This window comes from Bombina bombina, chromosome 7 (genome assembly GCF_027579735.1).
Source record: "Bombina bombina isolate aBomBom1 chromosome 7, aBomBom1.pri, whole genome shotgun sequence".
Classification (NCBI taxonomy): Eukaryota; Metazoa; Chordata; class Amphibia; order Anura; family Bombinatoridae; genus Bombina; species Bombina bombina.
The window spans coordinates 618,389,266-618,506,765 of NC_069505.1; the positions used below are offsets into that span (position 1 = coordinate 618,389,266).

Here is a 117,500-nt window from a genome sequence, read left to right on the forward strand (position 1 = left end):
CAAAGTATCAATGACCAAATCAGAGAACCCCCGCTTAGATAAAATCAAGCGTTCAATCTCCAAGCAGTCAGTTGCAGAGAAACTAGATTTGGGTGTTTGAAGGGTCCCTGAATGAGAAGGTCCTGCCTCAATGGAAACTTCACTGGCGGCAGACAGAACTAGATCGGCATATCAAGTCCTGCGAGGCCACGCAGGTGCGACTAGAATTACTGAAGCCCTCTCCTGTTTGATCCAAGCAATCACCCAGGGAAGGAGAGCAAACTGTGGAAACACATAAGCTAGGTTGAACGACTAAGGCATCTATCAGTTCGGCCTGAGGATCCCTTTACCTGGATCCGTATCTTGGGAGCTTGGCATTCTGACGAGACGCCATCAGATCCAATTCCGGTCTGCCCCATCTGAGGATCAGAGTGGCAAAGACCTCCGGATGAAGTTCCCACTCCCCCGGATGAAACGTCTGTCTGCTTAAAAAGTCCGCTTCCCAGTTGTCCACTCCTGGGATGTAGATTGCTGACAGATAACAAGATTGAGTTTCCGCCCACCGAATTATCTTGGATACTTCTGTCATCGCTAAGGAACTCCTTGTTCCTCCCTGATGATTGATGTAAGCCACAGTCGTGATGTTGTCCGACTGGAAACGGATTAATTTGGCCGAAGCCAACTGAGGCCACGCCTGAAGCGCATTGAATATTGCTCTTAATTCCAGAATATTCATTGGAAGGAGAGACTCCGGCTGATTCCACACACCCTGAGCCTTCAAGGAATTCCAGACTGCACCCCAGCCTAGAAGACTAGCGTCCGTTGTCACTGTCACCCATGAGGGTCTGCGGAAGCACATCCCTTGGGACAGATGATCCTGCGACAACCACCAAAGAAGAGAGTCTCTTGTCTCCTGATCCAGATCTATCTGAGGAGACAAATTTGCATAATCTCCATTCCACTGCCTGAGCATGCTCAGTTGTAGTGGTCTTAGATGAATACGAGCAAACGGAATGATGTCCATTGCCGCCACCATCAATTCAATTACCTCCATGCACTGAGCCACTGATGGCCGAGGATTGGACTGAAGAGCTCGGCATGTATTCAGAATCTTTAACTTTCTGACCTCCGTCAAGAAAATCTTCATAGATATTGAATCTATTAGAGTTCCCAAGAAGGGAACCCTTGTCTGTGGAATTAATGAACTATTTTCTAGATTCACTTTCCACCTGTGAGTCCTCAGAAAGGACAGAACCATGTCTGTATAAGACTTTGTCAGATGGTAAGAAGACGACGCCTAGATCAGAATATTGTCCAGATAAGGCGCCGCTGCAATGCCCCGCGGCCTGAGAACCACTAGAAGTGACCCTAGAACCTTTGTGAAGATCCTGGGTGCCGTGGCCAACCCGAAGGGAAGGGCCACAAACTGAAAATGTTTGTCCAGAAAGGCAAACCTTAGGAACTGGTGATGATCCTTGTGGATAGGAATATGAAGATATGCATCCTTTAAGTCCACGGTAGTCATATATTGACCCTCCTGGATCAATGGCAGAATTTTTCGAATGGTCTCCATCTTGAAGGTTGGGACTCTGAGAAACTTGTTTAGACTCTTTAAATCTAAAATAGGACGAAAACGTGCCCTCTTTTTTTGGGAACCACGAAGAGATTTGAGTAAAACCCCTGCCCCTGTTCCAGTATGGGAACAGGACAAATTACTCCCATAGTAGAGAGGTCTTTTACACAACGTAAGAACGCCTCTCTTTTTATCTGGTCTACAGACAATCTTGAAAGAAGAAATCTCCCCCTTGGGGGAGAACTTTTGAATTCCAGTTGATACCCTTGGGACACGATTTCCAGTGTCCAAGGATCCTGAACATCTTTTACCCAAGCCTGGGTAAAGGGAGAAAGTCTGCCCCCTACTAGATCCGGTCCCGAATCGGGGGCCGCCCCTTCATGCTGTCTTGGTAGCAGCAGCAGGCTTTTTGGGTTGCTTACCCTTGTTCCAAGCCTGGTTGGGTCTCCAGACGGACTTGGCCTGAGTAAAATTCCCTTCCTGCTTGGTGGAAGAAGAGGAAGAAGAAGAGGGGACTCCTTTAAAGTTCCGAAAGGAATGAAAATTATTTTGTTTCCCCCTCAGTTTAGCAGTTCTATCTTGAGGAAGGAGATGACCCTTACCTCCCGTAATGTCAGAAATGATTTCTTTCAAGTCAGGCCCAAAAAGGGTTTTTCCTTTGAAAGGAATAGCCAAAAGCTTTGACTTAGACGACACATCAGCAGACCAAGATTTTAACCATAACGCTCTACGCGCTAAAATGGCAAATCCGCCATTCTTAGCCGCCAATTTAGCAATCTGAAAGGCGGCATCTGTAATAAAAGAATGAGCCAGCTTAAGAGCCTTAATTATATCTAAAATATCCTCTAAAGGAGTCTCAGTCTTAAGAGACTCTTCTAATGCATCAAACCAGAAGGCCGCCGCAGTGGTAACTGGTACAATGCAGGCCGTCGGTTGTAAAAGGAAACCCTGATGAATAAAAAGTTTCTTTAGCAGACCCTCCAATTTCTTATCCAAAGGGTCTTTGAAAGCACAACTGTCCTCAATAGGAATAGTTGTACGCTTAGCTAGGGTAGATATAGCTCCCTCCTTAGGGACTGTCTGCCAAGAGTCCCGAACAGTGTCAGCTAAGGGATACATCTTTTTAAAATTAGGAGACGGTGAGAACGGGATACCCGGTCTGTCCCATTCCCTCTTAATACTCTCCGAAATTCTCTTAGGAACTGGGAAAACATCAGTGTAAGCAGGTACTTCTAAGTATGTGTCCATCTTACACAATTTCTCTGGTGGAACCACAATAGAGTCACAATCATCCAGTCGCTAAAACCTCCCAAAGTAACAGGCTGTTATGAATCTCAAATGAACTGGATCTGCGGAACTGATGTTGTGTCTCACTGAGCCCAGAATTATCTTATATGGAAGATAATCAATTAAGCTTCCAGTGAATTAATGGCCTTGTAATATAGTTAGATATGTGCAGGTAGATATCAATATATCAATAATTTCCTGCACCTTTCTAATAGCTTACTCAGGAGAATACTCAGGAGAATACTGAATCCTGAAAGTATTGAGTGAACTGGAAGCCTTATTTCTGACTTGCTGAGGTGAGGATCTGACCCTGAACCAGAGTTTCAAATAAGCTGAGTACAAAGATTAAGTGGAGAGTATTAGAATGTTCACAACATACAATATGCACTAGAGCTCTTACCACCTCAAAGATAATCTGACACCTGTGCTTTGTACACAGCGTATGGAATAGATGAGCAGCTTGCGGTCAGAGGCGGTGTCAAAAGAACAGGCAGCGTGTGAGGCAAACATTGGTCTGACAGTCAGACTGAGTGAGCAACGCCTTGTATGGCTGGAATGAATTGCGGTCGGTAACAGTCCTTAGTGAGCAGGCAGCGTGAGCGGTAAGAGATCAGCTGAGCCGCAAGATTTAAGCTGTTTGCAATGTTCCGATCTCCTGTGTGTGACGTCACTCAGCTTCAGTGGGAGAGTGAGAGAGCCGTAGCTGGCGGCTTTACACAGCAGAGCAGCAAGTGATTAGAATGTTTGGTAGTCCGTTAGGAAGGTAGAGGTACTCAGGTAACAATTATTAGGTTTGAAGAATATCCCAATTTGGAACAGCAACGAGTAGTAGAACTGAAGGTAATGCACAGAAGTACACACTTGTAAATCCAAATATAATAGGGAGCTTCAGGAAGCAACCATATAGCTCAAATAATACAAAATAACTAAGCACCTGTCTGATGTTACAGCACAGGTGATATAGAGGAAGTAGGTTGGGCATCAGTAGTAAAGGTGGTATTGAGGAGTTAGAGGAGCATTTCTCAGTTAAGGTGGAAATCTCCTGACACAGGCGGAGGTGTTCAAGCTTAAATCTAAAGGACATGACGTCCGAGTCCGTCTGAGGTAACACACTTCCCGAATCAGAAAGTTCTCCCTCAGACAGAAATTCCCTGACCCCCAAATCAGATCCCTGTGAGGGTACATCGGAAATAGCTAGCAAAGCATTGGAGGTCTCAGCATTCATATTGACTTCTGTCCTGTTGCGTTTGCCATGTAACACTGGCAACTTAGATAATACCTCTGTAAGGGTAGTTGACATAACTGCAGCCATATCCTGCAGAGTAAATGAATTAGACGCGGTTGAAGAACCGGCGTCGCTTGGGTGGGCGTTAAAGGTTGTGACGCTTGGGGAGAGTTTGGCGGCATATCCCGATTCTCCTCAGACTGAGAATCATCCTTAGGCACACTTTCTTTACATAAAATATGCTTTTTACATTGTAAGGCCCTTTCAGTACACGAAGGGACACAAAGTAAGAGGGGGTTCCACAATGGCATCTAAACACATAGAACAAGTAGTTTCCTCAAGTTCAGACATGTTAAACAGACTAGCAATAGCAATAATAGTCGTTCTTTACTTAAAATATTGAGCTCTGAGTTCAATTATAAAAACAAAAGTAATAAGACAAAAAATGTGTACTGCGCCTTTAAATAATAAAAGCACAACAATTTTTCTGTTAACTGCAATTATGGCAAAATAGAGTTTGCGGTAATAAAAAATGCCCTTATGTGTTCCAATAAACCTTACAATCTTGCACCGCTTGTTTAGCAAGCTACTTATCAATTAATATCAACTTTTATGAAGTTTATGAATTTTGCCAACACTGAAGGCCTCTGCACCTCGCCACAGCTCTGCTGTGGCGCCTACCTGCCCCCAAATACGCTGCTTCGGCTTAGATAGCGATCCTAAGTCCCTCTGTACCACTGGAGTACAAACTTAGGCCCCACCGGAGCTCAGGACCGTGCTGCTTGTTCCGGCTGAAGACTGCGCGACTGAGCGCGCGAAAATAGGCCCTGCCCACCGTGGGCGTACTCGAGCCACATTTAAGCCCGCATGGGGCGAAAACCAAACATGTCAATGTTATTAACCTGAATGTTAGAAAAAACGCCATGTGCCCCTCATCATACGCACTTTCACAATAAAAATGCCAAAACAAACAAAATAAAGCTCTCTCTCAGGCCTGTTATTTTGTATGACCCAAAAAAACACCAGCCCATAGATAGCAAAACCGCATCTCCCAGCGTCAGCCCACATATGAATAAGTGAAAATCAAACACACTGATAATATCATAACAAAAGGGGATCCAGGAACACCATTCTTATATCTATAGTGCTTACCGAGTATCCCTCCCCAGTTAGGGAAAAATGTCAGCCTGTTCTGATGTAACCAGTCTCCCCAGAAACAAATGACTGAACATACCTCAATGCTGCTTGTAGCATGACACGGTTCTCCACACTGAAGATATTTCTTTACACTACCTTCAACTGCTCAGTGGAAAACCAACCGGATCTTAGATAATTTTTGCTAAGATCATTAGCATCAGGGCAGAAAAATAAGATGTCTCCACTCCTCCTAGGGATTAAGTGACTGATGATTTCTCCCTGAGAAAAATAGTACTCACTTGCACCATTTTAAAATAAAAAAAACTTCTTGATTGAAGAAAACTAAACTACCACCTCACTTTACCTCTTCCTATCACTAACACAGGCAAAGAGAATGACTGGGGGTGGAGGGAAGGGAGGAGCTATATATACAGCTCTGCTGTGGTGCTCTTTGCCACTTCCTGCTAGCAGGAGGATAAATCCCACAAGTAAGGATGAAATCCATGGACTCGTCATATCTTGTAAAAGAAAAAAAGATTTTAGTTTTAAAATTTATTATAAAAAGATAAACAAATTTATTTTCAACAGCTTGAAACAAATAAAACTTAACAGGTCATGTCATAGGAAAAATGCATCCGAGCAACTGCAATATTAAATGTTCTGAGTAATAGCCCCATAAACACTTATTAATAAGTTTGAAACACCAAATGCATCTCATACTGCATCTGTTCCTTGTGTAAGCGAGCAACACTAGTTCAGACTTTCTTGTTCTTCAAAAGTTTACATAACCAGCTCTTCCTGCATCATAATCTTGATGATATTCATCTCTGACCTGACCACCCGATTTCCAGCTTCCATATTGCCTGCCCTCCTTAAAGCTGGGATCCCAGTCGGTCCTGATGATTTCGATCATCTAGCCGTGTTTATCAAGCTACATTACGATTTTCTTCACATCTCCACTTTTGCGGTGCTGAGTCTTCACCTCTTCAATGCCGTTATTTCTACAGGCTGCCAGACTTGATACTAGTGAGTAAATGTAGATTCAACATTCACTCACTATCTTTCACTCGCCCCACTTTAAATGTTACTCGCCAATGGCGAGCAGGAGAGTGAAAGTTTTGAGTGTACACACAGAGTATGGCACTCACGAATCTTTGACCGGGGTGCTGCAACACCGGTATTTAAATAAAGGATATCTTTGTGACGTTTTGGAGTATTACCTCTTTCCTCAGACATAACATGTCTGAGGAAGGAGGTAATACTCCGAAACGTCACACCTTGTAGGATTAAAAGATATCCTTTATTTAAATACTGGTGAGTGCCTGCTTCTTTTTGTTGTGTGTGTATATATATATATATATATATATATATATATATATATATATAAATAAAAGACTCCCTCAGTTGTATTTAGAAAAAATAAAAATCTAAAAGACATTCTAGCTCCCAGTTGTTTGAAACAAGATTCCAAAATAAATTGGCTAAAAAGACCAACTTTGGAATCTTCAAATGCAATCGTAAGAATTGTAATACGTGCCCAATTATAGACAAGGATAATAATCAAATAGTATCTAAAGTCAATGGCTACAGAAAACAAATTAAAACATTTATGAACTGCCATTCTAAATATGTAGTGTATGTTTTGTTCTTGCCATTGTCAATGTCGGGAGGACAAAAAGAACTGTTGAGAGGAGGGTTCTAGAACATATTGCTAATATTGAAAAGGGAGACATATCTCATGGGGTCACGGATCATTATAGGAAATTTCATAAAAATGACCCTTCATGTCTACGCTTTAAATCAATCGAACAAGTGACATTAGATGAGAAAAGGGGAGACAGAATGCTTCGCCTCAGGCAAAGGGAAACGTTTTGGATACACTCCCTTCACACTTTGGAACCCTTTGGAATGAATAGGGAGGTAGACATTCAGGCTTTTTTGATCTAAAAGAAAAAGTCAACTTAAATTCTAAATTTAAGATAAAAATTTGGTCTAATTTATTCTTAAATTAATTTAATTAAATGGAGTTTATGTTAAAATATTTAAAATATTTCGAAATAGTTTAAAAGAATATAATAAGATTTTACTCATATAGTATACATCACCTATATTTCATAAACATTTACATTCCCCTACATATTTATATATTTAGTAGTTTATAATAATTTTTAGTAATATAGAATCAGTTACACATGGAATCAGCAATAGTGGGCAGAGGAATCTAGTTAAGTGCCCCCTTCCTGTAGGACTATTGTTGGTGCGTCTGTTTTTCCCATATCTGAGTGCATGGGTGTTTGAATACATGTGGATATTAGTAATATTACTAATATGAAATTGCTGGTATAGATGAATTGGTACCAACTAATATATTAATTTATTTATATAAAAAATTAGTTTTTAAAAATGTATTTTTAGTGATATTTTGCATATTATGTTATTGTTTTAATATACGACATTCATTGATAGTTTAGTAATATGCATTTTAAGTGATATTTGCACATTATGTCATTGTTACACTCCACGATATTATTAATTTTCATATAGTATTTATCATATAGTATCATCGAATTTATAAAATGGTTAGAACCACTATAGGAATGAAATAATCTCCGGGAATAAGCGTTCACATATATGTTGTTTGGCAATTTTTAGATATAGGAAATAACAATATATGAGAATACTAATCAAAATCAAACGCTAGTTGATCCCAAAAAATATATGCAATTTTTGATCGCAAAATAGTTCACAGTTGTAAATCAAGATCAATGGTGAACTCTGATAACAGATGGTTAACAAAGCTAAGCATGACGTAAGGTGGGTGTGTTCTAATTACGCTGTCTTAAAATAAGCAGCTTGTAAGGTGGGCGTCCATCAAGCCTCTGACAAAGCGGACGAGATCCGTGAAACGCGTAAGGCCACGCCCACCTTACGTCATTTGCCACCTACACGCTGAGTTTGTGTACCCTGGAACTACGGACCCTCTTAGCGTTGCTATAGTACTGTATCAGTGTTAGATCTGCAAACACCATCCAAGAACTAAGGATTTGAAGGATTGGCTAACAGATTTTTTCAAGTAAACCGGAGCAGCATCGTACACAGGAACTTTTGGTGCTATGATGGAACAAGTGGGGACACTTTTATATCCATCTGCCCTTCCTTACCTCATAAGACTGAGGTCTCGTTTTGTAAGTAGGGAATACCCTAGGGGAAGGTTATTTTATATGGATTTGTTTTGTTTTAATTAAACTGATTTGCACTATGAGAGGTGTTTTTGTGCGCTTGTCTTTTTAGATACCTGCAGCTGTACCTCATCACTCAACCTGAACCTTGAGTTAATTTTGACGAGCAGCACTCAGCACCTCTTCCTGATACTACTATATCTTACCAGCAGAAGGATAAGAATTTATTTATATATATATTGTCATCAGGAAAATTATTTTATTGCAATATATTGTATTTACACTTTTTCAGGTTTAAATTGATTTAATTGATTTTTATCAACTTGAGCATTTTTGAATTTGATTGCGAGTGTGCGCACTCTTTCTGTATTAGTGGAAACATTTAGGTGTACCCACTTTTATAGTTCTGTTTAACACATACATATATATATATATATTTTTCTCTTACTTGAGGAGCAATGAAAGTAAATTATATCTTGTTTCAGCTAATAAGAAGTGCTAATGCCTAGCATATTCCTTGCAATGGCACACTAGATGCATTTGTTAAACTATGTACCATATCCTATCCTATTGCAATACATTTTTTTGTAGCCTATGAACAACCATCACTTGTTTTGCTGTCTCATATTATTGTTTTAATTTTTTTTTTTTTTTTTTTTTTTGAAGATTTTATTCATGTTAAGGAACAATTGACAAACAATCAGTAATTAACACTATTATTAACACTATTAACGATAAACAGTTACAGGCACCAGTAAATCAATGTAAGGTAGTAAACCGTCCCCCGCGGGGGAGGTAAGAAACTGGATCTGGTTCCTGTATATGCACAAAATAACAACCCGAGAGACGGGCGAATAAAGTGGAGAAAGGGAAGAAAAAGAGAAAGGGATGGGGGAGGGGGATAAGGGTCAGCTCTGCAGGAGACCGCTCCACCGTGACAAATTGAATTTTGGGCGGGAGAGATCCTTAATTATGGAGTGTAGGGGGTCTACTCGTAAATAGATTAGTTATATGTGGGGTCTTAGATCTATCAGAATCTGGGCCATAGTGTGAGAGGCAATAGGTTACTGTCGTGTTGTGATCGAGTCACCTGGTGTGGCGTTATGTAAGTTAAGTCGCTTTAAGCGGGCGAGAGGGCTTAGGAAGTCAGGATGTAGCTGTCATGTCTGTCTTGGCTTCCCTAACATTGCAGAGGGTAGGTTTCCCAAAGGAAGCGTACTTCTGCTAGGAAGTTCGATTTATTTAGTTTAGCGTAGCCGTATTCCTCTAAAATCAGTAGGTCAGCTATTTTATCTGACCAGTCTGCAATGCTTGGGGTATACAAGGATTTCCAATGAAGGGCTATCAAGGCCTTAGCTCCCATTAGACCTATCTGGAGAAGGGTCTGTCTAAGTTTGCAGGATAGGTTCGGGATATCGTTGAGTAAGGCTATGCGAGGCGATAGGGTGAAGTCCTGTGTCAGTAGAGTTTGAAAGTGTCTCTCTATCCCACGCCATAAAGGGAGTAGCTTACTGCAGGCCCACCACATGTGTAGGTAACTGCCCCTATCTGTACAGCCTCTCCAACATCTATCTGATGCGTTGGGGTAAATAGAGTGGAGCCTAGAGGGGATGAGGTACCACCTCATCAATACTTTAAAATTTAGCTCTAATGATTGAGGGGAGGTTGAAGCCCAGCACAGCCCATTTTAAAGGGTTGTGGTTTCAAAGAGCAAAACCCAACAAGTTCATATACAAAAATAAACCAAAAGGAACAATTTATCATACATTTTACACTCTTCAGCTGATGGAACAAGTCGTTAGAAATCATTAAGCGGAATCCAGTTTTATAGTACACTGTCCATTTAAACTTATAATTAGGGTAGAGTAGATAATTTAAAGGAAAAAATAAAAAAGTTCCAATTTACATTCTTTATCAAAATGTGTACAGACATATTATATACACACCTTCTGAGGCACCCGCTCCTACTGAGCATGTGCAAGAGTGCAGTGTATACATATATACATTTGTCATTGGCTAATAGCAGTCACGTGATACAGGGAAGAGGAAAAATAAGGATTAGCTTTTAATTATGTAGCATGAGGCTGTATATTCATGGCTGCAATGTTTAAAGGGACGGTCGAGTCAAAATTAAACTTATGATTCCGATAGGGCATGTAATATTAGACAACTTAACAATTTACTTTTATTATTATATGTGTTTTGTTCTCTTGGTACTCTTTGTTGAAAGCTAAAAACTAGGTAGGCTTATATATGTTAATTTATAAGCCCTTGAAGGCCGCCTCTTAACTTAGGGCATTTTGACAGTTTTTCACAGCTAGAGTGCGTTAGTTCATGTGTGCCATATAGATAACACTGTGCACACTCCCGTGGAGTTACCTAGGAGTCAGAACTGATTGGCTAAAATGCTAGTCTGTCAAAAGAACTGAACTAAGGGAGCAGTCTGCAGAGGCTTAGATACAAGGTAATCACAGAGGTAAAAAGTGTATTAATATAACTGGGATAAGGGGCAGTCTGCAGAGGCTTAGATACAGGGTAATCACAGAGGTAAAAAGTATATAAATATAACTGAGATAAGGAGCAGTCTACAGAGGGTTAGATACAGGGTAATCACAGAGGTAAAAAGTAAATTTATATAACTGAGATAAGGATGCAGTCTGCAGAGGGTTAGATACAAGGTAATCACAGAGGTAAAAAGTATATTAATATAACTGAGATAAGGAGCAGTCTGCAGAGGTTTAGATACAGGGTAATCACAGAGGTAAAAAGTATATTAATATAACTGAAATAAGGAGCAGTCTGCAGAGGCTTAGATACAGGGTAATTACAGAGGTAAAAAGTATATTAATATAAAAGATAAGGGGCAGTCAGCAGTAGTTTAGATACAAGGTAATTACAGAGGTAAAAAATATATTAATATAACTGAGATAAGGGGCAGTCTGCAGTAGTTTAGATACAAGGTAATCACAGAAGTAAAACGTATATTAATATAACTGTGTTTGTTATGCAAAACTGGGGAATGGGTAATAAAGGGATTATCTAGCTTTTTAACCCCTTAAGGACCAGACCATTTTTCAATTTCTTACCCTTAAAAGGGACACTGAACCCAATTTTTTTCTTTTGTGATTCAGATAGAGCATGCTATTTTAAGCAACTTTCTAATTTACTATCAATTTTTCTTCATTTCTTGCTATCTTTATTTGAAAAAGAAGGCATCTAAGCTTTTTTTGGTTCAGTACTCTGGACAGCACTTTTTTATTGGTGGATGAATTTATCCACCAATCAGCAAGGACAACCCAGGTTGCTCACCAAAAATGGGCCGGCATCTAAACTTACATTCTTGCTTTTCAAATAAAGATACCAAGAGAATAAAGAAAATTTGATAATATGAGTAAATTAGAAAGTTGCTTAAAATGTTATGCTCTATCTGAATCATGAAAGAAAAAAAAAATTTGGGTTCAGCGTTCCTTTAAGGACCAGGGCTATTTCTTTCATGTAATTAGCAAGAGTCCATGAGCTAGTGACGTATGGGATATACATTCCTACCAGGAGGGGCAAAGTTTCCCAGACCTCAAAATGCCTACAAATACACCCCTCACCACACCCACAAGTCAGTTTTACAAACTTTGCCTCCCATGGAGGTGGTGAAGTAAGTTTGTGCTAGATTCTACATTGATATGCGCTTCGCAGCAGGCTGGAGCCCGGTTTTCCTCTCAGAGTGCAGTGAATGTCAGAGGGATGTGAAGAGAGTATTGCCTATTTGAATTCAATGGTCTCCTTCTACGGGATCTATTTCATAGGTTCTCTGTTATCGGTCGTAGAGATTCATCTCTTACCTCCCTTTTCAGATCGACGATATACTCTTATATATACCATGGCCTCTACTGATTCTCGTTTCAGTACTGGTTTGGCTATCTACTATATGTAGATGAGTGTCCTGGGGTAAGTAAGTCTTATTTTTTGTGACACTCTAAGCTATGGTTGGGCACTTTATTTATAAAGTTCTAAATATATGTATTCAAACATTTATTTGCCTTGACTCAGGATGTTCAACGTTCCTTATTTCAGACAGTCAGTTTCATTATTTGGGATAATGCATATGAATAATCATTTTTTTCTTACCTTAAAAATTGTTTCAATTGACTTTTTTCCCTGTGGGCTGTTAGGCTCGCGGGGGCTGAAAATGCTTCAATTTATTGCGTCATTCTTGGCGCAGAGAATTTTTTGGCGCAAAAAATTCTGTTTGTCATTTCCGACGTCAAACTTGACGCCGGAAGTTGTTCGTGTTTGTGTCATTTTTTTTGACGTTTTGCGCCAAAAATGTCGGCGTCACCGGATGTGGCGTCATTCTTGGCGCCAGAAATTTTAAGGCGCCAATAATGTGGGCGTCTTTTTTGGCACTAAAAAATGTGGGCGTCATTCTTGTCTCCACCTTTTTTTCACATTATTTCAGTCTCATTTTTCATTGCTTCTGGTTGCTAGAGGCTTGTTCATTGGCATTTTTTTCCCATTCCTGAAACTGTCATTTAAGGAATTTGATAAATTTTGCTTTATATGTTGTTTTTTCTTTTACATATTGCAAGATGTCTCACATTGACCCTGGATCAGAATCTACTTCTGGAAAGACGCTGCCTGATGCTGGTTCTACCAAAGTTAAGTGCATTTGCTGTAAACTTGTGGTAACTGTTCCTCCGGCTGTAGTTTGTGATGAATGTCATGTTAAGCTTGCTAATGCAGATAGTATTTCCATTAGTAATATACCATTACCTGTTGCTGTTCCTTCAACATCTAATACTCAGGATGTTCCTGTTAATATAAAAGAATTTGTTTCTAAATCTATTAGGAAGGCTATGTCTGTTATTCCTCCTTCCAGTAAACGTAAAAGGTCTTTTAAAACTTCTCATTTTTCAGATGAATTTTTAAATGACCGTCATCATTCTGATTTGTCTGTTTCTGATGAGGATATTTCTGGTTCAGAGGATTCTGTCTCAGATATTGACACTGATAAATCTTCATATTTATTTAAAATGGAATTTATTCGCTCTTTACTTAAAGAAGTTTTAATCGCATTAGAGATGGAGGATTCTAGTCCTCTTGATACTAAATCTACTAAGCGTTTAAATTCGGTTTTTAAACCTCCTATAGTTATTCCAGACGTTTTTTCTGTCCCTGATGCTATTTCTGAAGTAATTTCTAGGGAATGGAATAATCTGGGTACTTCATTTACTCCTTCTCAAAGGTTTAAGAAATTGTATCCTGTGCCATCTGACAGATTAGAGTTTTGGGACAAAATCCCTAAAGTTGATGGAGCTATCTCTACTCTTGCTAAACGTACTACCATTCCTACAGCAGATAGTACTTCCTTTAAGGATCCTTTAGATAGGAAGATTGAATCCTTTCTAAGGAAAGCTTATTTATGTTCAGGTAATCTTCTTAGGCCTGCTATTTCTTTGGCTGATGTTGCTGCCGCTTCCACTTTTTGGTTGGAGGCTTTAGCACAACAAGTATCAGACCATAATGCTCATAGCATTGTTAAACTTCTTCAACATGCTAATAACTTTATTTGTGATGCCATCTTTGATATCATTAGAGTTGATGTCAGGTATATGTCTTTAGCTATTTTAGCTAGAAGAGCTTTATGGCTTAAAACTTGGAATGCAGATATGTCTTCTAAGTCAACTTTGCTTTCTATTTCTTTCCAAGGTAATACATTATTTGGTTCCCAGTTGGATTCTATTATTTCAACTGTTACCGGGGGGAAAGGAACTTTTTTGCCTCAGGACAAAAAATCTAAAAGGTAAATATAGGGCTGCTAATCGTTTTCGTTCCTTTCGTCAGAATAAGGAACAGAAGCCTGACCCTTCCCCTAAAGGAACGGTTTCTGTTTGGAAACCTTCTCCAATCTGGAATAAATCCAAGCCTTTTAGAAAGTCAAAACCAGCTCCCAAGTCCACATGAAGGTGCGGCCCTCATTCCAGCACAGCTGGTAGGGGGCAGGTTACGATTTTTCAAAGACATATGGATCAATTTGATTCACAGTCTTTGGATTCAGAGCATTGTTTCACAAGGGTACAGAATAGGTTTCAAGGTAAGGCCGCCTGCGAAGAGATTTTTTCTCTCTCGCATTCCAATAAATCCAGTGAAGGCTCAGGCATTTCTGAAATGTGTTTCAGATCTCGAGTTGGCTGGAGTAATTGTGCCAGTTCCAGTTCTGGAACGGGGTCTGGGGTTTTACTCAAATCTTTTTATTGTACCAAAGAAGGAGAATTCCTTCAGACCAGTTCTGGATTTAAAGATATTGAATTGTTATGTAAGGATACCAACATTCAAAATAGAAACATAGAAACATAGAAACATAGATATTGACGGCAGATAAGAGCCATAGGCCCAGCAAGTCTGCCCGACCTTACCTAACAGTATAAACTTATCTAGTTCGTAGGATAGCCTTATGCTTGTCCCATGCATTTTTAAAGTCCCCCACAGTGTTTGTTGCTACTACCTCTTGAGGAAGTTTATTCCATAAATCAATCACTCTTTCTGTAAAGAAGTGCTTCCTCAAATTACTCCTGAATCTACTACCCTTTAGCTTGAGCTCATGACCCCTTGTTCTTGAATTTTCCATTTTATGTAAAATACCCACAGCCTCAGTTTTACTAAACCCTTTAATGTACTTGAAAGTTGCTATCATATCACCTCTTTCCATTCTCTCCTCTAAGCTATACATATTTAGGTCATTGAGCCTATCCTGGTAAGTTTTATTTTTTAGACCATGTACCATTTTGGTAGCCCTCCTTTGCACAGATTCAAGTTTGTTAATATCCTTCTGAAGATATGGCCTCCAGAACTGCACACAATACTCAAGATGAGGCCTAATTAATGATCTATAAAGTGGCATAAGAACCTTACTATTTCTGCTGCAAATACCTCTACCAATACATCCAAGCATTCTGCTAGCCTTGCTCGCTGCATTACTACATTGTTTACTAAGTTTTAAATCATCTGAAATAATAATTCCCAAGTCCTGTTCCTCATCTGTAACAGTCAGTAAAGTGTCATTGAGTCTGTAATTAACATTTGGATTTTTCTTCCCTAAATGCATTATTTTAAACTTTGCTGTGTTAAACTTTAGATCCCAGTCATTTGTCCAATCCTCCAATTGTTGTATATCACTTCTCATTTTGTCTACCCCCCCTGGAACATCCACTCTGTTGCAAATTTTTGTATCATCTGCAAAGAGACATACTTTCCCCTGTAGCCCTTTGCTGATATCGCAGATAAATATGTTAAACAAAACAGGCCCCAGAACTGACCCCTGAGGAACACCACTAGTAACAGCCCCCTCTGCTGAATGAACTCCATTTACTAAGACACTTTGTTTTCTGTCCTTAAGCCAGCATTCCACACAGTTCACAATTTTTGAATCTAGACCAAGGAGATATAGTTTGTGAATTAGTTTATTGTGTGGGACGGTGTCAAATGCTTTGCTGAAATCTAGATATGCTACATCAACTGCTCCACCCTTGTCTAATACTTTTGTTACATAATCAAAGAAGTCAATTAGATTAGTCTGACATGATCTCCCTGAAGTAAAACCATGCTGATTTTGGTCCTCTAAATTGTTTGTCTTTATGTAAGTCATAATTCTTTCTTTTAAGAGGCTTTCCATTAATTTCCCTACTACTGAAGTTAATCTAACTGGCCTGTAGTTGCCAGCTTCTTCTCTACTGCCCTTTTTATGAAGAGGTATTACATTTGCTATTCTCCAATCATCTGGACTGATTAAACAGACAGTTAGCACTGATCGAAGTTCTTTTAAAACCCTTGGATGAATATTATCAGGACCCACTGCCTTTTTAACATTTATTTTTGATAATGCTAACAAAACCTCATCCTCTGTAAAAAGATTACTGTTAAGCTTGTTTCTATTTTTCGTAGCATCCCTTAATGTAGACATTGTATCTTCACAATCTTTTGTGAAAACAGAATAGAAGTAATCATTGAGACAGTCTGCAATCTGCTTATCTCCTTCTATTATTCTACCATCAACTGATTTCAATTTTACTATTCCTACCTTATTTTTTCTTCTTTCACTGATATATCTAAAGAATGTTTTGTCCCCATGTTTTACTGACTGTGCTATCTTCTCTTCTGCATGAGTTTTAACCTTCCTAATTAACTGCTTAGTCTTTTTTTGTTGGAGTCTCCATATTTTCATATCATCATCTGCTTGTGTGTGTTAATAATTTTTATAAGCTATCTTTTTTGTCTTTACAGCATGTGCTACTTCTTTGGAAAACCAAATTGGTTTCCGCTTTCTTTTACTTTTACAGACATGTCTAATACAGTGTGCGGTTGCATCTAAAATGGCACCTTTCACAAATTCCCACTGTTCTTGAACCCCTGTAATAAGAGTTTTCCCCTTTAAAAATAGTTTTTTAGGTATTCTCCCATTAATGAAAAATCTGCCGTCCTAAAGTCTAAAACTTTTGTTTTAGTCTGGGTGGACAGTTCCTGCACATGAATACTAAACCAAACAGATTGATGATCACTGGATCCTAAGTTCTTACCTACAGACACATCTGAAACTGTATCACTGTTTGTAAGTATTAGATCTAATATAGCTTCCTTACGAGTTGGTTCCTTGACTAATTGCTCAAGTGATTCCCCTAGCAGAGATTCAAGAATATACCTGCTTCTAGCCGATCTAGCAGAAGGAATCTTCCAGTCTATATCTGGCAAATTAAAGTCCCCCAGTACTATAACCTTACCCTTCATGGTCATTTTGGTTATTTCTTCTAATAACAGATTGTCCAGTTTTTCATCCTGCAATGGAGGCCTATATACAACCCCTATTCTAAAAACATTTTTATCTCCAATTTCCAAAGTCACCCAAATACTTTCCACCTCATCCTACAATTTCAGTAACCTTTATATTTTCATTTACATACAAAGCAACTCCTCCACCTTTCTTTCCTACTCTGTTCTTTTTAAATAACCTGTATCCAGGTATGACTATGTCCCAGTCATGCAAATCATTGTACCATGTTTCTGTTATAGCTACTAAATCCAAGTTGTCCCTAGTCATTATTGAAATGAGTTCAGGTAATTTATTTCCTAAGCTGCGAGCATTTGTGCTCATGGCACGAAGAATTTTTCTACTAGAATTTCTAGAATTGTTACTTGGACTAACAGTTTTGGAATGCTGTGGGGGGCAGGTGGATATATTAATGCTACCCCCCTTTATTAGTTTAAATGATTTCTAATAAAGTATTTGAACTCCTCTCCCAGATACTCTGTTCCTTTAGCATCCAAATGCAAGCCATCTCTCCTAAATAACCTAGTATCTTTCCAAACAGAGCTATAATGGCCAATAAAACCAAATCCTCGTTCCCTGCACCACTTATCTAACCAAGAATTAAATGTTGTTATCCGCTTCATCTTTCCTGCTTCCTGGCCATACACAGGTAAAATAGCAGAAAATGATAGAGTTGATGCCACAGTCTCTAAATGATTACCTAGGTCACAAAACTCTTTCTGAAAAGCAGCAACATGATTACTAGCCAGATCATTTGTTCCTAAATGAACAATCACATCTAACTCACTTCCCTTTCCTGCTGCCTTAACAATTCTCAAAATACGATTCTTATCCCTGTGAGCAGTAGCTCCTGGAAGACATCTAACCTCCCTTGCTTCTCCTTTACTTTCACCTAAATACACATTGCTCAAAATAGAGTCACCCACTAACAGTCTTTTTCTCAAAAACACATCTGCAGTTCTTTCCTGTGTTATGTTACCTGGAGAATCAGGTACCAATAGATTTAAATTACCCGTTACAGCTTCAGAAGGCTCAGAAACAGCAATCTCCTCATCACAAGTGTATTCGGCAAGAGCAGTATAGGAGTTTTGCAATGGCAGAGGTTGTGGGCAATGCTTCTGGTCTACTGTTCTAATTCTTCCAGAGCCTACAGTGATCCATCTGTCTCTCCTTGCTGATCTCTGGGGTAGAGGGGCTTCTTTCTGAGGCAGCTTTGTAGAGGTAACAGGTATGTTTCTTACCTTAGCTTGAAGTTTAGCTATTTCCTCCCTTAAGAGGGAAAACTGCTTACAAACAGGACAGCCCCTAAATCTCCAAAAAGTAGCACGATTAAAAAATGCAAAACACCCATTGCACTGTATCTGAGACATTTTAAACTATGCAACACTTTAACAATAAGAAAAATATAAGTATTATTTACTACTGAATAACTCCTGAAATAACTCAAATATCCTTATTTATTTGATCCTTTTTTAGCTTGGGCCCTTTGCTAAGAAGCAGAGCTAAATGGTAACTATAAAGACTATTCTGCCTTTTGTTAAGCAAGGGCATTATATGTCCACAATAGATTTAAAGGATGAATATCTTCATATTCCGATTCATCCAGATCACTTTCAGTTTCTGAGATTCTCTTTTCTAGACAAGCATTACCAGTTTGTGGCCCTTCCGTTTGGCTTAGCAACAGCTCCAAGGATCTTTTCAAAGGTTCTCGGTGCCCTTCTCTCTGTAATCAGAGAACAGGGTATTGCGGTATTTCCTTATTTGGACGATATCTTGGTACTTGCTCAGTCTTCACATTCTGCAGAATCTCATACGAATCAACTTGTGTCGTTTCTTCAAAGACATGGTTGGAGGATCAATTTACCAAAGAGTTTGTTGATTCCTCAGACAAAGGTAACCTTTTTGGGTTTTCAAATAGATTCAGTGTCCATGACCTTGTCTCTCACAGAAAAGAGACGTCTAAAATTGGTTTCAGCCTGTCGAAACCTTCAGTCTCAATCATTCCCTTCGGTAGCTTTATGCATGGAAATTCTAGGTCTCATGACTGCTGCATCGGACGCGATCCCCTTTGCTCGTTTTCACATGCGACCTCTTCAGCTTTGTATGCTGAACCAATGGTGCAGGGATTATACAAAGATATCACAATTAATATCCTTAAATCCCAATGTACGACACTCTCTGACGTGGTGGATAGATCACCATCGTTTAGTCCAAGGGGCTTCTTTTGTTCGTCCAACCTGGACTGTGATCTCAACAGATGCGAGTCTGTCAGGTTGGGGAGCTGTATGGGGATCTCTGACAGCGCAGGGGGTTTGGGAATCTCAGGAGGCGAGATTACCAATCAACATTTTGGAATTCCGTGCGATTTTCAGAGCTCTTCAGTTCTGGCCTCTTCTGAAGAGAGAATCGTTTATTTGTTTTCAGACAGACAATGTCACAACCGTGGCATATGTCAATCATCAGGGTGGGACTCACAGTCCTCAGGCTATGAAAGAAGTATCTCGGATACTTGTATGGGCGGATTCCAGCTCCTGTCTAATCTCTGCGGTTCACATCCCAGGTGTAGACAATTGGGAAGCGGATTATCTCAGTCGCCAGACGTTACATCCGGGCGAATGGTCCCTTCACCCAGAGGTATTTCTTCAGATTGTTCAAATCTGGGGACTTCCAGAAATAGATCTGATGGCCTCTCATCTAAACAAGAAACTTCCCAGGTATCTGTCCAGATCCAGGGATCCTCAGGCGGAGGCAGTGGACGCGTTGTCGCTTCCTTGCAATTATCATCCTGCCTATATCTTTCCGCCTCTAGTTCTTCTTCCAAAAGTGATTTCCAAAATTCTAATGGAACGTTCGTTTGTACTGCTGGTGGCTCCAGCATGGCCTCACAGGTTTTGGTATGCGGATCTCATTCGGATGGCCAGTTGCCAACCTTGGACTCTTCCGTTAAGACCAGACCTTCTATCTCAAGGCCCTTTTTTCCATCAGGATCTCAAATCATTAAATTTGAAGGTATGGAAATTGAACGCTTGATTCTTAGTCATAGAGGTTTCTCTGACTCAGTAATTAATACTATGTTACAGGCTCGTAAATCTGTGTCTAGGAGGATTTATTATCGAGTCTGGAAGACTTACATTTCTTGGTGTTCTTCTCATAAATTCTCTTGGCATTCTTTTAGAATTCCTAGAATTTTACAGTTTCTTCAGGATGGTTTGGATAAAGGTTTGTCTGCAAGTTCCTTGAAAGGACAAATCTCCGCTCTTTCTGTTCTTTTTCACAGAAAGATTGCTAATCTTCCTGATATTCATTGTTTTGTACAGGCTTTGGTTCGTATCAAACCTGTCATTAAATCAATCTCTCCTCCTTGGAGTCTTAATTTGGTTCTGAGGGCTTTACAAGCCCCTCCGTTTGAACCTATGCATTCTCTGGACATTAAATTACTTTCTTGGAAAGTTCTGTTCCTTTTGGCCATCTCTTCTGCTAGAAGAGTTTCTGAGTTATCTGCTCTTTCTTGTGAATCTCCTTTTCTGATTTTTCATCAGGATAAGGCAGTGTTGCGGACTTCATTTAAATTTTTACCTAAGGTTGTGAATTCTAACAACATTAGTAGAGAAATTGTTGTTCCTTCATTGTGTCCTAATCCTACGAATTCAAAGGAGAGATCTTTACATTCTTTGGATGTAGTAAGAGCTTTGAAATATTATGTTGAAGCTACTAAAGATTTTAGAAAGACTTCTAGTCTATTTGTTATCTTTTCTGGGTCCAGAAAAGGTCAGAAGGCCTCCGCCATTTCTTTGGCGTCGTGGTTAAAGTCTTTAATTCATCATGCTTATGTGGAGTCGGGTAAACCCCCGCCTCAAAGAATTACGGCTCATTCTACTAGGTCAGTTTCTACTTCCTGGGCGTTTAGGAATGAAGCTTCTGTTGATCAGATTTGCAAAGCAGCAACTTGGTCTTCTTTGCATACTTTTACTAAATTCTACCATTTTGATGTGTTTTCTTCTTCTGAAGCAGTTTTTGGTAGAAAAGTACTTCAGGCAGCTGTTTCAGTTTGATTCTTCTGCTTAGAATTTCAGTTTTTTTCATTATTAAGATTAAAACTTTTGTTTTGGGTTGTGGATTATTATTTTTCAGCGGAATTGGCTCTTTATTTTATCCCTCCCTCTCTAGTGACTCTTGCGTGGAAGTTCCACATCTTGGGTATTTATTATCCCATACGTCACTAGCTCATGGACTCTTGCTAATTACATGAAAGAAAACATAATTTATGTAAGAACTTACCTGATAAATTCATTTCTTTCATATTAGCAAGAGTCCATGAGACCCACCCTTTTTTGTGGTGGTTATGATTTTTGTATAAAGCACAATTATTCCAATTCCTTATTTTGATGCTTTCGCTCCTTTCTTATTACCCCACTTCTTGGCTATTCGTTAAACTGACTTGTGGGTTTGGTGAGGGGTGTATTTGTAGGCATTTTGAGGTTTGGGAAACTTTGCCCCTCCTGGTAGGAATGTATATCCCATACGTCACTAGCTCATGGACTCTTGCTAATATGAAAGAAATGAATTTATCAGGTAAGTTCTTACATAAATTATGTTTTTTACATTTCTGCTGTGTTTGTGTTTAGCTGTAATTTTCCTCTTACTAATTTACTGTACCCACACATATTATATACCGTTTTTCTCACCATTAAATGGACTTTCTAAACATATCATTATTTTCATCATATCTTATAATTTACTATAAAAAAATATATAAAATATAATGGAAAAAAAATGAAACAAAACACTTTTTCTAACTTTGACCCCCAAAATCCGATACACATCTACAACCACCAATAAACACCCATGCTAAATAGTTTCTAAATTTTGTCCTGAGTTTAGAAATACCAAATGTTTACATGTTCTTTGTTTTTTTGCAAGTTATAGGGCCATAAATACAAGTAGCACTTTGATATTTCTAAACCATTTTTTTTCCAAAATTAGCGCTAGTTACATTAGAACACTAATATCTGTCAGGAATCCCTGAATATCCCTTGACATGTACATACATTTTTTTTAGTAGACAACCCAAAGTATTGATCTAGGCCCATTTTGGTATATTTCATGCCACCATTTCACCACCAAATGCGATCAAATAAAAAAAAATCGTTCACTTTTTCACAAACTTTAGGTTTCTCACTGAAATTATTTACAAATAGCTTGTGCAATTATAGCATAAATGGTTGTAAATGCTTCTCTGTGATCCCCTTTGTTCATAAATAGCAGATATATGGCTTTGGCATTGCTTTTTGATAATTAGAAGGCCGCTAAATGCCACTGCGCACCACACGTGTATTATGCCCAGCAGTGAAGGGGTTAATTAGAGAGATTGTAGGGTTAATTTTAGCTTTGGTGTAGAGATCAGCCTCCCACCTGACACATCCCACCCCCTGATCCCTCGCTGACCCCTCTCAAACAGCTCTCTTCCCTCCCCCACCTCACAATTGTCACCACCATTTTAAGTACTGGCAGAAAGTCTGCCAGTACTAAAATAAAAGGCTTTTTTTTTTTTATTCTGCAGTGTTGGATCCCCCCCCCCCTTAGCCCCTAACTTCTCTGATCCCGCCCCCCCAACAGCTCTCTAACCCTCTACCTATATGCCGCCATCTTGGGTACCCAGTTTGCTCAAAATTTTGGCTTTTTTTATCATAAATACCCCATTTTTCTATAGTGTAGCTGCCCACCCTCAATACCCCACCCCCTCCCTCTCCCAGATCTCTTTGCAAACATAAAATTACCCATTCCCCCCTCTTCCTCCTTCCCAGAGACTGTCATTTTTTATGTGAGCCCGTGCGCCCCCTCGCACACTCCCGCACAGGATCCGGAAGTCCCCCCAGCGATGGGCTGCCCACCGCCTCCATGCTATGGCTCCCACCCAACGATCGGCACCACCGCTGTCCGATGCAGAGAGGGCCAAAGAGAGAAGCCCGGTCGTTAAGGGGTTAAACAATACGAATTCTATTGTAGACTGTCCTTTTAATTATTTTGGTAAATTAATTCCAATATTCCATTCACAATATCATGCACTCTCAGAGATTGGACATTTTATCTGCCTAGAAGATATTACCATATATTCTTGGTTTTGTAGTTCTCAAAACTGTAAATTTGTGTCTGTAGAAATAACCAGCAAAAAATTTATAAAATAAAAATACAGAGTTGAGAAATAGACCTTTAATGGACAAATACCCACATTTTCTTTCCTTTCATAATTCATATAGAACATACAATTTTAAACAACTTTTCAACAAAGGATATCAAGAGAATGAAGCAAGTTATATACATATAGGTGCTGATTGGTGGCTGCACATATATGCCTCTTGTCATTCGCTCACCCGGTGTTTTCGGCTAGTAAGCAGTAGTGCGTTGTCTGGAAAGTGATTTGTGTTTTGGTGAAAGAATAATCGTCAGTGAAGAGGGGAAGCCTCAAGAGGGCAAACAAGATGTTCCTGTGTGAGCTATAGAAACACAGAGGGTGAGAAGTGATTTAAGGGAGAGGGTCTGAGAGGATGAAGCAGAGGCTGTGCGAGGTACAGCAGGGGATGAGGAGACAGAGCGTGAGTAGCAATGGATTGTGGGAGAAAGAAGAGGACGTTTGGGTGATAGAGAGGACCTAGTCTGCTCGGGAGATGGGGGGTCCGAGAGCGTAAGGAGGCGTTGGTGTGAAAGAGAAGCAAAAATTAAATAGATTTATTTTTCTGTACAATAATATCATGGGTAATGTCACTAGTAAAGACACCAGTGATGTCATTGATGATATCACTGTCATGTCATATAAAGTTTTCGTGTGGGGGGGTTATAGGGAAACTATTCTACAAAATGTTCTCCCTTTAACATGTTCCCAATTAACCATGTTAATGATTTACCTTTATTTTGTCATTTGAAATAGCTGCTATTGCCAGCTGAAACCAGCATATTTACTGAGAATATGAATACTGCTTTTTCTCTATAGAAAAACTATGTAAAAAACTAGAGACATCAGCAAAAATCACCCCAGGTCAATTCAGCAATGTACTAAAATGATGTAGGTAGTCAGCTACCTCGGTGCAGCATATTACCTTTCGAATAATAGTATTTTCCAGATAGCAAAGTTACAGAAATTTTTATTCCCCCAAAAACATAACAAAAAAACATAATTTATGTAAGAACTTACCTGATAAATTCATTTCTTTCATATTAGCAAGAGTCCATGAGCTAGTGACGTATGGGATATACATTCCTACCAGGAGGGGCAAAGTTTCCCAAACCTCAAAATGCCTATAAATACACCCCTCACCACACCCACAATTCAGTTTAACGAATAGCCAAGAAGTGGGGTGATAAGAAAAAAGTGCGAAAGCATATAAAAATAAGGAATTGGAATAATTGTGCTTTATACAAAATCAAAACCACCACAAAAAAAGGGCGGGCCTCATGGACTCTTGCTAATATGAAAGAAATGAATTTATCAGGTAAGTTCTTACATAAATTATGTTTTCTTTCATGTAATTAGCAAGAGTCCATGAGCTAGTGACGTATGGGATAATGATTACCCAAGATGTGGATCTTTCCACACAAGAGTCACTAGAGAGGGAGGGATAAAATAAAGACAGCCAATTCCTGCTGAAAAAAATCCACACCCAAAATAAAGTTTAATGAAAAACATAAGCAGAAGATTCAAACTGAAACCGCTGCCTGAAGTACTTTTCTACCAAAAACTGCTTCAGAAGAAGAAAATACATCAAAATGGTAGAATTTAGTAAAAGTATGCAAAGAGGACCAAGTTGCTGCTTTGCAAATCTGATCAACCGAAGCTTCATTCCTAAATGCCCAGGAAGTAGAAACTGACCTAGTAGAATGAGCTGTAATCCTCTGAGGCGGAGTTTTACCCGACTCAACATAGGCAAGATGAATTAACGATTTCAACCAAGATGCCAAAGAAATGGCAGAAGCTTTCTGGCCTTTTCTAGAACTGGAAAAGATAACAAATAGACTAGAAGTCTTTCGGAAAGACTTAGTAGCTTCAAGATAATATTTCAAAGCTCTAACAACATCCAAAGAATGCAACGATTTCTCCTTAGAATTCTTAGGATTAGGACATAATGAAGGAACCACAATTTCTCTACTAATGTTGTTGGAATTCACAAGAAGTTCGCAACACCGCCTTATCCTGATGAAAAATCAGAAAAGGAGACTCACAAGAAAGAGCAGATAATTCAGAAACTCTTCTGGCAGAAGAGATTGCCAAAAGGAACAAAACTTTCCAAGAAAGTAATTTAATGTCAAATGAATGCATAGGTTCAAACGGAGGAGCTTGAAGAGCTCCCAGAACCAAATTCAAACTCCAAGGAGGAGAAATTGACTTAATGACAGGTTTTATACGAACCAAAGCTTGTACAAAACAATGAATATCAGGAAGAACAGCAATCTTTCTGTGAAAAAGAACAGAAAGAGCAGAGATTTGTCCTTTCAAGGAACTTGCGGACAAACCCTTATCTAAACCATCCTGAAGAAACTGTAAAATTCTCGGTATTCTAAAAGAATGCCAAGAAAAATGATGAGAAAGACACCAAGAAATATAAGTCTTCCAGACTCTATAATATATCTCTCTAGATACAGATTTACGAGCCTGTAACATAGTATTAATCACAGAGTCAGAGAAACCTCTTTGACCAAGAATCAAGCGTTCAATCTCCATACCTTTAAATTTAAGGATTTGAGATCCTGATGGAAAAAAGGACCTTGCGACAGAAGGTCTGGTCTTAACGGAAGAGTCCACGGTTGGCAAGAGGCCATCCGGACAAGATCCGCATACCAAAACCTGTGAGGCCATGCCGGAGCTACCAGCAGAACAAACGAGCATTCCTTCAGAATCTTGGAGATTACCCTTGGAAGAAGAACTAGAGGTGGAAAGATATAGGCAGGATGATACTTCCAAGGAAGTGATAATGCATCCACTGCCTCCGCCTGAGGATCCCGGGATCTGGACAGATACCTGGGAAGTTTCTTGTTTAGATGAGACGCCATCAGATCTATTTCTGGAAGTTCCCACATTTGAACAATCTGAAGAAATACCTCTGGGTGAAGAGACCATTCGCCCGGATGCAACGTTTGGCGACTGAGATAATCCGCTTCCCAATTGTCTATACCTGGGATATGAACCGCAGAGATTAGACAGGAGCTGGATTCCGCCCAAACCAAAATTCGAGATACTTCTTTCATAGCCAGAGGACTGTGAGTCCCTCCTTGATGATTGATGTATGCCACAGTTGTGACATTGTCTGTCTGAAAGCAAATGAACGATTCTCTCTTCAGAAGAGGCAAAAACTGAAGAGCTCTGAAAATTGCACGGAGTTCCAAAATATTGATCGGCAATCTCACCTCCTGAGATTCCCAAACTCCTTGTGCCGTCAGAGATCCCCACACAGCTCCCCAACCTGTGAGACTTGCATCTGTTGAAATTACAGTCCAGGTCGGAAGCACAAAAGAAGCCCCCTGAATTAAACGATGGTGATCTGTCCACCATGTTAGAGAGTGTTGAACAATCGGTTTTAAAGATATTAATTGAGATATCTTTGTGTAATCCTTGCACCATTGATTCAGCATACAAAGCTGAAGAGGTCGCATGTGAAAACGAGCAAAGGGGATTGCGTCCGATGCAGCAGTCATAAGACCTAGAATTTCCATGCATAAGACTACCAAAGGGAATGATTGTGACTGAAGGTTTCGACAAGCTGAAATCAGTTTTAGACGTCTCTTGTCTGTTAAAGACAGAGTCATGGACACTGAATCTATCTGGAAACCCAGAAAGGTTACCCTTGTCTGAGGAATCAATGAACTTTTTGGTAAATTGATCCTCCAACCATGATCTTGAAGAAACAACACAAGTCGATTCGTATGAGATTCTGCTAAATGTAAAGATTGAGCAAGTACCAAGATATCGTCCAAATAAGGAAATACCACAATACCCTGTTCTCTGATTACAGACAGAAGGGCACCGAGAACCTTTGTAAAAATTCTTGGAGCTGTAGCTAGGCCAAACGGCAGAGCCACAAACTGGTAATGCTTGTCCAGAAAAGAGAATCTCAGGAACTGATAATGATCTGGATGAATCGGAATATGCAGATATGCATCCTGTAAATCTATTGTGGACATATAATTCCCTTGCTGAACAAAAGGCAAGATAGTCCTTACAGTTACCATCTTGAATGTTGGTATCCTTACATAACGATTCAATATTTTTAGATCCAGAACTGGTCTGAAGGAATTCTCCTTCTTTGGTACAATGAAGAGATTTGAATAAAACCCCATCCCCTGTTCCGGAACTGGAACTGGCATAATTACTCCAGCCAACTCTAGATCTGAAACACAATTCAGAAATGCTTGAGCTTTCACTGGATTTACTGGGACACGGGAAAGAAAAAATCTCTTTGCAAGAGGTCTCAACTTGAAACCAATTCTGTACCCTTCTGAAACAATATTCTGAATCCAAAGATTGTGAACAGAATTGATCCAAATTTCTTTGAAAAAACGTAACCTGCCCCCTACCAGCTGAGCTGGAATGAGGGCCACACCTTCATGTGGACTTAGAAGCAGGCTTTGGCTTTCTAGCAGGCTTGGATTTATTCCAGACTGGAGATGGTTTCCAAACTGAAACTGCTCCTGAGGATGAAGGATTAGGCTTTTGTTCTTTGTTGAAACGAAAGGAACGAAAACGATTATTAGCCCTGTTTTTACCCTTAGATTTTTTATCCTGTGGTAAAAAAGTTCCTTTCCCACCAGTAACAGTTGAGATAATAGAATCCAACTGAGAACCAAATAATTTGTTACCCTGGAAAGAAATGGAAAGTAGAGTTGATTTAGAAGCCATATCAGCATTCCAAGTTTTAAGCCATAAAGCCCTTCTAGCTAAAATAGCTAGAGACATAAACCTGACATCAATCCTGATAATATCAAAAATGGCATCACAGATAAAATTATTAGCATGCTGAAGAAGAATAATAATATCATGAGAATCATGATCTGTTACTTGTTGCGCTAAAGTTTCCAACCAAAAAGTTGAAGCTGCAGCAACATCAGCCAATGATATAGCAGGTCTAAGAAGATTACCTGAACACAGATAAGCTTTTCTTAGAAAGGATTCAATTTTCCTATCTAAAGGATCCTTAAACGAAGTACCATCTGACGTAGGAATAGTAGTACGTTTAGCAAGGGTAGCAATAGCCCCATCAACTTTAGGGATCTTGTCCCAAAATTCTAATCGGTCAGACGGCACAGGATATAATTGCTTAAAACGTTTAGAAGGAGTAAAAGAATTACCCAATTTATCCCATTCTTTGGAAATTACTTCAGAAATAGCATTAGGAACAGGAAAAACTTCTGGAATAACCACAGGAGATTTAAATACTTTATCTAAACGTTTAGAATTAGTATCAAGAGGACCAGAATCCTCTATTTCTAAAGCAACTAGTACTTCTTTAAGTAAAGAACGAATAAATTCCATTTTAAATAAATATGAAGATTTATCAGCATCAATCTCTGAGACAGAATCCTCTGAACCAGAAGAGTCATCAGAATCAGAATGATGATGTACATTTAAAAATTCATCTGTAGGGAGAGAAGTTTTAAAAGATTTTTTACGTTTACTAGAAGGAGAAATAACAGACATAGCCTTCTTGATGGATTCAGAAACAAAATCTCTTATGTTATCAGGAACATTCTGCACCTTAGATGTTGAGGGAACTGCAACAGACAATGGTACTTTACTAAAGGAAATATTATCTGCATTAACAAGTTTGTCATGACAATTAATACAAACAACAGCCGGAGAAATAGCTACCAAAAGTTTACAGCAGATACACTTAGCTTTGGTAGATCCAGCACTAGACAGCGATTTTCCTGTAGTATCTTCTGACTCAGATGCAACGTGAGACATCTTGCAATATGTAAGAGAAAAAACAACATATAAAGCAAAATTGATCAAATTCCTTAAATGACAGTTTCAGGAATGGGAAAAAATGCCAAAGAACAAGCTTCTAGCAACCAGAAGCAATGAAAAATGAGACTTAAATAATGTGGAGACAAAAGTGACGCCCATATTTTTTGGCGTCAAATAAGACGCCCACATTATTTGGCGCCTAAATGCTTTTGGCGCCAAAAATGACGCCACATCCGGAACGCCGACATCTTTGGCGCAAAATAACGTCAAAAAAATGACGCAACTTCCGGCGACACGCATGACGCCGGAAACGGAAAAGATTTTTTTGCGCCAAAAAAGTCTGCGCCAAGAATGACGCAATAAAATGAAGCATTTTCAGCCCCCGCGAGCCTAACAGCCCACAGGGAAAAAGAGTCAAATTTTTGAAGGTAAGAAAAAATTATTAATTCAAATGCATTATCCCAAATATGAAACTGACTGTCTGAAAAATAAGGAATGTTGAACATTCTGAGTCAAGGCAAATAAATGTTTAAATACATATATTTAGAACTTTATAAACAAAGTGCCCAACCATAGCTTAGAGTGTCACAGAAAATAAGATTTACTTACCCCAGGACACTCATCTACATGTTTGTAGAAAGCCAAACCAGTACTGAAACGAGAATCAGTAGAGGTAATGGTATATATAAGAGTATATCGTCGATCTGAAAAGGGAGGTAAGAGATGAATCTCTACGACCGATAACAGAGAACCTATGAAATAGACCCCGTAGAAGGAGATCACTGCATTCAAATAGGCAATACTCTCCTCACATCCCTCTGACATTCACTGCACGCTGAGTGGAAAACCGGGCTCCAACTTGCTGCGGAGCGCATATCAACGTAGAATCTAGCACAAACTTACTTCACCACCTCCATAGGAGGCAAAGCTTGTAAAACTGAATTGTGGGTGTGGTGAGGGGTGTATTTATAGGCATTTTGAGGTTTGGGAAACTTTGCCCCTCCTGGTAGGAATGTATATCCCATACGTCACTAGCTCATGGACTCTTGCTAATTACATGAAAGAAAATGAATACACGTAACACTTCCCTAAACCAAACACTCTGGATTCAGCAGTTTATTTTCTGTCTAATCAGCAGGATTGACTATAAAAAAGAAGCGTTTACTCATCTCTTGCCTTGTGCACTGCGGTCTGTGAAACAGGAGTCGTAAGGCCTCGACCTCAGCCCATACGCTGGCGATAGGGTTCTAGAGCCTTATTAGTTAGTGGGCAAAAGGTAAGGTCATTTACAGTTACAGAAGTTTTATAAATATGTAAATATGCCTTACTCACCATTGCTGGTATTCATAAGCGCTTCCTCCGTACGTCTTTGGCGCCCTTGTACACACGGCTCCTCCCCTTGCTCAATCTTGGCGACAACTGACGGCTTCTCACCGACACAACCTAGAAGGATGGATCATAGGTGCCAACAATGAGATATTGTTCTCACATAAGGTTAAATCACAGTCTTGTTGTAGACATCTGATAGCAACTACCAAAATAACAGCAGACTTTAAAGGGACATGGAACCCAAAATGTTTCTTTCGAGATTCAGGAAGAGCAGCAATTTAACACAACGTTCCAATTTACTTCTATTATTTAATTAGCTTTGTTCTCTTTGTATCTTTTGTTGAAAAGCATACCTAGGTTGTTTAAAATGTTATGTTCTATCTGAATCATGAAACCTTAATTTTGACTAGACTGCCCCTTTAATGGAAATAGTTTAGCTACAGACGATAATCTGTTTAAGGCAACTGATTACCTGTAACTCAGATTTAAAGGGGCACTGAACACAAATTTTACACTACATGAGTATAAACCTTCATATCTGCAAATAATTTTACAATGAAAACTGCAGCTTTGTTTTGCCAAATGAGTATAGTGTTTTTTGTTCATTCATTTCACCGATTTCCCTGTCCCCCAGAACAAAAGAACCCTCACTAACCAATCACAATCGCTGTTTGCACCTGAGCAGACTGGGGTAGTCTGCCCTCTTGTATTTATTCTTAAATTCAAATATCTTGTATTTGGTTTAGCACTGATTCAACTTAGTTACTATTACAAAGAATTATTTGCCTATCATGATTGTTGGTTCAAAACCGACAATCCATCCTGTGACACCACAGAACCCAAAATGTTTTTCATGATTCAGGTAGAGAATACAATTTTAAACAACAATTTACTTTTTATCTAATTTGCTTCATTCATTAGGTATCCTTTGTTGAATAAAAATCAATGTACAAGGCATCTACGTGCAGCTGTCAATCAGCAGCTACTGCGCCTATCTAGATATGCTTTTCAGCAAAGGATATCAAGAGAATGAAGCAAATTAGATAATAGAAGTAAATTAGAAAGTTATCTAAAATTGCATGTTCTTTCTAAAACATGAAAGTAAAAATTTGGGTTCCATGTCCCTTTAAGGAGGGACGGAGAAGTAAACAAAATTTCACATAAATGGCTTTAAGTATTAACCCAAGCTTCCCTGGGAGAAAGTGAAACACACACTATTTTTAGATGTATTATACAGCAAAAGGCTGCAAAATAAATAGATGTATCTTGTAATAATGAAACCTTTTATGCGTTGTTGAAATGTCACGCTTAATGGTCTGTTCATTTGATGACAGACAAGCTCAGTTTCCCTATATATGATTCCCTTTCAGTACTACGCTACTTATGGAAGTACACACTAAATTAAAGCAACATTTTTATGCAGAAATGACACTGTAATAGTTGTGTTACTGATCCTAACCTCTGCAAAGGGTAAAACATCAGCTAAAGTCTGGTTTGGGAGCAGGAAGCATTGCAGATCCTAAGAGGAACACAGCCAGTGATTGGTGGGTTGTCCGATTGCCGTTCGTGATTGGCTGACTGGCTGTGTCTTTCTCAGGATCTGCAAGGATGCGTTGCTATCAAGTGGGACTTTTTCTGTGTGTTTAATCCATTTGCAGGAATATAATATAGTTTCATAGGCTCCGTAATACAACATTTTGTTTAAGATGAGGAATTAGCAACAAGAGAAGGGCGTCACACTACACTTTTGTGGGATTGTCAACCTGAAAGCCTTAGTTTCAGGAGTGGAGTGGATATTGTGGTATAAAATTGTGTTTCCAATGACTTGTTATACCAGCTGCAGAGTATAAAATTATGAGAAATAGTTTATTTGGCTTTATTTTGTATATTAAATAGCTGTGGTGTTTTTTTTGAAGCCACAAACCATCAAAATTGGCTGAGCTTGCAGTGAAATCAGATTTCCTTGTTTTATCACTTTCTTTACACACACATGCTTCTTTATAATATCTCTGTCTGTATACCGAAGCCCAATATCCAGAGAGAACAATTGACACTTTACAAAATTATAATTAAATGTTACATTATAAAATGAATTTGTACTTTTGATAGTGTAATTTATATTGATAAATAACAGAAAATGTTATAACAATGCAGTGTATTACACTGGCCCCACCTGGCTACTTCATAATGCCTCCCGGGTGGCAAACGTTCTCTAACCTTAGATGCGGTCTTATTGACCATATACCCAAAACTAAAAGAAAACATTATTGCAGAGTGTGGAACAGCGAATGTTAAAATTAGATTTTCTAAAGCACTGGCTTTCATGTCCTTAAACCCCCTAACAGGCTAGATTTTGAGGATATCTGAAATGGTGAAATAATCAGCTAATTAGTAAACATGGTTATTCTCTCATCCAAGGTAATCCTGAAAATCTGGCCTGTGAGGGGAAGTCTGAGGACAGGTTAGAAAACCAGTGCTCTAAAGGTTTATATCCAACACTATCTATCTGAATACCCCAAAAAGCGGATCAACACCTGCGAAAGTGGGAGTTAGGGCAAGTTACAAGCACAGCCTCACGGCACTGCATAGACATCAAAAACGAGCAGGAGTTTTTAAGTCATGATTTTTTTTAAATCTATTTATTTTCTTATATTTTTACCTTTAAACTGCTCCGCCGATAAGCGCAGCACTCCCGCCCGCCATCTTGTCTAATTGATTGACAGATGACGTATCCTAAACCAACTAATCCTTGTTTCCCCCCCGGGGCGTTCAGCCCCTTTGTGTAAACGTCACGGAAACAAGGATTAGTTGGTTTAGGATACGTCATCTGTCAATCAATTAGACAAGATCGCAGGCGGGAGTGCTGCGCTTATCGGCGGAGCAGTTTAAAAGGTAAAAATAAAAGAAAATAAATAGATTTAAAAAAATCTGCTCGTTTTGATGTCTATGCAATGCCGTGAGGCTGTGCTTGTAACTTGCCCTTCACTTTAAGTACAGACTAAGTGCTATTGCATTGTCTTTTTATCATGCAAATCTACTGTATTTACTAGACCATTAAAGTGAAGGTAAAGTTACCTTCATCTCTATCTAGAATATCATTCAATGTTTAAAAATAATATGACTTTCATTTATCATATTTTATATAAATCATTATAAATAAATATATTACCTTTATAATATGATTTATATCCATCCCCAAATTCAACCCGTAAAAAAAAAAAAAAAAATTCCCTTTACATCAACTGATTTTTAGGCTGTTAGGCGGCCGTCAACCGACGTCATCCGCCCCTTTACTCGGGTGCATGAGCCCTTTAAGTTTTCTTAAGATTCTCAACGAAGCACGCTCCAGTTTCACACATGCGTCCTACCACCAGGTAGGAATCCCCACAGACTACATCATCGTCTTGTTACCTGTCTGTATGATCAGAGAGAGGAGCTGCATTTATTGATATCGTTGAAACGTTTCTTAAAAACATTGATCTATTAACTCGGTTTGCCCAATTGTACTATAGATTCTATAGTACAATTGGGCAAACCGAGTTAATAGATCAATGTTTTTAAGAAACGTTTCAATGATAGCCATAAATGCAGCTCCTGCCTCTGATCGTATAGTACTGAATGAATATACCTATTTATTCAATACTATGCTACAAGGCAAATTAGCACATGCGCATTGTAATATAAATCAGAGTAACGCATGCGCAATTGAATCCAGGGTCATGCACGCGCATGAGGCGTAGAGAGCGGGTGGGACCGCTGAAGACGTCACAAAATGCCGAAGAAGGAAGTAGGGCTTGGGAGGAGTCGGGAGACAAATGGTAGGGATTTCAAAATTAATTTTTAAGAAAAATATTTGAATAATCAATAAAAAAAAACAACAACAAAAAAAAACGACTATTATAAGGTGATAGTGAGAAATGGTTAAATTGATTAAATAAAGGATACCTTTACCTTCACTTTAATTAAAAACTAACGCGTTTATGTTTATTTATACATTCAGTTGGGGTCCGATACACATTTTTTTCTAGCATATCATTAGTAAAAAATGATGGAAAGAATGCAGTTTGGAAAACGTCCACAAGATGGCGTGACTGACTTGCAACTGAGAAACAATGTATAGGAGAAAACAGCATGAAATGTGATAGAAAAAGGGAGTCTACTAGATTTATTTTTATTGTTAAAGCCGGATATGAAACAATCTTTTTCTCTTTCATGATTCAGAGCATACAATTGTAAGCAACTTTCTAATTTACTCCTATTATCAATTTCTCTTCGTTTTCTTGCTATCTTTATTTGAAAAAGAAGGCATCTAAGCTAAGGAGCCAGACAATTTTTGGTTCAGACCCTGGACAGCACTTGTTTATTGGTGCTGTCCAATCAGCAAGGACAACCCAGGTTGTGAACCAAAAACAGGCCGGCATCTAAACTTACATTCTTGCTTTTCTAATAAAGATAGCAAGAGAATGAAGAAAAATTGATAATGGGAGTAAATTAGAAAGTTGCTTAAAATTGCTGCTCTATTTGAATCATGAAAGAAAACATTTGGGTTCAGTGTCCCTTTAACCCCTTAGTGACCAGAGCACTTTTCAATTTTCTTACCCTTAAGGACCAGGGCTATTTTTACATTTCTGCTGTGTTTGTGTTTAGCTGTAATTTTCCTCTTACTCATTTACTGTACCCACACATATTATATACTCATTTACTGTACCCACACATATTATATACCGTTTATATACTCATTACTGTACACACACATATTATATACCGTTTATATACTCATTTACTGTACCCACACATATTATATACCGTTTATATACTCATTTACTGTACTCACACATATTATATACCGTTTATATACTCATTTACTGTACCCACACATATTATATACGTTTATATACTCATTTACTGTACCCACACATATTATATACTGTTAATATACTCATTTACTGTACTCACACATATTATATACCGTTTATATACTCATTTACTGTACCCACACATATTATATACCGTTTATATACTCATTTACTGTACCCACAATATTATATACCGTTTATATACTCAGTTACTCTACTTACACATATTATATACCGTTTATATACTCATTTACTGTACTTACACATATTATATACCGTTTATATACTCATTACTGTACACACACATATTATATACCGTTTATATACTCATTTACTGTACCCACACATATTATATACCGTTTATATACTCATTTACTGTACCCACACATATTATATACCGTTTATATACTCATTTACTGTACCCACACATATTATATACTGTTTATATACTCATTTACTGTACCCACACATATTATATACCGTTTATATACTCATTTACTGTACCCACACATATTATATACCGTTTATATACTCATTTACTGTACCCACACATATTATATACCGTTTATATACTCATTACTGTACTCACACATATTATATACCGTTTATATACTCATTTACTGTACTCACACATATTATATACCGTTTATATACTCATTTACTGTACCCACACATATTATATACCGTTTATATACTCATTTACTGTACTTACACATATTATATACCGTTTATATACTCATTTACTGTACTTACACATATTATATACCGTTTATATACTCATTTACTGTACTCACACATATTATATACTGTTTATATACTCATTTACTGTACCCACACATATTATATACCGTTTATATACTCATTTACTGTACCCACACATATTATATACCGTTTATATACTCATTTACTGTACCCGCACATATTATATACCGTTTATATACTCATTTACTGTACCCACACATATTATATACCGTTTATATACTCATTTACTGTACTTACACATATTATATACCGTTTATATACTCATATACTGTACACACACATATTATATACCGTTTATATACTCATTTACTGTACCCACACATATTATATACCGTTTATATACTCATTTACTGTACCCACACATATTATATACCGTTTATATACTCATTCACTGTACCCACACATATTATATACCGTTTATATACTAATTTACTGTACACACACATATTATATACCGTTTATATACTCATTTACTGTACTTACACATATTATATACCGTTTATATACTAATTTACTGTACACACACATATTATATACCGTTTATATACTAATTTACTGTACACACACATATTATATACCGTTTATATACTCATTTACTGTACTTACACATATTATATACCGTTTATATACTCATTTACTGTACCCACACATATTATATACCGTTTATATACTCATTTACTGTACCCACACATATTATATACCGTTTATATACTCATTTACTGTACCCACACATATTATATACCGTTTATATACTCATTTACTGTACTCACACATATTATATACCGTTTATATACTCATTTACTGTACCCACACATATTATATACCGTTTATATACTCATTTACTGTACTCACACATATTATATACCGTTTATATACTCATTTACTGTACCCACACATATTATATACCGTTTATATACTCATTTACTGTACCCACACATATTATATACCGTTTATATACTCATTTACTGTACCCACACATATTATATACCGTTTATATACTCATTTACTGTACCCACACATATTATATACCGTTTATATACTCATTTACTGTACCCACACATATTATATACCGTTTATATACTCATTTACTGTACCCACACATATTATATACCATTTATATACTCATTTACTGTACCCACACATATTATATACCGTTTATATACTCATTTACTGTACTTACACATATTATATACCGTTTATATACTCATTTACTGTACCCACACATATTATATACCGTTTATATACTCATTTACTGTACCCACACATATTATATACCGTTTATATACTCATTTACTGTACCCACACATATTATATACCGTTTATATACTCATTTACTGTACCCACACATATTATATACCGTTTATATACTCATTTACTGTACCCACACATATTATATACCGTTTATATACTCATTTACTGTACCCACACATATTATATACCGTTTATATACTCATTTACTGTACCCACACATATTATATACTCATTTACTGTACCCACACATATTATATACCGTTTATATACTCATTACTGTACTCACACATATTATATACCGTTTATATACTCATTTACTGTACACACACATATTATATACTGTTTATATACTCATTTACTGTACCCACACATATTATATACCGTTTATATACTCATTTACTGTACCCACACATATTATATACCGTTTATATACTCATTTACTGTACTTACACATATTATATACCGTTTATATACTCATTTACTGTACCCACACATATTATATACCGTTTATATACTCATTTACTGTACCCACACATATTATATACCGTTTATATACTCATTTACTGTACTCACACATATTATATACCGTTTATATACTCATTTACTGTAGTCACACATATTATATACCGTTTATATACTCATTTACTGTACCCACACATATTATATACCATTTATATACTCATTTACTGTACCCACACATATTATATACCGTTTATATACTCATTTACTGTACACACACATATTATATACCGTTTATATACTCATTTACTGTACACACACATATTATATACCGTTTATATACTCATTTACTGTACCCACACATATTATATACTGTTTATATACTCATTTACTGTACTCACACATATTATATACCGTTTATATACTCATTTACTGTACCCACACATATTATATACCGTTTATATACTCATTTACTGTACCCACACATATTATATACCGTTTATATACTCATTTACTGTACTTACACATATTATATACCGTTTATATACTCATTTACTGTACCCACACATATTATATACTGTTTATATACTCATTTACTGTACTCACACATATTATATACCGTTTATATACTCATTTACTGTACCCACACATATTATATACTGTTTATATACTCATTTACTGTACTCACACATATTATATACCGTTTATATACTCATTTACTGTACCCACACATATTATATACCGTTTATATACTCATTTACTGTACCCACACATATTATATACCGTTTATATACTCATTTACTGTACTTACACATATTATATACCGTTTATATACTCATTTACTGTACCCACACATATTATATACTGTTTATATACTCATTTACTGTACTCACACATATTATATACCGTTTATATACTCATTTACTGTACCCACACATATTATATACTGTTTATATACTCATTTACTGTACCCACACATATTATATACCATTTTTCTCACCATTAAATGGACTTTCTAAAGATACCATTATTTTCATCATATCTATTATTATAAAAAAAATGACCCCCAAAATCTGTTACACATCTACAACCACCAAAAACCACCCATGCTAAATAGTTTAAGTTTTGTCCTGAGTTTAGAAATACCCAATATTAACATGTTCTTTGCAAGTTATAGGGCAATAAATACAAGTAGAACTTTGCTATTTCCAAACCATTTTTTTTTTCCAAAATTAGCGCTAGTTACATTGGAACCCTGATATCTGTCAGGAATACCTGAATATGATATCTGTCAGGAATCCCTGAATATCCCTTGACATGTATATATATTTTTTTAGAAGACAACCCAAAGTATTGATCTAGGCCCATTTTTGGTATATTTCATGACACCATTTCACCGCCAAATGCGATCAAATAAAAAAAATTGTTCACTTTTTCACAAACTTTAGGTTTCTCACTGAAATTATTTACAAACATCTTGTGCAATTATGGCATAAATGGTTGTAAATGATTCTCTGGGATCCCCTTTGTTCAGAAATAGCAGACATATATGGCTTTGGCGTTGCTTTTTGGTAATTAGCAGGCCGCCAAATGCCGCTGCACACAACACTTGTATTATGCCCAGCAGCGAAGGGGTTAAGTAGGAAGCTTGTAGGGTTAATTTTAGCTTTAGTGTAGAGATCAGCCTCCCACCCCCTGATCCCTCCCAAACAGCTCTCTTCCCTCCCCCACAATTGTTCCCACCATCTTAAAGGGACAGTATACACTCATTTACATATAACTGCATGTAATAGACACTACTATAAAGAATAAGATGCACAGATACTGATATAAAAATCCAGTATAAAACTGTTTAAAAACTTACTTAGAAGCTGTCAGTTTGGCTCTGTTGAAAAGGTAGCTGGAAAGCCCACTGCAAGTGGCAAATAAGACACTCCCCCCCTCCCCCTTCTTTTGCATATGAAAAGACCCTTTACACAAACAGCAGCAAACTGGAGAAGGTAGCTGACAGTATTCACATAAAACTTTGGGGCTTGGTTAGGAGACTGAAAATCAGAGCAATGTTATTTAAAAATAAGCAAAACTATACATTTATTTTTTTTAAAAAAACTTTATGGGCTATATAAATAGATCATCTACAAAACATTTATGCAAAGAAAAAATGAGTGTATAATGTCCCTTTAAGTTAATGTTACACTTTAGACTTTTTTTTTTTTATTTATTTATTTTAAAAATTTAAATTCTTCCTTGAAAGATCCCCCAACAGCTCTCTAATTCTCCCCCTCTACCTACAGGGAGTGCAGAATTATTAGGCAAGTTGTATTTTTGAGGATTAATTTTATTATTGAACAACAACCATGTTCTCAATGAACCCAAAAAACTCATTAATATCAAAGCTGAATATTTTTGGAAGTAGTTTTTAGTTTTAGCTATTTTAGGGGGATATCTGTGTGTGCAGGTGACTATTACTGTGCATAATTATTAGGCAACTTAACAAAAAACAAATATATACCCATTTTAATTATTTATTTTTACCAGTGAAACCAATATAACATCTCAACATTCACAAATATACATTTCTGACATTCAAAAACAAAACAAAAACAAATCAGTGACCAATATAGCCACCTTTCTTTGCAAGGACACTCAAAAGCCTGCCATCCATGGATTCTGTCAGTGTTTTGATCTGTTCACCATCAACATTGCGTGCAGCAGCAACCACAGCCTCCCAGACACTGTTCAGAGAGGTGTACTGTTTTCCCTCCTTGTAAATCTCACATTTGATGATGGACCACAGGTTCTCAATGGGGTTCAGATCAGGTGAACAAGGAGGCCATGTCATTAGATTTTCTTCTTTTATACCCTTTCTTGCCAGCCACGCTGTGGAGTACTTGGACGCGTGTGATGGAGCATTGTCCTGCATGAAAATCATGTTTTTCTTGAAGGATGCAGACTTCTTCCTGTACCACTGCTTGAAGAAGGTGTCTTCCAGAAACTGGCAGTAGGACTGGGAGTTGAGCTTGACTCCATCCTCAACCCGAAAAGGCCCCACAAGCTCATCTTTGATGATACCAGCCCAAACCAGTACTCCACCTCCACCTTGCTGGCGTCTGAGTCGGACTGGAGCTCTCTGCCCTTTACCAATCCAGCCACGGGCCCATCCATCTGGCCCATCAAGACTCACTCTCATTTCATCAGTCCATAAAACCTTAGAAAAATCAGTCTTGAGATATTTCTTGGCCCAGTCTTGACGTTTCAGCTTGTGTGTCTTGTTCAGTGGTGGTTTGTCTTTCAGACTTTCTTACCTCGGCCATGTCTCTGAGTATTGCACACCTTGTGCTTTTGGGCACTCCAGTGATGTTGCAGCTCTGAAATATGGCCAAACTGGTGGCAAGTGGCATCTTGGCAGCTGCACGCTTGACTTTTCTCAGTTCATGGGCAGTTATTTTGCGCCTTGGTTTTTCCACACGCTTCTTGTGACCCTGTTGACTATTTTGAATGAAACGCTTGATTGTTCGATGATCACGCTTCAGAAGCTTTGCAATTTAAAGAGTGCTGCATCCCTCTGCAAGATATCTCACTATTTTTTACTTTTCTGAGCCTGTCAAGTCCTTCTTTTGACCCATTTTGCCAAAGGAAAGGAAGTTGCCTAATAATTATGCACACCTGATATAGGGTGTTGATGTCATTAGACCACACCCCTTCTCATTACAGAGATGCACATCACCTAATATGCTTAATTGGTAGTAGGCTTTCGAGCCTATACAGCTTGGAGTAAGACAACATGCATAAAGAGGATGATGTGGTCAAAATACTCATTTGTCTAATAATTCTGCACTCCCTGTATTTGCCGCCATATTTGGTACTGGCAGCTGTCTGCCATTACCCAGTTTGCCATATAATTAGTTTTTTTTTTTTTTTTCTTTTAATAAAAAAAACCCCACAAATTTTTCTGTAGGGTTGCTGCCCCACCTCAATAACCTACCCCCCACCCCCTCCCAGATCCCTTAGATAAGATTTTCTCTCTCCCTCCCTTTACACTTTGTTCCATAGTGTAGCGCACTCACCCCCGTGCACCTCCGCTCCCGTGTGCGACCCTGCACACTCCCGGCGATCCCGCCCCCCTCTGCCGGATATCCTCCAGCGATGGCCGCACCACCCGCCTCCCTGCAATGGCTTCCACCCAGCAACGATCGCACCTTCGCTGGCCGATGCAAAGAGGGCCACAGAGTGGCCCTCTCTGCATCGGTGTGTGAAAAAAAAGGTATTGCAGTGATGCGTCAATATCAAGGCGTCACGGCAACACCTTGAAAGCGGATGGAAGCGATCAGGATCTCTTCCACCACTTGAAACCCCTGACGACGTACAGGGTACGTCGTTGGTCGTTAACAACCGTTTTTTGTAGGACGTACCCTGTACGTCGTCGGTAGTTAAGGGGTTAAGCAACTTTTTAATTTACTCCTATTAAAAGGGGGGGCTCCTAAGCTTACATTCCTGCTTTTTCAAATAAAGATACCAAGAGAACAAAAAAGAAAAATTGATAATAGGAGTAAATTAGAAAGTTGCTTAAAATAGCTGCTCTGACTCATGAAAGAAAAAAATTGGGTTTTATATCCCTTTAAAAAAAAAAAAAAAAAAAAAAAAGATAATCCCTTTACTACCAATCCCACAGCTTTGCATAAGCAAATAATATAATCTTGCACAACAGCCAGACACTGCTAATTCATGTGTGCCATATAGATAATATTGTGCTCACTCCCCTACACTACAACCACACTGCTAATTCAAGTATGCCATAAAGATAACATTGTGCTCTCGCCCGTGCACTAGTTAGACACTGCTTATTCATGTGTGTCATATAGATAACATTGTGCTCTCGCCCGTGCACTACAGTTAGACACTGCTTATTCATGTGTGTCATATAGATAATATTGTGCTCACTCCTGTGCACTACAGTTAGACACTGCTAATTCAGGTGTGCCATATAGATAACATTGTGCTCACTCCCATGCACTACAGTTAGACACTGCTTATTCATGTGTGTCATATAGATAACATTGTGCTCTCTCCCGTGCACTACAGTTAGACACTGCTAATTCATGTGTGTCATATAGATAACATTGTGCTCACTCCCGTGCACTACAGTTAGACACTGCTTATTCATGTGTGTCATATAGATAATATTGTGCTCACTCCTGTGCACTACAGCCACACTGCTAATTCATGTGTGTCATATAGATAATATTGTACTCACTCCCGTGCACTACAGTTAGACACTGCTAATTCATGTGTGTCATATAGATAATATTGTGCTCTCTCCCGTGCACTACAGTTAGACACTGCTAATTCATGTGTGCCATAAAGATAACATTGTGCTCACTCCTGTGCACTACAGTTAGACACTGCTAATTCATGTGTGTCATATAGATAACATTGTGCTCACTCCTGTGCACTACAGTTGGACACTGCTAATTCATGTGTGTCATATAGATAATATTGTGCTCACTCCTGTGCACTACAGCCAGACACTGCTAATTCAGGTGTGCCATAAAGATAACATTGTGCTCTCTCCTGTGCACTACAGTTAGACACTGCTAATTCATGTGTGTCATATAGATAACATTGTGCTCTCTCCTGTGCACTACAGTTAGACACTGCTAATTCATGTGTGTCATATAGATAATATTGTGCTCTCGCCCGTGCACTACAGTTAGACACTGCTTATTCATGTGTGCCATATAGATAATATTGTGCTCTCTCCCGTGCACTACAGTTAGACACTGCTAATTCATGTGTGTCATATAGATAATATTGTGCTCTCTCCCGTGCACTACAGTTAGACACTGCTTATTCATGTGTGCCATATAGATAATATTGTGCTCACTCCTATGCACTACAGTTAGACACTGCTAATTCATGTGTGCCATAAAGATAATATTGTACTCACTCCTATGCACTACAGTTAGACACTGCTTATTCATGTGTGCCATATAGATAATATTGTGCTCACTCCTATGCACTACAGTTAGACACTGCTAATTCATGTGTGCCATATAGATAATATTGTGCTCTCTCCCGTGCACTACAGTTAGACACTGCTTATTCATGTGTGTCATATAGATATTGTACTCACTCCTATGCACTACAGTTAGACAATGCTAATTCATGTGTGCCATATAGATAATATTGTACTCACTCCTATACACTAGTTAGACACTGCTAATTCATGTGTGTCATATAGATAACATTGTGCTCACTCCTGTGCACTACAGTTAGACACTGCTAATTCATGTGTGTCATATAGATAATATTGTGCTCTCTCCCGTGCACTACAGTTAGACACTGCTAATTCAGGTGTGCCATATAGATAATATTGTGCTCTCTCCCGTGCACTACAGTTAGACACTGCTAATTCATGTGTGCCATATAGATAATATTGTGCTCACTCCTGTGCACTACAGTTAGACACTGCTAATTCATGTGTGTCATATAGATAATATTGTGCTCTCTCCCGTGCACTACAGTTAGACACTGCTTATTCATGTGTGTCATATAGATAATATTGTGCTCTCTCCCGTGCACTACAGTTAGACACTGCTTATTCATGTGTGCCATATAGATAACATTGTACTCACTCCTGTGCACTACAGTTAGACACTGCTAATTCATGTGTGTCATATAGATAATATTGTGCTCTCTCCCGTGCACTACAGTTAGACACTGCTTATTCATGTGTGCCATATAGATAACATTGTACTCACTCCTGTGCACTACAGTTAGACACTGCTAATTCATGTGTGTCATATAGATAATATTGTGCTCTCTCCCGTGCACTACAGTTAGACACTGCTTATTCATGTGTGCCATATAGATAACATTGTACTCACTCCTGTGCACTACAGTTAGACACTGCTAATTCATGTGTGTCATATAGATAACATTGTACTCACTCCTGTGCACTACAGTTAGACACTGCTAATTCATGTGTGCCATATAGATAACATTGTGCTCTCTCCCGTGCACTACAGTTAGACACTGCTAATTCATGTGTGTCATATAGATAACATTGTGCTCTCTCCCGTGCACTACAGTTAGACACTGCTAATTCAGGTGTGTCATATAGATAACATTGTGCTCTCTCCCGTGCACTACAGTTAGACACTGCTAATTCATGTGTGCCATATAGATAATATTGTGCTCACTCCCGTGCACTACAGTTAGACACTGCTTATTCATGTGTGTCATATAGATAACATTGTGCTCTGTCCCGTGCACTACAGTTAGACACTGCTAATTCAGGTGTGCCATATAGATAATATTGTGCTCACTCCCGTGCACTACAGTTAGACACTGCTAATTCATGTGTGTCATATACATAACATTGTGCTCTCTCCCGTGCACTACAGTTAGACACTGCTAATTCAGGTGTGTCATATAGATAACATTGTGCTCTCTCCCGTGCACTACAGTTAGACACTGCTAATTCATGTGTGCCATATAGATAACATTGTGCTCTGTCCCGTGCACTACAGTTAGACACTGCTAATTCAGGTGTGCCATATAGATAATATTGTGCTCACTCCCGTGCACTACAGTTAGACACTGCTTATTCATGTGTGTCATATAGATAACATTGTGCTCTGTCCCGTGCACTACAGTTAGACACTGCTAATTCAGGTGTGCCATATAGATAATATTGTGCTCACTCCCGTGCACTACAGTTAGACACTGCTAATTCATGTGTGTCATATACATAACATTGTGCTCTCTCCCGTGCACTACAGTTAGACACTGCTAATTCATGTGTGCCATATAGATAATATTGTGCTCACTCCCGTGCACTACAGTTAGACACTGCTTATTCATGTGTGTCATATAGATAACATTGTGCTCTGTCCCGTGCACTACAGTTAGACACTGCTAATTCAGGTGTGCCATATAGATAATATTGTGCTCACTCCTGTGACACTGCTAATTCAGGTGTGCCATAAAGATAACATTGTGCTCTCTCCCGTGCACTACAGTTAGACACCGCTAATTCATGTGTGTCATATAGATAATATTGTGCTCACTCCTGTGTACTACAGTTAGACATTGCTTATTCATGTGTGTCATATAGATAATATTGTGCTCTCTCCCGTGCACTACAGTTAGACAATGCTAATTCATGTGTGTCATATAGATAACATTGTGCTCACTCCTGTGCACTAGTTAGACACTGCTTATTCATGTGTGTCATATAGATAACATTGTGCTCACTCCTATGCACTACAGTTAGACATTGCTTATTCATGTGTGTCATATAGATAATATTGTGCTCTCTCCCGTGCACTACAGTTAGACACTGCTAATTCATGTGTGTCATATAGATAACATTGTGCTCACTCCTGTGCACTAGTTAGACACTGCTTATTCATGTGTGTCATATAGATAACATTGTGCTCACTCCTATGCACTACAGTTAGACACTGCTAATTCATGTGTGTCATATAGATAATATTGTGCTCTCTCCCGTGTACTACAGTTACACACTGCTTATTCATGTGTATCATATAGATAATATTGTGCTCTCTCCCGTGCACTACAGTTAGACACTGCTTATTCATGTGTGTCATATAGATAATATTGTGCTCTCTCCCGTGCACTACAGTTAGACACTGCTAATTCATGTGTGTCATATAGATAACATTGTACTCACTCCTGTGCACTACAGTTAGACACTGCTAATTCATGTGTGTCATATAGATAACATTGTACTCACTCCTGTGCACTACAGTTAGACACTGCTTATTCAGGTGTGCCATATAGATAATATTGTGCTCTCTCCTATGCACTACAGTTAGACACTGCTAATTCATGTGTGTCATATAGATAACATTGTGCTCTCTCCTGTGCACTACAGTTAGACACTGCTTATTCATGTGAGCCATATAGATAATATTGTGCTCTCTCCCGTGCACTACAGTTAGACACTGCTAATTCAGGTGTGCCATATAGATAATATTGTGCTCACTCCTATGCACTACAGTTAGACACTGCTTATTCATGTGTGCCATATAGATAATATTGTGCTCACTCCCGTGCACTACAGTTAGACACTGCTTATTCATGTGTGCCATATAGATAACATTGTGCTCACTCCTGTGCACTACAGTTAGACACTGCTTATTCACGTGTGTCATATAGATAACATTGTGCTCACTCCTGTGCACTACAGTTAGACACTACTTATTCATGTGTGTCATATAGATAATATTGTGCTCTCTCCCGTGCACTACAGTTAGACCCTGCTTATTCATGTGTGTCATATAGATAATATTGTGCTCTCTCCTGTGCACTACAGTTAGACACTGCTTATTCATGTGTGCCATAAAGATAATATTGTACTCACTCCTATGCACTACAGTTAGACACTGCTTATTCATGTGTGCCATATAGATAATATTGTGCTCTCTCCTGTGCACTACAGTTAGACACTGCTTATTCATGTGTGCCATAAAGATAATATTGGACTCACTCCTATGCACTACAGTTAGACACTGCTTATTCATGTGTGCCATATAGATAACATTGTGCTCTCTCCTGTGCACTACAGTTAGACACTGCTTATTCATGTGTGCCATAAAGATAATATTGTACTCACTCCTATGCACTACAGTTAGACACTGCTTATTCATGTGTGCCATAAAGATAATATTGTACTCACTCCTATGCACTACAGTTAGACACTGCTTATTCATGTGTGCCATATAGATAGCATTGTGCTCACTCCTGTGCACTACAGTTAGACACTACTTATTCATGTGTGTCATATAGATAATATTGTGCTCTCTCCCGTGCACTACAGTTAGACACTGCTTATTCATGTGTGTCATATAGATAATATTGTGCTCTCTCCCGTGCACTACAGTTAGACACTGCTAATTCAGGTGTGTCATATAGATAATATTGTGCTCTCTCCTATGCACTACAGTTAGACACTGCTAATTCATGTGTGCCATAAAGATAATATTGTACTCACTCCTATGCACTACAGTTAGACACTGCTTATTCATGTGTGCCATATAGATAATATTGTGCTCACTCTTATGCACTACAGTTAGACACTGCTAATTCATGTGTGCCATATAGATAATATTGTGCTCACTCCTATGCACTACAGTTAGACACTGCTAATTCATGTGTGCCATATAGATAATATTGTACTCACTCCTATGCACTACAGTTAGACAATGCTAATTCATGTGTGTCATATAGATAACATTGTGCTCTCTCCCGTGCACTACAGTTAGACACTGCTAATTCATGTGTGTCATATAGATAACATTGTGCTCACTCCTGTGCACTACAGTTAGACACTGCTAATTCATGTGTGTCATATAGATAATATTGTGCTCTCTCCCGTGCACTACAGTTAGACATTGCTAATTCAGGTGTGCCATATAGATAATATTGTGCTCTCTCCCGTGCACTACAGTTAGACACTGCTTATTCATGTGTGCCATATAGATAATATTGTGCTCACTCCTGTGCACTACAGTTAGACACTGCTAATTCATGTGTGTCATATAGATAATATTGTGCTCTCTCCCGTGCACTGCAGTTAGACACTGCTTATTCATGTGTGCCATATAGATAACATTGTACTCACTCCTGTGCACTACAGTTAGACACTGCTAATTCATGTGTGTCATATAGATAATATTGTACTCACTCCTATACACTACAGCCAGACACTGCTAATTCATGTGTGCCATATAGATAATATTGTGCTCTCTCCTGTGCACTAGTTAGACACTGCTAATTCATGTGTGCCATATAGATAATATTGTGCTCACTCCTGTGCACTAGTTAGACACTGCTAATTCATGTGTGCCATATAGATAACATTGTGCTCTCTCCCGTGCACTACAGTTAGACACTGCTAATTCAGGTGTGTCATATAGATAACATTGTGCTCTCTCCCGTGCACTACAGTTAGACACTGCTAATTCATGTGTGCCATATAGATAATATTGTGCTCACTCCCGTGCACTACAGTTAGACACTGCTTATTCATGTGTGCCATATAGATAATATTGTGCTCTCTCCCGTGCACTACAGTTAGACACTGCTTATTCATGTGTGTCATATAGATAACATTGTGCTCTGTCCCGTGCACTACAGTTAGACACTGCTAATTCAGGTGTGCCATATAGATAATATTGTGCTCACTCCTGTGACACTGCTAATTCAGGTGTGCCATAAAGATAACATTGTGCTCTCTCCCGTGCACTACAACCACACTGCTAATTCATGTGTGCCATATAGATAATATTGTACTCACTCCCGTGCACTACAGTTAGACACCGCTAATTCATGTGTGTCATATAGATAATATTGTGCTCTCTCCCGTGCACTACAGTTAGACCCTGCTAATTCATGTGTGTCATATAGATAACATTGTGCTCTCTCCCGTGCACTACAGTTAGACACTGCTTATTCATGTGTGTCATATAGATAATATTGTGCTCTCTCCTGTGCACTACAACCACACTGCTAATTCATGTGTGCCATATAGATAATATTGTACTCACTCCCGTGCACTACAGTTAGACACTGCTTATTCATGTGTGTCATATAGATAATATTGTGCTCTCTCCCGTGCACTACAGTTAGACATTGCTTATTCATGTGTGTCATATAGATAATATTGTGCTCTCTCCCGTGCACTACAGTTAGACACTGCTAATTCATGTGTGTCATATAGATAACATTGTGCTCACTCCTATGCACTACAGTTAGACACTGCTAATTCATGTGTGTCATATAGATAACATTGTGCTCTCTCCCGTGCACTACAGTTAGACACTGCTTATTCATGTGTGTCATATAGATAATATTGTGCTCACTCCTGTGCACTACAGTTAGACACTGCTAATTCATGTGTGTCATATAGATAACATTGTACTCACTCCTGTGCACTACAGTTAGACACTGCTAATTCATGTGTGTCATATAGATAACATTGTACTCACTCCTGTGCACTACAGTTAGACACTGCTAATTCATGTGTGTCATATAGATAACATTGTGCTCTCTCCTGTGCACTACAGTTAGACACTGCTTATTCATGTGTGCCATATAGATAATATTGTGCTCTCTCCCGTGCACTACAGTTAGACACTGCTAATTCAGGTGTGCCATATAGATAATATTGTGCTCACTCCTATGCACTACAGTTAGACACTGCTTATTCATGTGTGCCATATAGATAATATTGTGCTCACTCCCGTGCACTACAGTTAGACACTGCTTATTCATGTGTGCCATATAGATAACATTGTGCTCACTCCTGTGCACTACAGTTAGACACTGCTTATTCACGTGTGTCATATAGATAACATTGTGCTCACTCCTGTGCACTACAGTTAGACACTACTTATTCATGTGTGTCATATAGATAATATTGTGCTCTCTCCCGTGCACTACAGTTAGACCCTGCTTATTCATGTGTGTCATATAGATAATATTGTGCTCTCTCCTGTGCACTACAGTTAGACACTGCTTATTCATGTGTGTCATATAGATAACATTGTGCTCACTCCTGTGCACTACAGTTAGACACTGCTTATTCATGTGTGTCATATAGATAATATTGTGCTCTCTCCCGTGCACTACAGTTAGACCCTGCTTATTCATGTGTGTCATATAGATAATATTGTGCTCTCTCCCGTGCACTACAGTTAGACACTGCTTATTCATGTGTGTCATATAGATAACATTGTGCTCTCTCCCGTGCACTACAGTTAGACACTGCTAATTCATGTGTGTCATATAGATAATATTGTGCTCACTCCTGTGCACTACAGTTAGACACTGCTAATTCAGGTGTGTCATATAGATAATATTGTGCTCACTCCTGTGCACTACAGTTAGACACTGCTAATTCATGTGTGTCATATAGATAATATTGTGCTCACTCCTGTGCACTAGTTAGACACTGCTAATTCAGGTGTGTCATATAGATAATATTGTGCTCTCTCCCGTGTACTACAGTTACACACTGCTTATTCATGTGTATCATATAGATAATATTGTGCTCTCTCCCGTGCACTACAGTTAGACACTGCTTATTCATGTGTGTCATATAGATAACATTGTGCTCTCTCCCGTGCACTACAGTTAGACACTGCTAATTCATGTGTGTCATATAGATAACATTGTGCTCTCTCCTGTGGAGAATTATAATGGTTATAAAAGAACCAGCACTGATTGGCTAAAATGCAAGTTTGTAGAATAGAACTGAGATAAGGCGTAATCTGCAGGAGCTAAGAAACCATTTTCAAGTAGACTGTCCCTTTAACCAATGAGTCAAATCCCTATTGTGCACCACAACGCAATTTAAACCCTTGGTTCTCCAAAAGACACAGAGAAATCATTTGACTCTCACCTCCAAGAGTCCGGTCCGCGGCCCACAATACGCTGCTTCCAACAGCATCGCGTGCGGGCAGTAAAAGGAGAGAGAAGAGAAAGACCGCTCTGAACGTGACTACACCAGGAGACAGGTGAGACTGCTGTACCGGTGCACACCACAAAAGGGGATCTCTTGACCAATGAGGAGTCAGGGCCTATTCCTGGTATTGACTCGCTATTTGATGAGCTCTGGGTTATGGCTAATCCCTTTGATATCAGCGACTGCTGCGGTATACTGAGAAGCAATCTGCTTAAGTCTTTCAGGCATAAAAGGGGTTAATGGAATTTGTATACCGGACACAATATTACCTGTAACGGTGCTGTTACTATGAAGGTAACACAACATTATAGGCTGGGCCTAGGGCAGCACAGAACCTAAACAAGCCGCACTTACCTAGCGAGTGGAGCGTCTGGTAATTCTCCATCATCACATCCTTATAAAGTTCCTTCTGACCCTCCTGTAAATATTCCCACTCCTCCTCCGAAAAGTAAACAGCCACATCCTCAAACTCAACTTGTTCCTTAAAGTGAACGTACAACCAATCAGTGAAACACAAAACATGAAATGTAGGATTTGGTAAATAAACTTGTATATAACCAACAATAAGCTATAAAATAAATAACTTTACAAGTGATGCACTGATGGTCAACAGTTAGAAATGGGAAATGCAGGTTTCAATTCCAGATCATCTATTTATAGTTTTTGCATTTGTTTTATATTCCAGATCCTCTATTGGTATTTTTTGTACATATTCCTGACCCTCGGTTTGTATTTGTAATTACATATTCCTGACCCTCGGTTTGTATTTGTAATTACATATTCCTGACCCTCGGTTTGCATTTGTAATTACATATTCCTGACCCTCGGTTTGCATTTGTAATTACATATTCCTGACCCTCGGTTTGTATTTGTAATTACATATTCCGGACCCTCGGTTTGTATTTGTAATTACATATTCCGGACCCTCGGTTTGTATTTGTAATTACATATTCCGGACCCTCGGTTTGCATTTGTAATTACATATTCCGGACCCTCGGTTTGCATTTGTAATTACATATTCCGGACCCTCGGTTTGTATTTGTAATTACATATTCCTGACCCTCGGTTTGTATTTGTAATTACATTTTCTGGACCCTCGGTTTGTATTTGTAATTACATTTTCCGGACCCTCGGTTTGTATTTGTAATTACATATTCCGGACCCTCGGTTTGTATTTGTAATTACATTTTCCGGACCCTCGGTTTGTATTTGTAATTACATATTCTGGACCCTCGGTTTGTATTTGTAATTACATATTCCAGATCCTCTATTGGTATTTTTTGTACTTATTCTGGACCCTCGGTTTGTATTTGTAATTACATATTCCAGTTCCTCTAAGCCAGCAACTTCATTGATTCTTTTTTTTTCAGTTATTCAGACCCAGTCAATGCAGCCAGAGGCCGTTTCTCCCTCATCATTATATTAAACAGGAGCACACTCCAGCCCCAGCAAACTTGCCCGTTGTCAACAAGATGTTTGGGAAGCAGATGAGAGCTAATGGGCACAAACTGCATCACAGGTGACAACCCCCCCCCCCCCCCCCCGAAACTTAGCAAAATGACATAAATGAGAGACCAAGAAAAGAGCTTGAGTGATAAATCAGCTTATTGGCGGCTGCCTAAAAACAAGCAAGCAATCAGTAAAAGGGCTGGAATATGTCATTTAAAAATAAATAAATTAAAAACTATAAATTACCATTTAATATGTATAGTCTTTATTACATGACATGTATTGCGGATTATTTAGTGGTTTAATATCCCTTTAAGAAACGTCTTCTAATATTTCATCTGTGGTTCTAATTTAATAAAACAATATTCTAATTTGTTATTCATTAGAAACTGTGTGTTTAAAGGAACGAGATATTTCTCAAGTCTTGCAATAAAGGGACACTGTAGCACAAAATTAAAGGGAAAGTGTGTTAGGAATATCCCGGGGCAATATTTGGATGATGAGTCTTGGAGAAAAACAGTGACCTTCTCAGACGTCTGGGGAACAATTACCAAAATAACACACACAGGCAGGTTATCATTAGCAAGTGTTCATTTATTCTGGGGGGCAACAGCACATTATATAGACATGGATGCACGTAGGCACCTGATACGTGACAGCATTTTATTGGATAAGCAAAATACAGTAATATCCTTCCTGATGGCCTTATTTGGCGTATAGTATAAAATATCATAATACAAGATAATATTTGTAGCAAGAAAAAAGGAAAAAAGTACATTTGCCGTTACAGGAAATAAATGTAGGTGGGTAATGGCCCGTGACGTTTGTTTCTGAGCGTCGCGGTTTTGGCTTACAAAAAACACCTGGGTTTGTTAGGCTGTGGAAATTACCTGAATTTCCTGTTGAGAGACGCAGACAGCTCAGTAACTGATATTTGTAAATGTTGGTAGTATTACAAGTGTTTTAGAAGAAATAATATTACGAGTGGAGCGCAATGAAAACACATTAGTACATAACATTATAGGTAATGTAAAATAAGTACATAGGTAAAGTGTGCAAGACAAATAAGTAATATTCCCTGACAATTCCCCTCTTTAGTCATGACAATGACTACCACGGGACTAGCGTCTGGAGTGGAATGGGACATTAATGTATGTGGTATTAGCAGGATGGTATCGCCTATGTTGTCGATTTCTATTAGGTTGGTGTGGTAGAACCTGCAGGTATTCTGCACACTGGGAGATAGGAGTTGGGGGTGGCAGGCGTGTATGTTTAGCAATGCAGAAAACAATTATCTTAAAACAACAATAACAGAACAGTATAAACAGAGCAATGAAAACAATAAAGGTACCAATATTTTTTAGCCACTCTAGGAAGCCTAAACCAGTGAAGAATTTATTCCAGGGGTTATCAATGCCTGAGTTTTTCTTTAATTCAATGGATAATTCTTCCAATTTCTTAATAGCAAGCGTTACTTTCCCAGTGGGCCCTGTGTTATCGGGTATAAATGTACAGCAAGACCCACCAGTTTGATCATCAATGACCTTACACACCCCTCCTTTCTCTGCTAAGAGCATGTCTAAGGCCATGCGGTTTTGGAATGTCATGTAAGAGGTTGGGCCGAGTTGTTCAGCAATGCCTTTAAGGGCATCTCTGGTATAATTAACAAAACGTTGTTGATTATAAAATATATAGTTTATCCAGTCTACATTTTTATTGGCAGTTATGATGGGGAAGATGGATTCAAATCCAGCTTTGACCTGGTCACGGGCCTTAAATTCATCGGGGACCCCCCTTGGGACCCCTAAAGCGTCTATGTATACATGGGGGTCAAAACTACCTGGGATAGCCTTAGCCTGTCGCCGTGTACGATGAGAGGAGGTGCGGTGAGTGTGTATGTCATCTACACCTAAAATGTGGAGAGGCATGATAACTTTTGCTAGAGCACATTCCCCAGACCACTGTCCCTCTAGCCTAATGCGGATTTTCATATCCCCGCAAATCCAATATATGTCACCTAACGACTGAGTGTGGTTATGGGTGTTGAGGTTACTATACTTATAACAGTAACCAGATGTAAAGTTACCTAGGAATCTACCTTTACCTCTGCCCCTATAGCAAGTGCAGTTACCAGGATATATAGTAATTCCCTCACTGAGGTGTGGGGTTTTAGTAATAATGGGGTATTTTTCCTTCCAGGCAATACAGGTTGACTGATCGACAATGGTATTAGTATACAGACTGAGGAAGCAGGACTCAGCGTTACTAGGGATGTTAAGGGGGACAGTACCTAAATGGGGGCGGGCATTACCACAAACATAACAATTTGATCTATTATATTGCTTGGCCGAAAAGACCATCCATTCTAACCAAAGGTTTTTGTCTGAATAACCTGTTTCTAAGGCCATAGTATAGTATAAAATATAATACAAGATAATATTTGTAGCAAGAAAAAAGGAAAAAAAGTACATTTGACGTTACAGGAAATAAATGTAGGTGGGTAATGGCCCGTGACGTTTGTTTCTGAGCGTCGCGGTTTTGGCTTACAAAAAACACCTGGGTTTGTTAGGCTGTGGAAATTACCTGAATTTCCTGTTGAGAGACGCAGACAGCTCAGTAACTGATATTTGTAAATGTTGGTAGTATTACAAGTGTTTTAGAAGAAATAATATTACGAGTGGAGCGCAATGAAAACACATTAGTACATAACATTATAGGTAATGTAAAATAAGTACATAGGTAAAGTGTGCAAGACAAATAAGTAATATTCCCTGACAAAGTGTACTTTAAAATTTTCTTCCCATTAAGTTTTTCCCCAATTAATCATTTTATCTGCTGGAGTGTATTAAACTGTATACAAAACGCTCCTTTACCTTTAATTTGACATATGAAATTGCTGCTTTTGCCCGTGTTATCGCATTTTAATACTTAAAGTGATGGTAAACTTTACACGTTTTAAAATCAGGTCCGGAATCTAAAGTGATATTTTACAGGGAATTGATCACTTCTAATGAAGTTGGGCTGTAACTTACTTTATTTTATCTAGCTGTGCCATTCGAATACCCCGCCCTATGGCCGCTCACTTTAATACTCATATTTTCTGTGAGCTAATGGTTTGAACCGTTCTCCAATCTGCACTCTAGCTAAAAAAGTGCCGTACGGGTAGAGCCCTGATTGGAGAACAGTGCCAGAAGGACAAGAGAGCTTAAGGGAGATGGATGGAGGGGTTGGTGTTCAAACCCTCTCCCTTAAAAGGGACATTAAACACATTTTTTTTCCTTTCATGATTCAGATAGAGTACCATTTTAAACAACTTTCTATTTTACTTCTATTATTTAATTTGCTTCAATCTCTTGATATTCTTTCCTTAAAAGCATATCTAGATAGGTTCAGTAGCTGCTGATTGGTGGCTGCACATATAAGCCTCTTGTGATTGGCTGACCTATGTGCATTGCTATTTCTTCAACAAAGGATATCTAAAGAATGAAGCAAATTGGAATGATGTTTAAAATTGTTTTCTCTATCTGAATCATGAAAGATTTTTGGTGGATTTAATGACTCTTTAAGCCAAGACCAACTGTTTGAACGGTAATTTCATGCTCTTTCAAACAGTATGTTTAAGTTTAAAGGGACTGGACAGTCAAAATTATACTGTCATGATTCAGATAGGGCACGCAATTTTAAACAACTGTCCAATTTACTTTTAGCATCAATTTGCTTTGTTCTCTTGGTATTCTTTGTTAAAATCTAAACCTAGGTAGGCTCATATGCAAATGTCTTAGACCCTGAAGGCCGCCTCTTATCTCACTGCATTTTGGCAGTTTTTCACAGCTAGAGGGTATTAGTGCATGTGTGCCATATAGATAACATTGTGCTCACTCCTGTGGAGTTACCACTGGTTGGCTAAAATGCAAGTCTGTAGAAATAATAAGAAAATGCAAGTCTGTCAAAAGAACTGAGATAAGGCGGCAGTCTGCAGAAGTTTAGATAAAAGGTAATCACAGAGGTAAAAAGTGTATTATTATAACTGTTGGTTATGCAAATCTGGAGAATGAGTAATAAAGGGATTATCTATCTTTTTATACAATACAAATTCTGGAGTAGACTGTCCCTTTAAAGGAACATGAAACCCCAAAACATAAATTATGCTTACCTGATAATTCCCTTTTCTTCTGATGGAAAGAGTCCACAGCTGCATTCAATACTTTTGGGAAATAAGAACCTGGCCACTAGGAGGAGGCAAAGACAACCCAACCAAAAGGCTTAAATACTCCTCCCACTCCCCTCATCCCCCAGTCATTCTGCCGAGGAACAAGGAACAGTAGAAGAAATATCAGGGTGAAAGGTGCCATAAGAATATCAGGACGCACCACATAAAATACGGGTGGGGAGCTGTGGACTCTTTCCATCAGAAGAAAAGGAAATTATCAGGTAAGCATAATTTATGTTTTTCTTCTTAAATGGAAAGAGTCAATACCCAAGCTATAGAGGACACTGAATGCCAAGACGGGAGGGCACAATAGGGGGCCCATACTGAGGGCACCAGGCCTGCTTCGTCCGAAGCCGAGAACATTTTAAGAGGAAAAGCCCCAATGACACTGACTCGCAGTTAGTCCAGAAGCCAAACCAGAGACCACAAACGGACTTGGCTGAGCCAACAGTCCTCCAGGAGACACGGTCGCCCAACAAACAGTCCCCCACTGCTCATTGCCTCAAATGAAGGAGACGCCAGCCGAAACCCCCAAGGGAACAAGGCAAAGGAGAACCAAGGAAACCGAAGGTTCCCTTATACAAAAAGAACACCCCCACGAGTAAGCCCAACTCACAGAGACCCAAAGGGGACCAAACAGGGAAAGGAGGCCACGCCAATTTACCAAGCGAAACCCGGGATAAGACCAGGCACAGAGACAAAACAGACGTCTCTCCAACATCCTGCATGCACGGAATGCAACTGAAGAGGCAAAGTCCTCCCAGTGTCTGACCATAGAATACCAAGGCATTTGACCATAAAAAAAAGTGTGTAATACACCCAGGTGAAAAACCCCAAGTTTGAGAACACAGAGTCCATAACAGGACGACACAGAGGGGTACTTGCGAGGCAGAAGAAGCAGTCAAGCAAGAAACAGAGCGCAAAAGCAACCCCCAAACAGAGTGCATTTTCCAGGCAACCTACGTCGCCGGACCTACACACAGGTCCCTAAAAAAGGGGAACACAAAACCTCAATCGAGGCCCCCCGAGAAGAAGAGATATACCCTCAGAACCCGAAGGAAGAGTAAACCCTCTTGTAATCAATGGAGCAAGTTGAAAGGAAAATCTATACCCTAGCAGATTTTCCTAACAGGAAAACTAACAGGATAGACTCAACAAAGCTCACACATCCAGAGAAGACTGACTCGAACGCAGTTCCTTAGACCGCTCGGCCATCCTGACCTGCAGACCCACACCCAGCTGGATCAACCCAGCCTCAGGGATCCAAGACAGGGGAACAAAAGTATCCCGAAACAGGTACAGAAACGAGTGGAAGGATAGCACAGACATCCCCACAGAGTACAAGTACAACCCGACTCTGAAAACAGACAACAAGGCCATAGACCTAAGGATCTATCACATAAAGGCCCAACAAGTCTGCTTGGAGCAAGCAAGATCCCAGGGGGAACCAATCCCCCTTTCCGCCTCCCATCCAGGAGAAGCCCCAAGCAAGGACTTTATTTCAATAGGGAGGAGAATATCCCCTAAAGAAAAAGGGATGATGCCGGAAGGACAACAACTGTCCTCAAGGACCGAAGTCACCGTCTAATGGGAAGAGAAATTCCCAAAACAGATGTCCTAGAAAGGACCCCCCTACAAGTAGCTTGCCAAGCAGAGGCACAACCAACCCATTCGCCTGCAGAGCAGGGAATCCACGGGAACACAAGGTAGATGGAGCAAGGACATAGCCCAAGTTCCCTCTACCGTGGAACACCCCGACCAGCCCTGAGATCCAAGATTCCAAAACCACCCAAGACTGAGTCAGGAAAAAGGCCAAGCGAAGCTTCAGCAACTGGAAGTCTCAGGGAGAAAAACAGGTCCAGACACCTAATAGTTCAGGCAAACCTTACCCTAGAACTACCCCAATTGGCCAAAAAGCCAGACAAGGGTATGGATGCATATCCAGAGAATCCGGATAGCGATAAGAACTCGAAAGCCCCGACCAAAGGAAGGAACCACCCCTAGCTAAAGTCCAACGCTCCAAGGAGCAAGGTTAGAAGTCGTATGAAGATACTTTTAGAGCCTCAGGACAACCAAGGGATACCTCGAGGTCAAAAAACAATCCTACTAGCAGGACGAGTCTCCCTATCACCACCAGACAAGCAGAAGACACAAGGAAGAGAAAGGCAGTAAGGCACTAAAACCACCCAGCTCCGGAAAGCACCGAGCTAAACAAAGTCCCGGCAGGGAACAACCATCACCCGGAAACACAGATCCCTAAAAGGAGATCCACTCACCCGGAGACAATGGAAGAAGACCCAACGGTCTCTTATAACTCAGACAGACAGTACACGTCAAAGAGTAGGAGCTGCATCTAGATACAATGTAAACAGCTTACGCGTACACCTGCAAGGTGTCAAGAGCTGCAACTGGTTTCAAACTGTAAACCTTCCGCATGCTAGAAAGCTATCCTGTACAAGCTGTTGGATCAAGCCCAAAAAAACAAATCGAGGCGCCTAAAAATTAATGCCAAACCGCTCAATTGCGGTAAGGGGCATTAAGCCCTCCAACCCTCTATCACATGGGGGAGGAAAACTCTAAGTTCTGATGAAATCAGATAGAGTGACGTAGCGGGAAACTCCCCTGCCCGGTCATCTAGAACTGAAGGCTATAAGGACTGAAACAATCCTTCCCACCTCACTGACCCACAGGTCCTCTTGAATGCTTAGTTGAAGATGAAAAACAATGATCACCTGAGCACTCAGCGCTTCTACCGAACCAGCTAAGCAAAACAGCGCCACGTGTCTGAACAGCTGCAAGACCGAACAAACCCGACAGGACCAGCCTGCACCTAGGGTCCCAACCGGCAAGCTGCATAATTTCTCCCTCATAAGGGAAAAAACAGAAAACAAACATTGGTATCATAGAACTAACATGTCCAAAACAACTTCCGAAGAAGTAATAGAGTATCAATCCCAGAAGGTTCCAGAAGGAAACAAAAAAAAAATAAGACATCCCATCAGATATAAATAAAATATAAGGCAACCCGGAGGTTAACGCCCAAAAAGACACAGGCCTACCCGCAGGACCAGCCAAACGGAGCCCTATCTCACAAAACTGGGAAAGATCTCAACAAATGACAATCAGGAGATTACTTCATCCCCACATGTCTAATGAGGTGCACCATTCGAATTAGCAGACTAAAAATCCCTGTATCTGGTAACGATAGGGTCAATCAATACCTGAAAAACATGTCTGAGCAACACTCAAAAGGCGCGCAATCCTGTAACAAAAGGCACAACACTCAGGGACAGTTACACCCGCGGGGAACTGTAGAGGCCCTCCCCGAGACGGAAGGCCCGGGACAATAGGGCACGAGCACATTCTTAAAGAAACGTCTGGACTCTTCAGACGAACAATCGCCAACATTATGTGGAAGCAAAAATGTACTGCAACCTCCAGGGGAACACGCCACCCCACATGGAGGAACCATAAACTGGGTTACCCACATGTGTAGAAGTACGATTTGGTAGAGAACTCACCTCTCGGAGGACAGGGCCCCCAGAGGCGGATGGCTTAGCAGTCCCTTGATTCCCGAGCCCGAGGAACCAGGCGCTCTGAAATGGCATACGGAACAAAATTGGTTGACAGGTGTCAACTAGGCCAATTCGGATTCGTCACCGGACACAGAATCTGAAATCAAAATAGTCTCAGTATCAGAATCCTCCGTAACTGAATCTGAAATTAGCACAGTCTCAGCATCAGAATTCTCCATAACTGGATAGAGGATATTTAAATATGGACCAAAGTAGTAAAAACAAAAAACCGCACCTGACATCCCCAATGGCTGGGGCACTCACCACCTCCTAAGACCAGACCCCTGCGGACTAGAAAATTTCCTTTGCCACGCGGTCGGGAATGCGGAAATGGAAAACGAAAGTAACCACGCCCAAACACAAGGTGAACTGTACAGTCCAAAAAAGCGCACCCAACCAAAAGGCCGCGTCACTTCCAAAGGCTTCAATGTTCCAAACCACGAGCCCATAAACATCACACATAAGCAGGTTGAATCACATAACAAACATGATTATAAACCCCCCCTGTTCAATAACCTCCCTCAGGACATATTAACCCTTGATTCCAAGATACTACAAGAGACTCACTGAGACCCTTATGATAAGTTAGACCCGTTAGTGTCAGGTAATATTACTCACTTGTTCAGTACACATTACCTATGTACTTATTTCACACCACTTGTAATTTTGCTAACATAAGTTTCTGTCTGTTCTGCCTGTGTGTCACACCTGCTTCCTGTATCCTAACCACAACACTCAGAGCTAAGTTCCATGACCTATATGCTGCCCACATTATTTCCTGTAACGGCAAACGTTCATTTTTCTTTCTTTTTCTTACAACAAATATTAGCTTATATTATGTTATGATTATGCTATGAGGAAATAAGGATATTTGCTTAGCCAATAGTATTCTGCCTGGTGTGTTATTTTGGCAACTGTTCCCGGGATCCCAAAGAGCACTGTTTTCTCCAAGACTCAGCATCCAAGAATTGTCCCGTGTTATTCCCTATTCCCAACAGCTAGGTGTTGTGGCCTCTCGGGAAAACATTCACATTATAGTACATTGATGAATAAAGTAAAATGAAATGATCCTACCGGGAATCTACGCAGTGGAACAAGAACACAGCCTTTCAAGTGTGACGGATATTAGCATTGCCTCCGCCATGGACTTGAGAGAAGAAAGCAGGCAGCGAAGTGAAGTTAGACAACGCCGATTGCTTGAGGAGCTGTTAATATGAGTCGGGATGGTTTCACAGAAAGACTCTCCCTGCATCTTCAGACTCTAACTTTCATCCGAGCCCCCACTGAGAGACTAACAGGACTACTTAAAACTCCTGTCCCATGCCGAAGAGTACTACCCTCCATAAGAGACAAAATAAATTCTAGCACTTCTGCCAACCTCCTGGGACGAAAGGCAAAGAATGACTGGGGAATGAGGGGAGTGGGAGGAGTATTTAAGTCTTTGGCTGGGGTGTCTTTGCCTCCTCCTGGTGGCCAGGTTCTTATTTCCCAAAAGTAATAAATGCAGCTGTGGACTCTTTCCATTTAGGAAGAAAAGTTTTTTTTCCATGATTCAGACAGAGCAGGCGATTTTAAACTTAGTTTTCTTCTATTATCAAACGTGCTTTGTTCTCTTGGTATCCTTAGATGAAAAGCATATCTGGGAAGGCTCAGGAGCAGCAAAGCATTACTAGGAGCTAGTTGCTGATTGGTGGCTGTATATATAGTCCTCTTGTCATTGGCTTACCCAATGTGTTCAGCTAGCTCCCAGTAGTACATTGCTGCTCCTTCAACAAGGGACACCAAGAGAATGAAGCACATTTGATAATAGAAGTAAAATAAAAAAGTTGTTACATGTTCTATCTGAATCATGAAAGAAAATATATTGGTTATAATGTCCCTTTAAGCACTTAAAGGGATAGTTTAGTCAAAATTAAGCTTTCATGATTCAGATAGAGCAGCAATTTTAAATAACTTTCTAATTTACTCCTATTATAAATTTTTCTTCGTTCTCTTGCTATCTTTATTTTAAGAGCTAGAATGTAAAGCTTAGAAGTCGGCCTATTTTTGGTTCAGCGCCTGGGTAGCGCTTGCGGATTTGTGTCTAAATGTAGCCATCCAATCAGCAAGCGCTACCCAGGTGCTGAACCAAAAACGGGCCAGCGTGTAAGCTTATTTTCCAGCTTTTTAAAATAAAGACACCAAGAGAACGAAGAAAAATTAATAGGAGCAAATTAGAAAGTTGCTTAAAATTGCAGTCTCTATCTGTATCATGAAAGTTTATTTTTTGACTAAACTATCCCTTAAAAAACCCCACTTGTTTTAATGAACAAACATCTAAATGGCCTAGAGACCCGCGTATAAAAGCCCGTGAGCTATTCATATATAGCCCCTACACGTGTAATAGCCAGGTGATCACTGCTATCATTTTATTTCAATTATAAAATGCATTTTTTACACTTTATGTTGTAGGTTTTGTTGCAGGTTTCTTAGACAACATGATATATACACAACATGATACATACATAAAATAATGGTATAGTCTGATTCTGCCATGGGTTTCTCACTGAATATCTACAGTGGGGGTTAAATAGAAACAGCATCTAAAAACTGAAAAACAGCTCAGCACGGGGGGGGGGGGGGGGGGCAGTTAAGAAGATCTGAGGCCATTCCTGCTTATGTAAGATTGGAGGCAGGTGACTGAAATTTAGATTTTGTTATAACCTCTAAGACCCTGTAAGAGGGAAGGTAATCTCACTTACTGCGCCACTCATCACCTCCGCCCCTGAGGAGCGATCAGCCATCTCCTTTATCACAAGATAATGTATTCACATACAGTGCAAACCTAAAGAGAGACGAGAAGTCAAACGTATCAGATTATTTATTAATCAGGAAACTCAAAAATGATTACACAGAAAAGTTTACATGGAGATATGGGATCGGAAATAGAGGGGTAAGTCAGAAAGAGAGAAGACAGAATACAAGTGAGAGAAAGGGGGAGAGCGAAAAAGAGAGCGAAAAAGAGAGAGCGAAAAAGAGAGAGCGAAAAAGAGAGAGCGAAAAAGAGAGAGCGAAAAAGAGAGAGCGAAAAAGAGAGAGCGAAAAAGAGAGAGCGAAAAAGAGAGAGCGAAAAAGAGAGAGCGAAAAAGAGAGAGCGAAAACATACAGAGAGGAAGGGGGGGGATGTGACACAGAGGAAGGGGGGGGATGTGATACACAGAGAGGAAGGTGGGGGGGGGGGATGTGATACACAGAGAGGAAGGTGGGGGGGGGGGATGTGACACACAGAGAGGAAGGGGGGGGGGATGTGACACACAGAGAGGAAGGGGGGGGGGGGATGTGACACACAGAGAGGAAGGGGGGGGGGGATGTGACACACAGAGAGGAAGGGGGGGGGGGGATGTGATACACAGAGAGGAAGGGGGGGGGATGTGACACACAGAGAGGAAGGGGGGGGGATGTGACACACAGAGAGGAGGGGGGGGGGATGTGACACACAGAGAGGAGGGGGGGGGGGATGTGATACACAGAGAGGAGGGGGGGGATATGACACACAGAGAGGAGGAGGTCTGACAAGTTACTGTCACACTGATAAACAGATGACTCTAGCTGACAGGTAACAACCTACAGACTAAATATAAACTTACTGATGATGCTGAAGTCTCACAGGTTACTGTCACATGACTCTAGCTGACAGGTAACAACCTATAGACTAAATATAAACTTACTGGAGATGCTGCTGAAGTCTCACAGGTTACTGTCACATGACTCTAGCTGACAGGTAACAGCCTACAGACTAAATATAAACTTACTGGAGATGCTGCTGAAGTCTCACAGGTTACTGTCACATGACTCTAGCTGACAGGTAACAACCTATAGACTAAATATAAACTTACTGGAGATGCTGCTGAAGTCTCACAGGTTACTGTCACATGACTCTAGCTGACAGGTAACAACCTACAGACTAAATATAAACTTACTGGTGATGCTGCTGAAGTCTCACAGGTTACTGTCACATGACTCTAGCTGACAGGTAACAACCTACAGACTAAATATAAACTTACTGGTGATGCTGCTGAAGTCTCACAGGTTACTGTCACATGACTCTAGCTGACAGGTAACAACCTACAGACTAAATATAAACTTACTGGTGATGCTGCTGAAGTCTCACAGGTTACTGTCACATGACTCTAGCTGACAGGTAACAACCTACAGACTAAATATAAACTTACTGGTGATGCTGCTGAAGTCTCACAGGTTACTGTCACATGACTCTTGCTGACAGGTAACAACCTACAGACTAAATATAAACTTACTGGTGATGCTGCTGAAGTCTCACAGGTTACTGTCACATGACTCTAGCTGACAGGTAACAACCTACAGACTAAATATAAACTTACTGGTGATGCTGAAGTCTCACAGGTTACTGTCACATGACTCTAGCTGACAGGTAACAACCTACAGACTAAATATAAACTTACTGGTGATGCTGAAGTCTCACAGGTTACTGTCACATGACTCTAGCTGACAGGTAACAACCTACAGACTAAATATAAACTTACTGGTGATGCAGTTGAAGTCTCACAGGTTACTGTCACATGACTCTAGCTGACAGGTAACAACCTACAGACTAAATATAAACTTACTGGTGATGCTGCTGAAGTGTCACAAGTTACTGTCACATGACTCTAGCTGACAGGTAACAACCTACTGACTAAATATAAAAACTTACTGGTGAAATGTCAAATTCCTCACTGCCCACCTACAAGAACACAACATTCCCTACCGTTGGGGATTCCCTTTTGCAATTAGAGTGACCAAAGATAATAAAGAATTCGTCTATAAAGATATAGAAGACTTACATCCCTTCTGTTCGCAGCTTCACATCCCACTACCGAGAATAATACCACAACCAGATGAACTGGAAGACAACGATCTAACTACAAATCCTCCACCCGCAAAACTGCAGAGACAAAAATGGACTACAGTGATAAGAAAACGTAAAATGATTAACACATCTCCCCACAAATCACTGACCCCTACTACAGACCCACCTTGATGGTTTACCTCCATGGGCCTCGACAAGACCCTATTACTCTGAGACGGACTATCAGAGTTTCCCACTAAAACATCCGGAACTCCCTTTATACAAGAACTCTACTCTAGCCCTGAGAGGGGACATGAGAATAACGGTGTAACTGCTTCCCCTCGATTGTTTATTATCAGGACTAAAGGATCGAAGTCCTGATCTTGTGTATAGCCTAAGTTATTGTTACTTGATTGTACCTGTTTTTCCCTCTCTTTTTTCTTTCTCCTCCTCTTGTTTTGTCTCTATTCTTTTCCTCGCTCCCTTCTCTGCTATTATTGAAATGTTTTATCATGTATTTCAATGTTCTCTCTTATGTTATTATAGCATCTCTGCAAGGCATCATATAACCCACTGGTGTGCATCTCCTATAGGCGACAACGTTACTCTACCTAGGTGGCTCTCGCAGCCCCCCACAAAACAATGCATCATTCCACTACGCTTCCAGCATAGACTAACAGCCATGGGTAAGACCTTTCCATTTAACATCTTAGCTACATCCACCACATGACACAAACATGACCTCTAGACAAATAAAAGTAATTACACAAAACACCAAGGGCCTGAACTCGCCCACTAAAAGATCAGTTGCTTTGAACTGGTTCACCAAACAAAAGTGCTCCATAGTATTTGTCCAAGAAACACACTTCCCCCAAGCAGAAGAACCTAGGTTCTCTAATAGACACTTCCCCCTGGGTTTTTTTAACTCCCACGAAAAAAAGAAAAATGGAGTGGGGATCCTCCTACACAACTCCCTACCCTTTCAACTGATCCGTACTATAACTGATAAAGAAGGCCGAATACTTATTTTAATAGGACTTATATACAATAGACCAATCACCCTGATCAATGTTTACGCTCCTAACACGAATAAAAGTAGATTTTACAAAAAACTCACCTCAATGTTAGGGGATTCTAGAAAAGGTATAGTAATAATGGGAGGGGATATGAATATAGCCATTGACCCCGCACTAGATACCACATCATCCAACCCAAATAAATCTCCACGCCCTCCCAATTCGACGTATAACTGCATTAAACATCTAAGACTGGTTGATACATGGAGAATACAACACCCGACACAAAGAAGTTACTCCTTCTACTCACACCCCTGGTCCATGTATTCCAGGATTGATTACTTATACCTTGATCAATCCAGCCTCTCCTTACTAGCAGACACTGATATTACACCAACACCATGGTCAGATCACTCGATGATATCCATGATAATGCAATGGCCTGACTCCCCAATACACCCTTTCATGTGGAGGTTAGACACCTACCTGCTACACCACCCTCCCACAACTCAAAAACTCACAGCTACCTTAACCGAATACTTTAGTCACAATGCTATTCCAGAGACACAACCACGCAGTGTATGGGAAGCTCACAAAGCGGTATTTCGTGGGGAGTGTATCAAACAAAAAGCATATATCAAAAAACAATACGATACACTCCTTAACACACTGACCAGTAAACTACATACATTGGAGAGTCAGCATAAACACTCCCCTTCGGACCGACCTACGCTACTAGCACTGACCTTAATCAGAAAAGAACTAAACACCTTACTATACTCGGAGGCCCAGAGAAAAGCATTATCGCTTAAAAAAAAGTATTTCTATGAAGGACACAGACCAGGCAAACTTCTTGCTAACACTTTAAAAGACCAGCAAGCCCTCACATACATCCACAAACTCATAACCAAACAAGGGAATCCAATCCTAGATAGTAAAGACATAGCCGCCCACTTCCAAGACTTCTACCAGCAATTGTATAACTTACCCACAGACGTTTCCCCAGCTCATACACAAGACATGATAGCATACATAGACTCGGCAGCTCTAAATAAACTTACTCTGACACAAACGACAAGCTTAGAAGAACCTATCACTTTAACAGAGATCCTGAGAGCCGTTAAGGAACTCCCTACAGGCAAAAGCCCAGGACCTGACGGACTCCCCAACCAATATTATAAAACCTATTGCTCAATCTTGGCTCCACACCTTCTTAAACTTTTTAACTCAATAGATGAAGGCACACAACTTTCTGTTGACTCTCTAGCGGCCTACATTTCAGTAATCTTGAAACCAGACAAGCCACAGGACGACCCAAGTAGCTACCGACCCATATCCTTACTCAACACAGACATCAAGATCTTAGGAAAAATAATAGCTAACCGACTGAACCTGGTACTCCAAGACATCATACATACAGACCAGGTAGGCTTTATCCCCGGACGAGAAGCTAGAGATAACACCCTCAGAGCCCTGACCCTCATAGAGCATGCTAAACACAGTAACATTGATTCGGTGCTGATGGCTATAGATGCAGAAAAAGCATTTGACCGAACGAATTGGCAATTTTTATTAGAAACTCTAAAAAATATAGGATTCGGCCCAAAAATTATCAATAGAATTTTTAGCTTATATTCTCACCCAAATGCAAAAGTCAAAGTAAATGGCACCCTTTCAGACACACTCCCCATCCGTAACGGCACACGACAAGGATGCCCTCTGTCCCCAATCCTATTCATCTTAATGATAGAGGTACTAGCCTCACATGTTCGCAGGAACCTAAACATCAAGGGTATAACATTTGGACAGCAAGACTACAAAATAGCAGCCTATGCAGACGACCTCCTATTCTCAGTTTCCTACCCCAACACGACTATACCAGAAATACTAGCTGAGCTTGACAGATTCGGACACTACTCTAATTTTCTTGTAAATAAACAAAAATCAGAAATTCTGAACATCACGCTTACAGATGCTCAATTCCAGTCCCTATCTACATTATGCCCACTAAAGTTGAAAACCGACACAATCAAGTACCTAGGAATCCACCTCTCCCCTAACCAAGCGACACTATTCGACAGAAACTATATCACACTGCTCACCAGCACACAAAGATCTTAAGACATGGACCAACAAGCCGTTATCATGGTGGGGACGCATACAAGCCGTGAAAATGACCACTCTCCCTAGAATCACTTACATCTTACAGACACTACCGATACATCTCCCCCGGTGGTACATGACTCGACTGCAAAATAGCATCAATTCGTTTGTCTGGGGGAAATGTAAGCCGAGAATTAATAGAGACACAATGTACAGACCAACCACAGAGGGCGGATTAGGCCTTCCCAAAATTGAAGAATATTATCAGGCAGTGACACTCCAAAGGATCATGGACTGGCACAAAAAACAAGAAAGTAAGGCTTGGGTCACATTAGACTCACACATACTCAAAACACCACTGGTACATGCCCTATGCTGGGTACCTAACGAACTCAGACCACCACAATGTCGACAGCTAAATATACATAGACACCTGTTTAAGACTTGGGACCACATAGTTGCCACTAAACCACACATCTCCACCAGCAGATCCCCCCTATTCCCCATTGTGCTAAATGTAGAGATGGTAGGCGGGTTAGATAAAGGTTACCAAAGACTAACTGAATGGGACTACACTATCCCACTATTCAATTTCATTGAAGCAGGCAAACTCTTGGAAAGGGATAAACTAATTGACTTAGCAGATGGTAGATTTACACATTGGCTAAAATACGCACAACTACATCACTTCATACATACCTCTCCATTCAAAACCGACCTCCTAAGAAAGCTCACAACATTTGAACAATTATGTCATAGGGGCCTTATACCGAGAGGTACACTCTCTCTATCCCGTAAGCTTCTTCTCAAAAACAATACTGACACACTGCCTCCCTTCACCACCAAATGGAACTCGGATTTGACAACCCACATAGACCATGATAGGTGGGTCAATATCTTTAGATCAGTTAAGAAATCCTCGACATCAGCAGTAATATTAGAACTCAATTTTAAAATCCTTCTCCGCTGGTACCTAACCCCATCACGGCTAAATAGTATATACCCAAATACACCAGACACATGCTGGAGGGGCTGTGGTAGACGCGGCAGTCTATTACATATGTGGTGGCAATGCCCTAGAATTTGTCCACTTTGGAACTCAGTGGAATCACATTTTAGACAGAGTATCTCCCCAGATCTCACACTAAGTCCAGACATAGCCCTGTTGAACGACCTACCTAAATTAACTTGCCGTCTTAGACTCCTAATACTACAGATAGGCCTCAATAGTGCTAGGAAATTAATAGCTCGCCACTGGAAAAAACCTATGTATATTTCTAAACAGATGTGGCTAGAGGAAGTGGAAGAGCAGTTTTCGCTAGAGCAATATGACTATCTCTGCCGCAATAAGATGGACACTTTTCTAAACGCTAAGTTCATTTGGCAAGACTCCTTACACAACATTACCAACACATAAACAGTAAGATCAATCCCACACTCTCCCCGTACTAGAGACAATAAGCTATAAACCCCTAGATACCACCGGATGCGACTAATTAGACCAAAGACTTGACACCACATTTACATACCTTACGTAGACTAGGAGATGCTCCAGGCTTTAACTTCCCTTGCAGAGACAAACAATGTTTAAAATAATTTAGTGAATTCAAATGTTTGCAGAACCAACAGTTGAACTTTCACCCCCTGGTTTATTAGTTAAAATGCTACCCCCCCCTCCTGGTCTCACAATTTTCGACTGAGTGAAACAGAAGATTACCCAATCTACCCAGCTCCCAAGAAAGGCCCATGACAAGGACCTAGACATGGGTATCAGACTCAAGTTTGCCCAGGATGGGAGGGGGTAAGTGAGGAAAGCTGATACAAAAGACATTACCTACAAAATATTGTTGAATTGCATGTGACAGCTTTGTAATATTGATGACCAGTGAAAATTGTTATTGTTAAAATCTTTAATAAAAATAACAAATATAAAAAAAAAAAAAAAAAAAAAAAAAAAAAAAAAAAAAAAACTTACTGGTGATGCTGCTGAAGTCTCACAGGTTACTGTCACATGACTCTAGCTGACAGGTAACAACCTACAGACTAAATATAAACTTACTGGTGATGTCACTGAAAGAAATTAATACTTTACCCAGAGGTTTACAAGCATTGCATGCCAAAATAAGGCGTTATTTATATTTTGTTTGCAAACTAGAAGTAATGGCAATATTTACGTAAAAAAGCCCTGCTACTAAACGTACAGTCGCAAACTGAGACACACAAATTGATTAGATAGGTGACTGATACTATATACCTATCTGTAATCTCAAATACTGCAAAACATAATGTAACTGTAGTTAGATTTCTTTTATGATAATTATCTCAAATCTAGCGGCTACGGGTATAACTTTAAGTATTATATATTAAACAAAGCGTTATCCAGACTCGCTTTGCCAACCAGTGTGTAATGTAAAGATTTATTTGCAACAGGTTTACAACCATATGTTTCAATATACTAACAAATCGCAAAACACAAGGCAATAAAGACTATGCATTAGCCCTATTTCCTTTTATTAAAAGTGAATTTGCCGTGCAATTTAGGTCACTGCCAGCACTATATGCCTAAATAAGGCGTTATACAGCCGTACGTTGTAAGCTAGTGGTAATGATAATATTTTTATATATTTATTTTTCTGTTATAAAGCGCAGTTATAAACTGTGATACAACAAGTGTGCAGATAGATGACAGATACTTTATATTTTCCTACAATCTCAAGCACCCTAAATTCTAATATATAAAGCCAAAACCAGGCCTGATTCAAGTGTCTTGAACGAGTTAATTTGTAAACAATCACTTGAGCTTTTGTTTGTCTGTACATACAGAATTATTAATCAGATATTGGATTATTCTATCTAACTATGTTTTTTATATATTGTTTAACACACAACTAGTATATGAACTAATTTGACCAATTTCAATCTACCACAGATACAGGATACTATATGTGGTGATAGACGATATGATATAGTTCACTAAAATATTGTGTGACAGTGTATATTATCACAATCCTATATCCGTTCTACTGTACTGACTGTAGACAAGAAAATTATTGTCAAAGCACAATCTTTACATCTACTGATTCAACCGCCTTTTATTATTACTTTTGCCCTTAAATAATCCAAAGTATTGGAGTGGACCTCCCCGAGGCGCCCTCAATATTTGTACAACAAGGTCACTGAATCTACAAGTAACCAATATTCCCTATCAAGTTCCTATGTGTTTTTAAAGTGCACACACATACACATTGATTTTATATAACTATTGCTGAAATAAAAGTTATGTTTTAATTGAATTAATTTCAATAGAAACTTTTTGGTCCTGAAAGTGAGTTTATTATTCATTTAAAATCAGGGACGGTAGTGCTGCAAAAGTGCACTCTTCAGTCTTGATCCCTTTTGGGCTCTAGACTCAATCTAAACTTACTTGTGATGCTGCTGAAGTCTCACAGGTTACTGTCACATGACTCTAGCTGACAGGTAACAACCTACAGACTCAATCTAAACTTACTTGTGATGCTGCTGAAGTCTCACAGGTTACTGTCACATGACTCTAGCTGACAGGTAACAACCTACAGACTCAATCTAAACTTACTTGTGATGCTGCTGAAGTCTCACAGGTTACTGTCACATGACTCTAGCTGACAGGTAACAACCTACAGACTCAATCTAAACTTACTTGTGATGCTGCTGAAGTCTCACAGGTTAATGTCACATGACTCTAGCTGACAGGTAACAACCTACAGACTAAATATAAACTTACTGGTGATGCTGCTGAAGTCTCACAGGTTACTGTCACATGACTCCAGCTGACAGGTAACAACCTACAGACTAAATATAAACTTACTGGTGATGCTGCTGAAGTCTCACAGGTTACTGTCACATGACTCCAGCTGACAGGTAACAACCTACAGACTAAATATAAACTTACTGGTGATGCTGCTGAAGTCTCACAGGTTACTGTCACATGACTCTTGCTGACAGGTAACAACCTACAGACTAAATATAAACTTACTGGTGATGCTGAAGTCTCACAGGTTACTGTCACATGACTCTTGCTGACAGGTAACAACCTACAGACTAAATATAAACTTACTGGTGATGCTGCTGAAGTCTCACAGGTTACTGTCACATGACTCTAGCTGACAGGTAACAACCTACAGACTAAATATAAACTTACTGGTGATGCTGCTGAAGTCTCACAGGTTACTGTCACATGACTCTAGTTGACAGGTAACAACCTACAGACTAAATATAAACTTACTGGTGGTGATGCTGAAGTCTCACAGGTTACTGTCACATGACTCCAGCTGACAGGTAACAACCTACAGACTAAATATAAACTTACTGGTGATGCTGCTGAAGTCTCACAGGTTACTGTCACATGACTCTAGCTGACAGGTAACAACCTACAGACTAAATATAAACTTACTGGTGATGCTGCTGAAGTCTCACAGGTTACTGTCACATGACTCTAGCTGACAGGTAACAACCTACAGACTAAATGTAAACTTACTGGTGATGCTGAAGTCTCACAGGTTACTGTCACATGACTCTAGCTGACAGGTAACAACCTACAGACTAAATGTAAACTTACTGGTGATGCTGCTGAAGTCTCACAGGTTACTGTCACATGACTCTAGCTGACTGGTAACAACCTACAGACTAAATATAAACTTATTGGTGATGCTGCTGAAGTCTCACAGGTTACGGTCACATGACTCTAGCTGACAGGTAACAACCTACAGACTAAATATAAACTTACTGGTGATGCTGCTGAAGTCTCACAGGTTACGGTCACATGACTCTAGCTGACTGGTAACAACCTACAGACTAAATATAAACTTATTGGTGATGCTGCTGAAGTCTCACAGGTTACGGTCACATGACTCTAGCTGACAGGTAACAACCTACAGACTAAATATAAACTTACTGTGATGCTGCTGAAGTCTCACAAGTCTTTCTCCTGCAGTCACATACCAATGTGTAAACCACGTTCTGAGAGGCATGACAGGATCGTTTTGATTGACAGGACAACTGTTGACGCCATTGTAGTAGCAGTGAGTTAGCCAATCATATCCTCAGAGGGCGGAGCCATCTAACATGATTGACAAACTATTGCAAGTAAATAGCTACACACAATCAGAAGTGCCTCTGCTTGATTGACAACTCCTTTTAGTTGTAGCTGAGTTCCCTGTGACGTCACAATGGTCACATGACTGCATTAGCGTTTGGTACTGGCGGTTACAGGAAGCAGCTGTTTCCCTTTATGATAACCAGCAGCAGCGCTTAGTGGGCGGGGCCGCTCTTGGGGGGGTGTCGTGGGAGGGGGAATGGGCGGGTGCAGAATCACGTGAGTTAGTACTAAGTAAGTAGTGCGTGCAGCAGATCCTATGGGATTGTCACTGATTGGATGGTTGGAGCCACTTCCAGCTCCTCATTGTTCCAATATAAAATGTTCAAGATTCACAAAGAACATCTGTTAAATTATTTGCTTTGTTCTCTTGGTGTCCATATTAAAAAACATACCCAGGCTCAGATGCAGCAGTGCACTAATGGGAGCTAGCTTCTGATTGGTGGCTGCACATATATGCCTCTTGTCATTGGCTCACCAGATGTGCTCAGCTAGCTCCCAGTAGTGCATTTCTTCTTCAACAAAGGATATTAAGAGAAATAATCTAATTTTATAACAGAAGTAAATTGAACAACTGTTTTAAACTGTTCTATCTGATTTATAAGAGAAAAATTGGGGTCTTATGTCCCTTTAAGGCACCATCAGCTCCGCACAGATGTGCACATGACACTAGCCTCCTTTAACCCCCAGTATCCCAGAACGGGGTGGTCCATAGTAGGGTCAGGGGGGGTCACAGGTGTTCTGAGGCAGGTGAGGGGTGATCCACCTCTTAGCCAATAGCTGTGCAGGGAATCCGGCTCGGCACCAGCTGGCCCTTCACTAAATTATTTTGTGATTCAGACAGAACAGATCATTTTATAAAACGTTTCCAATTTACTTCTATTATCAAATTTGCTTTATTCCCATGATATTGTGTATTGAAGAGACACCTAGGTAGCATCTGGATCACTTTATAGCAAGAAATAGTGCTGCCCTCTAGTGCTCTGGCATATGGATAGCATTCTTGTAAGCATACTGCTAAATAGTGCTCTAGAAAATGGCCAGCTCCTAAGCATAGGTCTCTGCTTTTCAATAAAAGATACCAAGAGCAAAAGAAAAAATAATAATAGAAGTAAATTAGAAAGTTGTTTAAAATAACATGTATCTGAGTCATGAGAGAAACATTTTAAGTTTCATATCCCTTTAGTGTGAATGTATCAGAGTTTATGTGAGTGAGCATGCATGTGAGTGAGCATGTGTTATAAGAATGTAACCATGTGAATATCCATAGTAAGTGTAAGCACAGACAGTGATAATTGTAACCAATGGTTTTTATGTGCGTGAGCATGCATGTGAGTGAGCGTGTGTTATAAGAATGTAACCATGTGAATATCCATAGTAAGTGTGAGCAAGCACAGACAGTGATAATTGTAACCAATGGTTTTTATGTGAGTGAGCGTGTGTTATAAGAATGTAACCATGTGAATATCCATAGTAAGTGTGAGTAAGCACAGACAGTGATAATTGTAACCAATGGTTTTTATGTGCGTGAGCATGCATGTGAGTGAGCGTGTGTTATAAGAATGTAACCATGTGAATATCCATAGTAAGTGTGAGCAAGCACAGACAGTGATAATTGTAACCAATGGTTTTTATGTGAGTGAGCGTGTGTTATAAGAATGTAACCATGTGAATATCCATAGTAAGTGTGAGTAAGCACAGACAGTGATAATTGTAACCAATGGTTTTTATGTGCGTGAGCATGCATGTGAGTGAGCGTGTGTTATAATAATGTAACCATGTGAATATCCATAGTAAGTGTGAGTAAGCACAGACAGTGATAATTGTAACCAATGGTTTTTATGTGAGTGAGCGTGTGTTATAAGAATGTAACCATGTGAATATCCATAGTAAGTGTGAGTAAGCACAGACAGTGATAATTGTAACCAATGGTTTTTATGTGAGTGAGCATGCATGTGAGTGAGCGTGTGTTATAAGAATGTAACCATGTGAATATCCATAGTAAGTGTGAGTAAGCACAGACAGTGATAATTGTAACCAATGGTTTTTATGTGAGTGAGCATGCATGTGAGTGAGCGTGTGTTATAAGAATGTAACCATGTGAATATCCATAGTAAGTGCGAGTAAGCACAGACAGTGATTATTGTAACCAATGGTTTTTATGTGAGTGAGCATGCATGTGAGTGAGCGTGTGTTATAAGAATGTAACCATGTGAATATCCATAGTAAGTGTGAATAAGCACAGACAGTGATTATTGTAACCAATGGTTTTTATGTGAGTGAGCATGCATCAGAGTGAGCATGTGTTATAAGAATGTAACCATGTGAATATCCATAGTAAGTGTGAGTAAGCACAGACAGTGATTAATGTAACCAATGGTTTTTATGTGAGTGAGCACGCATGTGAGTGAGCGTGTGTTATAAGAATGTAACCATGTGAATATCCATAGTAAGTGTGAGTAAGCACAGACAGTGATTAATGTAACCAATGGTTTTTATGTGAGTGAGCATGCATGTGAGTGAGCGTGTGTTATAAGAATGTAACCATGTGAATATCCATAGTAAGTGTGAGTAAGCACAGACAGTGATTATTGTAACCAATGGTTTTATGTGAGTGAGCACGCATGTGAGTGAGCGTGTGTTATAATAATTTAACCATGTGAATATCCATAGTAAGTGTGAGTAAGCACAGACAGTGATTATTGTAACCAATGGTTGTTTTTTATGTGAGTGAGCATGCATGTGAGTGAGCGTGTGTTATAAGAATGTAACCATGTGAATATCCATAGTAAGTGTGAGTAAGCACAGACAGTGATTATTGTAACCAATGTTTTATGTGTGAGTGAGCATGCTTGTGAGTGAGCATGTGTTATAAGAATGTAACCATGTGAATATCCATAGTAAGTGTAAGCACAGACAGTGATTATTGTAACCAATGGTTTTTATGTGAGTGAGCATGCATGTGAGTGAGCATGTGTTATAAGAATGTAACCATGTGAATATCCATTGTAAGTGTAAGCACAGACAGTGATTATTGTAACCAATGGTTTTTATGTGAGTGAGCATGTGTTATAAGAATGTAACCATGTGAATATCCATAGTAAGTGTGAGTAAGCACAGACAGTGATTAATGTAACCAATGGTTTTTTATGTGAGTGAGCATGCATGTGAGTGAGCATGTGTTATAAGAATGTAACCATGTGAATATCCATAGTAAGTGTGAGTAAACACAGACAGTGATTAATGTAACCAATGGTTTTTTATGTGAGTGAGCATGCGTGTGTTATAAGAATGTAACCATGTGAATATCCATAGTAAGTGTGAGTAAGCACAGACAGTGATTATTGTAACCAATGGTTTTAATGTGAGTGAGCATGCATGTGAGTGAGCGTGTGTTATAAGAATGTAACCATGTGAATATCCATAGTAAGTGTGAGTAAGCACAGACAGTGATTATTGTAACCAATGGTTTTTATGTGAGTGAGCATGCATGTGAGTGAGCATGTGTTATAAGAATGTACAACCAACACTCATACACCAATCTCTAATAAGCACCAACAATGGATCCTATGGAATAGTGTATGACTGATATTTCAACAATATCCCAAACAGGTGTAATCATCATATACTATGTATATGGGTAGTCCCCAGTGGTGCAACACAATGGTAGATTTGTGTAATCAATTAAATAACGATTCCTCGTTGAAAAAAACGGCACCCACTACCATAGTATAATAACAGATGTAATGTCCATTCTATCAGCGTGTATATCAAGATTAGAAAGCTCCCAATGGCACTGATAACCAACAATGTAACCACAGTACACAATGCCCACACCGGTAATACAATAAATGTTGAAGTATTAAATAACTATAACTTAGTATTATCCCGGTCCTACTCACCGCAGGAAGGGTAAATATCAATGTGTGTGGTATGCGATCCTGTCCGTGTCGATTTCGCCTTGTATTCCACACACACTGGACACACCTGCTAGTCAGCTCAGTGATTGCCTGCTATGCAGGCTGCTGCTACTCGGAAGAAAAACACAGTTAATGAATTGCATTCGCTTCAAATCAGCGTTTCCCTTGCGCTGATGTTAGACAAAAGGATTCCAGATAAGTTTTTAGAAGCAATGCAGGCAGCACAACTTGGTGTAGTAAAATATAGAAAACTTTTATTCCATCATCTAAAAATTGTTATATAAGCGCAAATACGAGTGTTACCCAAACACACGGGGGGGAAAAACTGCCTTCCGACGTGTTTCCTGCTCAGACTGAGCACTTCATCAAAGATGGCAGGTGTCTCCCTTACACACTATTTATTGAGGTTGAGCCTTTTAACCCTTAATAGGTAAAACACAATGTTCAGTTCTATCTCTTCAGCAAATGCTGTTACTGAACAAGGGCAAAATGTATTCAACTCCAACAAATATAACAAATTCTAGCACAAGTGTTACATATGTTAATTCAATATTTACATTACATACAATTTATTTGCTATTTGAACAAAAAAGGGGGGGTAATTGCAGAAAAAAATATCTCAAAAACTCTAAACATTTCTCTATTTGGCAAAGAGAACCTTTATAATGAAATAAATCATAAAGAGTATGTTGACTCTTTTCATGCAGAACTATACTTACTAATAAGAGATTGTCAGATAGAACAAATATTGTCCATAAGTGACCTCTTATACATATATACTTATATATTTATTTAACATAGATATAACTATAAATGTAAAAGTAAGCAATTTACACAAGATTTCTTGCAAGAACTAAATTGTGCATTTGAATATGGAAGCATTCGAACTCAAAAGCACAATTCACATCTATTTTACTGGGAGCTAGCTGAATGTGACTGTTATATGTAGAATTTAAAATGAAGATTTATTATCCTATATTTATACTTCAAATTGATCATAGCTATACGATAGAAAGAATTATATTATATAGTTATAAACAAATAAAATAAAATTAGACAAGTCTTATCTAAATTCATTTTACTACTGACTGAAAAAACTAGATAATCTAATTTAATTACCGGTATACAGCTGTAAGTCCCAGATCTTGTTCATTCCATTTGGGAAACCGGTTTTTAACTTATGTATCCAAAAGGCCTCTTTTCTATTCAGTTTAGCTAATCTATCTCCTCCTGATATTCTATTAGGCACTCTATCTATGATTTGATATTGAAATAATTTAAGTATCTGATTTTGCATGTTTTTATCATACTTTGTTCCATGTCTATGTGTAGCAAAGTGCCTAGCTACTGGAGTCTTTGGTTCTTTTGCCTCAATAGATAACAAATGCTCACGTATGCGCTCTTTTACAGCCCTTACTGTTCGTCCTGTATATTGTTTACCATATTGTTTACATGAAATTAAATATACAGCAAAGTCTGACTGGCAGTTGAAATGCTGATCAATGGTAAATTCTTGTTGGGTAATATGTGATTTAAATATTTCTCCCTTTTTCACATAGTGACAGCTTTTACAAGGTCTACCTCCACACTTAAAAGTACCTCTCCTAGGATTAAGCCAAGAATCTCTATCTCTACTTGGTTGTTTTTGTAGATCTGAAAAGTTCCTATTTACAAATTGACCTATGGTTTTCGCTCTTCTAGAGACTTTGAGTAAGCACAGACAGTGATTATTGTAACCAATGGTTGTTTTTTATGTGAGTTAGCATGCATGTGAGTGAGTGTGTGTTATAAGAATGTAACCATGTGAATATCCATAGTAAGTGTGAGTAAGCACAGACAGTGATTAATGTAACCAATGGTTTTTATGTGAGTGAGCATGCATGTGAGTGAGCGTGTGTTATAAGAATGTAACCATGTGAATATCCATAGTAAGTGTGAGCAAGCACAGACAGTGATTATTGTAACCAATGGTTTTTATGTGTGTGAGCACGCATGTGAGTGAGCGTGTGTTATAAGAATGTAACCATGTGAATATCCATAGTAAGTGTGAGCAAGCACAGACAGTGATTATTGTAACCAATGGTTTTTATGTGTGTGAGCACGCATGTGAGTGAGCGTGTGTTATAAGAATGTAACCATGTGAATATCCATAGTAAGTGTGAGTAAGCACAGACAGTAGGGATGCACCGAAATTTCGGCCACAGAAAGTTTCGGCCGAAAATGGCATTTTTGGCTATTTCGGTTTTCGTTTTTTTTGCCTGTTATTTTCAGAAAAATTATTGTGTAGCATGTTTCAAATTTGATGCTAGCCTAGAGCTGCTATTTAAGTTCATTACTTTACTTACTGTTCTGCATATAATGAGTTTTCTAGGACTATACTTTATTTGGATAATTGGTAAACACAAACCTGTTAAATATGATTCTGTTACATAGAACTAAATGAAGAATAATACATTATATTGATATTTATAATTGTTTTAAGTAGGGATGCACCAACATTTTGGTTCCAGAAACATTTTGGCCGAAAATGGCATTTTTTGCCTGTTTTTTTTTTTTTTCTTGGTAAAATTATTGTGTAGCATATTATTGTTTTAAGATCTTTTTGTCCAATTTTAGTGTGTTACTTTCAATAAAAGTGTGGGCTTTTTTATTGGCTCTAATTATGCAAAAATAAATAAATAAATTTGAAAAAATAAATTTTCGGTATCAGTTTCGGTTTTCGGCCAAGTGCATCCCAGATTTTCGGATTCGGTTTCGGTCCAGAATTTCCATTTCGGTGCATCACTAACAGACAGTGTTTATTGTAACCAATGGTTGTTTTTTTATGTGAGTTAGCATGCATGTGAGTGAGCGAGTGTTATAAGAATGTAACCATGTGAATATCCATAGTAAGTGTGAGTAAGCACAGACAGTGATTAATGTAACCAATGGTTTTTATGTGAGTGAGCACGCATGTGAGTGAGCATGTGTTATAAGAATGTAACCATGTGAATATCCATAGTAAGTGTGAGTAAGCACAGACAGTGATTATTGTAACCAATGGTTTTTATGTGAGTGAGCATGCATGTGAGTGAGCGTGTGTTATAAGAATGTAACCATGTGAATATCCATAGTAAGTGTGAGTAAGCACAGACAGTGATTAATGTAACCAATGGTTTTTATGTGAGTGAGCACGCATGTGAGTGAGCGTGTGTTATAAGAATGTAACCATGTGAATATCCATAGTAAGTGTAAGCACAGACAGTGATTAATGTAACCAATGGTTTTTATGTGAGTGAGCACGCATGTGAGTGAGCGTGTGTTATAAGAATGTAACCATGTGAATATCCATAGTAAGTGTGAGTAAGCACAGACAGTGATTATTGTAACCAATGGTTGTTTTTTATGTGAGTGAGCATGCATGTGAGTGAGCATGTGTTATAAGAATGTAACCATGTGAATATCCATAGTAAGTGTGAGTAAGCACAGACAGTGATAATTGTAACCAATGGTTTTTATGTGAGTGAGCATGCATGTGAGTGAGCGTGTGTTATAAGAATGTAACCATGTGAATATCCATAGTAAGTGTGAGTAAGCACAGACAGTGATTATTGTAACCAATGGTTTTTTATGTGAGTTAGCATGCATGTGAGTGATTATGTGTTATAAGAATGTAACCATGTGAATATCCATAGTAAGTGTGAGTAAGCACAGACAGTGATTATTGTAACCAATGGTTTTTATGTGAGTGAGCATGCATGTGAGTGAGCGTGTGTTATAAGAATGTAACCATGTGAATATCCATAGTAAGTGTGAGTAAGCACAGACAGTGTTTATTGTAAACAATGGTTGTTTTTTTATGTGAGTGAGCATGCATGTGAGTGAGCATGTGTTATAAGAATGTAACCATGTGAATATCCATAGTAAGTGTAAGCACAGACAGTGATTATTGTAACCAATGGTTTTTTATGTGAGTGAGCATGCATGTGAGTGAGCGTGTGTTATAAGAATGTAACCATGTGAATATCCATAGTAAGTGTGAGTAAGCACAGACAGTGATTATTGTAACCAATGGTTTTTATGTGAGTGAGCATGCATGTGAGTGAGCGTGTGTTATAAGAATGTAACCATGTGAATATCCATAGTAAGTGTAAGCACAGACAGTGATTATTGTAACCAATGGTTTTTTATGTGAGTGAGCATGCATGTGAGTGAGCGTGTGTTATAAGAATGTAACCATGTGAATATCCATAGTAAGTGTGAGTAAGCACAGACAGTGATTATTGTAACCAATGGTTTTTATGTGAGTGAGCACGCATGTGAGTGAGCGTGTGTTATAAGAATGTAACCATGTGAATATCCATAGTAAGTGTGAGTAAGCACAGATAGTGATTATTGTAACCAATGGTTTTTATGTCAGTGAGCATGCATGTGAGTGAGCGTGTGTTATAAGAATGTAACCATGTGAATATCCATAGTAAGTGTGAGTAAGCACAGACAGTGATAATTGTAACCAATGGTTTTTATGTGAGTGAGCATGCATGTGAGTGAGCGTGTGTTATACGAATGTAACCATGTGAATATCCATAGTAAGTGTGAGTAAGCACAGACAGTGTTTATTGTAACCAATGGTTGTTTTTTATGTGAGTGAGCATGCATGTGACTGAGCATGTGTTATAAGAATGTAACCATGTGAATATCCATAGTAAGTGTGAGTAAGCACAGACAGTGATTATTGTAACCAATGGTTTTTATGTGAGTGAGCACGCATGTGAGTGAGCGTGTGTTATAAGAATGTAACCATGTGAATATCCATAGTAAGTGTGAGTAAGCACAGATAGTGATTATTGTAACCAATGGTTTTTATGTCAGTGAGCATGCATGTGAGTGAGCGTGTGTTATAAGAATGTAACCATGTGAATATCCATAGTAAGTGTGAGTAAGCACAGACAGTGATAATTGTAACCAATGGTTTTTATGTGAGTGAGCATGCATGTGAGTGAGCGTGTGTTATACGAATGTAACCATGTGAATATCCATAGTAAGTGTGAGTAAGCACAGACAGTGATTATTGTAACCAATGGTGTTTATGTGAGTGAGCATGCATGTGAGTGAGCATGTGTTATAAGAATTTAACCATGTGAATATCCATAGTAAGTGTGAGTAAGCACAGACAGTGATTATTGTAACCAATGGTTGTTTTTTTATGTGAGTGAGCATGCATGTGAGTGAGCGTGTGTTATAAGAATGTAACCATGTGAATATCCATAGTAAGTGTGAGTAAGCACAGACAGTGATTATTGTAATCAATGGTTTTTATGTGAGTGAGCATGCATGTGAGTGAGCATGTGTTATAAGAATGTAACCATGTGAATATCCATAGTAAGTGTGAGTAAGCACAGACAGGGATTATTGTAACCAATGGTTTTTTATGTGAGTGAGCATGCATGTGAGTGAGCATGTGTTATACGAATGTAACCATGTGAATATCCATAGTAAGTGTGAGTAAGCACAGACAGTGTTTATTGTAACCAATGGTTGTTTTTTATGTGAGTGAGCATGCATGTGACTGAGCATGTGTTATAAGAATGTAACCATGTGAATATCCATAGTAAGTGTGAGTAAGTACAGACAGGGATTATTGTAACCAATGGTTTTTTATGTGAGTGAGCATGCATGTGAGTGAGTATGTGTTATACGAATGTAACCATGTGAATATCCATAGTAAGTGTGAGTAAGCACAGACAGTGATTATTGTAACCAATGGTTGTTTTTTATGTGAGTTAGCATGCATGTGAGTGAGCGTGTGTTATAAGAATGTAACCATGTGAATATCCATAGTAAGTGTGAGTAAGCACATTCAGTGATTATTGTAACCAATGGTTTTTATGTGGGTGAGCATGCATGTGAGTGAGCGTGTGTTATAAGAATGTAACCATGTGAATATCCATAGTAAGTGTGAGTAAGCACAGACAGTGATTATTGTAACCAATGGTTTTTATGTGAGTGAGCATGCATGTGAGTGAGCATGTCTTATAAGAATGTAACCATGTGAATATCCATAGTAAGTGTGAGTAAGCACAGACAGTGTTTATTGTAACCAATGGTTGTTTTTTATGTGAGTGAGCATGCATGTGAGTGAGCATGTCTTATAAGAATGTAACCATGTGAATATCCATAGTAAGTGTGAGTAAGCACAGACAGTGATTATTGTAACCAATGGTTGTTTTTTTATGTGAGTGAGCATGCATGTGAGTGAGCGTGTGTTATAAGAATGTAACCATGTGAATATCCATAGTAAGTGTGAGTAAGCACAGACAGTGATTATTGTAACCAATGGTTTTTATGTGAGTGAGCATGCATGTGAGTGAGCATGTCTTATAAGAATGTAACCATGTGAATATCCATAGTAAGTGTGAGTAAGCACAGACAGTGATTATTGTAACCAATGGTTTTTTATGTGAGTGAGCATGCATGTGGGTGAGCATGTGTTATAAGAATGTAACCATGTGAATATCCATAGTAAGTGTGAGTAAGCACAGACAGTGATTAATGTAACCAATGTTTTTTATGTGAGTGAGCGTGTGTTACAAGAATGTAACCATGTGAATATCCATAGTAAGTGTGAGTAAGCACAGACAGTGATTAATGTAACCAATGTTTTTTATGTGAGTGAGCGTGTGTTACAAGAATGTAACCATGTGAATATCCATAGTAAGTGTGAGTAAGCACAGACAGTGATTATTGTAACCAATGGTTTTTATGTGAGTAAGCATGCATGTGAGTGAGCGTGTGTTACAAGAATGTAACCATGTGAATATCCATAGTAAGTGTGAGTAAGCACATACAGTGATTATTGTAACCAATGGTTTTTTTGTGAGTGAGCATGCATGTGAGTGAGCGTGTGTTATAAGAATGTAACCATGTGAATATCCATAGTAAGTGTGAGTAAGCACAGACAGTGATTAATGTAACCAATGTTTTTTATGTGAGTGAGCGTGTGTTACAAGAATGTAACCATGTGAATATCCATAGTAAGTGTGAGTAAGCACACACAGTGATTATTGTAACCAATGGTTTTTATGTGAGTGAGCATGCATGTGAGTGTGTGTTATAAGAATGTAACCATGTGAATATCCATAGTAAGTGTGAGTAAGCACAGACAGTGATTATTGTAACCAATGGTTTTTATGTGAGTAAGCATGCATGTGAGTGAGCGTGTGTTACAAGAATGTAACCATGTGAATATCCATAGTAAGTGTGAGTAAGCACATACAGTGATTATTGTAACCAATGGTTTTTATGTGAGTGAGCATGCATGTGAGTGAGCGTGTGTTATAAGAATGTAACCATGTGAATGTCCATAGTAAGTGTGAGTAAGCACAGACAGTGATTAATGTAACCAATGGTTTTTATGTTAGTGAGCACGCATGTGAGTGAGCGTGTGTTATAAGAATGTAACCATGTGAATATCCATAGTAAGTGTGAGTAAGCACAGACAGTGTTAATTGTAACCAATGGTTGTTTTTTATGTGAGTTAGCATGCATGTGAGTGAGCATGTGTTATAAGAATGTAACCATGTGAATATCCATAGTAAGTGTGAGTAAGCATAGACAGTGATTATTGTAACCAATGGTTGTTTTTTATGTGAGTTAGCATGCATGTGAGTTAGCATGCATGTGAGTGAGCGTGTGTTATAAGAATGTAACCATGTGAATATCCATAGTAAGTGTGAGTAAGCACAGACAGTGATTATTGTAACCAATGGTTTTTATGTGAGTGAGCATGCATGTGAGTGAGCATGTGTTATAAGAATGTAACCATGTGAATATCCATAGTAAGTGTGAGTAAGCACAGACAGTGATTATTGTAACCAATGGTTTTTATGTGAGTGAGCATGCATGTGAGTGAGCATTTGTTATAAGAATGTTACCATGTGAATATCCATAGTAAGTGTGAGTAAGCACAGACAGTGATTATTGTAACCAATGGTTGTTTTTTATGTGAGTGAGCATGCATGTGAGTGAGCATGAGTTATAAGAATCTAACCATGTGAGTATCCATAGTAAGTGTGAGTAAGCACAGACAGTGATTAATGTAACCAATGGTTTTTATGTGAGTGAGCATGCATGTGAGTGAGCGTGTGTTATAAGAATCTAACCATGTGAATATCCATAGTAAGTGTGAGTAAGCACAGACAGTGATTATTGTAACCAATGTTTTTTATGTGAGTGAGCATGCATGTGAGTGAGCATGTGTTATAAGAATGTAACCATGTGAATATCCATAGTAAGTGTGAGTAAGCGCAGACAGTGATTATTGTAACCAATGGTTTTTTATGTGAGTGAGCATGCATGTGAGTGAGTGTGTGTTATAAGAATGTAACCATGTGAATATCCATAGTAAGAGTGAGTAAGCACAGACAGTGATTATTGTAACCAATGTTTTTTATGTGAGTGAGCATGCATGTGAGTGAGCGTATGTTATAAGAATGTAACCATGTGAATATCCATAGTAAGTGTGAGTAAGCACAGACAGTGATTATTGTAACCAATGTTTTTTTATGTGAGTGAGCATGAATGTGAGTGAGCGTGTGTTATAAGAATGTAACCATGTGAATATCCATAGTAAGTGTGAGTAAGCACAGACAGTGATTAATGTAACCAATGGTTTTTATGTGAGTGAGCATGCATGTGAGTGAGTGTGTGTTATAAGAATGTAACCATGTGAATATCCATAGTAAGTGTGAGTAAGCTCAGACAGTGATTAATGTAACCAATGGTTTTTATGTTAGTGAGCATGCATGTGAGTGAGTATGTGTTATAAGAATGTAACCATGTGAATATCCATAGTAAGTGTGAGTAAGCACAGACAGTGTTTATTGTAACCAATGGTTGTTTTTTTATGTGAGTGAGCATGCATGTGAGTGAGCGTGTGTTTTAAGAATGTAACCATGTGAATATACATAGTAAGTGTGAGTAAGCACAGACAGTGATTAATGTAACCAATGGTTTTTATGTGAGTGAGCACGCATGTGAGTGAGCGTGTGTTATAAGAATGTAACCATGTGAATATCCATTGTAAGTGTAAGCACAGACAGTGATTATTGTAACCAATGGTTTTTATGTGAGTGAGCATGCATGTGAGTGAGCGTGTGTTATAAGAATGTAACCATGTGAATATCCATAGTAAGTGTAAGCACAGACAGTGTTTATTGTAGCCAATGGTTGTTTTTTTATGTGAGTGAGCATGCATGTGAGTGAGCATGTGTTATAAGAATGTAACCATGTGAATATCCATAGTAAGTGTGAGTAAGCATAGACAGTGATTATTTTAACCAATGGTTGTTTTTTATGTGAGTGAGCATGCGTGTGAGTGAGCATGTGTTATAAGAATGTAACCATGTGAATATCCATAGTAAGTGTGAGTAAGCACAGACAGTAATTATTGTAACCAATGGTTTTTTATGTGAGTGAGCATGCATGTGAGTGAGCATGTGTTATAAGAATGTAACCATGTGAATATCCATAGTAAGTGTGAGTAAGCACAGACAGTGATTATTGTAACCAATGGTTGTTTTTTATGTGAGTTAGCATGCATGTGAGTGAACGTGTGTTATAAGAATGTAACCATGTGAATATCCATAGTAAGTGTGACTAAGCACAGACAGTGATTATTGTAACCAATGGTTGTTTTTTATGTGAGTGAGCATGCATGTGAGTGAGCGTGTGTTATAAGAATGTAACCATGTGAATATCCATAGTAAGCGTGAGTAAGCAGACAGTGATTAATGTAACCAATGGTTTTTATGTGAGTGAGCACGCATGTGAGTGAGCGTGTGTTATAAGAATGTAACCATGTGAATATCCATAGTAAGTGTGAGTAAGCACAGACAGTGATTATTGTAACCAATGGTTTTTATGTGAGTGAGCATGCATGTGAGTGAGCGTGTGTTATAAGAATGTAACCTTGTGAATATCCATAGTAAGTGTGAGTAAGCACAGACAGTGATTAATGTGACCAATGGTTTTTATGTGAGTGAGCACGCATGTGAGTGAGCGTGTGTTATAAGAATGTAACCATGTGAATATCCATAGTAAGTGTGAGTAAGCACAGACAGTGATTAATGTAACCAATGGTTTTTATGTGAGTGAGCACGCATGTGAGTGAGCGTGTGTTATAAGAATGTAACCATGTGAATATCCATAGTAAGTGTGAATAAGCACAGACAGTGATTATTGTAACCAATGGTTTTTTATGTGAGTGAGCATGCATGTGAGTGAGCGTGTGTTATAAGAATGTAACCATGTGAATATCCATAGTAAGTGTGAGTAAGCACAGACAGTGATTAATGTAACCAATGGTTTTTATGTGAGTGAGCATGCATGTGAGTGAGCATGTGTTATAAGAATCTAACCATGTGAGTATCCATAGTAAGTGTGAGTAAGCACAGACAGTGATTATTGTAACCAATGTTTTTTTATGTGAGTGAGCATGAATGTGAGTGAGCGTGTGTTATAAGAATGTAACCATGTGAGTATCCATAGTAAGTGTGAGTAAGCACAGACAGTGATTATTGTAACCAATGGTTTTTATGTGAGTGAGCATGCATGTGAGTGAGCATGTGTTATAAGAATGTAACCATGTGAATATCCATAGTAAGCGTGAGTAAGCACAGACAGTGATTATTGTAACCAATGGTTTTTATGTGAGTGAGCATGCATGTGAGTGAGCATGTGTTATAAGAATTTAACCATGTGAATATCCATAATAATTGTGAGTAAGCACAGACAGTGATTATTGTAACCAATGGTTGTTTTTTATGTGAGTGAGCATGCATGTGAGTGAGCATGTGTTATAAGAATGTAACCATGTGAATATCCATAGTAAGTGTGAGTAAGCACAGACAGTGTTTATTGTAACCAATGGTTGTTTTTTATGTGAGTGAGCATGTGTTATAAGAATGTAACCATGTGAATATCCATAGTAAGTGTGAGTAAGCACAGACAGTGATTATTGTAACCAATGTTTTTTTATGTGAGTGAGCATGCATGTGAGTGAGCGTGTGTTATAAGAATGTAACCATGTGAGTATCCATAGTAAGTGTGAGTAAGCACAGACAGTGATTATTGTAACCAATGGTTTTTATGTGAGTGAGCATGCATGTGAGTGAGCATGTGTTATAAGAATGTAACCATGTGAATATCCATAGTAAGTGTGAGTAAGCACAGACAGTGATTATTTTAACCAATGTTTTTTTATGTGAGTGAGCATGCATGTGTCTGAGTGTACATAGTGAGTGACTGCTGAGTGATAATATGGGGTCCCTGTAAGCATTCTTTAATGTTTGTGTGAGTGAGCATTCATGTGTCCGAGGGTCCGATTATCTAAAGGTTTCTGGGCTGGCAAGATTGTGACAGACCCCTTTGTCAACCTCCCTACGGAATATGGATTCAGGCATTATGTTAAGTCACCCTGTGCCCATTATAGGTACAGGGTGCAAATCCAACAGTACTGGAGGGGTTAACTTCAGTTTTGAGTAACTGTTAGTTTTGACATTTAAGTTAAGACATTTGTTGTTAGCAGTTGTTGTTGTTGCACCAGTTTTAAGCAGTGGCTAGAAGCAAAATAAATAGCTGATTTAGACTTAAACTTGGACTGAATTATTTAGACAACATTTTTAAGATGAGGATGTCTCTGCCTAACTAAAAGATATTGCAGATCCTACTGCCTCTCCGCTACAATTGGTGGCAAGCGACGGGTTAGTCCTCATAGCCCAGAAGAGCAACTACACATCCGGACCTAATGGGAATACAGTATGAAAGGCTGAAAAGAACCACCCTTAAAGACCTGCTAGAACAGCTGTACAGCGAGTTGTTATACTGTTAAGTCTGGGAAAAGTAAAGTAGAAGGGAAAGTGTTGTTTCAAGGAATAATTGTGAGTTACTGCACATACAGCAATAATCAGACTGAGCAGACAGACAGAGAACACAGTTTGCTTGTTACGGGACTTAAAAAAGCGACTTCTTGAAGAGGGAGATTATTACAATACTGACCGAGATGGACGGAGTACCAGGGCCCGAAGGAACCAATGAGCCAAGCATATCAGACAGAACTCCCGAAGAAGCAAGCTTTGACCGGGCGGTTAAAATAAGACTGGCACATTATGGCCCCAACCTGACTGCTGAAATTATCGACCGGGTCATAGCAGCTGTGGATGCCAACCTACTTCGCCAAAGCAGCGCTGCAGCAGCCCAAGTCCCAGCAACCCCAGTGGAAAAGAGAAAGGTACATTTTGCAGCTTTTAAAAACTTCATTGAAACAGAAGGAGAGATTGATGGGTACCTTGCGGATTTTGAGAGGCAATGTGCAATACACAAGGTACCCGCAGAGGACTGGGTCACGATATTATCCGGAAAATTATCCGGCCGAGCCAGTGAGGCTTTTCGGGCCATTCCAGATGAGGAAGTCGGGGATTATAATGTTGTTAAAGAGGCTCTGCTCTCCAGGTATGCGATTACACCAGAGGCATACAGGAGGCGGTTCAGAGACACTGTTAAATTAGCTGGAGATTCCTACGTTGAGCGGGCATGTAAGGTGCACCGCACAGCAGCTCACTGGATGGCGGGGTGCCAAGCCGTATCTGGGGAAGAGGTGCTGCAGCTATTCCTGTTGGAACATTGCTTCAACAAGTTATCCGCAGGAGTTAGAGAGTGGGTTCGGGACCGTAAACCCTCCACACTGCATGAAGCTGCTCGCCTGGCAGATGAGTATACGGATGCCCGCAAACTGGACACTGCTACCACTAAGCCCCCTGCCAGAGTGGAGTACCGACCCACAGTCACCCCAGAAGCTACCAGTTATCAACCCTCGGCGCACCGCTCTACCACACCGCCTTCAGCCACAAACTATCCTCAGATAGCCCGGTTCAACTCACGGGACTACTCACAACCTATTCGGTGCTTTGGATGTAAGCAACTAGGGCACAAAAGACCAGAGTGTCCCCTAAACACAGCGAACCAAGCACAGTACTGGAGGAGACCCGCCGGCGGAAACCCACGTAACCCTCAGCCTGCTGCCCACTGCGTAGAGGAGGAAGAATGCTGGGGCATCCTACACGAAGCAGACCCCGTGCAAGCTGCCCATCGGGATAACCGACAACAGCACCGGCAACTGGTTAAAGTGAATGGGAAGGAGGTCAGTGGTCTACGAGATACTGGTGCTACCATGACCTTGCTCCAAAAGAACTTGGTGTCCGAGAACCAGTACACCGGAGACACTGTGGCTGTGAGGGTAGCAGGGGGTGCTGTGATCCGCCTACCTGTTGCCCGGGTACATTTGGATTGGGGAGTGGGAGCTATACATGTGAATGTGGGGGTCATGAAGGACTTACCAGCTGATGTTCTCCTTGGAAATGACTTGGCCCCCCTTGTTTCTGCCTACACTCCAATGGGTCCTGCTGATGTTAACCCTGTGACTACGCGTGCCCAGACCCGTGCCGCCAAAACCGACCCACCTGCTGCTGAGACCCAGGTAAGACTCTCTTCCCCGACTTGTACCCTAGATCAGGCCCCCTTATGCTGGGATACCCCAGAGACGTACAGGAGGGAAACCCGGGAGGATCCGACCCTTCAGAAGTATAGGGCTAGGGCAGATGCAGGAGAAGAGGGGGTAGATGGGGAACGTTATGAGTGGGTGGGGGATAGGCTATATAGAATCCCTAAACCTTCCCAGAAAAGTACTGCCCCTCCGCGGAATCGGCAGCTGGTGGTGCCTGCGAAATACCGGCAAGAGATTCTGCGGATTGGGCATGATGTACCATTAGCTGGACATCTAGGGTCCTGCCGCACAGCTCATAGGATCACCCAAAATTTACGATCGGGGTGCCCGGCAGCGGGTCTTCCAGGTTGGACAGAAAGTTTTGGTGCTCAAGCCTGTGAGGACCAACAAGATGCAAGCATCTTGGCAGGGCCCATATAAGGTGTTAGCTCAGGTGTGTGATACTACCTATATTATAGCCAGCTGTGCAGATGAAAGGATCCAGCGATCCTTTCATGTGAACATGCTGAAGGAGTATCAGGAGAGGCCAGAGGATGTCGCTGCAGTGTGTGCCCCTGCTGCAGACGACCCAGAGAATTTACCCCTGCCCGACTTACTAGAGAAGGACCCCCAGACTGACCTCACTAGTCTTGTGCAGCTAGGGGACCGGTTAAGCCCTACAGAGAAGGTACAGGCCAGACAGCTTCTGTGGGAGAAGCAGGCGACGTTCTCCCAAGAGCCCGGCTACACTACCCTAGCTGTACATAAGGTAGAGACCCCTGGACAGAACCCCCTGCGACAGCCCCCCTACCGTATCCCCAAAGCAGTCCGAGAAGGAATGCGGAAGGAGATACAGGAGATGGCTCGGCTGGGAGTCATCGAGCACTCCGATAGCCCTTGGGCTTCGCCTATAGTCCTGGTACCTAAGAAAGATGGGACCACCCGGTTCTGTGTGGACTACAGGCGGCTCAACGAAAGGACCACCACTGACGCCTATCCGATGCCCCGGGTAGACGAATTACTAGACCGTATTGCTAGGGGACGCTATCTGACCACCATAGACCTGTGTAAGGGCTATTGGCAGATTCCCCTGGCCGAGGATGCTATCCCCAAGTCGGCATTCGTCACCCTATTTGACCTGTACCAGTTTAAGGTCATGCCATTTGGGATGAAGAATGCTCCGGCTACCTTCCTCGCATGGTGGATAGACTCCTCGATGGCTTCCAGGAATTTGCTTGTGCATACCTGGACGACATTGCGGTCTACAGTGAGTCCTGGGAGGAACACCTAATCCATGTAGGGGTGGTTCTGGACAAGATTCGGGCCGCTGGCCTGACCTTGAAACCAGACAAGTGCCATCTAGGTATGGCTGAAGTACAGTACTTGGGTCACCGAGTGGGGTGTGGGAGCCAGAGACCGGAGCCAGCCAAGGTAGAGGCTGTGGCTAACTGGCCCACACCTATCACTAAGACCCAGGTGCTAGCCTTCCTGAGGACGGCCGGTTATTACCGACGTTTTGTCCCGGACTACTACAGGAATTCCGGGGGAGGAGCCACGCCTGACTAATGACCGACCCAGCCCAAATCCATTGGCGGAGGATTGGTAGCTCTTGGCGCCGGCAGCATGTGTGACCTAGACAGACAAGGGCTAGAGCCAAGAAGCCACCCGGATCTCACACAAGCGCCATTGAATTGCGCTGCTCGCTGCGGTATTTGGTGCCGTTAGCGTTAATTAGTGACCACCTTTAGGACAATCAGAAGTCGTCTACAAGACTTCTCACCCCCATCCCACCGGTACTGCGTGAGGGGGGATCCTTGCAACCTAATTTTGCTGGAGGGGGAGTTTGTAAGGTTACACCCCGGAGTAAATGCCCTGACGATCCAACTTGGTTGAAGTTTGCAACTTATCGCAGAGGAATCAGCTGTGTGATACTCACCGCCGTGACGGAACAACACCCCTCTGGTCTATTCCTGAGAGAGCAACAGATAGCTTTGTGATACTCACTGCCGTGATGGAACAACACCCCTCTGGTCTATTCCTGAGACAGCAACGGATAGCTTGGTGATACTCACCGCCGTGACGGAACAACACCCCTCTGGTCTATTCCTGAGAGAGCAACGGATAGCTTGGTGATACTCACCGCCATAACGGAACAACACCCCTCTGGTCTATTCCTGAGAGAGCAACGGATAGCTTGGTGATACTCACCGCCGTGACGGAACAACACCCCTCTGGTCTATTCCTGAGAGAGCAACGGATAGCTTGGTGATACTCACCGCCTTAACGGAACAACACCCCTCTGGTCTACTCCTGAGAGAGCAACGGATAGCTTGGTGATACTCACCGCCGTAACGGAACAACACCCCTCTGGTCTACTCCTGAGAGAGCAACGGATAGCTTGGTGATACTCACCACCGTAACGGAACAACACCCCCCTGGTCTATTCCTGAGAGAGCAACGGATAGCTTGGTGATACTCACCGCCGTGACGGAACAACACCCCTCTGGTCTACTCCTGAGAGAGCAACGGATAGCTTGGTGATACTCACTGCCGTAACGGAACAACGCCCCTCTGGTCTACTCCTGAGAGAGCAACGGATAGCTTGGTGATACTCACCGCCGTAATGGAACAACACTCCTCTGGTCTATTCCTGAGAGAGCAATGGATAGCTTGGTGATACTCACCGCCGTAACGGAACAACACCCCTCTGGTCTACTCCTGAGAGAGCAACGGATAGCTTGGTGATACTCACCGCCGTAACGGAACAACACTCCGGCTGAGACCAATAAGGAAACCTTCTTGATTTCATTACGGGAATCCCCCAATTGGTTTACGGTCAAGCAAACGCTGAGAGTCTAATATGTTCTCAATGCTCCTTTGAGCTCTTGGTAAGAAAATTCAGTGCTAAACTCAAATCCTGAGGCATCAAATCTGAGCTGATTTACTAAAACTGTGATCATCCACTGCTGGGCTAATCATTAAAAAAAATGTAATATGTGAAACTGGACCTAATCAATACTAATAAGTAAATAAATATATAAATTCCTCCACTCTGGATTAATTCAATATGCTTTTGAATGTGATTCTGGTGTGAGGTTAGCTGGTTAAAGAGATTTAGGGCAGCCAACAGGAGCAAAGCAAGGTAAAGACTGAGGCGGAAGCATGGAGGTGCAGACAAATATAAGTTTACTGACTGGAACAGTAGAACTACTATGGGAAGCTGTAAAATCTGAGACAGAGAGAAATAAAAACTATAAAAATAAGCCTAACCTTAATGTGTGAAGTATCAGCATGACAATATACATCAGCCACAGCAGATTCAGCAAGGTAGTACTGGCGCTTGGAAGCCTAAGGGTTAATGAGTATTGTTTTTGTAATAATTAATAAATCATAAATATTCTCAATATAAATAAGGACCTTTAGATAGTTATATCAAGGAAAAAATGATTTCATAAAGTGATTATGAGTATTGATTAGATCAATATAAAGTACATTAATATATTCTCAGAGGACCCTTTTTAGGTTCGGTATAGGAGACAATGAGTTAATAAATATAAGTTGTACTGAGATAATTCAATATAGCTATAAGCTCATGTGTATTAATCAGTTGTGTGGATCGGTATAACACTTATATGTTAAATTCTTATATGACTAAAGTTCCCTATCACTTGAGACTAGCTCGATATAAGCAGGTTACAAAAATGTAGGAGAATAGGGTTAATCTCAAACGTATACCAATCTATATAACAGACTGTAAGTGATTGATAAATAACATTTATTATACAAAAAATCTACACAAACACTTATAAAATATACATATACAGTTGCTTATAAAATGGAAATGGGGTAAAACTAAAATTGGACGTCCAATAGTTCAAAAATAGAGTACTAAAATTCAGATTAGAAATCACATATAAATAACCTGCTGAGATGCAGTGTAGGCATAGAGTACGTAGATAAGAAGTTTTTAAGCGGTACCTTAAAAGTTTTTAATCCTCCTACGAGAGAGGATATTAATGTGCCACAGTGTTGATACGAATGGATCCGGTTCTCATTAAATTGTACTTGGAATATCACACTGTCACTGTACTGGTACTTTGCAGATTCAAAGTCTCTGAATCTTTTCCTGGGCCCAGGTAGTCTTCCAGCGTCGAGGTGTTACTGCTTCGGTGATGCGGTCTGTATTCTAAAATCACGCCTTTGTTGTATTCCGGCATTGCAGATCTGATCCGCCCCTTCTTGAAAAAGCCCCGAGTGAGGGGCGAAACATGTCGAACTGAATTGCTAAGTTTTCTACTCAATTCCAACAACTGACGAGCAGCTGTGAAATAATACAGTGCACCTTACGGATTTACAGACCCTCAACCCGGATTGATCATAAAGAGGGATATAACTGGTGGAAACCAGCCCATCCTAAAGTTGGACACAGCCTATAAAAACTTGCTACCAGGCAAGAAGGGCCAACTACTAAAAAGCTTGACGTTAGGACTTACGTCACAAGAAGAAGACAGGGGCTCACCACTAAAAACCGCCCTCTGCTACATACAACAGGCGGATCAGATCTGCAACGCCGGAATACAACAAAGGCGTGATTTTAGAATACAGACTGCATCACCGAAGCAGTAACACCTCGACGCCGGAAGACTACCTGGGCCCAGGAAAAGATTCAGAGACTTTGAATCCGCAAAGTACCAGTACAGTGACAGCGTGATATTCCAAGTACAATTTAATGAGAACCGGATCCATTCATATCAACACTGTGGCACATTAATATCTTCTCGCTAGACGTAGAGAGAGGCATTAAAAACTTTTAAGGTACCGCTTAAAAACTTCTTATCTACGTACTCTATGCCTACACTGCATCTCAGCAGGTTATTTATATGTGATTTCTAATCTGAATTTTAGTACACTATTTTTTGAACTATTGGACGTCCAATTTTAGTTTTACCCCATTTCCATTTTATAAGCAACTGTATATGTATATTTTATAAGTGTTTGTGTAGATTCTTTGTATAATAAATGTTATTTATCAATCACTTACAGTCTGTTATATAGATTGGTATACGTTTGATATTAACCCTATTCTCCTACACTTTTGTAACCTGCTTATATCGAGCTAGTCTCAAGTGATAGGGAACTTTAGTCATATAAGAATTTAACATATAAGTGTTATACCGATCCACACAACTGATTAATACACATGAGCTTATAGCTATATTGAATTATCTCAGTACAACTTATATTTATTAACTCATTGTCTCCTATACCGAACCTAAAAAGGGTCCTCTGAGAATATATTAATGTACTTTATATTGATCTAATCAATACTCATAATCACTTTATGAAATCATTTATTCCTTGATATAACTATCTAAAGGTCCTTATTTATATTGAGAATATTTATGATTTATTAATTATTACAAAAACAATACTCATTAACCCTTAGGCTTCCAAGCGCCAGTACTACCTTGCCGAATCTGTCCTCACTAACCCCTGGATCTTTGTATGAGGGATCCTTTTCGTACTTGGCATATAAGGGGTCCTTAGCGCCACTTCTTTCCCTAATCAGCCACAGCAGCACATGTCACTTCTTTGCTAGGAACAAATTCCCTCTCATCCTGCACTAGACAATGCTGCATGGGGGAGGGGCATGTGTACACTCACTTATTCTTCCCACTGACACCTTTCTACAAAACACTGTTCCCCTAACAAACTTCAGTTAGTTGATCTTAGAGCCACAGCAGAAAGAGCAGGGCTAAGGGGACCAGCAGTCTGGATGCTGTCTGCCCAAGGCTGCATGGATACAGACGAGTCACACAGCCTCAAGCCTGAAGAGAGCAGTGTATGCAGCTGCACAGATGCTCAAATCCTCACGTGCCTGCCACTCCAGCTTTCTGCTGCATGCGCCTACAGTCAGCCCTACCCAGAAACAATGCCCACAACCAGAGCAGTTACCTGGTAACAGTGGTAACCCCAGCAAGACCTTTTCTGATGCACTGGGATTGGCTGGATGCCAAGTTAGGGTATAGCATCGAACTTTTAACTGTGACAATAATAGGACTGGCTGTGTGTCCCCCCCCATGTCACATGACATCAGCAGTCTGGCATGAACTAAAAAAAAAAAAATTTATTTTTTTTTATTTATTTTTTTAGGACTCTTGGGCCCCTCAACAAAGACTGGGCCCTGGGCAGCTGCCCCTTTTGCCCTGTGTTAAAGACGGCCCTGGACATTATCCCTGCATGCTACAGAGCTTGGCCTTATAGGCAATCTGATGTTTGTCAGCCCCGTGAGCTCTGTTGCTATGCAAAAAGCTTAGGCTTAATAAGGAAGGCTGGCACAAAGCCTGGGCTAATATTTCTGAATTACACCCTAAGGGTGGGCAAGGGTAAGGAAAAAGGAAAAGGAGAGAAGGAGAATAAAGACAAAGAAGGGAATAAGGTTAAAAATTGTTCCTCATGGACATTATCATTTGAACTGATTGAAACTCTCTTGGAGGTTTATTAAGGGCTTTTAGTGATCCTGAATATGGATCTGTAGCTTGGAAAGCTCCTAATGCATAATGGGACTTTGAGCGATACTTGTGCTTGTTTTTTTGTTTGTTTGTTTTTTTTAACAGAATTGAATTATACATTTATTTGTCTTTAATCCAAATACTTGGAAACTGGTATTTAAAAGAGGCCGCTATAATAGGGTGACCAGATGTCCCCGATTTTAGGGGATAGTCCCCAGATTGAGGAGACTGTCCCCGGAAATGTCCCCGGCTCCTGTTCAACTGTCCCGGGCTCCTGTTGTACTGCAGCCAAGTGCTGGCAGGAAGTGATCATCCTGATAACGTCACTTCTCAGCGTATGGCAGGCAGTGCGCAGGTCAGGAGGGAAGAGCTTGTGCATGTGTGTGTATATATATATATCTCAATCAAACAAGGTAAGTCCAGCACCTTTGCTGATACACTCCCAGGTGTAGGGAACTTATTTCCTTTTTAAGCACAGCTTCCTAAGTGCACACACACTGTAGAGGCCTGCCAACCTCTCATATGTAAGTCCACAAAAATCAAAGAATAGTTTTGAATAAAACATCCTTTCTTTATTTAAGCAACATAAGGATAAAAACAGCAATGTTTTGAGTCATGTAATGTAGACCCATAGTCATGCTACAGATTATGGCACATCACCTCTTTTTATATCACCTGTATGTAAATGACCTTTAATTGACCATATTGGATCTCATACCTGGAAAATTGGTGATACCCCCTGCAGGTCAGGTTCTATGTACCACTTTTTTTCAAAACATTTTTTTTCTTTTCACATCAACTATCATAGTATATACATTATTTTGATGTCCTATTGGAGGATAAATAACCATAAGATTACACCAATGAATAATACATTTATAAAAACATTATAAAAACAAATGGAGATCGTAATCTTTGTTTAAACCATTGGGATATAGAGGATTAAGGTGTTGTATCCACCACACTTCCCTTTTCTTAAGTAGTAACTCTTTGTTACCTCCTCTCCTTTGTTTGGGAATGTGGTCTATCACTTGGAATCTCAGTTGGCTAACAGAATGTCCTGCTGACAAAAAAATGTTATGAAACTGGCAGGGTCATATCTTTGCATCTGATGGAGGATTTATGGGCACTTATCCTATCTTTTATGGGATTTATCGTCTCACCCACATAACCATGCCCACAGGGGCATTTTGCAATGTACACTACATACTCTGTGTCACAGGTATAAAAGCCCTTGATCTCTCTTTTTTTGTTGTCATTAATTTGTGCAACGAATTTCCCTTTGATCATCGAGTTACACTGAGCACAGCTTAAATAAGGATATGACCCTTTATTGGCGGTGGTTAAATAATTTATTGTTTCCCTTCTGTTAGTACCCACATCTGCTTTTTCCTATTTGTAGGAGTTAATAGGTGGTCTACAGAATGATATATTTGGCGTATGGAGGGGCACATTGGAGACATTGCAGGAATTTGTAGAGGAACTCAATAGTAACACTAAAAGTTTGCAATTTATATCCTTGTTTAAGCTGTGCTCAGTGTAACTCGATGATCAAAGGGAAATTCGTTGCACAAATTAATGACAACAAAAAAAGAGAGATCAAGGGTTTCTTTCATGTAATTAGCAAGAGTCCATGAGCTAGTGACGTATGGGATATACATTCCTACCAGGAGGGGCAAAGTTTCCCAAACCTCAAAATGCCTATAAATACACCCCTCACCACACCCACAAATCAGTTTTACAAACTTTGCCTCCCGTGGAGGTGGTGAAGTAAGTTTGTGCTAGATTCTACGTTGATATGCGCTTCGCAGCAGGCTGGAGCCCGGTTTTCCTCTCAGTGTGCAGTGAATATCAGAGGGATGTGAAGAGAGTATTGCCTATTTGAATTCAATGGTCTCCTTCTACGGGATCTATTTCATAGGTTCTCTGTTATCGGTCGTAGAGATTCATCTCTTACCTCCCTTTTCAGATCGACGATATACTCTTATGTACCATTACCTCTACTGATTCTCGTTTCAGTACTGGTTTGGCTTTCTACTACATGTAGATGAGTGTCCTGGGGTAAGTAAGTCTTATTTTTTGTGACACTCTAAGCTATGGTTGGGCACTTTTATATAAAGTTCTAAATATATGTGTTTAAACATTTATTTGCCTTGATTCAGGATGATCAATATTCCTTATTTCAGACAGTCAGTTTCATTATTTGGGATAATGCATATGAATAAATCATTTTTTTCTTACCTTAAAAATTGACTTTTTTCCCTGTGGGCTGTTAGGCTCGCGGGGGCTGAAAATGCTTCATTTTATTGCGTCATTCTTGGCGCGGACTTTTTTGGCGCAAAAAAATTTCTAATCATTTCCGGTGTCCAACTTGTCGCCGGAAGTTGTCGTGTTTGCGTCATTTTTTTGACGTTTTTGCGCCAAAAATGTCGGTGTCACCGGATGTGGCGTCATTCTTGGTGCCAAAAGCATTTAGGCGCCAATAATGTGGGCGTCCTTTTTGGCGCTAAAAAATGTGGGCGTCATTCTTGTCTCCACCTTTTTTTCACATTATTTAAGTCTCATTTTTCATTTGCTTCTGGTTGCTAGAGGCTTGTTCATTGGCATTTTTTCCCATTCCTGAAACTGTCTGTTAAGGAATTTGATAGATTTTGCTTTATATGTTGTTTTTTCTCTTACATATTGCAAGATGTCTCAGATTGACCCTGGATCAGAAGCTACTTCTGGAAAAACGCTGCCTGATGCTGGTTCCACCAAAGTTAAGTGTATTTGCTGTAAACTTGTGGTAACTGTTCCTCCGGCTGTAGTTTGTGATGAATGTCATGATAAACTTGCTAATGCAGATAGTATTTCCATTACTAATATTTCATTACCTGTTGCTGTTCCATCAACATCTAATACTCAGGATGTTCCTGTTAATATAAGGGATTTTGTTTCTAAATCTATTAGGAAGGCTATGTCTGTTATTCCTCCTTCCAGTAAACGTAAAAGGTCTTTTAAAACTTCACTTTTTTCAGATGAATTTTTAAATGAACATCATCATTCTGATTTGTCTGTTTCTGATGATGATTTTTCTGGTTCAGAGGATTCTGTCTCAGATATTGACACTGATAAATCTTCATATTTATTTAAAATGGAATTTATTCGTTCTTTACTTAAAGAAGTTTTAATCGCATTAGAGATGGAGGAATCTAGTCCTCTTGATACTAAATCTACTAAGCGTTTTTAAATTCGGTTTTAAACCTCCTTTAGTTATTCCGGAAGTTTTTCCCTGTCCCCGATGCTATTTCTGAAGTAATTTCTAGGGAATGGAATAATCTGGGTAATTCATTTACTCCTTCTAAAAGGTTTAAGAAATTGTATCCTGTGCCATCTGACAGATTAGAGTTTTGGGACAAAATCCCTAAAGTTGATGGGGCTATCTCTACTCTTGCTAACGTACTACTATTCCTACGGCAGATAGTACTTCCTTTAAGGATCCTTTAGATAGGAAGATTGAATCCTTTCTAAGGAAAGCTTATTTATGTTCAGGTAATCTTCTTAGGCCTGCTATTTCTTTGGCTTGATGTTGCGGCAGCTTCCACTTTTTGGTTGGAGGCTTTGGCACAAACAAGTGTCAGATCATAATACTCATAGCATTGTTAAACATCTTCAACATGCTAATAACTTTATTTGTGATGCCATCTTTGATATCATTAGAGTTGATGTCAGGTATATGTCTTTAGCAATTTTAGCTAGAAGAGCTTTATGGCTTAAAACTTGGAATGCAGATATGTCTTCTAAGTCAACTTTGCTTTCCCTTTCTTTCCAAGGTAATAAATTGTTTGGTTCCCAGTTGGATTCTATTATTTCAACTGTTACTGGGGGAAAAGGAACTTTTTTACCTCAGGATAAAAAATCTAAAGGTAAATATAGGGCTGCTAATCGTTTTCGTTCCTTTCGTCAGAATAAGGAACAGAAGCCTGATCCTTCCCCTAAAAGAACGGTTTCTGTTTGGAAACCATCCCCAGTCTGGAATAAATCCAAGCCTTTCAGAAAGCCAAAGCCAGCTTCCAAGTCCACATGAAGGTGCGGCCCTCATTCCAGCACAGCTGGTAGGGGGCAGATTACGATTTTTCAAAGAAATTTGGATCAATTCGATTCACAGTCTTTGGATTCAGAACATTGTTTCACAAGGGTACAGAATAGGTTTCAAGGTAAGGCCTCCTGCAAGAAGATTTTTTCTTTCTCGCATTCCAATAAACCCAGTGAAGGTTCAAGCATTTCTGAAATGTGTTTCAGATCTAGAGTTGGCTGGAGTAATTGTGCCAGTTCCAGTTCTGGAACAGGGTCTGGGGTTTTACCTCAAATCTTTTCATGTACCAAAGAAGGAGAATTCTTCAGACAGTTCTGGATTTAAAATATTGAATCGTTATGTAAGGATACCAACATTCAAAATGGTAACTATTAAGGGACTATTCCTGCCTTTTGTTCAGCAAGGGCATTATATGTCCACAATAGATTTACAAGATGCATATCTGCATATTCCGATTCATCCAGATCACTTTCAGTTTCTGAGATTCTCTTTCCTAGACAAGCATTACCAGTTTGTGGGTCTGCCGTTTCGGCCTAGCAACAGCTCCAAGGATTTTTTCAAAGGTTCTCGGTGCCCTTCTATCTGTAATCAGAGAACAGGGTATTGTGGTATTTCCTTATTTGGACGATATCTTGGTACTTGCTCAGTCTTCACATTTAGCAGAATTTCATACGAATTGACTTGTGTCGTTTTCTTCAAGAACATGGTTGGAGGATCAATTTACCAAAGAGTTCATTGAATTCCTCAGACAAGGGTAACCTTTTTAGGTTTCCAAATAGATTCAGTGTCCATGACTTTGTCTCTGACGGACAAGAGACGTCTGAAATTGGTTTCAGCTTGTCGAAACCTTCAGTCTCAATCATTCCCTTCGGTAGCCTTATGCATGTGAAATTCTAGGTCTTATGACTGCTGCATCGGACGCGATCCCCTTTGCTCGTTTTCACATGCGACCTCTTCAGCTTTGTATGCTGAATCAGTGGTGCAGGGATTATACAAAGATATCACAGTTAATATATTTAAATCGATTGTACGACACTCTCTGACGTGGTGGACAGATCACCATCGTTTAGTCAAGGGGCTCTTTTGTTCTTCCAACCTGGACTGTGATCTCAACAGATGCGAGGTCTGGACAGGTTGGGGAGCTGTATGGGGGTCTCTGACACAGCGCAGGGGGTTTGGGAATCTCAGGAGGCGAGATTCAACAATCAACATTTTGGAACTCCGTGCGATTTGCAGAGCTCTTCAGTCGCTGGCCCTCTTCTGAAGAGAGAATCGTTCCAATTTGTTTCAGACAGACAATGTCACAACCGTGGCATATGTCATCATCAAGGGGGGACTCACAGTCCTTCTGGCTATGAAAGAAGTATCTCGATACTTGTATGGGCGGAATCCAGCTCCCTGTCCTAATTTCTGCGGTTCACCTCCCAGGTATAGAAAATTGGGAAGGCGAATATCTCAGTCGTCAGACGTTACATCCGGGCGAATGGTCTCTTCACCCAGAGGTATTTCTTCAGATTGTTCAAATCTGGGGACTTCGAGAAATAGATCTGATGGCCTCTCATCTAAACAAGAAACTTCCCGGTATCTGTCCAGATCAGGGATCCTCAGGTGGAGGCAGTGGATTGCATTGTCACTTCCTTGGAAGTATCATCCTGCCTATATCTTTCCGCCTCTAGTTCTTCTTCAAGAGTGATCTCCAAGATTCTAAAAGAGCGTTCGTTTGTTCTTGCTGGTGGCTCCAGCATGGCCTCACAGGTTTTGGTATGCGGGATCTTGTTCGATGGCTACTTGCCAACCTTGGGACTCTTCCATTAAGACCAGACCTTCTATCTCAAGGTCTTTTTTCCATCAGGATCTCAAATCATTAAATTTGAAGGTATGAGATTGAACGCTTGATTCTCAGTCATAGAGGTTTCTCTGACTCCGTATTTAATACTTATGTTACAGCTCGTAAATCTGTGTCCTAGGAAGATATATTATCGAGTCTGGAAGACTTACATTTCTTGGTGTTCTTCTCATCATTTTTCCCTGGCATTCTTTTAGAATTCCTAGAATTTTACAGTTTCTTCAGGATGGTCTGGATAAAGGTTTGTCTGCAAAGTTCTTTGAAAGGACAAATTTCTGCTCTTTCTGTGCTGTTTCCACAGAAAGATTGCTAATCTTCCTGATATTCATTGTTTTTGTACAGGCTTTGGTTCGTATAAACCCTGTCATTAAGTCAATCTCTCCTCCTTGGAGTTTGAATTTGGTTCTGGGGGCTTTACCAAGCTCCTCCGTTTGAACCTATGCATTCTCTGGATATTAAATTACTTTCTTGGAAAGTGTTGTTCCTTTTGGCCATCTCCTCTGCTAGAAGAGTTCTGAGTTATCTGCTCTTTCTTGTGAATCTCCTTTCTGAATTTTTCATCAGGATAAGGCGGGGTGTTGCGGACTTCATTTAAATTTTTACCTAAAGCTTGTGAATTCTAACAACATTAGTAGAGAAATTTGTGGTTCCTTCATTGTGTCCTAATCCTAAGAATTCTAGGAAAGATCATTGCATTCTTTGGATGTAGTTAGAGCTTTGAAATATTATGTTGAAGCTACTAAAGATTTCCGGAAAGACTTCTAGTCTATTTGTTATCTTCTTCCAGTTCCAGGAAAGGTCACAAGGCCTCTGCCATTTCTTTGGCGTCCTTGGTTAAAGTCTTTGATTCATCATGCTTATGTTGAGTCGGGTAAAACTCCGCCTCAAAGGATTACAGCTCATTCTACTAGGTCAGTTTCTACTTCCTGGGCGTTTAGGAATGAAGCTTCGGTTTATCAGATTTGCAAAGCAGCAACTTGGTCTTCTTTGCATACTTTTACTAAATTCTACCATTTTGATGTGTTTCTTCTTCTGAAGCAGTTTTTGGTAGAAAAGTACTTCAGGCAGCTGTTTCAGTTTGATTCTTCTGCTTATAATTTCAGTTTTTTTTCATTATAAGATTAAAACTTTTTGATTTGGGTTGTGGATTATTTTTTCAGCGGAATTGGCTGTCTTTATTTTATCCCTCCCTCTCTAGTGACTCTTGCGTGGAAATTCCACATCTTGGGTATTTATTATCCCATACGTCACTAGCTCATGGACTCTTGCTAATTACATGAAAGAAAACATAATTTATGTAAGAACTTACCTGATAAATTCATTTCTTTCATATTAGCAAGAGTCCATGAGGCCCACCCTTTTTTGTGGTGGTTATGATTTTTTTGTATAAAGCACAATTATTCCAATTCCTTATTTTTTATGCTTTCGCACTTTTTTCTTATCACCCCACTTCTTGGCTATTCGTTAAACTGATTTGTGGGTGTGGTGAGGGGTGTATTTATAGGCATTTTGAGGTTTGGGAAACTTTGCCCCTCCTGGTAGGAATGTATATCCCATACGTCACTAGCTCATGGACTCTTGCTAATATGAAAGAAATGAATTTATCAGGTAAGTTCTTACATAAATTATGTTTTTTACACCTGTGACACAGAGTATGTAGTGTACATTCTAAAATGCCCCTGTGGACGTGGTTATGTGGGTGCGATGATAAATCCCATAAAAGATAGGATAAGTCCCCATAAATCCTCCATCAGATGCAAAGATATGACCCTACCAGTTTCATCACATTTTTTGTCAGCAGGACATTCTGTTAGCCAACTGAGATCCCAAGTGATAGACCACATTCCCAAACAAAGGAGAGGAGGTAACAAAGAGTTACTACTTAAGAAAAGGGAAGTGTGGTGGATACAACACCTTAATACTCTATATCCTAATGGTTTAAACAAAGATTACAATCTCCATTTGTTTTTATAATGTTTATATAAATGTATTATTCATTGGTGTAATCTTATGGTTATTTATCCTCCAATAGGACATCTAAATAATGTATATACTATGATAGTTGATGTTAAAAGAAAACATATTTTTTTTAAAAAAGTGGTCCATAGAACCTGACCTGCAGGGGGTATCACCAATTTTCCAGGTATGAGAACCAATATGGTCAATTAAAGGTAATTTACATACAGGTGATATAAAAAGAGGTGATTTGCCATGATCTGTAGCATGACTAAGGGTCTACATGACTCGAAACGTTGCTGTTTTTATCCTTATGTTGCTTAAATAAAGAAAGGATGTTCTATTCAAAACAGTGCTGACGCTATTCTTTGAATTTTTGTGACTTACATTTGAGAGGTTGGCAGGCCTCTACAGCGTGCGTGCACTTAGGAAGCTGTGCTTGAAAAGGAAATAAGTTCCCTACACCTGGGAGTGTATCAGCAAAGGTGCTGGGACTTACCTTGTTTGATTGTATTTATTCTTACCTGCTGAAAGTCCCGTACACCCCATTTACAAAATGGAAGCAACAAGTGAGGATTTGGATGTGTTTTCCTATTCGGATATAGATGCTTCAAGAATCACAGCTTTGGCTAAAGGTCCCAGAGATTTCCTAAAAGGTACATCCAACATCAACATTCTAAAGACTGGGAAAAAGCAAGAAATAATTTATTATCTTACGAGTTACACAGTACCACTCTGACAGAATATTTCAGAGTAAGTACAAAAAAAGATTTGAATGTATCTTAAATAAATGTTCGTTTGACATTATCGTCTGGACGGTAGAATGTCTCCAGGAGGAGATAGAAAAACAAAGAACAACTGTGATCAAAAGTGAAGTTAAACAAAACACATACTTTTCTGCAGAAGAGCTTGCGAAAATCAGGATTCAGACAAACAACATACTTGAAGAATTCCTGAAGGAGCTGAAAGAGGTAAAGAGACAAAAATTCAGTCGGGACGAAGAAGACTACAAATTGAATCACGTCTACCGCTGGTCCCACGATAGCGAGAAGAGGGAGAGGAGCATGGAGAGGAGCGAGGAGTGCTCCAGGGAAGATGGCGACCGTCAACAGTGAATCATCCTCATCTGAAGATTTTTTATGTTCCGGCACAGACGCTGATACAGGAGGGGAGGAAGGAAGCACAAGTGCAGGTGGCACTTACCCCAGGCAGTCAAACAGGCTACGAAACAGACCTTTCCTGAGGGGCCGCAAGAAGTGAACAGACCCGCTATACTGGAGACAGACGACCTAGATATTGGTGGTAAAGTACATAATGTTGATGATTATGTCTTATACCCCATTACAGAAACTAAGGAAAGTGTAACAAACATTACAAAAGAGACATTAGTTATAAATATCAACTTACTAATGATGAGCTAAATGTACTAAATAAGGGGTTATCCTTTTGCCCCACTACGTATGTTAACAAATTTACTTTAGAAAAAGACCTATATCGTTTTTTCCGAAATCTCAGGTTGAAAGCATACTTTTGTACTCCGCAAGATAGTGCTGTTAACATTGTTGATATTGTTCATCATGAAAGTGATATATTTGATGTGCGCTCTTTAGGGTTAAAAAAACAAATCCAAATTCGTACATAGTACCCTCAATTCAGGAGTCGAGACATATATAAAATTTGTTCAAGCTGATATTAAAAAACTCTGTTCTAATAAAAAAAATCTAAAATTATGGATAATATTACCACATTAGAATGTAAGGCTCTAAGGGATTTATCAAAAAATAAATCTATTACAATTAAAAATGCTGATAAGGGTGGTGCCGTGGTAATTCTAGACAAAGAATACTACATCCAGGAAATATTAGCTCAGTTATCTGATGGTGGTGTGTATTTAATCTTGGATTATGATCCCTTAATAGATATCCAAAAGGAAATTACGTTGGTAATAAATAAGGCCTTGTTAAATAAAGTAATCACAAAAGAACTTGCTACATTCTTAATAAAAAACAATCCTATTACGCCGGTTTTTTACACCCAAAATTCAAAAAAATTTAACAGAACCCCCAGGGATACCCATTGTGGCAAGTACAGATTCTATTTTTTTCCAACATTGACATTTTTTGGACAAAATTCTTAATCCCATGGCTAAAATCCAAAAGTCATTTCTTAAAGACACATGTTCTAATAGAAGAATCTGACATTCTTTTTTCCTTAGACATTGTTAGCCTGTATACGTCCATCCCCCACGAGGCAGGAGTACAGTCTGTATTGGAGCTCATGAAATATAGTAACAAGTTTTCAACTCTCCAGTGTGAATTTGTAGAAAAAATGCTTAACATCATATTGTACTTGAATTACTTTTTATTCCACAAATTGCTCATTTTCGGATGTCAGGCTATGCCATCTGCCTGATGAACTGATTGATCCATTTGATAAAGGTGCTAGTTGGCACCGAAAACATCATGGGACCGTTTTTACTTTTGAAACTCTACAATAAAAGCTAAGTTTTATCTAATAATCCAGTGAGTGCTATTTTCTTATATGACTGTTTGTACCCTCTGATACAGCACCCTGGTGGATGTTTCTCAACACTTGAGAGTTGGAGTGCAGGTCCTTACTTGCTATAATATATATATATATGTATGTGCATGTGTATATGTATGCTTGTATGTGCATGTGTGTATATTTATGCGTGTGTATGTGCATGTGTGTATATTTATGCGTGTGTGTGTGTATGTGCATGTGTGTATATTTATGCGTGTGTATGTGCATGTGTGCATATTTATGTGTGTGTATGTGCATGTGTGTATATGTATGCTTGTGTGTATGTGTGTATATGTATGCTTGTATGTGTGCACATTTATACTTGTGTGTGTATATGTATGTTTGTGTATATATGTATGCTTGTATGTGTGTGTATGTGCATGTGTGTATATGTATACTTGTGTGTGTATATGTATGCTTGTATGTGTGTATATGTATGCTTGTATGTATGTATATGTATGCTTGTGTGTGTATATGTATGCTTGTGTATATACAGTTGCAAGAAAAAGTATGTGAACCCTTTGGAATGATATGGATTTCTGCACAAATTGGTCATAAAATGTGATCTGATCATCATCTAAGTCACAACAATAGACAATCACAGTCTGTTTAAACTAATAACACACAAATAATTAAATGTTGCCATGTTTTTATTGAACACACCATGTAAACATTCACAGTGCAGGTGGAAAAAGTATGTGAACCCTTGGATTTAATAACTGGTTGAACCTCCTTTGGCAGCAATAACTTCAACCAAACGTTTCCTGTAGTTGCAGATCAGACGTGCACGGATCAGGAGTAATTCTTGACCATTCCTCTTTACATAACTGTTTCAGTTCAGCAATATTCTTGGGATGTCTGATGTGAATCGCTTTCTTGAGAATCTCAATCGGGTTGAGGTCAGGACTCTGACTGGGCCACTTCAGAAGGCGTATTTTCTTCGGTTTAAGCCATTCTGTTGTTGATTTACTTCTATGCTTTGGGTCATTGTCCTGTTGCAACCACCCATCTTTCTGTTGAGCTTCAGCTGGTAGACAGATGGCCTTAAGTTCTTCTGCAAAATGTCTTGATAAACTTGGGAATTCATTTTTCCTTTGATGATAGCAATCCGTCCAGGCCCTGACGCAGCAAAGCAGCCCCAAACCTATGATGCCCCCACCACTATACTTCACAGTTGGGATGAGGTTTTGATGTTGGTGTGCTGTCCTCTTTTTCGCCACACATAGTTTTTGTGTGTTTCTTCCAAACAACTCAACTTTGGTTTCATCTGTCCACAGAATATTTTGCCAGTTCTGATGTGGAACATCCAGGTGCTCTTGTGCAAACTGTAAACGTGCAGCACTGTTTTGTTTGGACAGCAGTGGCTTCCTCTGTGGTATCCTCCCATGAAAACAATTTTGTTTAGTGTTTTACGTATTGTAGATTCGCTAACAGGGATGTTAGGCATATGCAGTCACTTTTGTAAGTCTTTAGCTGACACTCTAGGATTCTTCTCACCTCATTGAGCGGCTCTGCGCTGTGCTCTTGCAGTCATCTTTACAGGACGGCCACCTTTAGGAGAGTGTAGCAGCAGTGCTGAACCTTCTCTCCATTTATAGACAATTTGTCTTACCGTGGACTGATGAACAGCAAGGCTTTTGGAGATACTTTTATAACCCTTCTCCAGCTTTATGCAAGTCAACAATTCTTAATCAAAGGTCTTCTGAGAGCTCTTTTGTGCGAGGCATCCATTCAATCAGGCAATGCTTCTTGTGAAAAGCAAACCCAGAACTGCTGTGTGTTTTTTATAGGGCAGGGCAGCTGTAACCAACACCTCCAATCTATCTCATTGATTTGGACTCCAGTTGGCTGACATCTCACTCCAATTAGCTCTTGGAGATGTCATTAGTCTAGGGGTTCACATACTTTTTCCACTTGCACTGTGAATGTTTACATGGTGTGTTCAATAAAAACATGGCAACATTTCGTTCTTTGTGTGTTATTAGTTTAAGCAGACTGTGATTGTCTATTGTTGTGACTTAGATGATGATCAGATCACATTTTATGACCAATTTGTGTAGAAATACATATCATTCCAAAGGGTTCACATACTTTTTCTTGCAACTGTATGTATGCTTGTATGTGTGTGTATGTGCATGTGTGTATATGTATCATTGTGTGTGTATATGTATACTTGTGTGTGTATATGTATGCTTGTATGTGTGTATATGTATGCTTGTGTGTGTGTATTTGTATGCTTGTATGTATGTTAGTATGTGTGTGTAGCAGAGAGGCAGTAGGATCTGTAATATATTTTGGGTAGGCAGAGACAAGCAAGTAACTAATCTTGGTAATTGTCGCAGAGAGGCAGTAGGATCTGTAATATCTTTTTGGTAATCAGAGACAAGCAAATAACTACTCTTGGTAATTGTAGCAGAGAGGTAGTAGGATCTGTAATATCTTTTGGGTAAGCAGAGACAAGCAAGTAACTACTCTTGGTAATTGTAATAGTAACCCCTTTCCACCAAGAACTAGGACGACACATAGCTTGGGAGTCAACAACACTTAATCTTCAACAGAAAAAAACAAACACCTTTTTAAAAACAGTCTCCCCTACAAGGCGGGTTTCCCACTGAAACAGCAGGGAGTTTAAACAGTAACATACAGTTTAACATACATTTTTAAACCATTAGCCTAAATAACAACTCCTGCATAGTTCATAAGTGGCGAGGTTTGCCACAATGCTCCCCCAGAACCAAACCGGCATACACAGGTCTGATCCAACGGATTGGCTTGGGGAGGGTCCGGAGGAGAGTTCACAGATTAAGGTTCAAGTTCAGTTTGTCTGGACAACCCGTCGGCATTGCTGTTTTGCTTCCCAGGTCGGTAATGGATTGTTAAGTCAAACGGCTGCAGCGCCAAACTCCAGTGCAACAGCCGGGCATTGTCTCCGGATACCCTGTTCAGCCACACCAACGGTTTGTGATCTGTGAGCAGGGAAAATTGTTGTCCATATAGATATGGCTGAAGTTTCTTGAGGGCCCACACCACGGCCAGGCATTCCTTTTCGATGGTGGCGTAGCTAACTTCTCGGGGTAACAGTTTCCTGCTTAGGTAGGCCACAGGATGCTCGCTGCCATCAGCCCCGACTTGGCTCAGCACGGCTCCCAATCCAAACATAGAAGCGTCTGTATGGACGAGAAAGCGTTTAGTTGGATCCAGGGCAGCAAGGATAGGGGCATTTACGAGAGCGTTTTTCAGTTCTTGGAATGCTTGTTCACAATCTGGGCTCCAGGTAACAATCTTAGGCCTAGATTTGGAGTTTGGCGGTAAAAGGGCTGTTAACGCTCCGCGGGCTTTTTTCTGGCCGCACCATAAATTTAACTCTGGTATCGAGAGTTCAAAAAAATGCTGCGTTAGGCTCCAAAAAAGGAGCGTAGAGCATTTTTACCGCAAATGCAACTCTCGATACCAGAGTTGCTTACGGACGCGGCCAGCCTCAAAAACGTGCTCCGTGCACGATTCCCCCATAGGAAACAATGGGGCTGTTTGAGCTGAAAAAAAAACCTAACACCTGCAAAAAAGCCGCGTTCAGCTCCTAACGCAGCCCCATTGTTTCCTATGGGGAAACACTTCCTACGTCTGCACCTAACACTCTAAACATGTACCCCGAGTCTAAACACCCCTAACCTTACACTTATTAACCCCTAATCTGCCGCACCCCCCCGCTATCGCTGACCCCTGCATATTTTTTTAAACCCCTAATCTGCCGCTCCGTAAACCGCCGCAACCTACGTTATCCCTATGTACCCCTGAATTCTCTGCTGCCCTAAACATCGCCGACCCCTATCGTTATATTTATTAACCCCTAATCTGCCCCCCACAACGTCGCCGACACCTACCTACACATATTAACCCCTAAATCTGCGAGCGGACCTGAGCGCCTACTATAATAAAGTTATTAACCCCTAATCCGCCCTCACTAACCCTATCATAAATAGTATTAACCCCTAATCTGCCCTCCCTAACATCGCCGACACCTAACTTCAATTATTACCCCTAATCTGCCGACCGGAGCTCACCGCTATTCTAATAAATGTATTAACCCCCTAAAGCTAAGTCTAACCCTAACACTAACACCCCCCTAAGTTAAATATAATTTTTATCTAACGAAATAAATTAACTCTTATTAAATAAATTATTCCTATTTAAAGCTAAATACTTACCTGTAAAATAAATCCTAATATAGCTACAATATAAATTATATTATATTATAGCTATTTTAGGATTAATATTTATTTTACAGGCAACTTTGTAATTATTTTAACCAGGTACAATAGCTATTAAATAGTTAAGAACTATTTAATAGCTACCTAGTTAAAATAATAACAAAATTACCTGTAAAATAAATCCTAACCTAAGATATAATTAAACCTAACACTACCCTATCAATAAAATAATTAAATAAACTACCTACAATTACCTACAATTAACCTAACACTACACTATCAATACATTAAATAAACACAATCTGCTACAAATAAATACAATTAAATAAACTAGCTAAAGTACAAAAAATAAAAAAGAACTAAGTTACAGAAAATAAAAAAATATTTACAAACATAAGAAAAATATTACAACAATTTTAAACTAATTACACCTACTCTAAGCCCCCTAATAAAATAACAAAGCCCCCCAAAATAAAAAATTCCCTACCCTATTCTAATTAAAAAAGTTACAAGCTCTTTTACCTTACCAGCCCTGAACAGGGCCCTTTGCGGGGCATGCCCCAAGAAGTTCAGCTCTTTTGCCTGTCAAAAAAAACATACAATACCCCCCCCCCCCAACATTACAACCCACCACCCACATACCCCTAATCTAACCCAAACCCCCCTTAAATAAACCTAACACTAATCCCCTGAAGATCTTCCTACCTTGTCTTCACCATCCAGGTATCACCGATCGGTCCTGGCTCCGATATCTTCATCCAACCCAAGCGGGGGCTAGACATCCACTGAAGAAGTCCAGAAGAGGGTCCAAAGTCTTCCTCCTATCCGGCAAGAAGAGGACATCCGGACCGGCAAACATCTTCTCCAAGCGGCATCTTCTATCTTCTTCCATCCGGAGCGAAGCGGCAGGATCCTGAAGACCTCCAGCGCGGAACATCCATCCGGCCCGACGACTGATCGACGAATGACTGTTCCTTTAAGGGACGTCATCCAAGATGGCGTCCCTCGAATTCCGATTGGCTGATAGGATTCTATCAGCCAATCGGAATTAAGGTATGAATTTTCTGATTGGCTGATGGAATCAGCCAATCAGAATCTAGTTCAATCCGATTGGCTGATCCAATCAGCCAATCAGATTGAGCTCGCATTCTATTGGCTGATCGGAACAGCCAATAGAATGCGAGCTCAATCTGATTGGCTGATTGGATCAGCCAATCGGATTGAACTTGATTCTGATTGGCTGATTCCATCAGCCAATCAGAAAATTCATACCTTAATTCCGATTGGCTGATAGAATCCTATCAGCCAATCGGAATTCGAGGGACGCCATCTTGGATGACGTCCCTTAAAGGAACAGTCATTCGTCGATCAGTCGTCGGGCCGGATGGATGTTCCGCGCTGGAGGTCTTCAGGATCCTGCCGCTTCGCTCCGGATGGAAGAAGATAGAAGATGCCGCTTGGAGAAGATGTTTGCCGGTCCGGATGTCCTCTTCTTGCCGGATAGGAGGAAGACTTTGGACCCTCTTCTGGACTTCTTCAGTGGATGTCTAGCCCCCGCTTGGGGTTGGATGAAGATATCGGAGCCAGGACCGATCGGTGATACCTGGATGGTGAAGACAAGGTAGGAAGATCTTCAGGGGATTAGTGTTAGGTTTATTTAAGGGGGGTTTGGGTTAGATTAGGGGTATGTGGGTGGTGGGTTGTAATGTTGGGGGGGGGGGTATTGTATGTTTTTTTTGACAGGCAAAAGAGCTGAACTTCTTGGGGCATGCCCCGCAAAGGGCCCTGTTCAGGGCTGGTAAGGTAAAAGAGCTTGTAACTTTTTTAATTTAGAATAGGGTAGGGAATTTTTTATTTTGGGGGGCTTTGTTATTTTATTAGGGGGCTTAGAGTAGGTGTAATTAGTTTAAAATTGTTGTAATATTTTTCTTATGTTTGTAAATATTTTTTTATTTTCTGTAACTTAGTTCTTTTTTATTTTTTGTACTTTAGCTAGTTTATTTAATTGTATTTATTTGTAGCAATTGTGTTTATTTAATTTATTGATAGTGTAGTGTTAGGTTAATTGCAGGTAATTGTAGGTAGTTTATTTAATTATTTTATTGATAGGGTAGTGTTAGGTTTAATTATATCTTAGGTTAGGATTTATTTTACAGGTAATTTTGTTATTATTTTAACTAGGTAGCTATTAAATAGTTCTTAACTATTTAATAGCTATTGTACCTGGTTAAAATAATTACAAAGTTGCCTGTAAATAAATATTAATCCTAAAATAGCTATAATATAATTATAATTTATATTGTAGCTATATTAGGATTTATTTTACAGGTAAGTATTTAGCTTTAAATAGGAATAATTTATTTAATAAGAGTTAATTTATTTCGTTAGATAAAAATTATATTTAACTTAGGGGGGTGTTAGTGTTAGGGTTAGACTTAGCTTTAGGGGTTAATACATTTATTAGAATAGCGGTGAGCTCTGTTCGGCAGATTAGGGGTTAATAATTGAAGTTAGGTGTCGGCGATGTTAGGGAGGGCAGATTAGGGGTTAATACTATTTATGATAGGGTTAGTGAGGCGGATTAGGGGTTAATAACTTTATTATAGTAGCGCTCAGGTCCGCTCGGCAGATTAGGGGTTAATAAGTGTAGGCAGGTGTCGGCGACGTTGAGGGGGGCAGATTAGGGGTTAATAAATATAACATAGGGGTCGGCGGTGTTAGGGGCAGCAGATTAGGGGTACATAGGGATAACGTAGGTGGCGGCGCTTTGCGGTCGGAAGATTAGGGGTTAATTATTTTAAGTAGCTGGCGGCGATGTTGTGGGGGGCAGATTAGGGGTTAATAAATGTAATATAGGGGTCGGCGGGGTTAGGGGCAGCAGATTAGGGGTACATAAGTATAACGTAGGTGGCGGTCGGCAGATTAGGGGTTAAAATTTTTAATCGAGTGGCGGCGATGTGGGGGGAGCTCGGTTTAGGGGTACATAGGTAGTTTATGGGTGTTAGTGTACTTTAGGGTACAGTAGTTAAGAGCTTTACAAACCGGCGTTAGCCAGAAAGCTCTTAACTACTGACTTTTTTCTGCGGCTGGAGTTTTGTCGTTAGAGCTCTAACGCTCACTTCAGAAACGACTCTAAATACCGGAGTTAGGAAGATCCCATTGAAAAGATAGGATACGCAATTGACGTAAGGGGATCTGCGGTATGGAAAAGTCGCGGCTGAAAAGTGAGCGTTAGACCCTTACCTACACGACTCTAAATACCGGCGGTAGCCTAAAACCAGCGTTAGGAGCCTCTAACGCTGGTTTTCACGGCTAACGCCAAACTCCAAATCTAGGTCTTAGGAAGGTTTTTATGGGTGAGGTCGGTGAGGGGTTTGGCTAGGGTACTATAATTAGGTACAAACTTCCTATAATAGCCTGCAGTACCTAGAAAGGCTAGCACTTGGGTCTTGGTACGGGGAGTGGGCCACTTGGCTATGGCCTCTACCTTGGCCGGTTCGGGCTTCTACTGCCCGCTACCTACTCGGTGCCCTAGGTACAGGACCTCCGCCATCCCTATATGACATTTGCTAGGCTTAAGGGTTAATCCTGCCTCCCTAATGCGATCTAGGATCGCCCCTATATGGTTCAAATGCTGGTCCCAGGAGCTGCTAAATATAGCTATGTCGTCTAAATAGGCGCATGGGTACTCTTGGGACCCATCCAGTAGCCGATCTACCATTCGCTGGAAAGTAGCCGGAGCGTTCTTCATCCCGAATGGCATGACCTTGAATTGGTACAGGCCAAACGGGGTGACGAACGCTGATTTGGGGATGGCATCCTTGGCTAGTGGGATCTGCCAGTACCCCTTACACAGATCTATGGTGGTGAGATACTGGCCTCGAGCCATTTTATCTAGGAGCTCATCTATCCGGGGCATAGGGTAGGCGTCAGAGACGGTTTTATCATTAAGTTTCCGGTAGTCTACGCAGAAGCGGGTCGTGCCGTCCCGCTTCGGCATTAGAACTACCGGCGAGACCCAGGGGCTGTCCGAGTGCTCAATCACTCCTAACTGTAGCATCTCGTCAATCTCCTTCCGCATATGTTCTCTCACCGATTCTGGTATGCGGTAAGGAGGTTGACGCATGGGGAGGTGACCTGGGGTTTCTACCCTATGGGTGGCCAGTCGGGTATATCCAGGCACGTTGGAGAACGTGTCTCTCTTTTCCTGCAGTAGCTCTGCTATTTGAGCTCGTTCCCAAGGACTTAACCGCTCACCCAATTGTACCTCTCCCAGACCTTCGTTCCGGTTCTTCATTCCTAGGAGGGCGGGAAGAGGTAAACTGTCTGCGTCGTCCGCGGCAGGGGCGCAAATAGCATTCACCTCCTCTGCGCGTTCATGGTACGGCTTCAACATATTTACATGGAGCATGCGTCTACCGCCTGCTCCAGTACATGGGCCGATGACATAGGTGGTGTCACAGATTTGTTCCACTACCTTGTATGGGCCCTGCCAGGAGGCCTGCAGTTTATCATTTTTGACCGGTTTTAAGATTAGCACCTTCTGCCCAGTCTGAAAACTGCGGTCCCTGGCGCCCCTATCATACCAATGGTGCTGACAGGTTTGAGCCGCCTGAAGGTTGGAGCGGACGGTCCGAGTCAGGGCCTCCAGGCGCTCCCTAAACTCCAGCACGTATGGTACGATAGGAGTACCGTCACTAGTGACTTCCCCCTCCCAATGCTCTCGGATTAAGTCTAGGGGACCCCGTACCCTCCTTCCAAATAATAATTCAAAGGGAGAGAACCCCGTGGACTCCTGAGGTACCTCCCGGTAGGCGAAAAGCAAATGAGGTAGAAACCGCTCCCAGTTCTTCTGGGTATCCATGAACGTGCGGAGCATCTGTTTTAGTGTTCCATTAAACCGTTCACAGAGCCCATTAGACTGGGGGTGATAAGCGGAATTTACAATGGGTTTCACCCCACATGCTCTCCACAACTGGTGGGTAATCTCGGCCGTAAACTGGGTGCCCCGGTCCGAAATAATCTCCCGGGGAAATCCCATGCGGGAGAAGATTCTGATGAGGGCATCCGCCACGGTCTCGGCATGAATATTAGCCAGAGCCACTGCCTCGGGATATCGGGTGGCATAATCCACGACCGTGAGTATATACCTCTTCCCCGAGGGGCTAGGCTTGGCTATGGGGCCAATGAGGTCTACCGCCACTCTACTAAAAGGCTCCTCTTTTATGGGGAGGGAGTGTAGCTTCGCCTTATATTGGTCTCCTCTTTTACCTACTCGTTGGCAGGTGTC

The 117,500-nt window shown here is 39.8% G+C and overlaps 1 protein-coding gene and 1 long non-coding RNA gene across 2 annotated transcripts in view; both read right to left on the reverse strand.

Moving 5' to 3' along the window:
* Positions 1-6,114, reverse strand: part of LOC128636740 (zinc finger protein 345-like) — a 24,415-nt gene extending 18,301 nt beyond the window's left edge. The window contains exon 1 of the mRNA XM_053689723.1: positions 5,991-6,114. Coding sequence (XP_053545698.1) covers positions 5,991-6,114 — 124 coding nt within the window. The remainder of the gene's footprint in view (positions 1-5,990) is intronic.
* Positions 6,115-30,486: 24,372 nt separating this feature from the next.
* On the reverse strand, positions 30,487-77,686 carry LOC128635616 (uncharacterized). The gene is made up of 3 exons (XR_008398555.1): positions 77,533-77,686; positions 63,276-63,358; positions 30,487-30,591 (listed from the first exon to the last, which is right to left on the reverse strand). It is a non-coding gene; the product is annotated as an uncharacterized LOC128635616 (long non-coding RNA).
* Between the last annotated feature and the right edge of the window lie 39,814 nt (positions 77,687-117,500).